Source organism: Enhydra lutris, unplaced genomic scaffold, assembly GCF_002288905.1.
Source record: "Enhydra lutris kenyoni isolate GAN:26980312 unplaced genomic scaffold, ASM228890v2 scaffoldscaffold39, whole genome shotgun sequence".
Taxonomy (NCBI): domain Eukaryota; kingdom Metazoa; phylum Chordata; class Mammalia; order Carnivora; family Mustelidae; genus Enhydra; species Enhydra lutris.
This window is the reverse complement of record NW_019154123.1, coordinates 13343693-13475507: the sequence shown is the minus strand read 5'-3', so window position 1 is coordinate 13475507 and position 131815 is coordinate 13343693. Positions and strand designations below refer to the sequence as shown.

At 43.9% G+C, this 131815-nt stretch overlaps 2 protein-coding genes across 3 annotated transcripts; one reads left to right on the top strand and one right to left on the bottom strand.

The window, feature by feature from the left end:
- Nucleotides 1-10125: 10125 nt before the first annotated feature.
- Nucleotides 10126-51772, top strand: LOC111154936 (calpain 7). Its single transcript, XM_022514895.1, has 21 exons — nt 10126-10406; nt 13190-13298; nt 17447-17604; nt 18569-18636; nt 20599-20799; nt 22749-22835; nt 27507-27633; nt 28833-28918; nt 30161-30254; nt 31680-31826; nt 32995-33101; nt 33966-34086; nt 38141-38285; nt 38414-38513; nt 38803-38938; nt 39438-39513; nt 43214-43359; nt 44159-44221; nt 47638-47768; nt 49802-49894; nt 49986-51772. The coding sequence occupies exons 1-21, from the start codon at nt 10305-10307 to the stop codon at nt 50128-50130; spliced, it is 2442 nt and encodes an 813-aa protein (XP_022370603.1). The 5' UTR covers nt 10126-10304; the 3' UTR covers nt 50131-51772.
- Nucleotides 51773-52659: 887 nt separating this feature from the next.
- On the bottom strand, nt 52660-124592 carry LOC111154937 (SH3 domain binding protein 5). 2 transcript variants are annotated; one of them, XM_022514897.1, is made up of 9 exons: nt 123656-123798; nt 121871-121933; nt 98307-98435; nt 66911-67075; nt 59499-59629; nt 58271-58313; nt 57093-57312; nt 53863-54123; nt 52660-53369 (listed from the first exon to the last, which is right to left on the bottom strand). In XM_022514897.1, exons 1-9 carry the CDS (start codon nt 123794-123796, stop codon nt 53161-53163), a joined length of 1362 nt encoding a protein of 453 aa, XP_022370605.1. In that variant the 5' UTR covers nt 123797-123798; the 3' UTR covers nt 52660-53160. The 2 variants fall into 2 exon arrangements, with proteins under 2 accessions (XP_022370605.1, XP_022370606.1); XM_022514898.1 differs by lacking the exon at nt 123656-123798 and adding an exon at nt 124563-124592 and having other exon boundaries at nt 53068-53369.
- Nucleotides 124593-131815: the final 7223 nt, after the last annotated feature.

Here is a 131815-nt window from a genome sequence, read left to right as displayed (position 1 = left end):
AAGTGTGAGGAGTGCCGCCTCATTCGCGTCTCATTCCCATCACTTCCCCACAGCCACACCAATGAGTGGTAATGCCCCCTGCGCCCTGGGCTCCATACTCCTGCCTCACCCTGAGCCTGAAACATCCCTCTCCCTCTGTGCTTTGCTCTTCTCTGCCCTCCTCTGGAGCAGGTGTGAGACTCCCCAGGCTGACGAGATGCTGTCCCTCTGGCCCTCCCAGCCCCTGACTTACTCTCCCTTAACAATGATCAAATGCCCTCTGAACCGTTGGCTTACGCACATTCTTTTTTTTTTTTTTTTAAGATTTTATTTATTTGTTTGACAGACAGAGATCACAAGTAGGTAGAGAAGTAGGCAGAGAGGAGGAAGCAGGCTCCCTGCTAAGCAGAGAGCCTGATGCAGGGCTCAATCCCGGGACCCTGGGGTCATGACCTGAGCCAAAGGCAGAGGCTTTAAACCACTGAGCCACCCAGGCGCCCCTCTTCACTACAGTGTGAACCGTTCCAGTCACTTTGTTCTAATCCACAATGTCTGGTCACAGAATTCTTAGTATTTGTTGACTGACGTAATAAATTACCACTATGAGGCTAGCAGCTTGACACAGACTAATAAACTACTACTAACAGTAACATTCTCTCTTCTGCCTACAGTCTCCCAGAAGCTAATTCCAGAAGCCCTCTGCAAGCCTGAATTTCAAATCTTTTGCTGCTTCTTTATTTGGCTGCTTTGACCATGAGGCCATTTATAGGAAGGGAGGTGGGGAATTCAACAACCAACAGTCTGGGGCTTCCTGAGCAGGGGCCTGTGTGCAGACCAGAGCCTTCTGGAGCTCACCCTGTCTCTGGGTCTGTCCCAGCTCTCCGTGTGGGTTGGCTGGCCTAGTGCAGGATGAGGGCATTTGACTGAGTAGCTTTGGGTCCCTAACATTGGACAAATTCTACTGTGGTGCGTGCCACAGACCTGGTCCCAGGTAGACGTGAGATTGTATGTCCTGATGGACTGTCCCCATTGATGGCCTGTCATGAGGCTCCACCACCCAACTCTCAAGATTTTCTGAATAGGGAAGAGGAGTCCAAGATGGCAGAGGAGTAGGAAACCGTAATTTCTTCTGGTCCCAGGAATTCATCTAGATAGCTATCAAATCATTCTGAACACCTGCAAACTCAATCAGAGATCAAAGAAAAGAATAGCAGCAATTCCAGGAGGAGAAAAGTGACCACTTTCTGAAAGGTAGGACAGGCAGAGAAGTAAATCTGAGCCGATATATGGGAAGATAGACCGCAGAGGGAGGGAACCTCTGTCAGCAGGCTACCAGCAAGTGAGGGAGCAGCAGAGCACAAAATTGGAACTTTTAGAAGTCTGCTCCACAGAGGGATATCACTCCAGTGGCTAAGAGGGATGGGGGGGAACACTTGTTGGGACACTATGCTCTCAGGACCCCGGGGGTCACAGAAAGACAGGGGGACCTAAGTATGGCAGAGTTCCCAGTTATCAAAGCAGGGAAGCCAGCTGCAGAGACGGAGCCAATGAGGGGGCTCTCAGCTCGGGTTTACCTTAAAATGTGACCTGCAACACAGTCAAGTCGCAGAACCGGGGAGATATCCGCTTCCTCCCCTGGAAGGAGAGGAGCGGGAGCATGAGGCAAGAGACTGCAGGGTTTAGAGACTTGAAGCAGGGCCATGGGCCAGAGAGAGAAATGCTTGGTCACAGGCTGGGTGAGCATGGAGTATGACTAGAGACCAGGGAGACAGGAGTGATTGACTGCTTTTCTTTGAGGGCGCACTGAGGAGTGGGGCCCCAACCTCTTGGATCCAGGGCCAGAGATTGGGAGGACAGATTTTCATTCTCATCCTCTACAACTGCATGGAAAGTCTTCAGGAAACAAAAGCCACAGAGAACAAACCTGAGCAGATTACTCGGCCTGGTCCCTGGCAAGGGCCCTGCAATTCCGCCTCCAGCAAAGATATTTGAGAATCATGGCAACAGGCCCCTTCCCCAGATCAGCAAGAACATCTAGCCAAGACCAAGTAATGAGAACTGCAGAATTCCAGAGCTAGGGAAAAGCAACGCATAGAATTCATGGCTTTTCCCCATGATTCTTTAGTATTTCAAATTTAATTTAAAACTTTTTTCTTTACTTAAAAATTTATTTTATTAACTTCTTTTTAAAATCTTTTTAATTTTCATTTTTACAGTTACATTCTATCCCTTCCTTGCATTTAATCTTATTTTTGGCTATATATATACACACACATACATAAAAGTTTTTTTTTCTTTACAACTTGGGGATACAGTTTCTTCTAACAGACCAAAATACACCCAAAATCTAGTATATGACTCTGTTATATTCACCTGTCTGATGATATTCTCTTTTTTGTTAATTTTTTCTTCTTCCTTTTTTTTTGTTTCGTTTTGTTAAATTCTCTTTTAATTTTCATCTTTACAGTCACATTCGCTCCTTTCAATGTATTTAATTTTATTTTTGTATATGTAAGCTTTTCTTCCTTTACAATTTTGACATGTAGTTTCTTCTAACAAACTGACCCCAATACACTCAGGAGATACTGTATTGCTCTGTTCTATTCACCTGCCTGTTTATATCCCTTCCTTTTTTTTTTTTTAATGTTTTCTTTTTTTTAAGATTTTATTTATTTATTTGACAGACAGAGATCACAAGTAGGCAGAGAGGCAGGCAGAGATAGAGGAGGAAGCAGGCTCCCTGCTGAGCAGAGAGCCGGATGTGGGGCTCAATCCCAGGACCCGGGGATCTGACCTGAGCCGAAGGCAGAGGCTTTAACCCACTGAGCCACCCAGGTGCCCCAATATCCCTTCCTTTTTGTTGGTGGTTGGGGGGGGTCTCTCTTTTTTTTCTTGTCTTTTAATTTCCATTTTTAGAGTTACATTCAATCCTTTCATTGTATTTAATATTATTTTTATACTATATTTCTTTCTGTAACTATCCTTCAGAATAAAATAATGCTCAAAATATAAGTTTAACTAATGAGGAGTTGTACTGATCACCAAGCATGCTTAAAGATGACCTTGAGAAAAACAGGTACTAGCAGCAAACCTCTGGTGGAGGGAATGATACACGTCCTTGAAGCCGAGCAGCTGCAGATGCCCGGCTCACTCAGTGTGGGATACTGCCCGCTTCACAGAAGCCAAGCATCTGGGAACTACCCCACCAGCCTGCTCAGGGCAAAACCCCGATGGCTTCCCTTTTTTGTTGTCTCCCCTACCTCAAAGAAAGTCTCCTGTTAAGGTAATACATTTAAGTGTGTTTGCACAACTTACAAATCCCATGCTGTTGGATAAGACACACCTTACTCCTCCTCTTGTTTACCTCATTTACCTCTAAGATTTGTGACAAACATATGACTCACATTCCTTCCTGTTTACCTACTAGACATATGGCTAATGTATAAACTTTTTTTCTTCTCCTTTATCTTGTATCTAATAAATACGGGACTGAGGAGGTGCTCAGGGCAACAGTTCTTCCAGCTGTCGTCCCCTGCTCCCATTGTCTCACAGCTGACTGGTTTGTGCCTCATTCTTCTCCAGGAGCTGTTAGGAAAGTGGCACTTTCTTTATAACTTTGGGATCTAGTTTTCTAAAGAACAGAACAAAATACACACAGAATCCAGTATATTGCTCTATTCTGCTCACCTGTCTGATTATATTCTCTCTCTCTCTTTTTTTTCTCCTGGATTTGGGTCTCTTCTGATTTGTTTGTGTATATTTCTCTGGGGTCATTTTTGCCATTTTAGTATTTTGTTCTCTCATTCATCTGTTCTTCTCTGGACAGAATGACAAGACAGAAAAACTCACCTCAAAAAAGAAAACAAGAGGCACTGCTGACTGCCAGGGACCTAATCGGTATGGACATAAGTAAGATATAAGAACTAGAGTTCAGGGATGCCTGGGTGGCTCAGTAGGTTAAGCCACTGCCTTGGGCTCAGGTCATGATCCCAGGGTCCTGGGATCGAGTTCCACATTGGGCTCCTTGCTCGGCAGGGAGCCTGCCTTTCTCTCCACCTCTGCCTGACACTCTGCCTACTTGTGCGCTCTCTCTCTGACAAATAAATAAATAAAATCTTAAAAAAAAAAAAGAACTAGAGTTCAGAATAACAATTATAAAAATAAATACTAGGCTTGAAAAAAAGCATAGTAGACACTAGAGAATCACTTTCTGGAGAAATAAAAAAACTAAAATCTAACAAAGTCAAAATCAAAAAGGCTAATAATGAGATGCATTCAAAACTGGAGGCTCTAACTGTGAGGATAAATGAGGCAGAAGAGAGAATTAGTGATATAGAAGACCAAACAATGGAGAATAAAGAAGCTGAGAAAAAGAGAGAGAAACAACTACTAGATCACAAGAGGATAATCCAAGAGATAAGTGAAACCATAAAGTGGAACAATATTAGAATAAATGGGATCACAAAAGAAGAGGAAAGAAAGAGAGAGGGGCAGAAGGTACATTGGAGCAAATTGTAGTGGAGAACTTCCCTAATCTGGGGAAGGAAACAGGCACCAAAATCCAGGAGGCACAGAGAAATCCCCTCAAAATCAATACAAATAGTTCAACACCCCAATATTTAATAGTGAAACTTACAAATCTCAGAGAAAAAGAGAAAATCTAGAATGCAGCTTGGGACAAGAGATCTGTAACTTACAGGGGGTAGAAACATTAGATTGGCAGCAGACCTATCCACAGAGACCTGGCAGGCTGGAAAGGACTGGCCTGATATATATTGAGGGCATTAAATGAGAAAAATACACAGCCACACATACTTTATTCTGCAGAACTGTCATCAAAAATAGAAGGAGAGATAGAAAGCTTCCAGGATAAACAGAAACTAAAAGAATTTGCAATCACCAAACTAGTCCTACAAGAAATATTAAAAAGGATCCTCTCAGCAAAGAGACAGCCCAAAAGTAACACAGACCAGAAAGGAACAGAGAAAATATGCAGTAATAGTTACTTTACAGGCAATAAAATGGCAGTAAATTCATATTTTTCAATAGTCACTCTGAATGTAAATGGGCTACATGCCCCAATCAAAAGACACAGGGTATCAGATTGGATTAAAAAAAGCAAGACCCATTGATGTGCTATCTGCAAGAGACTCATTTTAGACCCAAAGACAACTCCAGATTGAAAGTGAGGGGGTGGAAAATAATTTACCATGCTAATGGACATCAAAAGAAAGTTCAAGTGCCAATCCTTATATGAGACAAATTAGATTTTAAACCAAAATAACCAAAAACTGTAATAAGAGATGAGAAAGGACACTGTATCATAATTAAAGGATCTACCCAACAAGAAGATCTAACAATATCATTCTCAGTGGGGAAAAACTGAGAGTTTCTCCCCTAAGATCAGGAACACAGCAGGGATGTCCACCATCACCACTGCTGTTCAACATGGTACTAGAAATCCTAGCCTCAGCAATCAGATAACAAAAACAAGTAAAAGGCATCCTAATTGGCAAAGAAGTCAAACTCTCACTCTTTGCAGACATAATACTCTATGTGGAAAACCCAAAAGACTCCACCCCCAAATTGCTAGAACATATACAGGAATTCAGCAAAGTGGCAGTACATAAAATTAATGCACAGAAATCAGTTGCATTTCTATACACAAATAACAAGACAGAAGAAAGAGAAAGTAAGAAGTCAATCCCATTTACAATTGTACCCAAAACCATAAGATACCTAGGAATAAAGCCACCTAAGAGGCAAAGGATCTACACTCAGAAAACTATAGAACACTCATGAAAGAAATTGAGGAAGAACACAAGGAAACAGAAAAAATGTTCCATGCTCATGGACTGAAAGAACAAACACTGTGAAAATGTCTATGCTACCTAGAGCAATCTACACATTCAATGCAATCCCTATCAAAATACCATCAGCTTTTTCCACAGAGCTGGAAAAAATAATCCTAAAATTTGTATGGAACCAGAAAAGACTCTGAGTAGCCAGAGGAATGTTGAAAAAGGAAACAAAAACTGGTGGCATCAGAATTCCAGACTTCAAGCTCTATTACAAAGATGTAATCATCAAGACAGTATGGTATTAATACAAAAACAGACACATTGATCAATGGAACAGAATGGAAAACCCAGAAATGGATCCTTAACTCCATGGTCAATTAATCTTTGACAAAGCAGAAAAGAATATCCAATGGAAAAAAGATAGTCTCTTCAACAAATGCTATTGGGGAAATTGGACAGAAACATGCAGAAGAATGAAGCTGGACCATTTCTCTATATCATACACAAAAATAGACTCCAAATTGATGAAAGACCTCAATGTGAGACAGGAATCCATCAAAATCCTAGAGGAGAACACAGGCACAAACTCTTTGACCTTGGCCACAACAATTTCTTGCTACTCACATCTCCAAAAGCAAAGAAACAAAAATAAAAATGAACTATTGGAAATTCATCAAGATAAAAAGCTTTTCTACAGCAAAGGAAACAGTCCACAAAACTAAACGGCAACTCACAGAATGGGAGAAGATATTTTCAATAACATATTAGATAAAGGCTAATATTCAAAATCTATAAAGAACTTATCAACCTCAACACCCAAAGAACAAATATCCAATCAAGAAATGGTCAGAAGACATAAACAGACATTTCTGTAAAGAAAACATCCAAATGGCCAACAGACACATGAAAAAAAATCACTCGGCAAAATGAAAATGAAAATGAAATGAAAAAAAATGAAAACATCACTTGGCATCAGAGAAATACAATCGAAACCACAATGAGATACCACCTCATACCAGTCAGAATGGCTAAAATTAACAAGTTGAGAAACAACAAATGTTGGTGTGGAAGAAGGGGAACACTTTTACACTGCTGTTAGGAATGCAAGCTGGTACAGCCACTCTGGAAAACAGTATGGAGTTTCTTCAAAAAGTTAAAAATAGAGCTACCCTATGACCCAGCAATTGCACTACTAGGTATTTACTCAAAGGATACAAAAATAGTGATGCAAAGGAGGACCTGCTCCCCAATGTTTATAGCAGCAATGTCCGCAATAGCCATACTTTGGAAAGAGCCCATATGTCCATCAACAGATGAATGGATAAAGATGTGGTACACACACACACACACACACACACACACACAGACACGAGCACGCACGCACGCACACGCACACACACACACAGGAATATTATGCAGCCATGAAAAAGAGAAATCTTGCCATTTGCAACAACATGCATGGAACTAGAGGGTATTCTGCTAACTGAAATAAGTCAATCAGAGAAAGATAATTTATCTTATGATCTCATTGATATGTGGAATTTAAGAAACAAAACAGAGGATCATAGGAGAAGAGGAGAAAAAATAAAACAAAACAAAACCAGAGAGAGAGATAAACCATAAGAAACTCTTAATCATAGGAAACAAACTGAGGGTTGCTGGAGCGGAGAAGAGTGGGGGCATAGGGTAATTTATTGATGGACATTAAGGCAGGCGTGTGATGTAATAAGCACTGGATATTATATAAGGCTGATGAATCACAGACTTATACCTCTGAAATGAATAATACATTATATGTTAATTAATTAAATTACTATTTAAAAGTAAAATATAATAAAAACAAACAAAAAGGATTTTCTGGATAATTGGTGATTACCCAATCCAAGGTCAATATATAAATACCAATTTTATTCTTATATATTATAAAAAAATTGTAACTAGACAGTGGAGTTTAGAGTAGTATAAAAATATGAAATGCTTAGGGATAAATGTATTCAATGATGTGCAAGATCTGTGCACTCTGCAACACTACTGAGATAAAGAAGACTGGAGCACATGAAGACATTTACTGTGTTCATGCGTTAGAAAACTCCATAAAACTCCATTTTGTTGAGACTGCAGATGTTTTGAAGCTTCAACTTCCTTTTACCCTGCCTTATCTCACTCTCTCTTGTCTTTGTGTCTTCAATGTGTAGCTCTGTGCCTCGCACCAAATAGGTGTCCAGTGTCATTGAATAAAAGAATAAGGAATAGGATTAAATGTATAGGGAATAAATGAATAAGTGTGGGAAGCTATCAGAACTAGGTAAGTGCTAGAAAAGGCTTCCTTCAAGATGGACTAGGAATTCCATAAGCTGTAATGAAAGGAAGAACATCAGACATAGAAGTTAAACTGCATTTGTCTGTGCTAGCTTGTGGTCAGTTTGTGGGATAGAGTGACCATAAATGCTTTGGGAATATGGCCTCAGTTTATCTTCTGAAGGACCTTCTAATCTGTGTTAAGGAATTTGTATCTCATTCTTCAGAATGGAGATGGCAGAGGGCATATTGTATATATTTAGTAGGAGAGTTCCCTCATTCATGTTTTAAAATACTGAACACCTGCTCTGGACCAAGGCTCGAATTCAATACTAGCATAACACTGGTAAAGACAGAAACCATCCCTGCTTCCCTTATAAAACTGTCATAGCTATTGATGAGAACTATCTTTGTACCAGGCACAAAGTCAGATTCTTGTGTTTGTTTGTTTTTTATAACAGTTCAGTTAGACAGTTGTTATTAATTTCACTAAATGTGACGGGTTAAAGAAACTAAGAAATGAGACTCCCATTTAAATACAGACCATGGGGGTGCCTGGGTGGCTCAGCTGGTTGGGCAACTGCCTTGGGCTGGGGTCATGATCCCAGGTTCCTGGGATAGAGCCCCAAGTTGGGCTCCCTGCTCAGTGGGGAGCCTGCTTCTCCCTCTCCCTCTGCTGCTCTGCCTGCTTGTGCTCTCTCCATCTCTCTGTCAAATAAATAAATAAATAAATAAATAAAATCTTTAAAAATAAATAAATAAATGAATAAATAAATACAGACCATGACTAAAATAAAAATTTTTAAGGTACCATTAAGAAAAAATTAAATCACTAATTTAAAATGTAGAGTTTGGGGCACCTGGAAAGCTGGTCAGTTGGGTCACTGACTCTTGCTTTCTGGGAAGTCATGACGGGGGGGCGGGGGCGCTGTGTGAGATCAAGCTCTGCCTCCCAGCTTAGCAGGGAATCTGCTTGAGATTCTTCCCCCTCCTGCTCACTCCAACCCTGTGCTCTTCCCCCTCACATCCCTCTCTCTCAAATTTTTTTAAAAATCTTTATAAAATTCAATAAAAATAAAAATCTTTTAAAAACGTAGAATTTAATGGGTTTCCACAAATGTATATATTTTGGCATCATCACCAAGACATAAAACATTTCTATTACCCCAAAAGTTTCCCTTGTATCCCTCCTCAACCATTGATCTGATCTCCAACATTACTGATTAGATTTGTCTTTGACAGTGTTTCTTATAAACAGAATTATGCAGTATGTACTCTGTGTCTTTCTGCTTTGAGGTCTCATGATTCAATTTTGACTTTCAGCCATATTGTGGAGCCTATCACTAGTTCATTTTTATTATTGCTGAATTCAGAGTTTTAAGGGGAAAAGATATTAAACAATCACCTAATTAAATGGTTAATTACAATAGCATTAAGTTAACCAAAGGATAAGTACAAGTGAAAATATATTACCTTGTTTGTTGACAATTCAACTAATACCATACACTGGGGGGCAGGGGTATATAGGTTACGATCTAATTTGTGGGAAACAAATGTTATTTAAGGGTATCGTGAAAGAATCTTACGTCCTTATTTTACGTCCCTACTTCTCAAAGTCAGTCCAGATGAAAAGTGTTATTCTTCGGCGCTTTATACCTTCCCTTTAAATACAGCAGAATCAACGGCTCCGCAAGGCGCATGCGCCGCCTCCGTCAGGAGTTGGGAGACACAGCCCTGCCGACGGCTTTGCCACATCCGCGCAAACCGCGGAGAGATCGGCAGCCCGGACGTGACTCTGCTTTCGCCTACCCAATCCCAGGAGTCATGGAGATCACGTGCGCGCCGGCACCCGGCAGGCTAGGCCCCTCCCATCACTCTCTTACTCCCAACCAGCCCGCCTTTGCCGCCCCATCTCCCGAGAAACGCACGATGAGCAGGCTGCGACTGCGCAGTGGAGCCGGTGGGCGGGGCGGGGCGGGGGAATGCGGTTGCCGGGATGGGGGGCGGGCCCACAGGCCAGGAGCCGGAGCGGCGCTGTGGAGGCGCGACGCTGCGGCGGGCCCTGGCCGAGAAGCCCCGCTTTCTTCCCTCAGCCACCGAAAATAAACTTTGCTGCTCTTTTCGCGGCGTTCTCGGATCCGCCTCCCGGCGGTGCCGCAGTCGGTGAAGAGCCTTCGTGCGTCAGGCCTTCCTTTCTTCCCTCCGCCGGCGCGGGCACTCGACGCCATGGACGCTACGGCGCTGGAGCGGGACGCCGTGCAGTTCGCCCGGCTGGCGGTGCAGCGCGACCAAGAAGGTCGCTACTCCGAGGCGGTGTTTTACTACAAGGTAGGGCGGAGGACTGCTGCGCTGTCGGAGAGGCCAGGGGGCGGGTCCAGGTGCGGCTGCGGCCGGGCCTTCTGGGCTTTGCTTTTCCTCCTTCCTGTTCTGCTGCTCTTTTCAGGGGAGAGGCGACCCGGCTCCTGCAACGGTGGGGAGGTTTGGTCGCGGCTTGGGAGCCACCACTTCTCTGGTTACAGTCTTGAATAGCAAATGTCCACCGCTGAGCTACTTAGGACAGCAGTAGTTAGGTATGAGTAGTTAAGTGGCTAATTCTCGCGGTCATTTGGCTCTGATTTATGGCTAGTACGAAGTGGTTCTGATACACACTAAAAAAATGCACGTTCGCTGAAAAAAAGGTTTAGGAAAAAAATAACACGTCTCTTGGAATTTAATACAGCGGTGCTTGTTTTTCTAAGCGTATTTACATACGCAGCTTTGAAAAAATTTGAGCATAGTTGACACAGAATAGTACATTAGTTTCGAGGGAACAGCATAGTGATTCAACTTCTCTATACGTAAGACAAACTTGGATTGTACCGTTTATACGATTTTTAACCTTTTCTTTGTATTTGAGCTTTTAAAAACTCACTGAAGTTGCTTAATTTACTTTTTTTTTTTTTTTTTTTTTGCTTAATTTACTCTTACAAACAGATGCGCAGTACTTCCATTACGTGAATGCACCATAATTTACAAATTAATGGGCATCGGGTTCATTCTGATTTTTCAGCATCGTAGGTACTGATCCGATTAATATATTTATAACTAATGCTTTTCACATTTCTTGGCTGTTTCTTTTGACTAAGTTATTGGGGGCGGAATTATTAAAGAATTTGATCTTCCACAGTCTCCTCTGCTCGCCAGTCCTGCGGATTTGCAAATAAACCCCTCCAGCTCGAACTATGTCCGTTGCTTCCTGGTGGAGGTAGCTGTATCCTCGTGATATTTTCCCCCCACCTCCTTTTTTTTTTTTTAAGAAGGAAAGTCCGGCTTTGATAATAGCAGAGTGGGGTGTTTTGTTGTTGTTGTTGTTTACATAAACGTATATGCTGTCGGTAATGTATGATTTGTTTTTCTCAGATTGTTATTATGTTGCCTTCATTTTATAATCTATAGAGACTTTTGGGTGTTTCAGAGTCATTTCTTTTGGACTTTTTGAGGAAGGTTTCATGAAGGTAGTATTTTAAAATTCTATGTGATTGAGTTTTGTGAAATAACTGACAAATATTCATAGTTTAAAATAGTGCCATATAAAATAGCTTTGTGTAAAGCAAAAGAAAATACTAGGCACTGCCTCTTGTTTTGCTGTGCAATTGCATGCATGTCATTAGGAAGATTTTTTTTATCCTTGAGAAAGTCAGAAAAGTGGTTGTGTTTCTAGGAACTGTTTATATAGACTTTACCATATCATTAGCATTTTTGGTCTTCATTACTGTTCTATGAGGGATTCCTTAATTGTCATTTTCAAAAATAAATGAGTAAAATAAAATTGATATCAACAATTTTTTAGTTGGCTTTATTTCTTTAAAGCAAGATAATTATTTAAATGTCTGTATTTATATGCAAGGTGTAAATGGAGGTGTGAAAAATATATATATACACACACACTATCAGTATTTAGATAATAGTACATAAGATAAAGTATTTTTTAAGATAAAATATTTAATGTTTACGTGTAAAGTTATATTTTCCTCCCATGAAATGTCTGAGTTACAGAATCTGAGAATATCATCTTTCCTACTCCCACAGCCTTTCAATGAATTTGCTTTTCATTTAATTTCATTCAGTATCAGACTCTTTACTGATTTTGTTAAGTTCATGAAACAACTCCTGCTCTAACAACTGGATTCAAAAAGGTTGGATATCCAGTAGATGGCTGGCTTCTTTGGATCCAGTTAGGCATCAGCCTCTGTGAAGTGTTCATGCTTAGGTTATTGCTTAGAAGGTGGTGTTACTTTGGAGAAATCTCTTTGGTCCTTCTGGCTGCAATTTGATAAGCTGTTATTCTGGAATGGTGATGGGGAGAGTGAGGCTTTCCTCACTAGCCACAGCATAACTGGCTGTGGGAGTATTAGAAAAACTGGATGATGAATTCAGGTTTTCTTAATTAAAATAAGTTGATTTCATACAACTGAAATCTATTTTAAAATGTGTTACCCTTTGGCAATATTTTCTGTGGAGAAAAAGATTTTCTTCTCGCTGTGAGATATTTAACCTTTACAATTTTTTCTACTTTATTTTTAGTCTCTACTCTCAACGTGGGCCTCAGACTTAACAACCTTGCGATCAAGAGTCATATACTGTACTAACCGAGCCAGCCAGGCACCCTAACCTTTATAATTTCATATAATCTTCCTTTGGCATTTTATTTTATTTGTTATCATTAACTAATTGACTCTTGATTATTATTATTAACCAATAGTAACGAGTATTATTATTATATACTTGTTCTTAGTGCTTTTCAGGTTCAATTCATATTTTCAAGGTATATGATTCTAAGTCTGACCTATTACATAAAGAAAAGGGAAAGCAGAAAATTTCATGTGCGCTAAAGCTGTTCTAAGAAAGTCTCTTGTATTTGAGTTTGTACATTTTCAACAGTATGAGAAAATTGAGAATATTGAGAACTGAAGAAAAGCTGTTGGAGGGTTACATAACCCACTCAGTACTGTCTTAAAGACGTTCTTATTTTGTAATTTATAGACAGCAATAGTGAGTTAGAAAGTGGTAGAGAAAATTCAAATCGTAATTCATCTATTAGATTCCTTTTGTTTTTGTTTTTGTTTTTTTAGGAAGCTGCACAAGCCTTAATTTATGCTGAAATGGCAGGATCAAGCCTAGAACATATTCAAGAAAAAATAAATGAGTATCTGGAAAGAGTTCAGGCTTTGCATTCAGCAGGTTAGTAAAGGAGTACTAAACTTACCTTTTTTTTTTTTTTTTTTTTTTTTTGGTCTTTCTCTCATCACATCCTTTCCCCCATGTTTCTCTCTTTTTTTAAAATTTTTTTTTATTGAAATATAGTTGACGTGTGGTGTTTGTATTAGTCCCTTCTGTTTCTCTTTATTTTTCATTTTCATCTTTGGATGTCAGTCTTCACTCTTGCTTCTCATTCCTTTTTTGGTAGTCATGTCTTTAAAAGTCATAGTATGGAAATAAGTGATACATATGAGTAATATAGTCTCATCTCCTAATTTCCCAGGGGTGCAGAGATAGTGAATTATATACATTGAAACTGTATCATTGTCAGAGTCAGGGTTGGGACTCTGTTAAAGTCTACTTTTTAAATATCTGTCATATGCTGTTTCCTGATACTAAGATTGAATGACTACACCTGACCCTGAACAACAGGTATTTGACCTGTGCAGGTCTACTTACGTGGAGATTTTTTTTTTAAGATTTTATTTATTATTATTTGAGAGAGAGAGAGGGAGAGAACACAAGGGTGTGAAGGGGCAGAGGAAGAAGGACAAGGAGACTCCCGGCTGAGCAGGGAGCCCACCATCATTGAGCTCCATCCCAGGACCCCAGAATCGTGATGGGAGCTGAAAGCAGCCACTTAACCGACTGAGCCACCCCGGCACCAGATTTTTTACAGTAATGTAAATGTATTCTTTCTTCTTTATGATTTTCTTAATATTTTCTTTTGTCTAGCTTACTTTATCATAAGAATACGGTATATAACACACATAGAAAATATGTGTTAATCAACTTATGTTATTGGTAAGGCTTCCAGTCAGTAGTAGCCTATTAGTAGTTAAGTTTTGGGGGAGTCAGAAGTTATATGCAGATTTTCATCAGTGCCTCTAAGCCCCCACATTGTTCAGGGGCTGTCTTTACTTCTCTTTAGTGTTAACGACTTCAGCAGTATGTTCATGGTCTCTTCTATATCAATATCCTCAACCTCAAGACCTTAGCTAAATTCTTTTTTTAAACTGTATCTTGGAAAGCATCATATAAGTAGAGAACTGGAACAACTTGTATTTATTTTGGTAAACAGCATGGCAAATGTTGTGAAACAAGTACACAGGCTTAGTGATCAGTTTTGTTAGAGGTATGTGGCTGCGGTCAAAATTTGCTATTGACATGGGTAGAAAAGAAAATCATTACCTACTGACATTTTGTTTTATAAATGCATTTTTCTCACTAAGAGTTCTTTTTAACCCTTTTTTTTCTGTGGCTGTATAATAAACCCACAAGCAGCTTAGAGAAGCTCTTCATTCAACATTGCCTGGTGGACTTTGTGCTACTTTCACCACTCATTCTGAGTACATAAGAGCAGTTACAAGCACATCGTTAGGAAAAAGTAGATTCCATCACTGGATTTCTTATTAGGACAGTGCCCTTAAGGATGAGGTAGTTTAGTTTAAGACAGTGCCCAGAAATTGGATGTATTGAAAAGTGAACTGCCTGTGTAGCAGGGCCTCAAATGATAGAAAGTTGTATTGATTCAGGTATCCAGAATACCATGTAATTCAAAGTAACTCCATTTTCCCAGCCAAATACACTTACAAATAAGATATTTATAGAGGTGATATTTACGCACGGAATGTGACAGCTCTAATCGCTTGAGGAACAAAGACTTGTCAGTGAAACAGAAATAAAGTTCAAGAAAGATTTTTAAAGCCTAGCATACCTTAATTGTATTGCCAGCTTTTTGACCTGTCATGTTCAACCTATGGGGTGTAATTTGTAGATAATTAAATGGTTTCTTTAATTAGCATTTCAGACAATGTTCAAAACAAATTTTGCTGATAGATTCTTTTTTTTTTTTTTTTTTTTAAGATCTTATTTATTTATTTGACAGAGAGAGATCACAAGTAGACGGAGAGGCAGGCAGAGAGAGAGAGAGGGAAGCAGGCTCTCTGCTGAGCAGAGAGCCCGATGCGGGACTCGATCCCAGGACCCTGAGATCATGACCTGAGCCGAAGGCAGCGGCTTAACCCACTGAGCCACCCAGGCCCCCCCTGCTGATAGATTATTGAGAGTTAAGTTGATTTCTGGGTGGGGAAGGGTAACACAGTTTGAAGTGCACCAGTGTTGGATAAAGAGCTCAAGACTTAGAATTTAAAAATCTAAATTGTAGCTTGTAGCTACAAAACCTTAGGCTACGTCAGTTATTCTCAACTGAGAATAGTTTTGCACCTTGGGAGATTTTTGGTTTAAAGGGAGAAGTAGGAAGTATACAATGGAATCCATTTGGGTGAGGCCAGGGATCTTACTAAAAATCCTCCAGTGCACAGGCCAGTCTACAGCAAAGAATTATGCAGCTAAACATGTCAATTGTATGAGGCTGAGAAACCCTGGGCTAGATATTTTAATGTACTTGAGCTTTTGTGTCTTCATTTTGTAAATGGGATTAGCACATAAACTTCAGAGAGGTGTTTCTGAGAGTTAAAAGTTCTAAAAGATCACCACCCTACCTTTAAGACACAAAATGTCAAGTTTTTTTTTTTTTTAAATAACAGCTTTATTGAGATATAATTCATGTACCATAAAATCACCTTTTTAGAGTGTAGAATTCAGTGGTTTTTAGTATGTTTTCAGAGTTGTGCTACCATCACCAGTGTCTAATTTTAGAACATTTTTGTTGTCCAAAAGAACCTCTTATCCATTAGCAGTCATTCCCCATTCCTCCCACCCTCTATCGTCTTAACAGCCACTAACCTATTTTCTGTCTCCCTAGAGTTGCCTATTCTGGACATTTCATGTAAATAGAATCATCTAATTCGTGGCCTTTGGTGTTTGCTTTTTTCATTTAACACAATATTTTCAAGATTTATCCATGTTGTAGTAGGTATCAATACTTCATTCCTTTCTCTGGTTGAGCCACCCAGGCACCCCCAGAATCACTCTCTTAGACATACCTAGAAATCATGGCTAGCCAAGTATCTGGGTACCTAATAAAGTTGACACAAGTTGATACGATTATTCACCACGTTCATTTTCAAAACTGGAATTGTCTTTTTATTGTTTAGTTGTAAGAGATCTTTGTATATTCTTTTTTTTTTAATAAACATAATGTATTTTTAGCCCCGGAGTACAGGTCTGTGAATCACCAGGTTTACATACTTCATAGCACTCACCACAGCATACCCCCCTCACAATGTCCATAACCCCACCACCCTCTCCCAACCCCTCTCCCCCAAGCAACCCTCAGTTTGTTCTTCGAGATTAAGAGTCTCTTATGGTTTGTCTCCCTCCCAATCCCATCTTGTTTCATTTATTCTTTTCCTATCCCCCAAACCCCCCACATTGCATCTCCACTTCCTCATATCAGGGAGATCATATGATAGTTGTCTTTATCCGATTGACTTATTTCGCTAAGCATACCCTCTAGTTCCATCCATGTTGTTGCAAATGGCAAGATTTCATTTCTTTTGATGGCTGCATAGTATTCCATTGTATATATATACTACATCTTTTTTATCCATTCGAGATCTTTGTATATTCTTGATATAGGTTCCTTGTTGATATATACCTTTATATTGAAAACAAATACTTATTTCAAATAATCACAGTAAATATATGTGATTATTTAATCTAGACTCAGATGAATAGGAAACAGCAGGAACTTTATCATTAGGGCCTAGAATATTGTATTACACAATTGTCTGTACTGAAAAAAAATTTTTAATTACCTTAAAACATAATTGAGTTTCTTTAGGCTTAAGATTTTTTAAGTTTTTTTTGTTTTGTTTTTGGGAGTGGGTATGTAAAGAGGAGGACTGGTGTTCTATTTTTTTAAAGGAAGAAGGTGCTGGTAAGGAGAGAGAAATTCAGGGGAAATGTTTTAATTGATTAATTAATTTTTTTTTAATTAATAATACATTTTTGGTATTTTGGTCTCTTATGTGCATTGTGTGATGAGTTGAACAAGTGGGGACTCTTTTTTAGGCCTTAAAATTCAGATTGAAAGGAGAGAGTCATTTTTTAAGGATTACGAAGTTTTTATAAAGAGCGTCTTAAATGTATTAAAATTGTCTCTTGTTTCCTGGGTATAAAAATACATATATAGTTAATATCTATATGGCTTTCTTCCATCCTAGTTCAGTCAAAGAGTGCTGATCCTTTGAAATCAAAACATCAGTTGGACTTAGAACGTGCTCATTTCCTTGTTACGCAAGCTTTTGATGAAGATGAAAAAGGGAATGTTGAAGATGCTATAGAATTGTATACTGAAGCCGTAGATCTCTGTCTGAAAACCGTATGTATAGCTAATAGTTAAATTTGGTGGAATTATGCTAAGAAATTTCTCTTACTAGTGATTTTTATTTAACGATTCCTTAAAGAAAAATAATTATCGTATCATAAATATAAGTTACTCTTCATTAAAAGATGATGAAGAATAGAAAACTAATGATGGATCTTAATCCCTTAAAAAATTAACAGTAGTAATATTGAGTCATTAGGCAGTGGTTTTTTTAAATTATATTTTTATTTATATATATTTTATTTATTTATATTGTATTATTTATATTATTTATTTATATTATATTATTATTTATTTATATTGTATTATTTTTTTTAACCTGTTTAAACCCATATACCTAAAATTATCACAGGAGGAATTCATCACAAATCTATGAATTTAGAATAAACCTTCCCCTTTTTAAAAAATTTCTTACATTTAAAAATAAGGTAGTGGGGGAAAAAAAAACAAGGTAGTGGTTTGGGAGAGCTTTATTCATTTGCAGTGTGAAATCTATGTGCTGAGTGGCTTTTACTGCTTCCTGAGGACCCTGGTTGGAACAGCTAAGTTTAGGGGCATCTAGTGCATAAGAGCAGTGCATTTGACAGGAATGAGAGGTGGAATGATAGAGAGTGGTGTTCTCAGTATTGTCAGAGGACTACCTTTTTGTTCAACCATCTGGTCTGAGTGTTTGAGGTAAGTGCTAGTCTCCTCAGTTTCCTGCTGCTCAGCTTTTCCATCGCACCATGTTCTTAAAATTGTAGTTCATTTATCACATGAAGTGGTCTTCAGGTTTACCTCAATGACAAGTTTTCAACACTATTTTAAATATACCTTTAAGGATGAAAACAAATTGTCATCTTTGTTTATTCTCTCATTATTTGAAGAAATACATTGCATTATAAGTTTTTTGTTAGAAATATGGATCAAGCAAAGAAAAGAATTATGCTTCAGAATGTCTGTCTCTCTTTCTCTTAAGTCTTATGAAACTGCTGATAAAACTCTGCAAAATAAACTGAAACAGTTGGCTCGACAGGCACTAGATAGGTGAGTTTTGGTCACTCAAGTTCTTATCCATGGATAGCAGTGTACTGTGTTACTTAAATTTGACAGATTTCTCTAAATATGTCATAGAGTTCATAGTGACAAACCTCCATCTCCAAGCTGAGATCTAGAGCAAGTCTACCTTCTTCCTCTGGGTGAATTTATTCCTCTCTGGCTCCCTATTTTAAACTCAAGAAATAACAGATCAGCCAAGATCTGTTTTATTTAGTTTTTGCTATGTGTAAAGCAATGATTATATTTGAAGTGGAAGACTTCCTTCTGTTGTGTAATACCAGATTTCTGGGGAGAACTTCCAAAAAGCCTTCCAGAGCTACTATTAAAAGTAGAGAAATTGAGAGTGAGCTGGCCTTTAACCATTCTCATACCCCAAACTATACAGTGTATGTAGCTCCTTCAACTCTTTGGTCAAATCGTCAACTTTTCAAAAAAGCCTACCCTAAACATTTTATTTAAAATGGAATCTCCTCCAGTAGTTTCCTTCTATTAATAGTTTCCTTCTATTAATCCATTCTAATATTCTTTCCCAAAGCTCTTAACCACTTTCTAAGGTATATGAAAGTTACCAGTTTATCATGTTTGTTATTAATGTCTGTGTCCCTTTGAACCCCCAACCCTTCGTGTAAACTCTGTGAGTGCAGAGAAGTTTGTCTGTTTTGGTCAATGCTGTAACCACCTAGCAGAGTGCCAGACATACCGTATGTGTTCAGTAGGTATTTGAGAATGAACAGATTTGCACAAGAGAATTACACCTCGTAAGGGGTGTTACATATGAAGGAAAAAGATAGAAATTGCATTTTTAGTTATAGTGTGAATTAATAAAATTACCTCCTTTTGAGGGTCTGACCTGGTAACTGTACCATCTCTAGTCCTTTTTTTTTTTTAATTGAGGTTTAACAGTCATCCTTCCTTTTCATTGTCATCTAACATTTAGTTTGTCTCTCCAGATTCATGAGGATATGGGCACTTGACACATAGTTATCATGTCCATTTTCACTTTTTTCACTAGTCAGATTCAGAGGTGATGTTTATTACCTATGTGGATAGCCCATCCAGTAGCCTCTTAGTGCATCCTTACTTAACACAGAGGGGTGGGTCAGTCATTGGCTCCTCTGAGGGTCTGTTCAAAATTATGGGTCGTCTTTCTAGGAGAAATGTACATAAAATTCCTTTTGGGTGCATTTTATGTAATTTCAAAAGTGTTCACAAGATTCCTGGAGCTCATATGTGGACCTCAAGTTAAGAACTTGTGTTTTTTAGCTCACTGAACCCTTGACAAAACAAAGCCAAAATCCCCTTGAATATCATGTGAGACATTCCATGATCAACTTTTTTCCCTGGTCTCCTCTCCTTCTGCCTCTTGTTTGTACTTTTCATAGGGCCTTCATCCATTTTTTTTTTTTTTTTAAGTTATCTTAACTCACTATGCTGTTTCATACTTCTGCACATGCTCTTCTCTACTTAGAATGCTCCCTTACTCCCCAGATGGACTTCTCTGCAGCTCAAACATCGATTCAGAATAACCTCCCCTGACTCTCTTTTCTTGGTCATTAAGTTAATACCATCTGCCTGTATGGTCACTCACATCTGGCATCTATCACTTTAGATGCAGTTGTCTTTCTTTCCCCCTCAAAACTGTGAACACTTTAAGAGCAGAGATTGCATTTTATACTTTCTTGTATCCCCTTACCTTGCATAGTTCCTGACATGCAGTTTGTGCTGAATTAATGTTAGCAGCAATATTATCAATTACTGTAGATCAGTTGTGAAATACTTATTTTTGGAAGTAGCTTAAGAAGTGAACTGCTGATTGATATGTATGAATCTTCTATACTAATTTTACATTAGGAGTGCTTGACTGGTTCTTGAAATAAGTTTTATTTTCTGGAAAGCTTAAATGTGAGAAGAAAAACTAGAACAGTTTTTCTGTACCTCTTTCTGTTACAGAGCAGAAGCATTGAGTGAGCCTTTAACAAAACCATTATGCAAAATCAAGTCAACAAATATCAAACCAAAGCCACCTCCAATGAGAGCACATTTTCCTCTAGGGACTAGTCCTTTCCTGGAAAGACCTCAACCCTTTATAAGTCCACAGTCATGTGATGCACAAGGACAGAGATATACAGCAGAAGAAATAGAAGTTCTCAGGTAAATAATTTTATGATTCATTGTAATGAATAATTTTGTTAACGTAGTCAGTGCAGGCAATTTTATTTTCATTAGGTTTGCTGAGTTGTAATATCTTTGTTACATAGTGTGTTGTGCTTTTATTATGAAATTAAAAATTACATTTCATATAGCCTTAACGTGACGTAGTTAAAATGTGTTATGGTATATTTTAATATTAGCATTTCTACCAGACATGTGTTTTCCCAAAAATTCTGGCATACTTTAAAATTGAACACTAGGGCGCCTGGGTGGCTCAGTGGGTTAAGCCGCTGCCTTCGGCTCAGGTCATGATCTCAGGGTCCTGGGATCGAGTCCCGCATCGGGCTCTCTGCTCAGCAGGGAGCCTGCTTCCCTCTCTCTCTCTCTCTCTCTGCCTGCCTCTCCATCTACTTGTGATCTCTCTCTCTGTCAAATAAATAAATAAAATCTTTAAAAAAAAAAAAATAATAAAATTGAACACTAAAGGTCAAACAGCAGAACAGAGCTATGGTGGACCACTTATCATCTCTGTAGCTGGTAACCAGAGCCCTGACGGGGAGAAAACTGTTAACCTTGAAATAGTGTGGGCCTGGGTCAGCAAAGGGAAGCCTGAAGTTTTGACTAGTTTTTACATTTCTTTAAAGGATTATAAAAAAGAAAACAAACAAAAAACAGAAGAATAGGTGACAAAGACCTCATTGCAAAGCCAAAGCAATGTACTGTCTGGTCCTTTATAAAAAAAATTTGCTAACTCGGGGTCTAGAAGCAGCCTCAGGGTATGTTATAAATGCAAACAACAAACACGAGGAAATCCTCTTGATTGCATTCTGAGCCAGTGTAGATGGGATGTATCTCTGAGCCAGTGTGGCTGCTCTTCAGTTGGAGGAGATCCAAGCTGCTTAGTGCTGTGCAAGTCATGTAGTTGCTCACTTTTAATTTCCTAAAATTGTGCTGAAAGGGTTCCTTCGTTTGTAGCAGTCACCTGAAGGCATTTTTTTTTTTTTCCCTACTGAAGATTTTAATTCTTCTAATGTGTGACATTTTGCCTGGAAAAATTGCATATGAACCCCCCCACAACACACAGCAAGGCAAAGACGGGTAGGTTTTGGGGCTCAGAGACAGTACCAGTCTAACACTGAGGCTACTTAGCATCCATGTGCTCCTTTCTACACACATTTGAATTTCATGCTGCAACAAAACAATAATATTTCTACCTAACAGAATTCATCTGTCCTTCATACAGGTGAAAAGTTTTCATCCTCTCAAAAATAAGGATACACAGTCATTGTATCTGTTGCTCACTGTATTAATTAGTTCTCAAAGTCAGTCACGGTCTCACTGAATATTGTTACCTAAAGGCTAAATCGTGAAACTACCCTGTAACTACTTCTAAATAAAATGAGGGAAAGAAGCAGAAGGAAAGAGTTGATACGTACTACTGAACATACATGTAAAACATGCAAAGCTACTATAAGCCACATTTCTTTAATTTGTCATGTGGCTATAGCTTCCTTCTTGCACTACACATTCCTCATTTTCATAACCAGAAAATAGGAAGAACATATTTTTCAGAATTGTAATTGTCATGTTTTTTTAAATCCCAAAGTAACTAAAGCAATTGCTTTCTCCCTTTGAGCTTAGGATAGAATTCATTTTGTGTCTTGGTGTCAAGGATACTCTCAATACCTATAGTACAGGCTTATCTTGAGACCATAGTTTAGTTGTAAAGGATGTAAACCTTGAGACTAAGTCTTACTGAATTGAATTGAGTTGTTTATTTTTTGGTATTCAACTAATTTTGTGAAAATTTTATTCAAATAAAGATATCAACAACATGAGATTGTCAATGTTATTATAGTGCCATACTTTGTCATATAAATTTCAGATAAGATTGGTAGTTAAGGTAAACTTAGATATTTACTTTAGGTTTTTTTCCTTGTATTTTATAGGACAACATCAAAAATAAATGGTATAGAATATGTTCCTTTCATGAGTATTGATCTGAGGGAACGTTTTGCCTATCCAATGCCTTTCTGGTAAGTAAGCAATATTGTACTTTTTACTTCCAAGATGATTCTGATTTTTCAGTAGTTTTTCCATACTCTGAAATCCAATTTAGCTCATAGCCTTGAAATCAAAATTTGTAATAAAAGAGTTTGGAAGAGGTACAGCTATGGGGAAAACGTAAGGCAACATAGCAAGAGTATCTGTGTGGTCATTTGCCTGGTAATGGGCACATATGGATCTTCTTTTGCCTACCATTACACTAGCTAGCACAGTACCTGGCACAAAGTAAATATTTGTTGAATCGGTATTTGAATCACAACAGCAAAATCAGTAAAGAAAGACTTGAATGGAAAAGTGGAATAGAATGATAACGGTGTCATTATTTACTTTAAAAAGTCCAGTTCAGAAAAGGGTTAATTATGAAAAATGTTGGTTAGCACAGCCTTCCAGGACAGTGGCAACTTGTGTTAGGAGCCTTAAAAATGGGGGTGCCTGGGTGACTCAGTGGGTTAAGCCTCTACCTTCAGCTCAGGTCATGATCCCAGGGTCCTAGGATCCAGCCCTACATCGGGCTCTCTGCTCAGCATGGAGCCTGCTTCTCCCTCTCTCTCTGCCTGCCTCTCTGCCTACTTGTGATCTCTCTGTCTGTCAAATAAATAAGTAAAATCTTTGGGGGGGGGTGAAGAGCCTTAAAAATGTTACTTGGTTCATGACTCCCAGCATCTACTAATTCTAAGGAAATAAAAATTTGACTAAAGATGTGCATAATAAGGGCATTCATCAATGAATGAAATGAATGAATGAAACAAACTAAATAGCCAACAGTATGAGAATAAATAAATAAAGGCACATCTATATTATAGTAAGTGTGTATGCTACGAATAAAAACATCTTTGAAAGATGTAGGGAAAATGCTTTCAATATAGTAAATCTAAGAAAATTTGGATGTTACATGTTTATTTTTCTTTCATTTCTTATGTTTATAGATAAATAGAAAAAATGATGTAAAGGTACATATCAGATATTTACAGTGATTGTCTCTAGATAGCAGAACTGGGTGATTTAACTTTTTAAAATATTTCAAAACTTTAGCAGTGAGCATGTTCTATTTATTAGAAAAAATTCAGAGTTGATATTTATTACATACCAATTGTATAAAAGGTTCTGTAAAGAACAAAAGAGCTGCTTTCCCATTTTCTAGTGTTTTGCTATTCTTAGATGAGCAAAAGTTGGACATCTAGCCAGTGAGTTGTCAACCTAATTTTTTTCACCCAGGCAATGATGTGATGCTAGTCACTGATTGGAGTCTAAGAAATTTTTATATCAGAGGAGCTCAATAGCATTGATCAATACTAAGGGCACAGATTCTAGAGCTGAACTGTCCAGTTTTGTAAGCTGTATGATGCGGGGCAAGTTATTAAATCTGTCTCAGATTTTAAAATAAGAATACAATCTACCTCATGGTGTTAATGCTATTAAATTAACTAATAAAATATAAAGCAGTTAGGGGCACCTGGGTAGCTCAGTGGGTTAAAGCCTCTGCCTTCAGCTCAGGTCATGATCCTGGGGTCCTGGGATTGAGCCCCACATCCGGCTCTCTGCTCAGCAGGGAGACTGCTTCCCTCTCCCCACCCCCCGGTCTACTTGTGATCTCTGTTAAATAAATAAATGAAATCTTTAAAAAAAATATATAAAGCACTTAGTAGTGCTTGTTATATTGTTATATAATAAGTGTTAACTAAAGAAATAATTATCTTGTTAAATTCTAAATTATATTACAAAGTTTGTACATTTCAGATACTTTTCCCTTTTGTTCTTTACAGAGCCTTTTATACAATTGGTATGTAATATCAACTCTGATTTTTTTTTCTAATAAATAGAACATGCTCATTGCAAAAGTTTTGAAATATTTTAAAAAGTTAAGGAGCGCCTGGGTGGCTCAGTGGGTTAAGCCTCTGCCTTCGGCTCAGGTCATGATCTCAGGGTCTTAGGATCAAGCCCCACATCAGGCTCTCTGCTCAGTGGAGAGATCCTGCTTCCCCCTCTCTCTCTACCTGCCTCTCTGCCTACTTGTGATCTCTTTCTCTCTGTCAAATAAATAAATAAAATCTATTAAAAAAAAAAAGTTAAAATCGCCCAGTTTGGCTATCTGGAGACAACCACTGTAAATATCTGATGTGTCATTTTTTCTATTTATCTATACGTCATTTTTTCTATTTATCTATAAATACGTCATTTTTTACGTCATTTTTTCTATTTATCTATAAATACAAGAAATGAAAGAAAAAATGTTTAAACAAACAAGCAAACAAAAAGTTTATCCCTTTGACCAGTAATTTCACTTCAGGAGACCAATTTGAAAAAATGTTCGTAGATGTAGTCAAAGATTTATATATAGAAGGTAGTCATCAATATTGTAATACTACAATATGTATTGTAATTGTATTTACAATACAATTGTATTTACAGTGTATTACAATTATAATTGTAAAATTACAATATTGTAATTGTGAAAGTGTGAATGTGTTAGAATAATACATTCTTGAATGGTTATATCCAAGTAGGGATATAAACTTGTAGTTCTAATCTTTGTATAATAAATTAAGATAAATCGTGTTTTTAGTTCTCGTACAACAAAACACCTATAAGAATAATACTATACTGCCATGAACAATCGAGTTTTTGAGAAATTGAATAACATGGGAAAATGCTTACAATATAATCAAACAGTAAAATACGATGCCATGCAAACTCCTTTAATTTAGGCATAGCACTGGTGACAATTGGAATTTCATATGTTTTATATAAGATTACTTAGTGCCAGTCCTCCACACTGGATTATGTTTCATAAGGGCATAGAACATGTCTGTTTTAATTATGCTCCAGTGCATAGTGCAGTGTCTGGCACCTAGTAGGTACTCAGTAAGTACTTGCTGAATTAAGTAAATTTGGAGAAAAATCAAGAATAAATACTAGATTACTCTAGCAAGATTTTTCCATTCTTGTTTTTCTAGATTATTTTACAGTAGAATAATCAGAAGAAAAAGTAACAGTAAATATTTCAAAACTCAAAGGTAACAGACTGATAAAAAAGGACTCCACAATTTATGAATCTTTGGTGAGAAAGATTGAGTAATTTTTAAACCTTTTTTTTTTCTATTCGGGTCATTTTTAAATCCTAAAGTGAATATAAATTATATTTATAAAATATTTTGAATATCTTTAAAGTTATAAGAAAACACTGAATTTGATAACTTAGTGGTAACTTTTGAGAGAATAGATATTAAAGAATCTGTATTCTTATACAGTAGGTTAATAATACAATATAATTATAGATTTGAATTGACTTTATATATAATTTCTCTAAAATTTTTTAAAATTTAAATTCTTCTGAATTCATTCAACTTACTTTCTATTTAGTCAGCTACTCTTCCTAAACAGGTACCAAAATGACACCAGAACACTAGTGGTTCTATGAAATGATCATCAGAAAGTTTGAGAAGTGTTATTTTAATAGTCTAAGAAATTTACATAAATCTTGGTTTATTAAACATTTACAGATGTCCTCTAATGAAGAAAACAATGTGTAGGAGTTTGTAGATAACACCTGACCACAAAACCACCTTTCTCCTAGTGTCTGTATTTTTTTTAAAACCATATTATAGGGGCACCTGGGTAGTTCAGTGGGTTAAACCTCTGCCTTCAGCTCAGGTCATGATCTCAGGGTCCTGGGATGGAGCCCAGCATCAGGCTCTCTGCTCAGCAGGGAGCCTGCTCCCCCTCCCCCCAGCCCCGGCCACCTGCCTCTCTGTCTACTTGTGATCTCTCTCTGTCAAATAAATAAATAAAATTTTTAAAAATGTTATATTTGCTTCAGTTTGCTTGTCATAAACTTTGTATTACCCTAGAAATCTTATAAAATCTCAAGACTATTACCCTTGTTCTAGAAGAGGTTTGAGGAAAGGTAGATGTTTTTTATCTTGTGCTATATATCAGTCTTCGAGAAATACCACACAGCATATTCCCAACACACAGTCAGAGGGTAATGGATAAGAATGGTGGATCTGGCACCCTAGACCTGGATTCAAATGCCAGTTCTGCCACTTTTTGGCTATGTGACCTTGGCAAGTTATTAAATCACTTTTAAGCCTTTTCCAGAAATATTTGCTTTAATGGAGTTGTCTTAAAGTTTAAATGAACAGTGTATATAAAATACTTTAGCATGATATCTGGCACATGGCTATTAATCAGCAATTAGCTACTCTCATTATTAGCCTTGCAGAAAAGAGTTTATCAAGACCCATCATAAGGATCTATAGCTTCCTAGGTCCTTTTGAATTGAATCAGCTTTTATTATTGTTAATGGTTCCATTTTACTGAAACTGAATTTCTTAAATATGCTAATGTAAACTTTTAAAGTATATTCTTAAAGTAAATATGAGTGAATTTAAGTTTCTTTCCTGTTTGCAATAATAAATTTATATTTTTCTAATTGAGAAGAATGAGCACATTGACTGGATTCATGGTGAAGTGTAAAGAGCCAGATTTTACCAGAGCATTATTTTAGGATGATACAATAGCTATGATCATTATACCAAAAAAATAAATGAATAAATCTCTAGGGAATTTAATTTTGTTTTGTGTCATTTTTAAAGATTAATTTTAGTAGTAGTAGTATTTAATTTTTATTATTACCTCAGTGATAGATGGGGCAAGCTACCATTATCACCTAAACAAAAAGCTACATTTTCCAAATGGGTACGACCAGAAGACCTCACCAACAATCCTACAATGATTTATACTGTGTCCAGTTTTAGCATAAAGCAGGTAAACATTTTATATGCTTTTATATGAAAGCTAACATTTTGAAGTAATTTGAATATAGATTTGGGGGTTTTCTTAGTTTTTATTATGTATCAAGATGCATTAGTATAATTGGAAAAATTCTGCACACTTTGCATACTGAGATAATGAGTATGAATAACTGATTTGAGGAATTGCAGATTTTTATATAGACCCTTTTTATCAGTATATTTTTGCAGATGAGAAAGTTGAGGATCTTAGCCTTACCTTAATAAGAGAATAGGTTTTTTTTTTAAGATTTTATTTGGGAGAGAGCAAACACAAGTGGGAGAGGAGAGGGAGGGATAGGGGGAGAGAGTATTTCATGCAGACTCCATGCTGAGCATGGAGCCCAAGACGGGGCTTGGTCTCATGACCTGAGCTGAAATCAAGAGTCGGAGGCCTAACCCACTGAGCCACCCAGGCACCCCGAGAAACAGATATTTTTTAAAAAGAAAGATATTAAGCTTATTCAAAAAACTTCAATGGTGTAACAACAATATGGCTTTATTGCAAACTTTATTCAGTTAAGTTTTGCATCGACGTACAGATGTCTTCCAGTTAGTATAAAAACAATGGTCCTGGGGTACCTGGGTGGCTCATCAGTTAAGCACCTGCCTTCTGCTCAGGTCATGATCTCAGGGTCCTGGGATCACTTTGGGGTCCCTGCTCAGTGGGGAGTCTGTTTCTTCCTCTGCCCCTCCCAGAAGAAGTCTGGGAAGTCTTCTGCCCACCCCCCAGCCCTGCTTGTGCTCACTGTCTCTCTCTAATAAGTAAATACAATCCTAAAAAAATGAAAAAGTAATGGTCCTGAAATACTATGATTCAAGAATCTTTTGATGTGCATATTCAGTTTAGTTGGTCATATTATAATAAACTTTTTTAAAAATGCCTTTAAATTATCGTTAAAAACTTGTGGGTTCAGTGAGTATGCTTTTATCCATGTAAGAAATACATCATATTTATTCTAAATTAACTTTATTGAAGTATTTTACTCAATTTTTCTGGAATTTATTTGAAGAAAATATGTATGAGTTTGCAATATAGATTTTCTGTTCATTTTGGTATTCAAGCAGCAATTAAGTCAGTATAAAAAGTAGGCGGCATAGGTGTAGTGCTTAAATATTGTTGTAATGTTGAAATTGCATGAATTAATTAGTTAATTAACACATTCTTATTAACAGACAATAGTATCAGATTGTTCCTTTGTGGCATCACTCGCTATCAGTGCAGCTTATGAAAGACGATTTAATAAGAAGTTGATTACCAGGTAAAATTTTGTATTTGTCCCTTTAGCCCTTTTCCTATAATTGTTTCTTGACTAGAAGTTAACAGCTTTGGTTTTATCTGCATAGAAAATGAAGAGGGCATATCACTTAAGAATATTGTGGCCCTATATGTTAAACAGATGACTTGTGAATGTGGAAAGATTTCATAAAATAGTCTTAAGAATGTATATACATGTGTTAATATATATGAAATAGGTATGTTTTGAAATAAAATTGGTCAAAGTAAAATCATATCATATTTATAATTATATTATGCTATATGGTAGCCACTAGCCTCATGTGGATATAGTATACTTAAAAAGGGCTAGTCTGAATCAAAATGAGCTGTAAATGTAAAATGCATCAGATTTTGAAAACTAAGCCCAAAAAAATATAAAATTGTAAGATACCTCAAATTTTTATAGTGATTACACACTGAAATAATATTTTGGATAAGTTTGGTTAAATAAAATATATTAAAATGTCACCTTTTTAACTTATAATATGGCACCTGGAAAATAGAAAATATTTCTTTTGGCTAAAACTGCTTTAGAATGTGCTGAAATGTTACTGAAATAGTTTTTCCTCTCAATTTTTTAGTTTTATTAGCTAAAGATCATTTATTATACAAATTAAGCATTATAATATTTCATGCATCTTTTCCTTAGTGGTTTTTGTGTAAATCCTGAGATCACAAAGATAAATTAAACACAGACCTTAGTTTTAAGCTATTTGCCATTTTGGATAAATAGATTATATAAGTACATAATATATAGTGTAAAAATAATTGATACTGATAAAAATGTCTTACTAGATAATTTTGTGTAGCTTTATCAGAATTGTGTTAACTTTATCTCTTGTCAGAGTTGTAGTTAATTGCCTTAGTTCTTGTTAATTGAAATGGTCACTTCTTGAGCCAGTGAGAGAAGATTATTTCAACTGGCATAAAATATATCCACTTATTAGAAAATTTATTAGAGTTTATAATTAAAAACTTAGTATTTTTCAGAGTATTGTGAAATTTGTGCCCTGCTCTATGATCTCATAAGATATTTTCTTTATATTAAATAAGCACTTTGATTAGGGTGAAATTCTTTTCCTAAGCCTATCACAGAAAAATATTCTGTTTGTTTTTATAAAATTGCCAAGACAATAGCATATGTCTAAAGAAAATATAATATCCTGCATAGTAGTTTATATTGAATATTAATTTGGTATTTCAATATTTATTTTCCTTACAAAAGCATAATTTACCCTCAGAATAAGGATGGTGAGCCAGAATACAATCCATGTGGAAAGTATATGGTAAAACTTCACCTCAATGGTGTCCCAAGAAAGGTGAATAATACCTCTCCCCACCCCAACCCCTTCTCTCTCTCCTTCCCCACCTTTGAATATTGAGTAGAATCATTAAGAAATGTTATTTGTGTAACCTTTAAAGAGTTTGAGTCTGGTGTTATGCATATTGCTACCAGTAACATCGTATGTTAATAATTAAAAATAAAAGTTAAAGTCTTTTTAAAAATGATTTTGGGAAATTTATAGAAAGTTTCAAAAAGTAACATTGAACTAATGATTACTAATGCTTAAACTTTAATCTGATAGTTCTTAATTGATTAAAAGGGAAAGGAAATTGGGCAAACTATAAGGTCACAAGAGTTTATATATATAGTCATAACCTCAAACCTAAGAAATCTTTCAAATTATGTTTTCTTTTGTGAAATATATACAGCCTGAAATTATACTGCTTTCTTTAAGAACTATGAACTTATGTAATGGCCTGGCATTGTTGGGATTCTCTAGCTCTTATCTACTCAGGTCCATGGATCAACATTAGCATTTATCTGAGAACTTGTTAGAATTGCAAAATTTAACGCCTTCCTGAACCTACTGAATCAGAATCTATATTTAAACAAATCCCCTGATGCTTTCAGTCTGAGAAGTTGCTCAGTGGCTCAGTAACACTCAAATTTTGGTATGTATAAAATCACATGGAGGGCTTAATTAAACACAAATTGCGTCCTGCACCCCTCAGTTTGTGAGGTGGGACCACAATTTGCATTTCTGACAAGTTCCCAGATGATGCCGGTGCTGCTAAGAAAACCCTGTGAGAACCGCTGCTCTAGATGATTACTTAAAAATTAAGCAGAATCACTGAGAATGATTTTTTCTGTAGTCTTTAACCCATTGTTTAAAGAATCTTTGAAAATGTAGTTGCATAATCCTCTTGTTAGTGTTAGATCAGAATTTTTCCTATTCTTATTTCCCAAATCACTTTCTATTGTGACTTAGAAACTGTATCTTTGTGGTGATCACTTCCTGTATTACTTAAATATATCTTTTGGCCATAATGTTTTACGTTTACAACTGTACATAACATGAGTCTTTTTGCAGGTTTAGGTTAAAATTACATGTAGTAATATTATTTACCTTAATAGTGAGGCCCTTTAATAATTACTTTAGATAAAATGTACATTTCTAGAATCTGTAATAATTTTGATGATATAGATCCATTTAACCAGTTGGCCCAAGGTTATCACATGACAGGGAGGTTAGCCTATAAAATGGAATAAAGACATTTTTTATAATTTTATAATTTTTATAAATTGAGCAGATTCTAGAAATATGAAGCTATCATTACTTTAATAATGGGCATATTATGTCTTTTATTTCATTTATTTGAAAGGGTTTTTTTTTTCCTTGATAGAAAGGGTTTTAAGATATTTTGTACCACCTAAGGAAATTAATGTTCTCTTTCTCCAGGTGATCATTGATGACCAATTACCTGTTGATCATAAGGGAGAATTGCTTTGTTCTTATTCTAACAACAAAAGTGAATTATGGGTTTCTCTCATAGAAAAAGCATATATGAAGGTCATGGGAGGATATGATTTCCCAGGATCCAATTCGGTAAGTATCAGGAGGATCCAGACACAGACTTATGCTATCTAATATGACTATCTTAAATTTGAGCGATTATAGATGATATTTTTATTTAAAGGAAAATGAAACAGAGTCTGAACCTCTGAAAAATGTTAATCAATCACCTTATTAAGGAAAACTATTTTCTTTCACAAGGATACTGCATTTTTAAAGGATTCAGGGAAGCCTAAAATGCAAGTCTGCTGTCATGTTGAGATACAAGACCAATTAGATACAGCATACCTTTCCAAAGAAGTCTCTTCAGATCAAAGGGATATGTCATATTGTCATCCTTATGTGTGTTCTTTGGATTATAAATTCAGGTTCAAGGAGTTTGTTTTTTTAGTTTTTCCCAGTTTTAACACTGCTTAACCTACAAAATCAAGGTGTGTGCCAGTGTCCTTTAGTTGGATGAGGTAGACTGAGCTTATGCCAGAAATTAGATTAGTATAACTTTGAATTAGGACACTAACCAGCCTGTGGCCTTAGAAAAGGTATGTAACCATTCCTAGCATCTTTGCTTGTCTGTAATATGAGGATAATACCCACCTTTCAGAGTTGGAAAGATTAAATGAAGTAATGTGTGCACGTTATCCATCCTTCATAGCTGATTAGTTTCCCACCTAGTACCAGGCTTTCTTCACACTCCTGGTTCTTATAAGGCTAGGCAAAGAATGTATAGGTCATACTTAAATGTAATAGGATATTAAAATTTCTTCTTGGCCTACATGCTCAATTGTTCTGTTCTCCAAATATGTTTATAGTTTAGTTTCTAATTCAGTGCCTTTTAATTTACCCAGTGTAGCGTAGAGAGAGAAAGAATGAGAATATATGTAAGACTTTAGAAAAGTGGCTGTCCTAAGAACTCACTAAATGGTGAGTGACTGTCAGTGCATTATTAAAGCAGCTTTTATCTGTAACATGTTTTTAGTTTTTAGTTTTCATTGTTTTTACCAGTTGGACAGTTGTTGCATTCAGGAAAAACAACAGAGATTATAAGGAATACACTTGTGCTTAAATCTGGGTAGGAATTTGAGTTAAATAAGAAATATATTACTGGTCAGAAACAATCAATGATATTTAATAGCTACCATGGGGATTTATTAAAGAGCTTGGAAACAATATTGACAGTCCTGAAAATGTGTTTATGTTGCAGAATATTGATCTTCATGCACTGACTGGGTGGATACCAGAAAGGATTGCTATGCATTCAGATAGCCAGACTTTCAGTAAGGATAATTCTTTCAGAATGCTTTATCAAAGGTAAACATTTTCTCTCTCTTTGATAGTAAAAGAGGCAGTTTTTAAAAATTCATGCCTTAGAAGAGATAATACAGAGACTGCATTTTTAGTTATTTAGGGAAATTCTGGTTTTATTTGTTTTCATTTTTGTTTTTGTTTGTTTAAATAATCTACACTTAACTTGGGCCTCAAACTCCATGACCCCCAGATCAAGAGTCACGTGCTCCACCAACTGAGTCAGCTAGGTACCCCCAGGAAATTGTGTTTTGAAAATGGACTTCACTTTATGTACTTGCTATGGCCAGCCCTCAGTCATCCTCAGTGATAGTGACAATTAATCCAGATTATAAATAATCCAAAACATTTGAATCTGGAATATGTCATATAGGCAGATTGTTTCATACTTCTTAAGTACGTACTTTGAGGGAAAGTAGAAAAAGAGAAGTATGAGAATATAAAGAGGAAGATAGCTTTTAAGCCTTCAATGAATAATCCATAGGTAGAGATGGGAAGATTGTGCAGTAATACATATTCAGTAGTGAAACTAGAAAATTTCAAAGATTTGACAAAGTGTATTTGACATCTTCAACTTTATTTGTAAATCATTTGAAAACTTAGCATCTGCTTTCCTTCATTGGTAAGTTTCTACCTTATAATTTTCTAAAACTGGAGAAGGGTGGGACAGTGTAATAATTTATCTGATATGTTGTGAAAAGAAACGTAGTTCTTGTTCTCTAAGGAGTGTTGGGAATATCCCACTTTAGAAAAGATGTCAAATTTGTGGAAATTTTCATGTAAACTGTTAGACTAAAGGAAAGATAGTGTGATCTGATGGTATAAATATGATGTTTTCTTTTAGTTATTTGTCTATTGGGGTCATTCCAGGTTTCACAAAGGGGATGTCCTCATCACTGCATCAACTGGAATGATGACTGAAGCTGAAGGAGAGAAGTGGGGTCTGGTTCCCACACATGCATATGCTGTTTTGGATATTAGAGAGTTCAAGGTTTTGCTTCACATATTTTTCTTCTTTCTCATACCTGATTGTAAGACATTGCAAGGATCCCAAATAGTGTAATAGGCCTTTTTTTGTTTGTTTAATTTAAATTTTAGGTAGTTAACGTACAGTGCAATATTGGTTTCTAGAGTAGAATTCAGTGATTCATCACTTACATACAATACTCAGTGCTCATCAGTAGTATAATAGCTTTTGAATACTGACACATCAAGGTTCAGATGAAGTTTTAAAAATCATTCTACCTATTACATTAAATAATTTGACCTCGACCATTAGAAATTATGAAATAAAAAGATGGGAAATGTAATGGCAGTGATAGCAGAGATTGATGACAAAACAGAAATGCCTTTTGCCTCTTTAAAGTCATTAAATTTGTCTCAAAATTTGTTGAGGTAAACACATAGTCCTCTAGGTTCTGAGCTATTTGCTGATGTTGGGGGTAGTCATAGCATTAGACTCTAGAGCATGGTAGACATTCAGTAAATATTTACGAAAGGACAAAAAAAGGGGAATATCTATGAATAAGAAATATGCCAATGGATTTGCAAATGTTTCTCTTCCTAGCAGCCCTCACATGCTCTCAGACATTTCAGATTCTTTCTCTGCTCAAATGTTGAAATAGTTGACTTTATTACTTCTTGGGTTATTGATTACCTCTTTTTAAATGAAAAAGAGATCTGTTCTATGGATTAGAAAGTACAGAGATTGTTAAGGGAGGATTCTTTATCCCTGATGATAGAGAGTACCTAAGCTGTGTAGTCACTGGAAAGTTTAACTAGCCATGTGTTCACTTTCCCCTGCTTAAACTTGCAGCAGGAAGTAGTGATCGATCAACAATGACAGTGCTCTGCTGTGTATTAATTAGATTGATTTTCTTATATGGCATGTGGAATTATATGAAGTATGAAAGCCTTTGTAGGGACCTACTGCAACATCAATTTATCTAGTCTCAAGGCTTTCTAAATCAGCCACTACTATATCCCTAACCATTGTGTATAAAATAAAGTGTTTTCCTTTAAAAGCATAAAAATTTATTACCTAAAGCAAAAAAAAAATATAAAAACATATGTGAAATTGAATAAGCTGAGAGATTTGTGCTTGGTGTAGAAATGTGTTTTAGAGTGTTCCACAAACATGAGTCAAAACATTGGCCATAACATTTGCTGTTATTTAATACTATGTGTATGTTATTTTATTGTTAAAACATCCTTGTAGGTGATCAGGATGCCTGGGTGGCTCAGTCAGTCAAGCACCTGCCTTCGGCTCGGGTCCTGGGATTGAGTCCCACATCAGGCTCCTTGCTCAGCAGGGAACCTGCTTCTCCCTTTCCCTCTGCCCCTCCCCCTGCTTGTGCTTGTGCTCTCTCTTTCTTTGACAAATAAAGTCTTCAAAAAAAAAATAATAAAATCCTGGTAGGTGATCAACAGTGAGGTAATAACAAGACAATTAAATTTAGACAATGAAAGTCAATATAGAAGTAAGCTTGAATTTGAAGAAATTTTCTGTGAAGATTGTGTCATTTACTTTGAATAATAAGTCCGTTTGTTGTGATTGCTTAAAGGAAACCAGACAAATAACTTATGAGTGAAATAGGCACCTGTGGTTTGATGTGAAAACAAAACATTTAAAAGCTTGCTGAATGTCAGTAAAGAATTTCAGGTAGCAGCCGTTTTAGTTTAGTTCATCATTTTTATCTTAGTTTTGCTGTCTGTATTTTGAGACAGTTCCTTAGTCCTGACTTGAATTTTAAAATATTTCCAAAAATATTTATCTCATTAGGCATTTATCTCTAGAACCTCTGTTGTGCAGATAGACCCAATCTTAGACAAAAGCTATTGCCAATCTTCTACGTTTGTGAATTTCTTCACTTAATAAGATTTTATTAATACAAATGTTTCCTTTTTGTTTGTCTCTAACCAGCTTGAGTATTTTAATATCTTTGCACTTTTGTCTCAGCAGTCCTTTGGGTCATTTTGTTGTGTCCTTGAGGTTATGTTCCATAGTCTATTGTGAAGCTACATCTCAGTTTCAAGCTGCTGTCTCTAAGTCCAACATGTCTTACCAAGGGATTTTTGAATCTGTCCAAGTCTTTTCATTTGCTCCCCCTTGGAAATAATTTTGAAAATGGAATGTTTTATCATAAACGAGATCCTTTTTTAGTCTTAACATTTTTTTCCCCTACTCGGGGCCTCTGAATTGCAGGGTCTCCAAACAAAATCTACAGCTGCTTCTTAGCGTCCTTAAAATGTCAGTGATGACCGGGACCTGCCCCAAAAGAGCTTAGCAATTATCTCTCCTTTATATCCCTTCTTTAAAAAGTGTTAGGGTTCTGAATATACTTTTTTTTTTAAGGTTTTATTTATTGGGGCGCCTGGGTGGCTCAGTCATTAAGCGTCTTCCTTCAGCTCAGGTCATGATCCTAGGGTCCTGGGATTGAGCCCCACATCGGGCTCCCTGATCAGCGGGAAGCCTGCTTCTCCCTCTCCCACTCCCCCTGCTTGTGTTCCCTCTCTTACTGTGTCTCTCTCTGTCAAATAAATGAAATCTTTTAAAAAGAAAAGGTTTTATTTATTTCAGAGAGAGAAAAAGAGAGCATGAGCAGGGAGAGGGGTAGAGGGAGAAACAGGCTCCCTGCTGAGCATGGAACCCAATGCCAGACTCATCCCAGGACCCTGGGATCAGGAGGCAGATATCCTACTTATGTAGAGCTAGGTTTTATGGGGTGGGGGGGGGCGGTTAAATATCTGTGTGGCAGGGGCAAGAGTGGACAAGTGATAAGAAGAAATTAAGAAAAGGAATTTGAAGATTCCTGAGAGAAATGAATGTCCCCAGATATCACATCTTTCCCAGGCCATTTTGCTACATTTAAAATAGCTGAGGACTGTATCTTTCAAAAATGTCCCCCAAATAGTTTGACATCATTAGAAAAGGAATACAATTTCCTAATTTGACTGCTTAAAATAAGACAAACATTCTTTTGGATTTACAGGCTCTTTTGATTTTCTGAGTTCAAGTAATGAGTTCTGTAGACACACCCAGTATTTGTTGAGCACTTACTTAACATAACCTTAACAGTCTGTTTTATAAACTCAGTCAAGACTTCTGAAAAAGGACAGTAGTGTTACCATTTCAAGTTTACAGTCTCATTGGGGAGACAAACTCATGCATTTGCACAAGTAGGAAACAAGACAGAAAATTGTTTTAAACTAAAGTAACATAGAATATTAATGTTATAAAGTTTAGAGAAGAAGTAGTAATTAAAAGAAGACCATTACTAATTACTAAATATTTTGCATATTTTGGATATGTTAATTTATTTAATCTTCACAACAGGTTCTAGGAGACATTAATAGAGCTGGCATTTGGTCCCATTTCTTTCTGACTCCAAAGTCCATGTTTTTTTCTCTTCTTCACTGCTGCAGTCTTCATTGAGAGAATCAATGGAGAAAAAAGCTAAGGAGTATCTGAAAGGATCTTAAGGGAGGAGGGTGGATGAGAGAGGGCTTTCCAGGAAAGGGGGACAGCATGGGTAAATAAGGATTATTTGTGGGAATGATGAGAGAAAAGACTAAATTAGAGCCAAGGGTATGAGTACTGGAAAATAAAGTGGGGCCAGAGCAGAGTAGGCTTTGAAAGGGTGGGAAATTCGTGGTGCTCTAAGGCAGCACTGTCAAAAAGAACTTCCTACTATGATGGAAGTGTTCATTGTCTGTGCAGTGCATAAGCCAATAGCTATACATGGTCCTTGAACACTTGAAATATGGCTAGTGTGACTAAGGAACTGATTTTTATTTTTTTATTTAAAAAATTTTAATTTTAATTACCACCTGTGGGTAGTGACTACCATATGGACAGCTCTTGGGAATAGGTAGGCATCAGATATGTTATGTAGTGAAAATATTGATTAAAGAATATTGTAAGTTGATGTGGAAGGAAAAGTATTGATCAGTATTCAAAATGCAACCTCTCTTAAAAAATGCATGATATAACTAATAAAAATTTGGTAAAACTGTTTTGCAACTTTTTTTTTTTTTCTTAATAGGGGCTGCGATTTATCCAGCTGAAAAATCCTTGGAGTCATTTACGTTGGAAAGGAAGATACAGTGAAAATGATGTAAAAAACTGGACCCCAGAGTTACAAAAATATTTAAACTTTGATCCTCGAACAGCTCAGAAAATAGACAATGGTAAATACATCTTTTCAATTTTGATACCATTCGATCTTTAATATGCTTTAGTAATATGAAATGTATTAACTGATTGAAGTCATTTGTCATTAAGATATTGTATGGATTAACAGGCATCTAATTTTCAGGAATATTTTGGATTTCATGGGATGATCTCTGCCAGTATTATGATGTGATTTATTTGAGCTGGAATCCAGGTCTTTTTAAAGAATCAACATGTATTCATAGGTAACTTTTTTGCATATTTCAGAATATGCTTTATAGTAGTCTCCACTTTTATCACGTAAAATATAAGGATTAACTTATGAAGATTAGCATTCTTTTTGTCATTCCTGCAAATGACTGCCATGTGATAGTTATTTTCTTTATATGCTGTTTTGGTTATCCCAAAAATTATTTAAGCAATAAAACAAAAATCCTGATAACCTAGTTGTATTAGAAACACAAAACTTTTAAAAATTGTTTTAGCTCAATGAGAAATTTAATTACTGTTTTCTTTCTTGGCTTTCTTTTTTAGTACTTGGGATGCTAAGCAAGGACCTGTGAAAGATGCCTATAGTCTGGCCAACAACCCCCAGTACAAACTGGAGGTGCAGTGTCCACAAGGGGGCGCTGCAGTTTGGGTTTTGCTTAGTAGACACATAACAGACAAGGTACCTTCTTACATGTCCCATACAGAAACTTTAAAAAATATAATTAGACCGTTGTGAACAAGATACGTAATTTCGTCACCAGCCTGTTTCATTTATATAGGTGGTGTGAAGATAGTGTTGTATTACATAAATGTGTATTTGCCTCTAAGGAAATTTATATACTTAAAATCTTGAAGAATGTGAGTTTATGCTTGTCAGGGTTTTGAGCTTGATTATGTAGGTCTTAAGAATACTATCATTAAAATACTCTGAAGGGGGTTTGAAGATGTTAAATCTTTAGGCCTGATTCTGTAAACCATAACCATAATCTTAATAGCCTCAGAGTCTTATCTAATGTATTACTTTATACAATGTGGTGATCCATTGAAATGAGTTTAATTCAGAAAAGCAGTTTTTACAGCACTAAGTAGCTGAAATGCTATTAAAATTAGAATTTTTTTCCTACTAAGAGCATTTGGAGCCCATTTTCCTAACTATATTGGATTCTTTGTACTTTCAGGATGATTTTGCAAATAATCGAGAATTTATCACAATGGTTGTATACAAGACTGATGGGAAAAAAGTTTATTACCCAGGTATGTTTAGTAGGCAAATATTCAAACAAACATTAAAATTTTATTTGCGTGATTAAAATGACAAACTTTATGTAAATAATATGCAGAAATAATGCTGATAGGCTAATAAAAACCATTTGAACAGACATGGTGGTATTTATGCTACTTTAGTGTTTTGTTCTGATTTGTTTTTAACTTGGAGACCTCAGGAATTTGAGATTCCTGTATTCTTGCATATTGCTGTCAGAGTTTTATTTCTAAAACTTAAATCCTATCTGATAAAAAATCCTATGATTTTCTGTGGGCTCCTGGATAAAATATAAGCTCTCTGGCATGGTTTGTAAGACTTTTGATATTCTGACCTTAACCTTTCTGTTGCCTTTTATCTCAGGCCACAGCTTTTCATATTGCCTTCAGTGAGGTACTGATTACCCCTGAACATTCCATGCCCTTGCTTCCCCTCTTTTCATACAGTTTCTTCTCCCAAGTCTCTCTCCTCCCTCTCCTCTACCCACTTACTCCTCTTACCCTAGTCTATGTAATAAACATGGTTAAGATCCAGCTTATATGTTATTTCCTGTGATAACTTTTCTGCCAGGCAAAGTGAATCTTTCCCTCTGTAGGGCTCCTGAGGCATTTAATATATCATATTGAAACCACTTTCCTTTCACATTAAAAAAAAAAGTTTACCATATATTAAGCATTAGAACTGTTAGTTTATGTGCTTGTTGGAGAGACAGAAATAAAAATACCAGGTAGTGATGTGTCTGTAAAGAAATAAGTAGGGTTATGTGTTTGTGACTGATTGGTTGCTTTGGTTGGGTGTCCATGGAAGGCCTCTTTGAGAAGGGGTAAGAGGAAGTCTGAATGACAAAAAGGGATCAGTCATGCAAAGAAATAAAGGGAAAAGCATTACAGGCAGAGGGAATAACAAGTGGGAGGACTCTAAAATGAGGGGAAAAGAGTGTTTTTTAGAAATGAAAAAAAGGCCAGTAGGCCTGGGGTGGTATGGTATCAAGATGTCAGAAAGGTATGCAGGCTCAGATGACATGATGTTCTGTAAGCCACACCAGGGTTTGGATTTTGTTCTAAGTGTAATAGGAAATCTTTGGGGAGCCTTGATCAGGAAAATGACATGATACAAAAATTTTTTTAAAGACCATTCTTTGTAGAATTATATTGGCAGGGGCAAAAAAATGGAAAAGTACAAAATTAGAGATTTTGAGAAAGAACTTAGCATAATAGGGGAGTGTAGATGAGGAGGAGTGGACAGATTTGGGTTTCAGTAGGATTGTCAGGACCTTAGTTAATTTGGGGGGGGGCAAAGAGAAATCAAGGATGATTTCTGTCTTTTTTGCTTACTTCATAAAAAGCTGCTATAACATTTACTGAGATAGGCAAAAACTGAGCGTGGGGCAGAGGAAGCAGTTTTGTTGTGGAGTAAAAGCAAAAGTTAATTTTTTTTGTTGTTACTTATTTAAAATACCTATTAGATATCCAGGTATAGAAACCAAGGAAACAGTTGGATTTTGGGGTAGAGTTCTGAGATAAGGTTAGGGTTATAGATGCAGATTGAAGAATCAGGGGCATACAGATGCCTTTTGAAGATAGGACTGTATACACTGCCAGTGGAGAGACTTGTAGGTACAGAGATGAACACCCAGGACCTAACCCTTGGATTCAGACGGCTTAAGGTTGAGCAGAAGAAAGTTACTGCAGAAAAATTAGAACAGAGTACCTGAGGAAATAAAGTAAGATTTATATGAGGACAGTGTTTCATGAGGGAAAGAGTGGACAAATGCATCTATTGTTATTTTAGAGGTAAGATAGGTTAGAGAAGAAATAATTGGACTTAGCATCCTGGTAGTCATTGTTGACCTTAACAAGAACAGAGCTGGTAGAGAGGTGAACTTAGAAGCCCAAATGGAGTGGATTGAGGAGAGACTGGGAGGTAAGGAAGCAATTATTGACAGTTCTTTCAAGAAGGCTGGGCAAAACAAAGTGGTTTTGTTAAGTCTTGTTTTTATTTAGTGAGAGAAAAACATGGTATTCATCCCCCTGACACGGGGTGAGGGGGGGAGGCGGAGGAAGGGGGGGTACAGAAACTACATGACAGGCCCTGACTCCTATCAGTCAGTCAATATCAAGAGATTTTGATATTCCAGAATGGGCATGGCACATATGATTTCAAGGATTAAAGGTAAAATTAGCCAAATTTCCCATTTTTCATTATGTTGGCCACTATACAACCAAAAAAACACAAATACTGTGAGTAGCTATTCCTAGCATTAAGATATTTATATGGCTTTTGAACTTCAAAAATATTTTTGTTACACTTTTTATTTGGATTTTTTTTTTAAACAATGCTCCCTCTTACATATAATGATACTGCCTTTTCAGAAAAAAATAATTTCTGGTTTACAATTTTATTTTCATTACAACACTCAGGTGAATTAAAAAACAGTCTTCTATCATTCTATTTGACAAGAGAGTAAACTGAGGCACAGAAATGTTAAAAATCTTGTCCAAGATTTTTGTTTTTCTCCTCACACTAGATCACACCACTCTAAGCATTAGAGATTTATTACCTGTTTGAGATACTAAAATGTTTAGTTTTTTCAATAGATTCAGTATTCAGTATTCCTAAATAAGCTAAATGGTATAGCATTGATTTTAAATGACATGTAATAATTGACATGCATGAAATAATTTTATTGTATTGGCTTGATTGCAGTAAGACATCAGAGACTATATCATGCATTGTTTGAAATAGCAAAATACTGGAAATAATCTGTGAGATTGAATAACTAATTGGGATATAAATAAGTCATATTCATATGATGGTATGTCATACAGAGAGTTCTAAAAGGAATAAACCATATCTATAGAATGTGAATCTAAAAAACATTGAGTAAAAAATGAAAGCTTTAAAATAAAACAATATGTTGTCCTTTTTTTAGATATATACCCACAGAAATAACATTTACTCATTCATTTTTAGGGATGTGTGTGTGTTCAATACTGAAAAGATGCCCAGGGGTGCCTGGGTGGCTCAGTGGGTTAAAGCCTCTGCCTTCAGCTCAGGTCATGATCCCAGGGTCCTGGGATCAAGCCCCACATCGGGCTCTCTGCTCAGCAGGGAGCCTGCTTCCCCTCTCTCTGCCTGCCTCTTTGCCTACTTGTGATCTGTCTGTCAAATAAAATCTTTAAAAAAAAAAAAAAAAAAGAAAAGAAAAGATGCCCATTAATTCATCAGAGTGGAACAGAATGAGACTAACGGTGGTGTTTAAAAGGGACTTTGTTTTATAAGGAAGCTAGTATGACTCCCAAAAATGTTAATTTAGTTCTGAATGGTGAGGAATATAGATATATTTTTATATGCTACTTTGTATCTTAAAAAATATTGCCTCAAAATAAAAAAGCACCAATCTTGATTTTAAAATCCTCTACTGGAGAAAATTCAGCACAGGGCTAGTAGGTATTATCTTCTGTCTCATTGAATGTATTCCAAAAGATAGCCTTTACTTACTAGCAATTATTTAAAATTTTTAATTGTAAAGTTTTAAGTTGAAATTCCTTTGTACTATTACGTTTTAAAGATGGAATCAAGGGGGAGGGATGTCCATCCATTTAATTTTTTTTCCTATCATGACCTATAAAACTTTAATTTAAAAACTACAGAAACTAAAGTATCCTTTTCTGTAAACCTACTTATTTGTAGGTGACCCGCCTCCATACATTGATGGCATTCGAATTAACAGCCCTCATTATTTGACTAAGATAAAGCTGACCACACCTGGGACCCATACCTTTACATTAGTGGTTTCTCAGTATGAAAAGCAGAATACAATCCATTATACTGTCCGGGTGAGTAAACCAACATACAATGACAGAACACAATAATTTCAAGTACATAATGTGCTCTGCTTCTTAGTGGGATTAGCTATAGAAAAAATGTATTTCTGAAAATGGTCTATAAATTTTTGTGTATATGTGCTTATATTAATTCAGCATTAAATTACGATGCTTCCCAGAGAAAGTAATGCTTTTGAAAAGTAATATTTTTATTTTGAATGACATATTGAATGAGCATTTTAGTTTTCAGAATAATAGTTTGGTCCTGAGGTAATGTGATACATTGAACTAATAAATTCTATCTCAGAACAAGCAGTTAAGAACTCCTTTATCCTATGTAATACTTTAATTGACTTAAAAAACACAACTTTGAACTCTGTGAAAGGAAATCAGTTGCCTATGAACATATTGCCCTCTTATAGCTGGGCCGGTTAGTTGGTTGGTTGGGGTGGAAGAAGGTTATTGTAATTTTGTTCTGCATAGGTTTTTTTCCCCATACATCAGTAAGGGAGCTCAACTTGAATAGATTTTTAGTGATGAAAAGGACATTGGGTGGCTGCTTCTACCCACCTTTTTTCTTCAGATGCAGAAACCAAGGCCTAGGGACATTGTCCTGAGTCACACATAGGAGCAGAGAAAGCCAGAACAAGATCCCTAGCTGCTCAATTCCCAGTTCATTAAGCCTGTGTACAGATTAATTACTTTTATGTATACCAACTGATTTTTCAGTCTTCTAAGTATATTCTTTATCACTATGGAGTTTTTATAAGCATAAACTTTATCAATACAATAAATTTTGTTTAAAATCTAGGTATATTCAGCCTGCAGCTTTACTTTTTCAAAGATTCCTTCACCGTACACCTTATCAAAACAGGTAAGAATTCTTTCTCTGGGTCATAATATCAGAGAATGCTTAGAATTCCCTCATCTTTTTCTCCTTTTCTCATTTTATTCACATTTAAGAATTTCTTACAAAATAAAAACATTCTGGACTTGACAGTAATACAAGGGAAATGTAAGTGGCCTCCAGTCTGGGTTGGAATACAAAATCTTAAGTGAACAATATTTAGTGATTCTGTGAAAAGAAATAAGGCTCAAAGAGAAAAGATTATGCAGACTTTGGTCATTAGAGAAGGATTCATCATGTAGATGAACCTTTATTTTATATTTATTTTTTTAAAAGATTTATTTCAGAGGGAGTGCACAAGCATGAGTTGGGGGAGGGACAAGGGGAGTAGTCTCCCTGCTGAGCAGGGAGCCTGCCACAGAGCTCCATCCTAGAACCCTAGCATCATGACCCAAACTGAAAGCAGATGTTTAACGACCAAGCCACCCAGGTGTCCATAAATGAACCTTGAAGGTAGAATTTGAGACTGGTTTTGCAGGGTATGCTAGATGTCATCTGTAGAGGAAGATTTGAGGGAGAATTCTTGGCTCCCTTATCAAATATTAATTGACCATACATGCTTGGGTTTATTTCCAGGCTCTTTATTCTGTTGGCCTGTATGTGGTTTTTATACTGTCAGTACTGTATTGTTTTAATGACCATAGCTTTATAGTACAGCTTGAAATCAGGAAGTGTGTTATCTCCTGCTTTGTTCTTTATCAGGATTTCTTTGGCTGTTCAGGGTCTTGTGTGGTTCTGTGTAAATGTTAAGAGTGTTTTTTGTGTGGGGCGCCTGGGTGGCTCAGTGGGTTAAACCCTCTGCCTTCGGCTCAGGTCATGATCCCAGGGTCCTGGGATCAAGACCCACATCGGGCTCTCTGCTCAGTGGGGAGCCTGCTTCCCCCTTCCTCTCTCTGTCTGCCTCTCTGCCTACTTGTGATCTCTTGTCAAATAAATAATATTAAAAAAAAAAAAAACTTTAAAAAAAAGTGTTTTTTGTGTTTAAGAAGAAGTCATTGGAGTCCTCTGATAGGGATTGGATTGAATTTATAGATAACTTTTGGTGTATTGACATTTTAACAATATTAACTCTTTCAGTCTATGAACATAGGATATCTTTCCATTTATTGTTTTATTTTCAATTTCTTTGATTAATGTTTAATAGTAGTTTTCAGATGATAGCTCTTTTATCTCCTTAAATTTATTCCTAAGTATCTTATTGTTTTTGTTATTATGAGATTGATTTATTTTTCAGAAACTTCATTGTTAACATAGAAATGGTACTGATTTCTGTATGTTAATTTTGTATCTTGCAGCTTTACTGAATTTGTTGATTAGATCTAACAGTCTTCTGTTTGCGTCTTTAGGTTTTTCTATATATAAAATCATGTCATCTGCAAATAGAGACAATTTTATTTTTCCTTTCCAGTTTGCTACATTTTCTTTTTCTTGTCTGATTACACTAGCTAGGACTTCCAAAATATGTTGAATAGGAGTGGTAAGAGTGGACATTCTTGTCTTGTTCCTGATCTTAGAGGAGAGGCATTCACTTTTCATCATTGTGTATGTTAATTATAAGCTTGTTGTATGTGGCCTTTACTATGTTGAGATATGTTCCTTCTATTCCACATTTCTTAGGAAAGCGTTTCTACCATGAATGGATGTTGAATTTTGTCAGGTGCTTTTTCTGTGTCTGTTGAGATGATTATAAGATTCTTCCATTCTCTCTATTGTGACTTACCACATTGAACTGATTAGCTGTGTTGAACCATCCTTGCATACCTGGGGATTGTGTGTTTTCATATAGTTCATTAAGCTTCCTTAAGGATTATTCTGCATTCTTTGTGTTACAGTTCATAGATCTCCATTTTTTAGGGTTATTGGAGCATTGTTCATTTTTTTGGATGATGTCCCATTTACCTGATTTTTTGTGATCCTTCGTTTTTAGGTTTATAAATCTGCACTTTTGAGTGATTAGGCTGACTTTCCAGCTTTGCTGTGGCAGGACTTTTTCCACCAGTTAGCTTAGTTTGGGTTTCTGGCTGTCTGCTGGTATTGTCCTTGGGCACACTGGGCCTGCCATGATGGTCTGTTTTTGGTCAAGGCCGCTGTTAGGACTCTGAGGATGGGAATGGTGGTTGTGCCATGAGCTGAGAACAGTTGGGTAGGACTACTGGCTTGGTCCTACCCAAATGAGGCTGTGGAACAGGCTCCACAGTTGCTTAGATTCTCTGGTCAGACTTACTACAAAGTCAGGACATGATACTATAATCAGTAGTAGATGGGGCTATGAATTAGTTTCCCTGCTTTGGTAGGGCAACAGGACAGGACCCAGGGGTTGTGAATCTCTTTGTAAGGGGACCTGTACTGAATTCCCTAGTCAGGTGAGGCCACCACTTCTGCTCTGCAGACAGGGCAAACCCACAAGCTGTGCTTTTTGTTCAAGCGCCACTATGAAAGGGCTGTTGGGTTATGCAGTTCTCCCTGTGCACTGGTTCAGTTCCCTGGTCAGAGAGACTGAAGGCTGTATTTGGTGATGAGCAGGCGTACAAATCAGATTTCCTGCCTGGGCTCAGCAGGAGAAGCATCTCTTTGTTATCTTGACATAAGCCCACCTACACCCCAAGCTGTAACCAGACAGGGCCACTGGCTTTGCTCCGTGAACTCTTGGTTCTGCCTACTCTTGGCCACTGGAATGCACAGCATCCAGTAGTTGTCACCAGCCCTTCTGGTCAGATGGAGCTGGAAGGCAGCGTCTACAGCAGTTGGGGCTGTGACTCAGCTCCTTGCCTGATGTGGGCAATCCAGGCTGTAAGGCCAGCAGTACCATTTGGCTATCCAAATCAGGCAGATCTGCACCCTGCCAAGCTCCTGGGTGGAAGCATACCCCTAACTTGGTTCTGCAATTACTACTTGGGTGCCTCAGGTATGAATTCAGCCTGCTGAGGTCCCCGTGCTGGTTGTTGCAAGCTCCACCCTCTTCTTTGTCACAGTTTCTCGTGTAATCCTTACGGTGCGAGATCAAGTAGGGGCTTTTGTAAAGCAAGTCACAATTCTTAGGGGAAGCTTGTTGTTCACTGAAGAATCAGAAGCTCTGGGAAGACATCACCACCTGGTGCTGGCCTGGAGACAGTGCAGTCAACATGTAGCTGCTTCTCTTGTCCTTCTAATGTAACCTGTCTTAGGCTCTGTGGTGCAGGAGGGTGCTTCTGCCTCACATCCATGTTCAGGAATTTCTCAGTGCTATCCTCTTCTGGAATAGCTGTTAGTTGTCCCTGTGAACGGGAGCAAAGCAGGAGGAACCTTTGTTGCCATCTTGGTGACACCATTCCCTTTTTGAAGTCTTTAAAGTAGAATTGGAGAATAGGAAGTTTTGCTAATACAAAAACTTTGTTTTATTAAAGATTAATGGAAAGTGGAGTGGCCAGAGTGCTGGAGGATGTGGAAATTTCCAAGAAACTCACAGAAATAACCCCATCTACCAATTCCATATAGAAAAGACCGGGCCATTACTGATTGAGCTAAGAGGACCAAGGTTTGTGATTAAGTAACTTTCTTAAGTTAATATCATATTAAAAATGAGTTTAATGGAACAGAATAGGGTTTTGGAACAGACCTAGGCATATATAGGCACTTGATTAGTGAAAAAGATGGCATTGTAGAGGAGCAGGGGAAGGATAGGCTGTTGAATAAATGTGCTGGGATAGTTGGAGTATCCATGTGCCAAAAAGGTTCTTAGACCACTTTCTCACATCAGATCTAAAAATCTATTGCAGTTGGGCTACTAATAAAGGAGATATTTTAATGACTTCAGGATAAAGAAAAAGTTAAGACACAAAGAGCACATAGAAGGATTTGTAAATACTCTACACTAGTTATTAAAAAAAGAGTCCACAGTTTAAAAAAATGAAAGCTTGGACAGGCATGTCATAAGAGGAACAGTCCAAAATGGGTGATAAGCCGTTGTAAGAGCCAAACATTTGTAACAACCCAAGTGTTCATCAGTAGCATTGAAGATTATAAAATAGAGTGCTGCATAACAATGAAAATAAATTATAGCTACCCAACATGATGGATAAGTCTTAAAAACAAAGCTGAGGAGAAGCCATACATAATAGAACATCAACTGTATGATTCCACTTAAGTGAGGAGCAAGCAAAACGAAACTACTATTTAAAGATGCGTGCTTAGGTTGTCAGACTATATAAAAGCAAGAAAGTAGGGAAGGGGGTTGGGAAATGGGTGAAATAGGTGAAGGAGATTAAGAGGTACAAACTTCCAGTATAAAATAAGTCAGAAGGATGAAAAGTACAACAGAGAATATAGTCAATAATACTGTTGCACCGTACGGTGTGTGCACCCAGTGTGGTGAGCATAACATACAGAACTTGTATCACTGTTGTACTCTGAAACTAACATATGTCAACATACTCTTAAAGGCAAGACATTGTTAAATGTTAACTCTGTGGGGACAGGAGCTGTAATGAGAAAGGCATGTACAGGGACTTCTCCGGTGCTGAGAGTTGCGTTGATCTGGGTGGTGACGACCTATGTGTTCACTTTATGTGTTATGTAGGCTGTATGTTGTGTGTACATTGTTTTCTATTTCTCAACTTAAAAAGGTTTAAAAAACAATAAAAATAAGTAAAATTCGCCTGAATTTTGCCTCTTTACAAACACTAATCTTTTATATACGGTTAAGCTAGTTTTCTACAGTTTGGTAGGTAAAATAAGGTATCTAGTTGTTGCTCTTTTTGTATTCAATTCGTAGATTGAAGTAGAAGGATTTGACATAAAAGTGTTTGACAGTATCTTTTGCTTTCCCTGTTCATGTCTTTTGCCCATTTTTCTCTTGGAATTGTCATGGTTTTCTTAACTTTAGGCACGTATCACATATTTGCAAGTATTTTTCCCAGATCATTTTTTTTTTTTAATGTAGAGAAAATTTTCTTTTTAAAGTAATCAGATGTCTTTTCAGGTTTATTTTGCTATGGGCAGGAAATCTCACCCCAGTATCAGATTTGTACCATATTTTTTTCTAGGTCTTTTGTGGTTTGCTTTTTACATCTAGATGGAATGTATTTTTATATTTGGTGTGAATACAGTGTCAGTTCTTTTTCCTAAATTTGTTACCTCCTCACCATCTGAATAATCCTTCTTTTCCCTACTGATTTGGAATGTCATTGTCTACCATATGCTAATTACTTCTGTAAATTCAGATTTCAGGCTCTGTCCTTTTTTTCTGCAAAGATCGTATTTTATCATTTAAATTTGACAGTATTCTCCGAGAGCCTGTGGTAAAAATACTATTTCTTCTAAAGTAAGTTTAATACTGATCTTCATGGCTTCAATTTAAAAATATGAATATAAATCAATATAAAAATATAAATGGCATCTTGTATAATTAAGAATAAAAATAGTATATGCATGTGTTCCAGAGTGGTTTCCGCCTCCTAAAGCTTTAGAAAGCATATACTCAGTTCAATAGTATATCTGCACTTTAGTTATTTTTAGGTATGTATTTGAGACTACTTAATAACAACAGTAATTGTTTCTTTTTATTGCCAGGCAATATAGTGTTGGATTTGAGGTTGTAACAGTGTCTGTGGTGGGAGATCCTGGTCCCCATGGCTTTCAGAGGAAGTCTAGTGGTGACTATAGGTAATGTTTACATTTTGACTGCATCTAATTTATACTTTACTCTTTGTGGCATCATCTTCTGTAAACTTTGTTCTCATTTCCCTGCATATAGGTGTGGGTTTTGCTACCTGGAATTAGAAAATATACCTGCGGGGATCTACAATATCATTCCTAGTACTTTTTTGCCTAAACAAGAAGGACCTTTTTTCTTGGACTTCAATAGTATTATCCCGATCAAGACAACGCAACTTCAGTGATGCAGCTTTCAGCTTTACTGGATTTTATACTTACAAATCAGCTCTTCAAATGAGGACAGAAATCCTCAGGACACCAAACAATCAGAACAGAATTAACTCTCAAAATGTTACAGTGGGATCTGGTGCTGCTCAAGTCAGAGTGTTTAGAATTGTATATAGTCAGAATTACCCTAAATCACTCAGAAGTACTATTTACATGGTTTTGTGTGTACAAGGACTTGGTTTGCATTGAGGGGCCCCATTGTATAAACAGACTGTAGAGGATTAAAGGTTAGGCTCAGTCAGCACTGTATGGTGCCTTTACTAGAAGAGAATAGAGACCGGATAAGGGACATGACTTATCCACTCAACTGGGTGGAACAGTAGGCTGGAATAATATTCTGAAATACATTTGTCTTTTGGCAGAGCATGTTGTAAGTTAAACTTGCTTGTGTTGTGACTCTACATCTTGGGCAGCTAATTACCAAATGAATCATGTTACCATAATAGATTTTGTGTTAGGATTTTTAATGTTTGTTGCCCAGATGTTATGAAAGAATAAAGCTTTAAGAAATATTTTAACTTAGTTTACAATGAAGGTGGTTGAACTTAGGTACCTGTCTCCCATTAACTCATGTAAGGAGAGCTGAGATATATTCAGTATTGCATTTCTTACTTTTAACAGGCTAAATGAAGGTAGTAATCTGAGACACTGAAGACATTACAATTTAGTTTGTATAGTCTTTTAAAAATTGCTCTTATGTTAACACTGAAAAAAAAACACGATTGAAAATTTAATATATGGTAATTGGGGTTGTATTTGGAAAAGCTGCCAAGATACTAATGCCATGTATAAATTCCCAGTTTACATAGAAATCCATGAGAGCAGAATGATGCTCAAGATTTTAAACATCTGAAAATAAGGTGGAATTTTTCGTCGTCTCTACTTTATAACTATCACCAGTTATTTTGTATTTCTGCTACCTTGATTTGAAATAAAATCTTTATACTTATGGAAACTGCATAGTAACCTAGAGAGATTATTAAAAGGCTTCATCTAGTACATTCCATCTAAAAGAACTCATTAGTTACATGACCGTTCAGGCTTCAGCAAATCTGTTTTCATATTCAGGACAGTGATTCCACTTTGGTAAATATTTAGTATTTTCAATTTTAGATGGATTCATTTTGTGGCCCTTTAAAGAAAAATTTAAACACATAATTGGAACATTTTATGTTAAAGATATTTGTACAGGATGCAAACAAATAAGACCTAATTCCTACCCTCAAAAACCGAATGGAGACCTACATATACCAGTTTAATCTAATATTGAATTGTTATAATAGAGCTCCAGATACGGCGCTACAGATAGGAAAAAACAGCCTGAATGTCAACCCAATGCACATTAGAATCACCTGGGGGAACTTTTAAAAGTTCGGTACCTCAGGCGTACCCCCAAATGATCTCAGGCTCTAAGACCGGCGAACAGCCGCCTTCTTGAAGCTTCCTGGGAGACTGCAGTGCAGCAGAGGTTGGGAAGCACTCTGACATAATCACCTTGTCTTCATTCTCCTAAAGCTGCATTCTCCTTACTGCGCTTTAGTCACAGCAGAATTCTAACTCAAACCTTCATAGTTGGGGCTTAAATTATTAGGATCCAGGACCTTAACTGGAAGTTAGAACAGATGTCCACTGCATTCCATGCTCTTCCTTGTGGCAAGAAGGTTGCCTAGAATGGAAGATTTAGGCAACATCAGGGTTTCTTATTGGAAGACACACAAAAGTAAACATTTTCTTAAACTGTTTTTTATTACACTCAAGAAATTAAGACAGGTACAAAATAACCTTGTAATTAGGATACTGTATCAGTCATTAAAAAAGGAGAAAACACTACAGTATGAAGAGATTTACAAATGACTAAAATATACAAGCTGTGTCAGAACAGACAACTTGAAATGGGGTTGCTTTTCTTTTAGAAATGCTAGTTTTCTTAACAAAAAGACAAAAAAATACAGTGCTCTAAATATGTGTAACCATGAAAACATTAAAGGAAAGCAATCTTAACACGTACTACTATTAGCATAACAGACTTCATTGCTTCTATTTAACAGCCTGTGCCAACACATGCCTACTCCCTTTCCTAGCTTTAAGGAACAATTCCCTCTAAGAAATACTAATGCAGCATAACCCTTAAATAATTTTATTTTTTTTAAAGTCACAACCTACAGAGAAACTGACACTTTGTCAATCTAGATATAATAATGGCAACCATTCTTCACATGCACTTCTCTTAATTCTTAAGTCCCATGGCTGGTGGGATAAGGTTTATGCTACAGACTCTCCTCCCCCACAGCCACAAATTGCCTTCTATGGTATGTCCCTGCTACCCTCCGTCCCTCCCATCCCCACGTTGTCATTCACCCTTCCCATCCCAAAAAGTGCAGTTCATGGTGTAACGTTTATAGAAAATGGTTCTAATGGGTATACCAGCATATAGGCTTTTTTAAAAAGCCCTGAATACCAGAGATGATGAAAATTGTGTTCTTGGATTTCTTTTTTTTTTTTTTTAAGCCTTCGCTGGCCCAGAAAGGTGTGTTCTGAATATTTGAGTTTGTTCTTTTTTTTTTTTTCATTTCGATCCCCTGGGATATAAAGGAGACACCATCTCCATTTTCCCAAATTGAGGGTCAAAGAAGGGAAAGAGAAGCAAGCTGTTGACCCCAGTTTGGCTCAGCTTCCCAGGCCCTTTCCTGGCTTGGGTTCTTTCACAGGAACTAGTTATTGCTTCCATAACACTGTTACGGGTAATATTCCACAAAGGCTGTGACCCTGGTCACAGTCCACTGCAACAACGCCTCTGCTCTGAAAAACCAGCCCAAGAGCTCTCTCCCAGAAGAAAACTCTTAAGCCCTCAAGGTCACAACTTCATTAGTGCAGTTTAGAGTAAACGCTTAAGATTTGGCATATATTAAATGATTATTGGCACAATGTTCTCCATACAGTTTTGTGTATAAATACTGCTATGCACTTGGGCCAGGGCTTTGGATGGATCAGCCAATCTGCACCATTTTTATGTCAGCAATAATCCCGTCTCTTCCCTTCGAGCACTGGAGGGAGAGCTGTTTCATCCTGTTCTCCAAGGCCTGGCCCTCGCGGGCGGTGCTACTTTGGCTCTTGCCACTGCCGCTGCTGTTGCTGAGGCCTCGGTTGTTGTTGGCTTTGTCACTTGTTTTATTCTCTGCCCCTTCTGCCCTGTCTCCTAGAGAAAGGTAAAGGTCATCGGGTGAGTACTGACAATTCCAGGAGTCTCCTGGGCCCAGGCCATTGCAGCCCTCCAGAATCTCCCAAAATTCCCCTGCTGTGCCTGTCACAGACAGAGCCTTCTCCATCACGTGATGACAGACGGCTTTTATGGCTCAAGGCATTTTAGGTACTCCTTATCTTTAGAGAGGACTGGTCCCACCCTAACAGTGGGGAAACAGCTCGCTAGCACAGACTTGTGAAGAGGACTCCTGGGGATCAAAGAACTCAAACCGCCGTTTTTTAAGAATCATTCGGGAGCGGAGCCAGGAGCCCCAAGAACAGTGGCTGGCATCTCCGTGATCAACACAGACCGCACGTTCCCAGAGGCCCGGTCACGCGGCCCTGGGGCTGCCGAGACCTGGCAAAGGTCTTGAACAGTGCGGAGTTCTGGCTGCCCAGGCAGTGCATCATGTGGCCCAGGCACTACTGGTGAGAGGGCTATAACTCACCTCGTTCCACCTCACACTCAGGGGAGGAGGCTCCACTGCACTCGCTGCGAGGGCCCAGTACCGGGAACATCATTCCAAACTCTGACAGAGACACGGGGCTGGGCAGATCCAGGCTGCCAGGCCTCACAGCTGCAGGGAACTGGTCAGGCATCTCCGATGGGCTTGTGGGCCCTGAACTAAAGCTGGATACCGACTGGGTTTCCGAGTCGTCTTCTGATACGAAGTTGCTGCAGGTGTCATCTTCAAAGGCCTCGGAGGCCACTAGGAGGAGAGAGGATACCGGTCAGAGGTTCTGACATGGAGCAACCTTGTTCCTTCAGCCCCTCCAGAAGCGTGCCCCCCTGTCCAGCAGCCAGATGCGGCCTTGGGACGGCAGAATCCCTGCCCCTGTGTGCACCTGAGTAAAGGACTGACCCTCCCAAGTCTGCGTAGCCAGAGTGTCCAGCAACTTGAAGGGAAGCAGCTGGGCCCCGTAGATATTCAGTGTCCTTACGATAACTTTCTAACTCCTGCTCTGGAAAGTCAGTGTTGACTACCTAAAGGACGAGGATAAATCAGCCCAGATCAGGGGCATTTCTCCACCCCAGATCCGCAAGTACAGAGGAAGAGAGTGGCCCTTTGGGATGCTCGCCGAACAAAGCTAGTAAGATGTGACAGCTGCTTCCGTGTAGCAGAAGGAGCTGCGAGAACAGTCCTTTGTGGAGTATCTGCTGGGATCCTGTGATCTCCAGATCGCATAAAACTTCCCATTGCATGTAAGACACACCATTTGCTACAAAAGGACAAAATTCCTTTACAGCGCTCTTAGCTTGTACCTAACTCATTTTGTAGATCAGAATAACCAAGGCCCAGACGACAGGCCATTCTTGTGATCTGAAAGCCACTTTCACCTTTAACTCTTTTCCCTTCAGCCTGCACATAAGCCTGCTTATTAGACCTTTCCTATTCTACTCTCCCTCCCTCATCTTTAAAAACATGGTAGCATCCCCTAGAGGACTACCATCAGTGAAAAGTACTGTAATACTGAGGACAGAAAACGGGCTTTTATTTGAATTAAGATCCTGTCTCCCTTGCTGTGTAGCCTTGGTCAGGTTACTTAACCTGAGCTTCATGTTCCTCTCCATGTGAGAGGCTGGATATTAGAGTACCTCACACATTACTGACGATCAAATTTTAGTTTCCTTTCCTTTGGGCCTGGTACTTAAACATTTGTTGACCGAATTTCAAAACTCTGGAGGAAGGACCTTGGGAGAGGACCAACAGGGATTATTCCACAGAAAAGGAAAGAAAGGAAGTGTACAAAGACAGTGCTGAAAAAGTTTTCTTGCTTAGCCTAAAGGGAAAATGACCATTTTCTTTCACCATACACAAAGAAAAACTCAAAATGGATTGAAGACCTAAATGTGAGACCTGGAACCATAAAAATCCTAGAAGAGAGCACAAGCGGTAATTCAGTGACATCGGTCATAGCAGCATTTTTTGAGACAGATCTCATGAGGCAAAGAAAACCAAAGCAATAAACTAATGGGACTACATCAAAATAAAAAGCTTCTGCCCAGTGAAGGAAATATCAAAACTAAAAGGCAACCTACAGAATGGGAGAAGATATTTACAAATGACATATCCAAATAAGAGTATCCAAAAATATATAAAGAATTTATACAAGTCAACACAAAAACAAATAATCCAATTAAAAATGGGTCAAAGACATGCACAGACATGTCTCCAAAGAAGACATAACATACGGCCAACAGACACATGAAAAGTTGCTCAACATCGCTCATCATCAGGGATATGCAAATCAAAACCACAATGAAATACCACCTTACACCTGTCAGAATGCCTAAAATCAAAAACATAGAAAAAACAGGTGTTGGCAAGAATGTGGAAAAAAAAGGAACCCTTGTGCCTTGTTGGTGGGGATGCAAACTGGTGCAGCCACTGTGGAAAACAGTATGGAGGTTTCTCAAAAAATTAAAAGAACTACCCTAGGGGCGCCTGGGTGGCTCAGTGGGTTAAGCCACTGCCTTCGGCTCAGGTCATGGTCTCAGAGTCCTGGGATCGAGCCCCGCATCGGGCTCTCTGCTCAGCAGGGAGCCTGCTTCCTCCTCTCTCTGCCTGCCTCTCTGCCTGCTTGTGATCTCTCTGTCAAATATATAAATAAAATCTTTAAAAAAAAAAAAAAGAATTACCCTATGATCCAGAAGTTCCACTACTGGGTATTTACTGCCCAGAAATACAAAAACACTAATTAAAAGGGACACATGCACTCCTATGTTTACAGCAGCATTATCTACAACAGCCAAGATATGGAAGCAACTCAGTGTCCATGGATGGACGAATGGATAAAGAAGATGAGACACACACACACACACACAGGAGTATTACTCAGCCATCAAAAAGAACGGAATCTTGCATTGGCAATAACGTGGATAGAGCTAAAGAGTTTTATGCTAAGAGAAGTAAGTTGGAGAAAGACAAATACCATATGATTTCACTCATGTGAAATTTAAGGAACAAATGAGCAAAGGAAAAAAACCCAAAAAGAAGAAACACACTTAGCTACAGAGAACTGATGGTTACCAGAGGGGAAGGGAGTGGGGGGATGAAGGAAATAGGAGATGGGAATTAAAGAGTATATGTATCATGAGGAAAAAAGTAAAGTGATAAAGGGGGAGCGGCACAGCAAACATGTACCAGTTTCCCAACAGGTGGCCTTGGGAAAAAAGGTGTCTATAGTTAGACACCAGTGAGAGTCACCATTTTCAGACTTCTGGGTGCCTGCCATTATTTCATCTAATTCCAGCCTCCCCTCTACACAGTGGGTACTAGGTGCTCATACTCCCTACTTTACAGCTGAAACAACGGAGTTGAGCCCTTGTCCACATCATGTACTAGGAGGACCCAGGATTTGAATAAAATCTGTGCACACAGTCCCTATTCAGAGGCAACTCTCCCTTCCTGCCCTGAATGTTCTCATATGTACTCTGAACGTCAGAGTGAAAGTGTAACATTTTCCAAACTCATCCACCGCAGAACCCTGACTCTGAGAAACAGAGTAGTAGCACCTTGATAAATACAGCATTCCACAAAATGTGGGAAGCCACAAGAAATCACCACCTTTCTGGCCTGCCCAGCTCTGAGACCCTTCCATGATGGCGAGGCAGCCCTGGAAGCAGACCACACAAGCTGCGTCATCTCCCACTTGCACACGAGCCCCCAGAACTCACCAGAAACAGCATCCGGCTCAGGCTTGCTCCCTGACAGGTCCTCCACAGACGTGCTGCTGCCCTCAGCCCCCACGCCACAGCCCCGAGGCCCCATGGCACTGGAGCGCCGCCGCTCATGGATCTCATCTGAGATCATCTCCAGGTTCTTCAGGGCCGTCTTGTACTCGCCTTTCGCCAGGGCCAGTTTGGCCTGAAGGTCATCCACAGTCTTCTTCAGTTGCTGGTCAAGAGAACAGGAGGCCCAGTAAGTGGAGGCAGCCCCTACTGGCCTTGCAAGGCTTCTGAATAACAAGTTCAAGCAATTTCTGCCCTTCCCTCCACTCCAAAGACTTCCCCAAGACATGAGTGATGGCCTGATTTCTCTTACCAGCTATCCACACAAGAGATCCACACAAGAGATCCACACTCCCAGCCCCAACTCCTATCCAGGTGACAAACTCACACTAATAACCAAACACTACCACTAGCAGGATAAACCCCATCAGAGAAAGAATGGGTGTCAAACTCACACACAAGCCCCACTTTCTAGACATTTGGTCCCTTGTACTGTGGTTCTCAAACTTAAGGGTGCATCAGAACCCCCTGGAGGCCTTTTGAAAACACAGATGGCTGGGCTCACACCTGCAGTTTCTTTTTTTTTTTTTTTTAAAGATTTTATTTATTTATTTATTTATTTATTTATTTGAAAGACAGAGATCACAAGTAGGCAGAGAGACAGGCAGAGAGAGAGGAGGAAGCAGGCTCACCACTGAGCAGAGAGCCCAATGTGGGGCTTGATCCCAGGACCCTGGGATCATGACCTGAGCCGAAGGCAGAGGCTTAACCCACTGAGCCACCCAGGTGCCCCACACCTGCAGTTTCTAATTCAGTAGATCTGCACGGGGTGGGGATTGGGAAATCTGCACTTTCTAGGCGAAGCTGATGCTGGTCCCAGCAGCCCCCGAGAACCACTGCCCTGGTACAGTGCGGAAAGCGGCTAAATGGCACACTGAGAGACTGCAGACACCGTTGAGGACCCAACCAAGACCACTCTGAGGCCTGAAAACTCAGTAAAGAATGTGCTTCTCTCTCCATTCTCCTCTTGTAGCAAATATGCCATGTGAAAGCCCGCTGCCACATAAAGTGGAACTTCGCAGAAAAATTCCATCGACAACAAAGCCAAAGAAGGCTACACGTACCTCAAGCTGCACGTAGTACTTTGCCTTGAGTTCAAAATAGGGCCTGGGGAAGACACAAGGAAGAACTGTAAGGGTGACAGAATACAATGATCCCAGTGGCCACCAGAGGGCATACCCGGGGCACTAGCTTAAGGCCAGCAGGCCATCCGTCCAGGATGTAAACGCCAACCACGCCATGAGATGAAGAGGATACTTGTGCCTCTGGAGCCTGATGGATACGGGCGCCAGTCAGAGCTGAGCTGACAGAAGGCCCATCTCAAGATCCGCAGAACCCACACACGTGAACACTTAACTCCTTGTACCCTGGTTCACTTTCCTCCCTGGGGGGCTATTCAAGGCCATACAGGGTGTGCCCAGCAGCCAAGGCAGCCTGGATCCCCTTCTCCTAAGGAGGAGATTGGCCCCCTCAAGACTGAAGAACAGATGAGGAGAAGGAGCTGCCTCAGCACACATCCTCCTCTACTGGGGTCACCCAGGGAGGAGAGAAGCACCATTCACCCATCGCCAAAAGCACGGGGGCTCAGACTGGTCCTCCTGGATTCTGCCCAGGACCAGAGGCATCAGTCTGCAGACCCAGCCCGGTCATGGGCAAGAGGGAGGACAAATGCTAACATTCTACTGGTCTCCGCATTCTGGGCCAGTCAAAAGACCCTGGCTCTTTTTAGGAACTTTGGTGTCGAGCATTAAGAGAAGACCAGTGCTTTATTCTTGGGCTGTTCACCTCTTGTGAAGCTCTTCAAAAGCGTGGAGGCCCAGAGACTGTGAATGAAGCAGGGGGCTTGTCCCCAAGATCCTTACTGTATAAAAATATATAGCAATCACGAGTAAAGCTTGCAGAAGCCTCCATTAAAACCAGTCTTGCACTGTCTCATTGGCTCTTGGTCCACAGAGAACGTGTACTGTGCACACAGCTCATGCCCATTATGCTGACAGAAGGACGCAGCTCATCCACACTGTCCACCACAGAGCCAAGGGCACTGAGTCTCCCAAAGCCCAGCCCCAGGCCCCAGCCAATGAGCTATGCGATGGTGTGCTTTTGAAATTCTTTTTTCTGTGTCTTCCAGGTCGGTCACAGCTGGAGCAGCACTTCCTGCCTTGCGGGGTTATACAGAACTTGGGGGACTCTGAGGAGGTGGGTCCCTGACTGCATGGCACACAAAAGGTGGAGAAGATGCCTGAGAGGAGGACAATCACCCAGGGCCCCGGGGTCCCACACGCCCAGACTCACTTGGACTTGTTGATGGCTCTCTTGAGCTTCTTCTCCAGCTGCCGCATACGGCCCATGGCCGCGTTGTACCTGGCCGCCGTCTCCTTGTGTACCAGCTCACTCCTTGTCTTGGTCTGCTCCGCCTCCATGACCTTCAAACGACAGCAGATGTCAGCCTGGCCAGACAGTCTTTTGTTGGGGTATTTCCTATATCATTTTTAAAAATACTCTGAGGAGGGGCGCCTGGGTGGCTCAGTTGGTTAAGCGACTGCCTTCGGCTCAGGTCATGATCCTGGAGTCCGGGGATCAAGTCCCGCATCAGGCTCCCAGCTCCATGGGGAGTCTGCTTCTCCCTCTGACCTTCTCCCCTCTCATGCTCTCTCTCACTCTCTCGCTCTCTCTCTCAAATAAATAAAGAAGATCTTTAAAAAATAAAATAAAATAAAAATACTCTGAGGAAATCAGTGGACAGATGAAGAGTAAACAAAATTCCAAACAGAAGAGGATGCTCTTCTCTGTGAACCTGTTTCAGAAAAGTTTGGCTGTGGCCATGCCTGGGAAAGAAAACGAGGAAAAGCAAAAATCAGAGAAGAGTGAAATATTCTGATTGAATTGATGTCCACTTCCTCCTGCTCAGCCCTCCTGCCATTAAGGGGCCCCTGTGGGCTCCTTGGCTCCTGCCCTGGCACGGGGGCTGACGGGCACACAAATGGGCCAACAGCCCCAGCAGGGACATCGAGGAATGGGGAGACCTCGCGCAGCCAGACCTGACCACATTGGAATGGCAAGGCAATCCCCACATCAGCTTGTTGGCCCATTCCCAGATATTCCTGCATAAGCCAGGGTGGGGGAAGGGGGTCACAAAAGAATCCAGGATCCAGAAGGGGGCAAACTTTCCATTTAAACACACGACTATCAAGTCACTCAGATCAGATTCTGAGGTTCACAGACACGCACGATCAGGAGACCTGTCAGTGTTCTGGCAGGAAATTCTGGTGGGGACATTTCATTGAGCCTGTTGATAAAAATGAGTTTATATTACCAGCAATTGGGCTGTCGATGGCCAAAAACAAGGCAGCTGAAAGGCACACTCCCTGACACATGGAAATGATGGTCCTTTCATCTGTCACATAAAGAAAGCAGCAGAACAGGGGCACCTGGGTGGCTCAGTGGGTTAAAGCCTCTGCCTTCGGCTCAGGTCATGATCCCAGCGTCCTGGGATCGAGCCCTGCATCGGGCTCTCTGCTCTGTGGGGAGCCTGCTTCCTCCTCTCTCTCTGCCTGCCTCTCTGCCTACTTGTGACCTCTGTCAAATAAATAAATAAAATCTTTAAAAAAAGAAAAAGAAAGAAAGAAAGCAGCAGAACAGGCCTGTCTTGAGGAGAGAGGAGGAAGGAGATGAATGGCGGTTTGGGCCACGTAACCAGCTCACCAGTTCCTTCCCGTCTTGTAGTTACAGCTCACACACATGTTCTCAGATGAACTGGAGAGGCAGGGGCAAGGCTGGGCTAGCACCGGAGAGGAGCCCAGAGGGCCCCCAGCTCATGGGTCACTCCCTCCGATGCCAGCAGGACAATTTTGGGGAGGCCCCACCATGCCTTTAGTTTGGGGCGGCTGCTGCTTTCCCAACCCCCTCCAGTCAACAGCCAGTCGGCCCTGAGAGAGCTTATTTCTGCACTGACTTGTAAGATGGATTTTTTTTAAGTGTCAAGGAAAATGGTGAAAGACTCAAACGAGCAACAGAAACTGCCAGGTGTCCTGGCTAGTGTGCCCTTCCCAGTCATCTTGGGCTTACGCTGTCTTGGAGCCATTTCACAACCCAGTACTGTACGTGTCAGAACACGGGCAGTACGGCAGAGGGGTCTCAGCCTGGAAGTGAAGATGAGCTGCATCCCAGTGGAGAGGGGTTCCAGGACGGACCGCCCCGAAAATACTAACCCATTCTGCGTGCTTGCAAATTCACATCAGCATGCCTGACTCTGTGCGTTTCAATTCTTCTTCGAAATAATCGCGTCTTACTGATTTCCTCTCTAATTAGGGAATTAAATAACATTTTGAATGTTTTACATTTATAGTTATCAGATATGCTTTTACCTTTTTAAGAATATACATATCTTAGCAAAGGCTTCGATGCTTGAGGTACTTTTAAACAACAGAATTAAAACCGTGTCAGAGAAGGGAGGTACGGGGGAACTGATCTAAGCTGGCGTGAGGTGATGTGCTTGCTAAAATGACTTCTCGGCCAAGCCCAAGGGGCTAAGAAACCCTCTCCCTCTGCTTCAAACATGAAAGATTTCACAATTTCAAAACGAAGTACATGAAAACCATCCCACACCTGGACACTTAGGGAAACAGCAGTAACTCTTCAGTTGTGTCTTAAATCTCAAGTATTAAGGATTTGCTGGTATGACCTTCCTGAAAACTCAAAACTCCAAGTTTATGAGACTGATGAAGCCTTTCATTGGTGGAAACTGTTGCATTATGATCAGATGTGATGCAAGGTTCCTCTTTAAGGAGTGGTAGGAGAGCACTTTAAATAGACCTTTGCATAAAAAGCTGGGATTCATGGCTATGGAGCAGGAAGAATCCCCACAAGCAGCAGGACCCACACCAGCTGCACACAGGCCCTCATCTCTCTCAGCCCCTACTCTGCAAAAAGAAGCCAGTCTGTCTGAAATTAAACACCCAGGAAGCTCCAAGCACTTGGCAGCATTGCCAGTGAAGACCCAGGAGGAGCTGCGTATGTCATCGTCCCCCGCTTCACCCCTACCTGGCCACATCCGCATCTCCCATCCCCGTTTGCACCAACTCCCAGCTCTTGCAAGAAACCCCTCCAACCCCCAACTCCTCTTTCTGCTTCCAGGGAGAAAGTCACCGAGCCTGCCACCGTGGCTGCATGGTAACCAAGGAGCACTCCCCCCCACCCCGCCCATCTGAAGCCCAGCATCAGGCACGAGCAATGGCAGGAAAATGGGGGCATGGCAGCCCAGGACCGGGGACTCTGTTAGGAAGGCCAAAGCCACAGAGAACACCAGCAAGCCACAGAAGAAAGCAACAAGGTAATCCCTTAGCACCTCAAGGTAGCCCCAGGCTAGGCTGAGCAACCAGACACACGGCAGGGGAAACTCAGAACTGGGGTACACACTGCCATCGCCCTTGCCCTCCTCCAAGCCTGGTTTGATAGCTAGCTGGTCCAAACTCTGTAATGGCCTTTTCTCTTTACCCACCATCATTGTCACCTACGGTATGCACAGAGCACACTGGTGACCAAGCTGTGGGTGGCCAACCTCACGGGCATAGGTGTAGCCAGCAGTCGTGGCCGCCATTCTGGGCTGTCGGTAGGGCTTGACGGCAAAGGTGGCACGGAAGTGGGTTCTTCAGGGTGGGCGGCTGTGGGAACAACATGAAGGGGAGGAAGCATGGCAGGCTGAACTGGGCTTTATCAGCAGAGGTTGCAGCCCTTCCCTGCATCCACCCCTCCAGTCCCAGAGCCCCACCCACCACCCACAGTGGGGTGAGCACGCAGGACTCAACAAAGGATAACGGGCAGGGCTCAGCTTCCCGCTGCATCTCCTGGAGCTCGAGGGCTCCTGAGGGAGCTAACCGTCCAACAGGAAGAGAGTCTGGGACTCCGTCAGGATGGCCGAAATCCTCCCCAGAGAGGGCCTGTCCTGAAGATGACCCGCCGGCCGTGTTCACTTCTGGGTGTGCCCACCTCAAGGTCTGTCCCAAGAGCCCAAGGACTGACCCCCGGGCCAGGGCCCAGTGGCAAGGTTTGAGTCCTGCTCGACCTGAGCGTCCAGAAGCGGCACTGGAGGGGTCTGCAAGTGGGCAGCGGGCCCTGGAGGGGGCATGCAGGCCAGCAGCTGCCTGTGCTCAGGTTCCAGGGGAAGACAAAGGTCTTTGCCTCTCCTCCTGGGTCAGCAGGACAGAGAGAAATGTGTCTCCAGGAGTGCCAGCCCAGCCACCTCCTGAAAGCCCAGGGCAGGTAGGCAGCTGGGTCCCAAAGGCCCCAGGGACCCTACCCACAGCAGTGCACAGTAGATGCACCCAGCAGATGCTCCAACAACCAGGCCCTCCTGCCTGGATACCACAGGCACTGACCGGGTGAGCTCACTGGGCTGGCACAGGCTCCTGGTCGGGCCCTAGGCCACCAGCAGCACTGGCACTGGCCTGACTCCTCAGAGCCCTGGCTTCCGGCTTTCCCAACTCCTCTGCGAACCCCAAGCCACTGCCCTCTGGCCCCGCCACCCTCGATGTCCCTGAGCTGAAATCAGGGCCCTCCTGTCCCCAGGGAAGGCAGTTTCCTGGTCTTCTCAGAAGCTTGGCCACTGGTTCAGACTGTTTTCAGATTCTGGTGCAGAATCCGCTTTCTCTCCGCCATGCAGGAGGCGGGTGGAGCATACCCAGCGGCGTCAGGGAAGCTGGCCTCGACAGTTCATGTCTGCCACCGCAGAGGCCTTGGATCCCCGCAGCCAGGCAATGTCCACACCCCTGGACCTAGGGCGAGAGGCTGGCTCCATGCCCCTTCCTCGCCAGAGGCCGCCTGCTGCCTGTCTGTGGCCAGGTAATGCCTCCCCATTCCTTCTTCCTCTCTCTGCTGTCCTCTGACAGGTAGCAGAAGAGCCCATTCCTCTCCCCTCAGATGCCTTGTCTCCTCTCCTGTCTGACAAAAAGCGATCACCTTCCCACAAAGGCTGCTTCAAAGCCAAAACAGTGGAGGCTGGAGGAGCCCCTGCTGCCGAAGCCCCCAAGTAGTGAGCAGCAGCGACCCCAGGCCCTGTGTCCCCTTGAAGGCCACTCAAGTGCAGGCTCAGCCTGCTCGGTGCTGCCTCACCAGCTATGGCTTCTAACTCCCTCCTTGACCCTAGCACCGAGCAGAGAACTGTCCCTTTTTCTCTATCTGTGGCATTACATGTGGCCTAACAGAGGACACTGGGACTCCTGACATTGCCTACGGTTTCCTAGGATGCTGGTGCCAGCCATGGCTTTAGGGTATGGCTGCCCAGCATGACCATAAGAAGTCTGAAGGGAATGAAAGGGAGACACAGACAACCCCGGACAAGGAACAAGGGTAGGTCACTACACCATTCCTCCTCGGTGCCCGGTGGGAGAGAATCACACAGCCCAATCCACTGCCGCTTCCTCAAGACAGCCCAGACCTTCCTGAGCTCTGGCTCTCTGACCAGACCATTAAGCGTACAGTACTTTTTATGGAAGAAGAGGGTGAGATGAAGTTGGCTCCCTTCTTCTGAAGAAACGGGCTTCCTGGAGTATCCAGTGGTCAGACAAGGCAGGAGACACAGTCTGTACCCCTCCTTGTCTTCATCCCCATGAGGTTCGGGGAGCAGGCAACATGAGCCCCATTTGGGGAAATGCCAAATCCAGAGGAAGATCCACAGCCAAGCCCAAAAGGAGGGTCTGCGCCATCCATCAGATTCAGTGTGCCCCCTTCTGAGTGAAGTTTCTCAGTAATGCAGGAACATGGTTGGGGAAGGCCCGGCCACCAACTCTGTCTCTTGCTGGTGTCTGTTTCCAACCCTGCTTCTCCCTCAGGAGTTCAAGCCTATGCAACCATGAAGGGATCTGGGGAAGAGAACAGGAGCCCCAGGATGGAAATCCTGCCTGTGAGCCAGAATGCAGTGGTCCTCCCATTACCAAGAAACCTCCAGTGACCTCAGTGAGCACACACTTCAGAGGACCCTCCCCAGGTCCTTAGGAGCCTGGGTGACCTCAGGAGGCCCAGGACCATCTGGTACAGCCCCACAAATTGTGTACTGCCCAACCCCAAAAAGCATCACTCTCATAGAGGATGGTATGAATGGTGCTCCCAGGAGTTGTACAGTGTGCAGGTCCTAGGGACACCTCTTTTTGACCAACCACTCACCATCCACACTAGGGCCCTGGGACTTACAAAACAGGTTTAAAAAACAGTCATAGACATGTTTTGTTCCTTTTTAAAGAATAAAGAGTTTCTGAAATGATTTCTTAAGGCTGATTTAGATCTCCAGCTGGGGTGGAAGGAGGGCAAAAGGAAGAGTAGGTCTTTACCTAATTTCTTGGAAGGAGCTACCTTTTTTTTTTTTTTTTTTTTGGTCCTTTCCACATCTGTCAGACTGTGGCTTGTCAATTCCAGCTTCTACTTTGGTTTTTCACAGGCTGACCCAGAAAAGCTATTCCAGCCTGTGCTTGACTCTCTGAGCATCACATCCACTAGGGGGCAGGAGGCCCAAAGTCACAAGAGGCCAGGCTGGGGATCTGGGGCTTCAGGGCAAGGTGGTTCAAAGATGTGACTTGAAGTCATTTGTGTGTCAGGCTTTCTATTTAGGGAAGCACAAGGCATGCTTTAATTACCAGATCCCCTAGGACTTGAGCCACTGTGGCAAGTGACACTGAAAAGGGAGAGGCTGCTGGCATCATTAACTCCTGACTTTTCTATTCTAGCCCCACAGGTGGCAAGACCCAGGGGGGTTGCAGCTCCCAATCCCCCTCTACATCGCCCCTCCATCTAAGGTCTTTGCTGGAGCTGCTGAAGCCACGTGTCAGCTCTACCACTACTCACCCTGCAGCAAATCAGCCTGGAGAAGTGGATAGGTATTCAAGAATATTCTCGGTGACTCCTAGAAAACCCAGTGGAGTTAGGTAGAGGTAACAACTCCAGCTGAGCGAAGCAGCTGTCTCGATTCTGAGCAATGTGGTCAGAGAGTGGGTCATGGGAGCTGGTAAGAAGCCAAACAATAATGGCATAAAACCTGGAGTCAAATCAGGGTAAAGATCACACACGGACCACTTCCGGTTCCCATGCTGGCTGCTGCATTCCCAGCCCGGCCCAAAGGCCAGACTTGAGTGCCCACTGGGTTCTGGCCTCATCTATCATGGTCCCTACCTTCACACACCCCAAGTCCAGGCCCCACGCAGTTTGGGGCTATTAATCAAAGTCTTCCACCTGGGACTCTAAACTCAGCCACTCCCCCTGGAACTTAGTGGGAACGGGCCCTGGAAAATAACATGCTCCCTCTGGGAAGCCCAGTCCACAGTCAGGGACGATCTGAACCAGACCGACCTCAAGTGACGCAGGGAAGGAAGAGCTATACCCCTTACTGGGGGACCGTCACTCTGAGTGTATGTGGCTTTGTACCATGCCAGCCGAGACCACACGGGGAAACAACCTGTGACTTTCAGGGAGCATTTCTAGGCAACAAGTCTGGTGTCTGTCTCCTCTGCTTGGGGGAACCCCCAAGGGGAACCCTGGGGGACCCAGGGCTCATCAGGACCAGAGGGGCAGTGTGGATCACATGGATGAGGGGAAGTATTAAGGATGCTCCCATGAGGGGAAGGCCCCTGATGCCCACACGCGTGCAGACACGGACTCATGCTGGCGAACCAGGCAACCCTCCCCACACCCTCCTGCAGGCGCCCGGCAGTGACTCATACCCTCTGGGTGGCGTGATTCAGCATCTCCTGCCAGGCTGAGTCGAACTGCCGCTTGTCATCCTCCAGCAGCCGCTGTTCAGCCAGGGAGATGGTTTCCTTAGCGGCACGGAGCACCTCGGTGGCCCTCTGGAAGTCCTGTGTGGCTTTCTGAGCCTCCAGCTGAGCCTGCACAAGAAAGAACCCTCATGAGGCCTCAGGAAATGGCAAAGGCCTCCTCTGGCCCACCACACCTTCCAAGAGATGAGCTTCCTGAGGGCTGGGACCTCCCCCGTCTATCTGTGCCTTTCCAAGTGGGAACAGCCCCGGTAGCCAGAGGGTCTCGTAAATGCCAGACAAGGAGACAGGTGCCAGGGAGGGAAGCAGAGGAGTCACAGGACCCAAGAGACCAGATAAACATACCAGCTCTTGGTCAGAGTTGAAGATGGCAAACCACAGGTATGGCCACCCGTAGCCTTTCACAGAGGTGAAAGCTGGTGAGGCCAAGGTGGACAGATACGGTGGTCCCCAGTGCCATCCCTGCCCGGATCCATGGCCCAGTGCAATCAGGTCAGAACCAGAAGGGCCCCTGGAGATCACAAATCCAACAGCTTCATTCTACAGGTGACTCCGAGAGACCCGGCCAGGCCACACAGAGAGGGCAAGAAGCCGAGCTGCGACCGGACACCAGGCACTGCAAAGTCCCACTATGTGCTGTCACTCTGCCAGCCAGGCCCTCACACAATTCACACTCACTGACGGCGATCAGGAAGGACTGAACGGTCACAGCACAGCCCCTGCTTTCCAGGAACGTCAAGTGGGAGAAGGCGCGTGAATTGTAGCAGACCATACATTGGACCTCCACCAGTCACATGTGGCTAGCAAGCATTTGAAATCCTTGATCCGCATGGAGTGTGAAGCACCCCAAATTTTAAAGACTTAGTACCAAAAAAAGAGAACTGTCAATAATATCAATTTTTGTAATGATCACATGTGGAAATGATAGGATTTTGGATGTACTTGGTTAAACAGAGTATCTTATTAAAATTAATTTCAACTATGTGTTTTGACCTTTTTTTTTTTTTTACTGTAACTACCAGAAAATTTGAAATTACATGGTTGGCTCCCAGTCTACAGCTTTTAGACAGTAAAACATCTCCCCCCAAGAGCGGCCCATGAGATCACATCAGGGATCAGCAAGACAACCCTCCAGCCCCCACTCTGAACTTCCCAGCAGAGCACAAGCAAGCAACTACCAAATACTGGCCTGCGGTGTCCGACCCACCCACCCTCGGTTAACCTGATCAGTTATACAAGCCCCGGGGACATCCATGGGGAAGCCCCTGAGACTCAGGAGCCAGGGGAACAACAGGAGCCCCATCCATCCCCAGAGTCTCATGTGACTTAGAGGAAGTCTTGGAGAACCACAAGACAAGGAGGGTTAAGGGGAACAAAACAGACTCGGAACACACTAGCCCCCAAGGCAAGGGACAGCATGGGTGCCACTCTCTACCCTGCAGGGAACAGTGGACACAGGCTGTGTCCAACCCTCCGGGAGGACGATCTGGTCAGGGCATAGACACAGGCATGGAGAGGACACCCAGAATCTGTCCCACAGAGCTGTATGCCCCAGAGCACCACAGGAGGGAGGGTGATAACGGACAGGAGGAGGGTATGCAGGACAAATCACTTCCAGGAGAGGGAATTCAGGGCTACTTCTTTGAAAAGAGGATGATCTGGAATGGAGGACTGAAAGACAAGATGACCTGAGAAATGCAGGGTCGGTGGGGGGCCAGGAAGAAGTAGTCTTGTGAACCACAGTGTCTCCAGGAAACCCTGACAAAGATGAGAATCAAAGTTTCAAAAGGTAGAGGACAAGCACTGAGTAATGCAGGGCATAACTGAATCTTTATATCATACACCTGAAACTAACACCACACTGGAATTAAAATAAAAACAAAATAAAATAAAATTTAAAAGATAAAAATATGTATATTGCTATTAAAAAAAAAAAAAGTCTTCAAAAAGGAATCGAGAGTGGAGCCTGAATGGACACCAGACTAACACTTCAACCAGGCAGCCTGCCCACCTGCAGTGGACTGCTGTGTGGCCCTGGGCCACACGGCCATGCAAGTGTGCCTCTGCAACACGGTGGGGACAAGGGGCCCAGCCCTACAGAACTGACCAGCCCACCTCGAGGGAACAAGAGCACACAGACGCACAGCCCCCTCTCAGCACAAGACATGCTGCTCCAGCCTCCGGACCTGCAGGCCAGGCTGGGGTTGTCCCGTGAGAGGACAGCCCAGGTGGGGCCCTCAGTCTGCCTAGCTGCACTCCAGGGCAAGTAGGACGGCACGGGCATGTTGCTTCAAAGCTCCCGCCACCTGCCCCACAGACCACCTACGGGCCTCGAATTGACACCAGCAGATGATAATTAATCCCAGGGGATTCTAACATTTTCCAAGGTGGGATGTATATTTGTGTTTTTTAGGAAATTTTAGTATTTCAATTCAGCAACATTTAAGGGTAATCTCTCTTGCCCCAGGTCTCCCCCAACCTGAATTAGGAAGCTTTTTTTTCCTTCAAACAAATGAAAGAAAGAGGTGAAATGTGGCCACTGTACCACAGACCCGGCACCCCCACCCCGCCTGCTCTCTTGCATCTGATGAGTTTAAATAAAGGGGCCCGATCTCTACAAAGACGGGAAAACGGAGGCCCATCGGAAGGGCCTTTAGAAGAATATGCTGTCAGGTCAGTGGAGTTTCTGGATTTTCCACGAGGTTCCTACACTCCTGTATGGTATTATCAGAAACGTGCCTGCCTTGTCTTATCAACGATCTAATATGAGGCATCCGTCAAACTTTCACCCACCAAAACGATGGCATCTCTCCATCGCTTGCCCACCTACTCACTCATTCAAGTAAGTGTTGGGTGGCTCTTCAGCACCACTGTCTGTTCTCTTCATCTTTCCTGGGAAGAGAACCTGTATGTCTCAGGGTGAGGCAATGTGCCAGTTAAAGAACCTAACTGCCCATCTGTGAAGAAAGCTAGTGCCCTTCTAACTCCTAGCTAGTGAGATACAAATGGACATTGAGTGAGCCTTCCAAGAGGGCTCCTTTGTCTTTCCATTGTGATAGTAACACAATGGCTGTGCTTCAAAAGCCATTTGGGGTCAGGAGGCAACCTCCTAAGGATAGAAGAAAAGTAAGTTAGGTCCCTGGCCTGGATTATCTATCTCCTGAGTTTTTAAATGACTGAAAAAATAAAGGTGCACATTTAAGCCAGTTTTCCATTACATTCAGCCAAACTAAACCTAAATGATAACACACCTCCCTCTCTCTACAGCTGAGCTATTCTGCAAACCCCACAGAAGTGACTACAGCAATAGCATTGACTGGTCGAATCTCCCTCAACTTCTTTCTGGCTGCTCCCAGCCCATTTTACTACTAATAAGCCTGAAAAGCCAACCCTTTGGAGATTCCTAAGAAATCTCAGAGCTCATGGCCTCTTTGTAAGGCATTTCATCAAACATTTTCTAAAACCACATTCACAAGGAAAGACCAGGCAGGTGCACACACAAGGGGAGGGAGCATTCTATCGTACCCTTGGATGTAGTCCATTCAGCATTGTTGAGGAACCTCCTGCAAACTAATGTCTGGAGGGGAGGGGCCCACCCCAAAATTAGGGTTTCCAATTCAATCAGGAAAGCAGACATGTTCAATATAAGATAGACTGTGACAGTAACAGAGGTATTAAAGTGCTACGGGATTATAGAGAAGAGAGAATGATTTGTCAATGTTTTCCCAGGAAGACCCATCAAGGGAGAGGGTGTCAGGGACCAGGCCAGGTCATGGTAATACAGGAGGCATCCATGAGTTTACACACACATCTAACTGGGGAGGACTTAGCTCCGAAATTGCTTCCCAGTGTCCTAATGGGACACATGACCTCAAAATCAGAAGCTGACTCAGCAATCCCAACAGGGGCTGGTTAACCGGTTCTCACTGATATATGAAGGAGGACACCCAGAAATCTTGGGCACAACCAATGCCAACAAGTTTTACCTTCAAACTCTAAGAAAGGACCCAAGCCCTAGTATTAATATATTACTCCTGGTGTACACAAATCAGGTGGTGGTTCTCCTAGCAGAAAACCCAGTTAGCAAACTGAAGGGCTGAGGCTCTGCTTAGAAGAGTATTGATGTGGTAAACATTGGGGAAACTGGGGTTTAGCTACAAGGTGCAACACAGGACAACTACGAACATCTTCATGACTCATGGATACTAACAACTTTCATGGAAATAGCTCTCTGGAAAAAATGAATTAGCTTAGTAACCTTCATTAGACTCTGGCCTGGGGTCAGCTGTGACTGTGAAAGCCTTACATGTGTGGGTGTTCCACAGTGTCATCAACAAGGGGAAAGGGGAGCAGAGTAGAGAGGTCCACCATTGTCAAGGCTGCCAGGAGAAGGGAGTGGCCACAATCCCAGCTGCTACTAGACTTCCCCCCCAGTCCATATTTGGGCTCAGGAAAGACCAAGAGCATCTGGACTTTTGCAGTGGTTGCAACATAGGGTCAGGGTAGAAGGAAGTTTAAAGATCACGCAGCTCAAGGCCTTCATTTTTCAAAAGATGACCCAAAACGCAAGACAACTTGCTGAATGTCCCACTGCTATTTATGCCTGGCCACAGCCAGGAAACCAGAGCTTCTGACCCCTAAACGTAGCTATTTCTGCTCTACCTCTAATAGGAGACTTCAGTCTACCCTTGACCCATGGAAACCGGATAGTGTCTCTCCGACTTGCATAACTTTGGCAAGGACATAAGCATGAGACAATCAGACAGTCTATCTGTAACTAACAGACATCAAGAGGAGCTGATCAGGGGGGCAAAGATGAGATGAGAATTCAAAGCGTGTGTGGGACTGCTGCCTCCCACATGTGGCTCACCAGGCACACCAGCTATTCAGCTAAGAAACTGGAAAGGAGTCTTGTCACACATGGCTTCCCAAAGCCATGCTCCAGCTGGGGGTTGCTCCACGGAGAGCGCCCCCACGATGAGACCAGTCTTGTACCTGAGTACTAGCAAACCCCAAAGGATGGACACAGATGGTTGTAAGATGGTAATGACAGCAGTTGCTGTTTGAGCATTTATCCAGACTCAGATAATGTATGAGAGGTGTTTTGAATACAGGGCCTCATTTCAATCTCAAAATTCCACTGTGAGCTCAGTCCAGTTATCATCCCTACTTTATAAAGGAGACCAAGACTCAGAAAGGTTAAATAAATTGCCCCAAATCACACAGTTAACAAGGGTGAGATCAAGCCTCAAAGCCTGAGGCTTCATTCTGGACTTCTATTAAATACCACCTGCCGGGACTACAAACTCCTTACAAAGACGTCAAGCTAAGTTTGGTCTTAACCCCTGCACCCAAATCAAGTCCACGCCGGCCACTGCTAGAGAGAGCCAAATAGGTAGGGGGTGTGCAGTGAGAAAAGAGGTCAACCACAAGGACAGCACACTGCTCCCCTCAGAGTGCATGCAAGGAACGGGCCACAGCCGTCCGAGCAGAGAGCTTGCAGTGAGGAGCCAGCCTGGAGACAGCAGGGTCCAGAAGCTCATCCTGCATGCCCTCTGAATTGAACTTCTCCTACTGCCCAGTGCTATTTCCTTATTTGCTCTTGGGAACAATTTGGGTCCCACTCACAGAGGAGTGAGGAAGAAGGAAGAGACACATGGAAGCGTCTGTCAAAATCACACACCCAGGGACGCCTGGGTGGCTCAGTTGGTTAAGCGGCTGCCTTTGGCTGGGGTCATGATCCCGGCGTCCTGGGATCGAGTCCCACATCGGGCTCCTTGCTCGGCGGGGAGCCTGCTTCTCCCTCTGCCTCTGCATGCCTCTCTGTCTGCCTGTGCTCGTTCGCTCTCTCTCCCTCTGTCCCTGACAAATAAATAAATAAAATCTTTAATTAAAAAAAAAAAAAAAATCACACACCCATTCCAGGTCCAGGCCCTCCTGGGAGTGGAAGCACTTACAGAGCAACCGGTCTTCCAGAAACCCCTGGGTGCTTGTGCATGAAAAGGAAGATATGGGGGTGCCCTACTTTTTTCTAAGGAGGGTGGAAAAGACAACTACCTGAGGGGAAGCACAGGCTGCCCAGAGTAGGAGGTCAGCAACAACCCTTCCATGAACATGGGGTCGCAGGGCACCAAGGAAAGGGAGGCCCAGCTTCTCCTGTTGGGTCCGTGCTCTGGCTGGGCTGGCCCCAAAGCTCACAGGCATCAGGACATGGTCGCTGCACTGAGCAACCGTTGGCAGGGGACCCTCTGTCCTTGCTTTTTCAACTTTTCTCTTTGTAAACTGGATATGGATTTTGTCCTAGCCTCTTTATAGTGAGTGTTGTCTGCCTCTGTCCTTGCTTTTCCAACTTTTCTCTTTGTAAACTGGATACGATTTTGTCCTTGCCTCTTTATAGTGAATGTTGTCTGCACTGCTGGAAAGAACCTGTCTTCCATCTAGAAGCTCATGAAGAAAAGTCCCAGATTCCTCTCTAGGCCATCTGAGGAAAACAAAACCTTTGAAGGCACGATCAAAACCCCCACTGGCCCCGGTGAGGAAGGCATGTCCGGGACGAACATCAAAGGGGACAACCAACAGGGGCATCCGTTCTCTGTGTGATTCAAGCTCTAGTTTGTTTTGCAAACTAGATATTCTGGGCACTCCTAGACATCAGCAGCAGCCAGACAGTCTGAACCTCTTAATTCTGAACACTTCCGATCCTTCCACCCACCCCTACCCAACAAAACTTCAGTCTGAGGTTAACCGAAGGGTGGCCAGAGATAGGAGCCGGCCATTTTGACGAGGCCATTCGACTCCTGAGGACATTCTGGATACAAACGTTTTCATCAGAATTACCCCAGAGTCAATACATTTTCATTTGAAAGCATTTTCTACAAAAAATTCCATTAGGCCCGTTCAGTTCCTTCATCATTTTTCATCTTCAGTGTTTCTAATTTTGTTCGTTTTTCTTTAGTCAAAGTTATTTTTATCAGAATCCATTCTTTTCTACTTCAGATCAATAAATTTTATTCACTGAACGGTTTTCACCCATGTCACACTTTACTAATTACAGCTTGTGCCATAGAGCTTTTAATCCTTTCTCTCAAACTCAACTTTCCTAGAGCAATTTTGTACACACCTAAAAATCTGCTGAGTCTATGGGACAATTTTCACTCAGTACCAACTCTTCCCAGGTACAGGATGAGCCCTTATCAGTTAACAGTAAACTGCATAATGCAGGATATAGTACATGATATAGATTCTAAATTAAACAAAAGGTCCACAGTATGTATCTGTGAAAATCATGACAAGACTGTGCACGGTTCTGAGACGTAACTTAGGGCCCGCAGCTGTTTCAGAGGACAGACCACAGAGCTCTTTAGGAGATCCTAATGTCAAAGGAACCTCCTGGGATTAGAAAAACCAAGGTCAGATCAAGTTCTGTCCTGAGGTTAAATATGAGCTGTTTAAAATTAAAAGGTAAAAAGCTATTATCAATGTTCAAAACAACACAGCGAGAAGGGAGGAGAGCTGGGTGTGGTTGGGGGGGGCGGGGGCGCGGGTAAGATTTGCCAAGGCTTAATCAATGTAGAAGCTGGACGAAGACTATACAGGGCTCTGTTACACTTTTCACTCTACTTTGTGTTTGAAATTTTCTATAACACAAAGTAAAAAGGAAAATGTTATCATTTACAATTACCCCCTTAGGGTTTTCTAGAACTGCACTGTCTAGTACAGGAGGCACGGGCCACGTGTGGCTATTTACATTCAAATTCATTACAATGAAATAAATTAAAATGTCAGTTTCTCAGTCACTCCAGCCACATTTCTAGTGCTCCATGGCCACACGTGGCTTGTGGCTTCCATACTGGACAAGGCAGATACAGAACATTTCCAACATCACGGAAAGTCCTTCTGGACAGCACTGGCCTAGATATTGTGCAACCCTGAAATGAAGGGCAACAAAAGATCTCAGCTACCACCCAGAGTCTTGAACTTGCTGTGCTCATCAAAACAGCACCTGCATTCCTACCTTAGATGATTAACAATCATGCATTTAAAAACCCATCATAAAGGAACCTGGAGGATACACTATGGCCAGACCCTGGATGTGGGGAAGGCCCAGCCACCAAGCAGGATGCTGTGACCCTGTTCCTAGCAGGACCGTCTCCCACTCCCCATGGTCATCCAGGGCCTCACACTGACCAGGGTGGGGTCCAACTCCAGGGTTTCAGTTGGGGGCTCTGAGGAGGTTCATCCAGGATTGAGTCCACCTTGGCTGGTCTTCCGTGAGGCATCACCCTGCAGCTCACTTCGGGACACAAGCATACACAGCCACATTGGACCCAAGGGCATCCCCACCCACTCACAGGCCACTGTCCCTCTGTTGTAGGTTGGCACCATCTGTCACCCTCCCAAATTTCCCCAATTTGGCTGAAAGCTTCTGGCAGGAGGAAGGCACAGGCCTATGTACTTCCCCAGGGCACGGGGGCTACTTAGTCCAAAACAGCATGTCAGAGCCTGTCCGTGAGCACAGTTCTCTGATCCCCCCCCCCCGATGCACTCTTACCCCATTCAGCTCTCAGCAGCTCACACGGTCTGCCAGCTATGCATGGCACACCACAGCAGGCCCCCAGATCAAATACACACACACACACACACACACACACACACACTCTCTCTCTCTCTCTCTCTCTCTCTCTCTCTCTCTCTCTGACGGGGTGGGTGCAGCAGCTGCTGGCTACAGAACCTCCAGCTGGCCAGAGTTTGGGGCCGGGTTCGAGGCAGAGGCCTGACTCGGGGGACAGGTGCAGCAGCTGCTGGCTACAGAACCTCCAGCTGGCCAGAGTTTGGGGCCGGGTTCGAGGCAGAGGCCTGACTCGGGGGACAGCAGCAGTGCCCAACTTCAAGGCCCGCAGGACCCAACAGCATTCCAGGAACCGCCTGGATCCCTGCACCACAGAATCAAATCACCAAGTGTTCAGACTCAAGGAGATGGAAACAATGTCAATCAATCGTTTTCTTTTATGGAAGGAAATTCAGAGTAGGATGGCCCGCTCAAGGGCATAAATCACATACCCCATCTCTTAAATTCTTCAAACGTGTGCAAACGCAGAGTTCCTGTGCTGTGGAGGGTTTCCCCACATTCGGCACTGCTGTACCTTCCTCTCCGCAAGTCCATTCAAATGTGTCTCCCTCCCTGCCTTGGTCCTCACACTGTCATTCCCAGGACACACAAAGCATCAGCAGCAGCCAGTCCGAAGGCCAGAGAGACACATACCAACCAGGGAAGCCATTCCATCCCTTCCAGGGAAACACACAAGGTAGACCTGGGCCACTACAGGAGACATGACTTGGGGCAGATCACCGCCTGCCTCTCAAGGGGGTGGAGAGTGATGCCTTACACTGTGGGGCAGTGGGGAGGCGAGGGGAGCCAGAGCACCCTGCCTGGGGGGACTCCACAGACTCTGTAACTACATTTCCTGACAGTTCTCTGTGCTAGTCAGGAGCGGCTGTTTCCTGTGAGGAGGATGGAGAAGCCGAGAGGTGGGCGTAAGAAGCACTGAGATGCCGGAACTGGGGACAGCATCTCCCTCCCTTCAGCTACAGCAGGGGAGTCAAAGGCTAGCAGCCATGAGGCGCCCCTGGAGCAAAGCTCTGATCCCCGAGTTCTCCCCTTCCTCTCCAGGGGAGGAGCAGGGGGCTGACTGGCTGTCACACTGGGCTCTGTCCCTGCAGGCGCCCTCTGTATCAGCAGCTACACGCAGAGTCGCCAGCAATTCCAGGGACTGCTCTCCAGAGAACTGTGCCTCCGACACCAGGTGGACCACCAGGACCCCCTTGCAGCAATCCAACGCCCAGGGACCCCAACTCTTAATAGACCACAGTGCCAACAAAAAATCCTCCGGAGCCCTGCCCAGACCAGAGCTGACCGGAGGGCATAGCGGGGCCGCTGTGAGGCAGCACACTACATGCAGGGAACGGGGAGCAATAGGGTCTATTCCTGGCACCCACGATGGCCCTTGTCTTGGGTCTACAACCTTGAACAAGTCATTAGACTTCTTGGTCTGGAATGCCAAGGCCTCTGCTAATTCCCAGGGAGCCTTGCTTTCAGCACTGAGGATACATAATTACAGCAGGGCTCACAAGGTCATCCTGGAACTCTGTGTCAGGCGTCAACAGGTGCAAACAGTCAGCAGGCAAGTTAACCACTGAGCTATTTCACTTCTGCCATCAGCATTTTTACTGTGTATGTTTGCAAATCTTCCAAAATATAAAGTTAATAAAATGGCTTCTTGAGGTGCTTCTCAGGCAGCTATCATCTTGCTCTTTATCTACCAGAGAGTTCTTTCTGTAAACTCAAAACTATGTCCCTGGATTGGGCAACAGCATAACGCAAGGGCAGAGGGGAGGTTCACACAGTCAAGTCAACACAGAACAGCTGTTGTCAGGTCAAACACTTTAAACAGATAGCAAGAAACACATTTTTAATACAGCCAGGGAAATGTGAAGAAGGACTAGGTACTAGAGGATATCACAAGAACTTTAATTTCAATGTGATTTCTTGGAGGTTTTTATCTAGGAGAAATAAAATGTGTAAGTATTTATGGTTGAAGCTATACAATATCTGAATAGTTTTAAAATAAAATAGACATGTGATTGGCAAGATGCTGGTTGCTGATGCTGGTGATGGTACAGAGAAGTCACTAATTATTCTCTACTTTGCTATATATTTGTAATATCCCATCATAAAAAGTGGTAAAGAAATGTTTTTTGAAGACCTGGCTATTTACCTGCCACAAAATCACAAAACTCAAGAAAATGCTACTCACTGAAAGGACAGAGGAAGGAAAGGTATCTTTAAAAACTGTCCTCAATAAAGGCAAAATTTAAACGAATTTAAAAAAAAAAAAAAGAAAGAAAGAAAGAAAGAAACACCAGTAAGATTGCCAAGGAGGGAAAGTTAAGAGTCAGCATGTTGTCCAAGCAAAAACAGGTCTCCAAGACTGGAAGGGTGCCCAAGCTCTCAGAGCCCGCCCTGCCCATATTTGAGATGTGTCAAAACATGGGGGTCCAACACTGACTTCCCAACACCCTGTTAGTGGCCAAAGCACTCCCGCTGTCCATAGGTTCTCAACTCTAAGTCTCTTCTGCTATGACTTAAAGCCCTCAGCTCTTTCTTGGTCTCTGGCAGAGACAGAGAATGAAAAAAACACATATACGCACTTGCCACAAAGCACTTGCAAGGTGGTCTGACACCCAACTGCAGGGACCTGGCTAAGTACTTCATCTCACTTCTATTGCCCTGAGAGAGGAAGGACAAAGGCACTGGGGCAGGCGTGTTTATTAAATCCTATTGTGTGCCAGGTGTCCCTGCATCCGGGACTCCAGGCTACAGCCCTGCTGGTTAAGTTATTATTGTACCCATTTTTCATCCAAAGAAATAGACGTTAGGGAACTGGTCCGAAGTCACATGCTCAAACCCAAGCCCTCTGACTCCAGTGACCTGGGGAGGAAAAGCACACACACAGAGCCCCGTACTGTTCCAGTTCTCCAGTGATAAAGCTGACAAAACAGATTCCCTAGGTCTGGATGAGAAACCACAGGACCCTCTGGGCCACCCTCAGTTCGGTAAACAATCTCTACCACCCCGTCTGCACACCCAGTCTGCCGAGCCCTGTGGCCAAGAGGTTTTCTCTGTAGAGCACCCAAAGGCTTGACAAGCTCTGGCCCAAACCCCCTCTCCCCAGTTCTGCACCAAGGAACAAATGTGCCCTAAGGAAACCTCAGCAGATGTTTTCAGCTTCAGTTCTTACCCTGATTATTTTACAAACTTTCCAACTCGTCTCCTAGCTTCCAATCTCACAGAGCCAACTGAAACTCCACCTGGTACTGATTTAGACTACCCAATTGCATTTCGGACGCCTGAAAATTTCTGAAGTGCACATCTGATGACATCACTCCCTAACACTCTCCCCACCCCCAATACAATCAGGCCACAATCAGTGATCCAGCTTCTCACTTCCCACCTACCCAGTGAGGCCCAACCCCTCACCATTCCTTCAACACTCCTCACTCTTCTATGTCCCATTCCCTCCACTGGCAACATGTCCTTCCTCCTTGTCTCCAAGGGAATTCCTACTCATCCCTTAAAACCCATCTCAAATACCCCATCTCCTGTGAATTCTTTTTTCACTATAGCATGCTGAGTTCATTGGTTAAACAATTATAACTTTTTTCTTAGGACACTTCAGAGGCAAAAAAAAAAAAAGTTCTTGTCATCCCTCAGCCTCCTCCTTGGAGGGAAGAGTCCTATTCTTCTAGAACTTCCATGTTTCCCCCCTCTTCTCAACCCCCATTCATAAGTTTCCCAAAACTTGATGGAGAACTCAGACTAAGCTGTACTGCCCAACAGCAGCAGGGCACACGAAAGTTTTCAAAACACAAACTTCTTGAGGGCAGGAACTGTGGTTTATACGTTACCACTCACAAAGACCAGCACGGAGATGAACACACATCCCAGCCCAAAGCCACTCTCCCAGGCACTTGGGTTATATCGCCTGTTGCTGGCTCCGGTAGCCCCTTTTTACCAAGGAAGGCCATGACCGTCCTCTGCTGACATGGGTAAGAAGACCAATGAGCCATCTCCTGTTGACCAGTTCAAAAAATACCCTCCATCTCCAAAACAATAATGACTCCAGCTCCTGCAAATCGCATTCAGAACTAATCCAAATCACATTCAGAAACAAATCTAAGGTGACCTGCACAACCCACGACAGAGAAAGACATCACTGATCACCACAGGGAGGCAAACTCTGGATTCCAGAGCTGGCCAGGGCTCCAGCATCCTCCTCACTGCTGCACAGATCACGGGCCAAACTTCCATGAGCTACCTGTGCTCCTTCTGTCTCCACTTAGAGGCTGCTTTCTTAAACCACTGAGATAAATGGGTTGAAAGTCCTTAACATCCCTCTCGTCCCTGAGACACAGAATAAAAGAAATAATGGGAGCATCTGTTGATAGTCCCTTCATCCTCAGCTGGGATCCATAAAAAGAAGTTCTCAATTGAAGAGTTTCCTTCTATTGGCCAGCTCTGGTCTCCCACCAGCCAGCACCCCACAGCCCTTGGCTTCACTCCCATGAGGCTGCCGTTAACACCGGCAGAGGACAAGCTCATTCTAGACTAAGTGACCTCCATTAACCCGAACTCAGCAACCTGGAATGGATGGCTGGGAAGAAGGTTCTCAGAGCTTTCAATTCTTGGTCCAGAAGCCTGGGAGAAACCCACTGAGGGGCCCTGAAGGGCATGAGGGCGGACAGGAAACAGTGGACAGTTCAACGCCAGAGCCACCACCACATGCTAAGCGATGAGAGACACCTGGCCAGTCCCCCAGACCCAGGACCCTTGAAGTTGGTGCAACAGCAGAAAAGGGCCAGGAAGCAGTGTCTCGTCTCTGCATCGTGCATGGAATTTCTATGACCTCAACAGCAGCATCACCCGTGACCCAGGATTTAGAAGAGTAGGGACTGTGTTACCGAATTATTTAATTCCCAAAACCTAGCCTAGTGCCCCGTGACTGCAGATGTTTAAGAAATATGTGTTTAATTAGTGTACCAAGCTAGGCTACAAATGATAAGCCACAAATAACTCCCTCGTGGTCAATCCTTTAATGTGCTTTGTGATTGTTTTTTCCTTCTGTGGCTCACACAATCAGATTAATGTCTCTCTGGGCACAATTATCCTTGGAAATGCCCATTTACGTGATGTGAAAACTCACTTGAACAATGACCTAATGGTCTATACTCAATTGTGTGGCGTGAATGCCATTCTCTCAAGACCTAAATAACCCCCCTTCCACTCTACTTTGCCTCCTCCAAACTAAAAGCTATATAACCCAGGTCCCAGCAGGTCTTTAGAAAATGCGTTCCTGGATGGAATTTTACCCTCCCTGAATTCACGGGACCAAGTTTCTCTACTTATTTCAGCCGTCTGCCACATTATAAGACAGTGGAAGTGGAAAAATGCCCTGAAAACTGCCCAACATTTGAACACACAGATGACACGTCTTTGCTCTTCACTCGGTCTTCTCCTCGAGATTACAAATTCCTTGATGACAGCGATCACGTTCCGTACATCTGGGAGTCACTACCACTAGGACAATGAAGAATGTGCCCTTAGAAACAGGGACAATTCCAAGCCCTGCTCAAGCCAAAGACCTTGGCTGCCCCGGGCAACCTTCTCGGGAGTTCCAGGCTTCCCTGGGTCACTTGGCACTATTCACTGCCAGGTCCATTTAAGTACAGCCAGAGGAACAACCGAGTCACTGAAATGTCAAACCCCCTCCTCCAGCCCATCTTCTGCCTCTGAGGCAGCATGACTTGGCTTAATTTTGACTTCTACCTGCACTAAGATTCCCCAAGGAATTCAAGGTCAGGGGGACGCAGACAAAAAGGAGGGCTTCCCATAAATAAGAATTAGCACAACATAGCTCCTGCTTAGCTCAGTACATGGAAAAGATGGAGGGTCAGCTGTAAAACGGGACAAAGATGTCCCCGAGGCCACACCCAGCAGACCCCACAGGAGAAGGCTGTCAGGAAGCATGACAAGACAGAGGGTGTCCCTCTGGCCACTGGAGCCCGTGCCACTTCGAGTCACCCAGGGGTTTCTGGAAAAGACAGGAATTGCCTTGTTTCAGGACCTCAGCGGCAGAGGGGCCCCCAGCTCAGGGAGGCAGGGGCAGCACCCGCTGGTGCATCAGGGGTGCCCCGAGGAAGCCTGGGCTCTGGCAAACCCCCTCCCCTTCCCATCCTGTATTGCCAAGCAAGGCTGCTCAGCGGACTCGGGGCCTCTCCCAGCTCTAAGGGGTCAGGAACAAATTGCGGCCAATAAAACTAAGAAAGTAAAAGCTTAAGACACTCAGTGTCTTGGGGCACCTGGGTGGCTCAGTCATTGAGCATGTGCCTTCATGATCCCGGGGTCCTGGGATCGAGTCCTGCATCAAGCTCCCTGCTCAGCGGGGAGCCTGCTTCTCCCACTCCTACTCCCCCTGCTTGTGTTCCCTCTCTGTCAAATAAATAAAATCTTTAAAAAAAAAAAAAAAAAAAGACACTCAGTGTCTCATCCCAACATCCCAGAGCCAAGACGATTATGCCTTAAGCCTGTGTAACTCAATCCTAAGCATCCCTCCTTTCATCAAGCATTCATTTCACCTTTACTGTGCACCATGAAGATCTGCAAAGGATAAGAAGCAATTTCTGTCAAGAAGCTCAGGTTTCTAGGGGCAGGGTTCTTAGCCCTTGGTGTAGAGGTTAGGAACAAAGACTTGGAACTTGGATAGCCTGGGTCAAATCGTGGCCAGGCCACTCACCAGCTGGGCGACCCTAAGTGCTTTAATTCTCTGTGCCTCAGTTTCCTCATCTGCAAAATGTAGACGATGACAGAAGCTACCATGTGGAGTTGCTCTGAGGGGCAAGCGAACACAGGCAAAGTGCTTTGACCAGGCACACAGTAGACCACACAGAAGCGTTAGCTGTAAGCACTATGAGCATTATTCACTCATAGTTATTAACCCATAGGGCATGGGTGACCTTGAAGGGAAGCTGATGAATACCTTTGGATCATGTTTATGATTTATGCACCCACATCCCAGGTTTTCGGATGATGATGTCCGTAGCCTTCATCACATTCTCCAAGAAGCAAAGCTGGCGGGAAGCTCCGTGAGGTGGGGGGACCGCAGGGCGAGGGCAGAAGTTACACGGACCCATGCCCTCACTTCAACCATGCAAAGGGTAAGAGCCAAGCAGCGCTGCCCAAGAGAACTCTCTGAAATGACAGAAATGTTCTCTATGTGCGCTGTCCCCAAATAGTATCCATCGCCCATGTGTCGCTACTGGGTGCTTGAAACTGTGGCTGGGGAGACTGAAGAAGTGAACTTCCAGTTTTATGGATTTTTTTTTAAGATTTTATTTATTTATTTGACAGAGAGAGATCACAAGTAGGCAGAGAGGCAGGCAGAGAGAGAGAGAGGAGGAAGCAGGCTCCCTGTGGAGCAGAGAGCCCGATTCGGGGCTCGACCCCAGGACTCTGAGATCATGACCTGAGCCAAAGGCAGAGGCTTAACCCACTGAGCCACCCAGATGCCCCCAGTTTTATGGATTTTTGGACTTGGTCTTGAAGTAGCCACATGTGGCTAATGGCCACCATTCCCAACATCACGGAGCTGCTCGGGGTGGGGAGGGAAACATCCCAGGCAGAGAACAGAAACACACAACACAAAACACTCCACGATGTTTCCAGAAGCTGGGAGTATAGCGACAGGATGTACCCAGCACCTGGGGTGGCGGTGGGGTGAGGGAGGGGGTGCACGGGGGCATGGCACAGAGTACCCAGGGGCCAGAGCATGAGCGCCAAGCCAGACGGAAAAGCCCTGCACGCTACGCTCAGATCTGGGCCTGACGCTGGACGCAGATGGGCTGTACAGGTCAGGGTCCTCCAAAGAAAACAGACCAAAGGACATGTACTCAGGCCTACCTCATTCTACAGTGCTTCACTTTACTGCACTTCAAAGACACTGTGGTTTTTTACAAACTGAAGGTCTGTGCCAACCCTCCCTCAAGGAAGTCTATGGGCACCATTTTTCCACAGCATCTGTTCACTCCACAGCGCTGTCACATTTTGGTAATTCTCACCGTGTTTCAAACATTGTCATAACTATATTGAATTGCTATAATCTCATGATCCAACTTGAACAGGTGAGGAGTTGCTTCTTAGGGATGAACGAAAAAGGTGGTTTATTGAGATGGCATCTACTCCTGGTGCAGATGCTGAGAACACGGCTGATAAGGCAACAAAGGATTTGGAATATTTCATAAACAAAGTTGATAAAACAGCGGCAGGGTTTGAGAGAATCAATTCCAATTTTGAAACAAGTTCTACTATGGGTAAAATGCTATTAAACAGCATCACGTGCTGCAGAAAAAGCATTCATGAAAGGAAGAGTCAATCAATGAGGCAACCTTCAAATATTTTAAGAAACTGCCCCAGCCACCCCAGCCTTCGGCAGCCACCACCCTGATCAGTCAGCGGCTATCAACGTCGAGATAAGACCCTGTAGCGAGCAAAAAGATTATGACCCACTGAAAACTCAGATGATAGTGAGCACTTTTTTTAGCAATGAATATTTTTTAATTACAGCATATACCTTTCCAGACATAATGCTATTGCACATTTAACTGACTACAATATATGGGAAACAGTTTTTATATGCAGCAGGAAACAAAAAATTTCATTTGATTTGCTTTATTGTGAATTTGCTTTACTGCAGTGGTCTGGAACCAAACCTGCAATATCTCCAAGGTATGTCTGTTCACAGAGAAAGAGATTTATGTTAAGTAATCAGCTCATGTAATCATGATGGCTGGCAAGTCCAAAACCTGCAAGGGTAGGCCAACAGGACAAAGATTCAGAGAACAGCTAATACTTCTCAAGTCCAAAGGTCATCTGCTACCGAATTCTTTCTTGGGGGCACCGGGGTGACTCAGTCGGTTGAGCATCCAGCTCTTGGTTTCGGCTCAGGCAGGTTGTGATCTCAGGGTTGTGAGATCGAACCCCATGTCAAGCTCTGCATTCAGCGGTGAGTCTGCTTAAGATTCTTTCTCTCGGGGCACCTGGGTGGCTTAGTGGGTTAAAGCCTCTGCTTTCGGCTCAGGTCATGATCCCAGAATCCTGGGATCAAGCCCTGCATCGGGCTCTCTGCTCTGTGGGGAGCCTGCTTCCCACCCCCCTCTCTGCCTGCCTTTCTGCCTACTTGTGACCTCTTGTCTGTCAAATAAATAAATAAAATCTTAAAAAAAAATAAAAAATAAAAAGATTCTCTCTTTCTCCTTCTGCCCCTCCCTTCCACTCACTTGCTCTCTCTCAGATAAACAAATATTTTAAAAAATAATAACTCTCTCTTGTTTGGAGGTCACTCTTTTGTTCCATTCAGGCCTTCAACTGACTATACAAGGCCTACCCACATTATGAAGGGCAAACTGCTTTACTCAGATATCACCAGTTTAAATGTCTCATCCAATAAACACCTTCACAGAAACATTCTGTGTGACCCAGCTAAGTTGACACATAAAATTAACCATTACGTGAACTAAAGTTTTTGGAGAACTGTCAGCAGAACTGATTCTGGCAAGATTCAGTTGGGAGGCAGTGGGGACAGGTGGAGGAAGGGCACTAAAAGGCAGGCATACCAATGGAAAGGCTATTTCAGTCATCCAGGTCAGACGTCAGGGCTTCTACCAGAGAGGTGGAAATAGGAAATGAGTCATTTAATTAGCATTTGTTAAAAGAAAGTATGAATGGATTCTGTGACTTGACAAAACACACACAACACAATTACACCTTCATGGGAAGCTACGATTTCCTCATAGGTCTCCAACACAATATAAAGGACAGGAAATTTCTCCACACTCCATAAAGAGAGGGAAGTGACCTAGCAGAGAGAAACAGGGTTTACTGCATTTCCCTACTCTGAGGAGTCCTTGGCCTGCTCTGTGGGTCACACCTGTCCACCTCTAACTCCTTCCAACCCAGAACCTTACTAAAAGATAGAAGATATTACAGCCCAGACATGGCACAGTTAGTTAGCTGCCTCCCAATACCTCCCCTCCCCTCCATCCTTAGAAACAACCCTGCTAGTGAAAAAAACTCTAAGCCAAGCCACCAGTGCAGCTACCCACATTCCAGCAATGGAATGGAAGCAGAGTTCCAGCAATGGTTCCAGCAATGTTCCCGCAGGTTCCAGAAATGAAATGGAAGCAGAGTGTTGTCTGAGAATTCCAGCTAGACTCTTCAAAAGAGACGGGGCATATGTCCCTTCCCCACTCCTCTTTTGTCCCTTTTGCTCTGAAAGGCAGATGTGACAGCTGGAGCTCCTGCAGCTATTTTGGACCATGAGGTGGCTTTGAGCTGGAACTCACAGGACTGAGCAATACATAGGTCACTGGGTCTCAGGTGACCACAGAGTCACAGCACCAGACTACACTAGACTGCCTACTTCAGGTCTTCTTCCAGGTGAGAGAACACATCCTAGAGTGTGCAGGCCACTGTTTCTGAGTCCTTGGTTGCTTTCAACCAAATGCAATTACTGGTTGATACTAGAAGAGGCCATCATCTTGTGCATAAGACAATGTAAATTTCATAATTTCAGGCTGTAGAACTCAGGTGCTGGGATGAGGCCACACAGAAGAGGAATGGACAGAAACTCAATAGAGTGCCTTCTCTTATGATTTCCTTCCACTTGCTCTTCAAGAACCCACTACAGGTCTCTTCAACCACCTTGGTCGAGTGCTCAGGTCAATGTAAAAACAGACCGCCTTGCCTCCTCTGTGTAAAGAGAATCTTCACTTAGTTGGCCTGACTCTGAGACCAAGAGACTTGAATTCAAAGAACGAGAGAACCTCAGGAGATTGATACACCATGACTTTTAGAAATAAAAAAGTCCATGCATGCTTTCTGCACTACAGTGCTTTGCCTAAGGGCTGGGGAATGCGCTTTAGGCTACTAACGAACCGATGAACAGATGGTATCCTCATTGTACTTCCATTTTACCCACTTCTTCAAAGTGAGGCTTCCTAGACATAGCTGATCACTGCCCTAAGTGCAGCAAAGAGACATTCTTTCCGCTGGGAGAATGTAAGCTCTCTGGTGCCTGGCAAAGTCTGAAATGGAAAACTAAATAAATAAACATGAGTAAATGATCAAACTATTAAAGCCACTCAAGAATGGGGGGAAGGGGATAAGTTCAAGGGAGGCAGACATTAGTTGGTGCCTGGATAAGTCAGGGCAGAGTGGCTGAGGGACCAAATTCACGGAGATCCTTCAGAAGAGACCTAGTTCATGTGCCTGTCCATGGAGTCCTTCAGAGTTCTGTCCGGAGTCATCAAGGTGGTAAGGTTGAGGGGGGCAGTGATCAGACTCAACAACTTTTCTTAGAAACCCCATTTCGGGGCACCTGGGTGGCTCAGTCGGTTGAGCATCTGAATCTTTGTTTAGGCTCAGGCCATGATCTCGGGGTCAGGAGATCAAGCCTGGCGTCAGGCTCCACAGGCAGCACCAAGTGCTTGAGAGTCCCTTTCCCCTTCTCTCCCTCCCCCTCTGCTCCTCCCCTGCTTGCACTCTCTTTCTAAAAAACTCCGTTTCTTCCTGGAAACGCTTAGGAGTTTCCAGGCTTAGGAGTGTTTAGGCTTAGGAGTGTAGAACTGTGGTGTGAGACGTTGAATACTCTCAGTCGTACTCAATACTCCTACATATTCATTCACTTGTACCTGCCCAAGGCTACAAAGCTAAGGAATGGCACAGCAGGACCAGAATCTTCCCTCCACAACAACACATGCTATAAATGCAGGAACCTGAGAGGGGGTGGCGGACTCCAAAACAACTTTATCCAACTGGCTGATGACTCAACACATCTCCCCTCCTTTGTACAGCTGCTAGATTTAGCAAATAAAAATACAGGACTCCCAATTAAATTTGAATTTCAGGTGCATGACATTTTTTTTAGTTTTAGTAAGTCCCAAATATCATGTGAGACAGAGACAGCCTTAAAAAAAATGATCAGAAATTCAAATTTCACTGAACGTCCTGTATTCCATCTGCTGCCCCAGCTCTGCTTTATACCCCACAAGGACATCCCACCACACACACACAAACACCCTGGCTATCGCCTAAACTTGCTGCACTTCCCTCTTTCAGGAATGGGTGCGATCCCTTCACACACCTATCCAGAAGCTCCTGCTGGGCCACAAACACCCAGCTGGGGATCCGCATTCTACAATAGGAAGCAGAATATCCCAAGACAGGGGAAGGTTTCTAAAGCAGAACTACTTAAAGTTCCAGAGTCCGTAAATATCTAAGTCATATCACGCATCTAATTTTCAGTGTGAATAAGGCCACCCAATTCTTCGGGGTAGATGTTAACAGAAGGAAAGGGGTAGAATATGAAGTCACCCTGGAAGGCCAGGGGAGGGGGAAATGGAAGAGAAAAGAAGGAAAGCAAGGTGGGCAGAAGGTGGATCCCCAAGGTAAGGAGAGGGAATGGAAAGGTAAGCCAAAAGAGCTCAAGAGAAATGTCACCACCTGTCGGGGACCACACCTGGCTACCTGACAGCATAGAAAGGCTTAGCCGTGTTGACAACACTCGTGACAAAAATACATCCCGCACTCTGAATTTCTTCAGCTGAGAAATCAGTCATTCTGCCACTCCTTCTGGGGAACAAGGCTGGTTTACAGAGGGGGAAGGAAGGGATGATCCTTAATAACACAATCATTTTATTGAAGACGGAAGGAGAGAAAAGAAGAGACACATCCAAGGAGCCTCATAGTTTCAAATACAGAACACCTCACATCCCCCACTAACCACCAAACTACGGTGACAAACCATGTCTGTCAGCTTCGGGCAGCGTGTGGCCCACCAAGAAGCACTTACTGGGCATTAGACATGCCCCAGTGAAAGGCAAAGGGGACAAGGGACAGGGAACCACCCTAACAAACCCCCACTTTACAAGGTAATGGGGGGGTAATACCTCCAGCTCCATACTGCTTGGCTGACACCCTGTTGCAGGCCATCGCCCACTGCCGGCCAGGCAGGAAGGGGTCAAAGCAAGTGGCCCAGTGCACCGCCAGCAGAGAAAACCTCAAGATCAGCAACACTCCTGCTCCAGCCCCAGCAGACGATGCCCTGTGCAGGGCCAGCCAAGCAGGAGGTGCAGAGGCTCCATCGAGGTGAGCCCTCCAGAGTGAAGCCTCAAGACCTCCCCCTTGTCAGGAGCCTCTGACCTGGGTCAGAAGCTGCCACCAACCACACCCCCTCCATTAACCCCAACTTGATCAGGCATCTAGGCTTCCAAAATACAGCTGCTTCTTTGCCAGGACCTCCAAGCAAGACTACAAGGCAGGATAGAGTCTTACAGGCAAGGGAGAGTTAACTGTCCATTGCCCTCTCTTGCCATAAATCAGCGGGGGCCCTGTTCTGGGACAGGAGCCCCATCACTCACCGCCTGCCCTTACCATGGGCAGCAAGGATGACGCAGTTCCCAGGAACCGGCCTGGGGACCCTCAGTGGGAACATGCTCAGGGCCATGGGGAAGGACGTCACTGACCCAGACCTCCTCACCCGAGTCCCAGGTGAGAGCTGCCACCCAGGCAGGCCAGTGGCCCAGCGGAAATGAAAGTGACTGGGAGGAAGGGAGGCACGATGGAGTTGTGCTCGAGTCCCAGGAGAACTAGGAGGGCGCGCCACCAGGGGAAGGAGTTTCAAAGGGCCCCGGGCTGCTTGGAAAAAGAGCCTCATAATCACCCCAGGACATAAAAGGCAGGGAAACTACCACACAGATGAGTTCAATTTCTTCCTTTGAGCCCTCCACAACCATGACTGCTCCTGCCTGCCCCCTAAGACGTGTCAGGGTGTAGCTCAGGCTTTCCGGTGGTCACAATATGCCTCGGGAAGGGGAAGCACTGGGCGGTATCCAGAACCAGGCAGACGTGAGTTCAAATCTCTGCTCCTCTCCTCCTGAGGTTGAGTGATGTGGGGTGCCACTTCACCTCCCCAAGCCTCACTCAGTAACCCTCCATCTGACTGTGACAGGAATGCCACCTTCAAGTTTGTTGAGCAGACATGAGAGCATGTACATAACGGACCTACGACTCTACAGGCCTGGGGACCTAGTAGATCCTCAATATGGAAGGACATGGAGGGCCACTTGAAGAACTCAGCTTCTCTAAACCTCACTTTCCAGCCCTACAGAACTTAAAGGATCTCCCTCCTGCTTGTGAAGCATTTAGAAAAGTGCCTGGTCCACAAAGACTGCTCAAATTCCTCTCCTCTCCCTTCTTCCCTCCATCCTGAATCTCTGACTCCATTCTCTCCACACAATAGGCTCCCAGTAAACTGTAACCTCCATATTGACTCCCAGCTCCCCACCTCCAACAGGTCCTGCACCCTCATCTGTGACATTCCCACTGTGGTACCCCGTCACAGCTTTAACATTCAGGAGGGCGAGCTCACCACCTCCCAAATTTGGGTCCCCACTGTCCACATCCTATTGGCATTCAGGCGATCCAGGTCAAAACCCTGGAGTTCCCTATGACTCATCCTTGACCACTGGTTAACCACGAAGTCTGTTAAAGCTTCCCTTCCCATCCTCTCAGATTAAGCCATGACACCAGAAGGGCTTATGCAAAGGCCCAAGTGATGGTCTCTGGGCTCCAAGACCAGTTTCCTCATCTGTACTAGGGGGACGAACGGGAAAGAGAAAGACACCCCCAACCCATCCACACACTCACAGAGCAGTACTCACGGTGCCTAACACATAGGTAGATCTCAATGGTGCCGCCATTAACCAAAGACACAATATTTAGCAACCACATCTAATTACCATCTCAAACAAGGTAACTTCCCACACGTAAGAGCCCCCGGTGGTTTCTCTGCAGCTTCTCAGCCCAGCCTGGCGGTACTCCCTCAGCTGGCCACCACTCCTTACCCATCTGGGCCTTCAGCTTCCATAAGGCTCCCTTTCCACCGCCCTAGAGCTGACACACTTATCCCAGGTTACACCCACATGGACTTCTCCCTCAGATCTTGGCTCTTTCCTCTTTCTATCCAGACTCTCTCTTGCACTTTGGGGCTCTGGGGGGCCTTTCTGCCCAGGCTTCCCCCACACTCCCACCCCCTAGAGTGACCTCACCCCACTGGCTTCTTCCACACGATGTCTACACAGGGGCCATGAGGTTCAGTTCTCTAACAAATGAGCCTCCCCCTTGGGGGAGTACAAACAGTCCCCATTATTCATGGGCTCCTTATTTACAGATTTGCCTGCTCACTAAAACTTCTTTGTAACCCCAAAATCAGTATTTACAGCACTTGCAGGGTCTGGACAAATACAGTACAGCAAGTACCGTAGCGAAGCAGTTCGGTCGCTCCACGTGCGCCTTCCCAGCCACAGCCTAACAAGGCAACTCTCTGCCTTCCTGTTGCAGATCTCACCCTGGAAACAACTGCCCACCCCTGTCTACTCAGTGCCACATTTCTCACATTTCTGTGCTTTTTGTCAGATTCAGTTGCTCAAATTAGCCCCCAAGCCTGGTGCTGAAGTGCTGGCTAGTGTTCCGAAGTGCAAGAAGGCTACGATGTATGTGCCGTATGGAAAAAATATGTGTTTTACGGAAGCTTCATTCAGATGTGAGTCACAGTGCTGTTGGCCATGAGTTTAATGTTAGTGAATCAACAATGCGGTACATCCAGAAAAAGGAAGAGGAAATTTGCAGATCCCCACAAGCAGCTGCTCTAGTAAGTGCTAAAGTCAAGTCCATAGTCAGTGCATGAGGAAGCCACAGAAAAGTGGCTAATCTGCAGACTCCATCTGGTATCAAAGCATGGGAGATGGTGACCAGTTAAAAAAGCAGTGGGCGGGCACCTGGGTGGCTCAGTGGGTTAAGCCGCTGCCTTCCGCTCGGGTCATGATCTCAGGGTCCTGGGATCGAGTCCCGCGTCGGGCTCTCTGCTCAGCAGGGAGCCTGCTTCCCTTCCTCTCTCTCTGCCTGCCTCTCTGCCTGCTTGTGATCTCTGTCAGATAAATAAATAAAATCTTTAAAAAAAAAAAAAAAAGCAGTGGGCAACACTGTGTGACACTGAAAAGCGACAAATTTATGATCATGTCACCCAGTGTTAGGAAAATGTTCGAACTTCCTTGGTTAGAGTCTTATTATAACGAAATACCATACATAATTAGCTACTTGTAAGAAATATATATTAAATAAGGTATCTTCATATTTTTTAAGATTTAGTTATTTATTTGAGAGAGACAGAGATCAAACACACGCACAAGGGGAGAGGGAGAGAGAATCTCAGGCAGGCTCCACATTGAGCATGGAGCCTGACACGGGGCTTGATCTCACCACCCTGAGCTCATGACCTGAGCTGAAATGAAGAATCTATCACTCAACTAACTGAACCACCCAGACACCCCTAAATAAGGTGTCTTTAAAGACAAACATGCGTGAAAGAAGGTTATGTATGGATCAGTTGATGAAAATGTGACCAGAGGCTCTCAGGATCCCGACCCTCTAGTTCCCCTAGGAGCAACACCTCAATAGAACGCCTCTCTATTTCAGCATTGGTAGTGACTTTGGAGAACCTAAGTACCATGAATAATGACAACAGACTACCTATGCCTTAAAACTACCTTGCTTGTATGTGTTGAAGGGGTTCCTGGAGGATACGGACATTTTATGCTCCACAATGGCCAGCACAAAGGGGAGATACTCAGAAAATACTCTGAGAAACACTTCAACTCACCAATCCACTAGCCCACTGTAATCCACAGTCTTGCTCTATTTCTCAAATGGCAGGGGATTCACATGTTAAATATCAGTACCAAGATTGTACTTTTGCCCAAAACACACCACCCCACATTCTTTTATGAGACTAAGAGTGGAATGCCTGCTCCTCAGTTAGGCTCTTTGTTCTGTTCTCAACAAGTGGCTAAAACAGGGCCTGACAATGCGTAGAAACCCAGTAAATACTATTGAGTAAAAGAAAATGATAAATTCAGAGGAAAAAAAATACCCAAACAGGTAAACAGAGTAATAACCCATGCCCAACATATCCTTGAGTTTATGTCCCAACTTTGTGGAACCTAGCCCTCTCCTTCTCCACTTACAGAGGGCCTTCTGCAAACGAAACCAATGTCTAGAATTTCCCAACAAAGAAAGCCTACAATGCTCTGTGACTCTATGATTAACATAAGAATTCAAGGGATTATCTGATGCACTTGACCTATCTCATTTCATGGGAAACAGGACTCTCCATCATTGAAGGCCCTTATCACATTATTGTCTAATAGGGCTCAGAGTGCTTGCGATCAGTGGAAAAGTCCATCAGCTACCCCTCCCCCTCATCACTTGTGAGCCTCCCGCACACTTTACCCCCATAAGCAATTCAGTACTTAACTCAGGTGCCTGGGGTCACCCTCCTGTCCTCAAATTCTTGACATTTGACATGTCTCCTCTCGGCCGGCACAGGCCTGCCTCTGCCATCCAGCGGTCTCTAGTGCCGTGGTCTGTTTTGTTTTTAAGGCAGCAGATTCACCATAGAGACACAATATTTGATAGCAAAGTACATCTGGAATAACAACTTAGATTCTTTTTCTTTGATCCAAATGCTTTACAAGTGTTAGTTTTATTACTGTGGTTAAGTTGCAGAAATGGCTACAATACTTTGCGGGCACCTTGCAGTAGTGTCTTTCCCCCCATCTCTTGAGTCTGGACTGATTTACTCTAACCAATAAGACATGAACAAATGTGACATGGGCAGAGGCTTGAAAAGAGCTTGTCCTTTTTATTCCTGGAATCCCCACACCACGTGAAGAAGCCCTCGCTGGCCTGTTGGATGAGACACATGTGGTCCAGTCACCTGGGAAGCCTTAGCTGACCACGGGCCAAGTGCCTGACAGATAAAGCCATGGGAGATCAGCCAGCACCCAGCCAACTCACCAACTGATGACATATGCATGACACCAGCCACGCCTGAAGTTAAAAAAAAAAAAAAAAAAAAAAAACTGCCCAGCAAAATCATGAGCTCAATAAGGGTTTTAAGCCACTAAGTTTGGGGTGGTTTGTGTCCCAGCAAAAGCGGACATAAATGACTCCACTTTATAGATGAAGAAACTAAGGCACAGAGGTTCCATAACCCATCAAAGTCCCACGGCTATTAAAATCTCAGTTAGGATTCAGAGCCAATAGCCTCTGGCTCAGAGGCCAGGCTTTGCCAGTTGTCCTACAGCTAAGTCACTCCACAAGCTTCAAAGGCCTTCCCACTCGCCTTACTTCCCTGAAAGAACTTACGTGTGGGGCAGAGACTTACATAGCCCCATAAACACAAAACAGGCAACATCTAGCACCGAGTTACCCTATTTTGCATTTCTGTCGCTCTTCAGACTTGCAAAGTCCTCTGACACACTGCAACCATGTAAAACCAACGAGAGTTGCCCAAATGTTCATCGATGGATAAACGAACAAAATGTGGTGGGTCCTCTTAAAAAGGAATGAAATTTTAACACGTGCTTCAACATGGACGAACCCAGGAGATGTTAGGCAAAGAGAAATAAGCCAGTCACAGAAGGACAGATACTGCCTGATTCCATTTCCATTGGGTACTTATTCACAGGGACAGAAAGTAGAACCATGGTTGCCAAGGATAGGAATTGGAAGGAACGGGGTGTGGACATCTCATAAGTACGGAGCTGCAGTTTGGGAAGATGAGAAAGTTCTGGAAATGGATGTCGGTGGGGATGGGCCCACGACATGAATGTACTTGATGCTGCAGGATTCCACATTTGCAAATGGCTCAGATGGCAAAATGTATGTTCTGTACAGTTTCCACACCTCTTTAAAAAATAGTAATACTAAGCATGGAGAGTGGCAGCGCTAAAAACGACAGGCTCAGGGTCACTGCTAGACAAGTTAGAGCCCAGGGAGCAAAGCAACCAAGAAACACTCTGGCTGTTCAGGCTTTACTGAGTCACACAGCTCCACCCCCTTGTCAGAACGTCCCCTGCCACACACTGAAGGCCACATGGGCTGACAGATATGTCAAAGCAGCCTTACGAACAAGCGCCAGCTCAAGGACAAAAACCCTCAAATCCATCAAAGCCAGTTCCCTGACCCCACCCCAGCTGGCCGTTGTGGGGGCTGGATTCTACCTCCTCTTGGGAGAATTTGGGCTGCGTTTTCACCCTCACAGGACTGGATCTGACTCATTCCTGATCTGACATGACACCAGGAACAATAAAGTTAATGTAAATTTTGATAAGCAAATAGAAGTTCTATTGGCCCAACAATTACAAACCTTCGTAATCTCCTGGAAAACCAAGCTCTTTAAGTCCCCTCTCCACTGGGATTCTGGATGGATGGACATTCAGACAATATAAAACCACCACTACGGGATGATCTCTTATTTAAAAAAAAATAATAATAACAATAGGAGATAAACATCAAATAGTAACAAAAGACAACAGGAACTTATTTTCTTCATTTTGTTTCTTTTCAAAATTTTCTACGACAAAAAGGTTTTTTCAGAGCTGAAACCTAAGCTCATGCAGGGAGTCTGTGGTCAAACACACGTTATACCTCAGTTAAATCCAAAGGCAACATCACGAGAGAGCCAAGGCTGCTCCCGTAAACCATCCCTGTCGCACAGACGAGGGAGCAGGGGCTCTGGGAGTGCAGGGCCCATGCATGATACACACGTGGAGCAGATGCTCAGCGGGCCAGCTCTCAGAGACCATCCCTGTTGTACAGAGCCAGAGGGTCCGTAAATACAGACAGGAAGGGGGTGGGAATAAAAGAGAGGAAGAAAACAGGAAGGCCCACTTGGCAGGCGCTGGAGGGGTGCCCCACCCCCTTCACCATCAGGAAGGTCAGAGGATGCGGGTGCACAAACAGACTCGCCACCTGGCCCGAGCCCAGAGAGCCAACCATGTGCGCAGACGAAATGGGACATCCGCACCCAGCCTTAGCCTTTGAGCGTCCTTCCAGTTCCTCGGCTACAGACCAAAAAGGTCCCTTGGGGTTGAGGGGCAGGGGTCACTCTGGGCCTTCCCCGCCCTTCTTCTTTCTGCCCCACCTGCAAGAAGGCAGTGGTTCCCTTAACAGTCATCTTGGCCTCTGCTAGCTGAGAGTGAGTCAGTCACCCCCAGGGTCTGGGTATAATCTCGAGAGACCTGATGACTCAGTGGCTCACCCACAGAACTCCACGACTGTCACGATCATTGTCCTCACCGGCCACAGGAAGGGAGGAGAGGAAGGAGCAATGCCACAGTTCACAGATGCCCAGCAGTAGGACCCTGCCAAGCCAGCTCCTCCCACCTCTTTCCCCATCAAAGAGGATTTGGGTACAGAACAGAAGAGAGTGGTGTGAAATCTATCCCAGATGTGTCACAGACAACCCAGCATGTAAGATTTAAAGGAAACCCACCCAGACAAAGCTGGATTTGCCACCCGTGTTCCTACCCCTCTGGTCACGAAGCCACATGCAGGTAAGCTGGGAGTCAAGGGGCAATGGAGGAAACGCTCAGAACACCAGGGGCGGGCCAGGAGGAGCACGGGCTCTTCTGGTGGCCTGCCAACTCATCATCCACGCATCTGTGCGGGTATTCCTCGCGGAGCTGCGCTACTATAAACAAGTAAACAATAACAAGTCAGCTAGAGAGAGTGCTATGGAGAAATGGCCAATCAAGGAATGAGGGACTGGGGTGCTAAAGATGGCAAGTGGCAGTTATGTCAATGGTAGCCCAGGAAGGCCTTGCTGATAAAGTGACACTGGAGCAGAAACCTGAAGACAAAGAGAGTAGACCGTGCAAGTTCAAGGGTTAAGACAGGGACAAGCAGAGGGACCAGAAAGTTCAAAGATTCTGAGTTAAGAGCACATGTGACATGGAGTACAGCCAAAGGTGGACACTTCCCACCAGCTGGGGCCGGTGACCTGATGGGCCAACCTCCACCGGCCCCTGAATGCCGAGGTCCTTTAGCCAGGTCTGTGCTGAAACCTAAGCTCCAGGGACCAGGTGGGAAAATGTCTACCGCAACTCCAAGGGAAGGCTTGCTTTAACAGTCCACTCTTAATCATCCCGAGACCTGGGCATGTGGATGGTTTTAACAAATATCTGTGGGCTCAAGAAAGGCAGAGGGCAATAAATTTAAGTGTTAAAGACTTTCAGGAAAAGAGATTTTATAACCTGCTCAGTATTCATCAATGCTTACATTAAATTTTCAAAATTTCTCCTCTGGGACGCCTGGGTGGCTCAGTTGGTTGGACGACTGCCTTCAGCTCAGGTCATGATCCCAGAGTCCCAGAATCGAGTCCCGCATCGGGCCCCCAGCTCCATGGGGAGTCTGCTTCTCCCTCTGACCTTCTCCTCGCTCATGCTCTCTCTCACTGTCTCTGTCTCTCAAATAGATAAATAAAACCTTTAAAAAAAAAATTTCTCCTCAAACCCAACCCAAACCCTTCATTCTGCAATTTTACGTCAAGAATACTTCTACTCAGGGCTACATGGTGGCAGGGGGTAGGGGAGTAAGGCGAACAACACATCCCCAACTTGGGGTGTGCCTGAAAGACTAGTGGGACACAGGCATTTTTGATAGACAGCACCTTGGGGTTCTGGAGCTCCTGGGGACTGGCCAGCACCCTTCCATCTCCCTGGAAAGCCAGAGGCCTGGGCGGGGCCCAGAGAAGGTAGAAAGCAGGGGTGGCTGCTCAGAGCTGGTTGCAGACCAATGAATAATTGGCACTTTGATGTGGTATAACCACGCTCAGCTGGACAGGGAAGGAGGCAGGGTTCAGGCAGCCATTCTGTCTAGGAATAAGGCAACATATCCGGCAGGTTCCGAACAGAAAGCTCAGTCAGGGTTCACAGTGTGAAATCCAAAAACATACCTAGGACCTCGCCAGAACCACCAAAGCATCAAGGGGAATCCCGGGATGAGAAACTAGAGAGGTGCATGGAGACAGGGCAAAGGGGAAGAACGCCCAACTCCTAGCCCTGACCCTCGATGGGTCTGACCTGAACACGTTCCTCAATTTCTAGGGCTTCACCTCCCAAGGGTTCACCCTCCCGTGATCTCCCATTCAACACCCAACCACCTGCCTGTGAACATAGTAGGCGCTCAAACACCTGTTGCTCACACTTTTATACCAGTAGAGACCACAGCTTCCAACACATAAACACACACTAGGGACAGAACCCATGCTCTGGACCCCTTGCTCAGGTCTGCTTGAAGTGGCGAGTCACACTGAAGAGACACAGGACTAGGAGGCTAGAGTGGGCAGAGGTATGCGAAAGTCCCCAGCCCTGGAGCATGCTGGATGTTCGGGGGGTGGGGGTCTTTTCCTCCCTCTGTTCATAGGACCTGGCTATCAGAGGCTGGGAAGGGACATAAGCACAACACGGCACCACATCAGTAGTGACAAGGAAGACACACTGGGAAGCCAGAACTAGGTCCCCCACCACACAAGATGGCTTAGCTGCCTGGGGACTGGATCTGGGCACCAACTCAGCACCCACTCACGGGGTCCTCCAAATGCCACCACCCACACTCTATTAATAGCATCAAGAGCTGGAATGGAGCAGTTTATGGGGGGAGGGGAAAATAAAGGCTGTCTTCATACGCAGATGGTTACAAAGTCACGGTCCTTCTGCATCCCAGGGGCTCACACTTCTACCCTCTGGCAGTGGACACGGAAGTCAGAAGATGCACCCCAGACCTGGTTTGGGGCAGCAGGCAGGGCAGACAATCTGCGGGGTACCTCACCTGCCTCGCCACCCTCCGTGCCTCCCAGTAGGGCTTCGAGTCCTCCACAGCTTTGCCAATTTTCTTCACCAGCTCGTCCAGTTTCACTGTTGCTTCCACCAGAACAGAACGGAACTTCTGACGAGCATCCTGCACCAAGGAGAAAACGAGGACACAGTTCACGCATTAGAAGGAATCCACGAAAATCTACTTCCCATAACCAAAAGCACCAAGGAGGGCCTGCACACAACCTTCAGGCCCTGAAATTAATACTTCTACAAGACGGTGTCTAGAGCAGCACCATCTGAAACATTCTGAGATACTGGGAATGTTCTATCACTTGCACTGCCCAATACAGTAAGCACTGGCCACATCTGGCTATTGAGGACTTAAAACTGGCTGACACTGAGGAAATGTGTTTCTAATTTGTTTAATTTTAAATAAATCTATTTAGATTTTAAAAATAAGTGTGGCTAGTGACTACTATATGAAAGAGTTTTAGGATTTTTTAAATTTATTTGACAGAGAGCACACGGGCACAAGCAGGGGAGGAGCAGAGGGAGAGGGAGAAGCAGACTCCCCACTGAGCAAGGAGCCCAAGGTGGGGCTCAATCCCAAGACCCAGGGATCATGACCGGAGCTGAAGGCAGATGCTTAACCGACTGAGCCACCCAGGCATCCCTTAGGTTTTGATTTAAAAGCTCCATCTGGGTCCTCAGAGGAAGACACCCCTGGCAGCTTCAGTCCATAATGATGGCCCCATTCCCTATACTCTCAGGGGGTCCTTGACCATATGATGTAGTCCACATTAAACACTGAGTGGAAACTTCCCATATGCCAGACCCTGTGCTGGGCCTTGGGTTTGGTGCCTATCTCCAGGGCACTTCCAGTCTGGTGGGTGAGGCAGGCATTATAGCCCATTCCAGAAAAGTCTGTGCCAGGATGAGAATGGTAAAACTGGTGCTGTGGAACCCAGCGGCGGAAAACCTCATCAGGCCAGGTAAGGCGGGAGGGGGCGGCAAGAGGGAGACTTGCAGAAAACATCCAGAGGGGTAACATCTACACAGAAGCCAGAAGTGCGAATGGTCTCTTGGGGGGAGGGAGAGGAAACACCTAGCCCCGAGCCAAAGAGCCATATTCAGCAGAGAGGAGAGACAGAGAGGCTTGGGGTTTCCAAAAAAAAAAAAAAAAAACCTTAAGGAAGCTGGAAGTCTGGAATGTGAAGAATGGCAAGAGATAAGGGTGGCCACCCACCCTGGAGACAGCTAGAGCAACCTGGGCCCCCAGTAAGAGTCTGGAAGGGAGGAACAGGCAGGTGGGCCGTTCCAGGCTTAACTATGCTGTGAAAGTCAACAAACCCAGATCCACGGACTTTACAAGGAGGAAATACAATTAAAAAGAAGGACTTTAGGGGCGCCTGGGTGGCTCAGCGGGTTAAGGCCTCTGCCTTCGGCTCAGGTCATGATCCCAGGGCCCTGGGATAGAGCCCTGCATTGGGCTCTCTGCTCAGCGGGGAGCCTGCTTCCCTTCCTCTCTCTCTCTGCCTGCCTCTCTGCCTACTTGTGATCTGTCTGTCAAATAAATAAATAAAATCTTTAAAAAAAAAAAAAAAAAGGGACTTTAGCCCAATGTCTAGGAAGACCTACTGAAGGGTTGGATCAGTACTTCCCAGAGCTTCCACCCCTCTACTCCTTTCCCTTCAGCATTTGCATGACGGCGGGGTGGGGGGTCGGTGGCAGAGGGAGAGGCTCGCATTTAAAAGGGGAAATGGATACTCTGAGAAGGAACAAAACGTGAACACCAGCTGTGGGGCTGTCCCAAGACCAAGCAGCCACCCTGCTGATAGAGCCCGCGTGAGCTCCACCGGCAGCAAAGCGCCCATTTCCCAAGTAACCATCTAAAATCTCTAAACATCAGATAGTGGGGGCCTCCTGGGCCAATGGGATGGCTCACGGGAGTGAAGGAGACTCTGCTCACTTCTATTTCATTCCGCTCTATCATATGGCGCCAGGGCCTGCTAGATGGCTTTGAAAAGGATGCCAGCCCCTCAACATATGATGATACCGCCTTTGCCTTGGACGGCAGTTTCTCAGGTCCTGAGCCCCAGCCCACTGCTGACACTGGCTTTGGTCCCTTCCCCCAGGCCTATATCGTCGTCATCATCATCATCTTCTCTGGCTTCTCTTCTATCTAGACAGACCCACAGCCACCTGCTGCAGCTTCTAAAGATGAACATCACAAGCTTTGTCCTCCACAGAAAGTGGCACCAGTGCGTAAGGCCATCCGGGGACTTGCAAAGCCCCACAGAGCTTCTCCCAGACTTAACTGCCAATATGTAGGAGGTAGCACGTTGTCTGAAGCCTGGGAATTTATATTTATATATGTATGTATATATACATACATATATATGTACATACACATATATATGTATGTGTGTATATATACATACATACATATATATATATATATATATATATATATATGATAAATCCAATCCCACCCAAACCTCTGTGAGGCTCTAATCAGATAACTTCTTTATTAATCATTTTTATTACCAGTTAAATAGCTACTTTGCATCTCATAGGGAGGGCAGTTAGAAGGAATAAAGGAGAATGCAAATGTAAAACTACCACCAGTTCCAGGACACCCAGCAGATGCTCAGTAAATGCACCCAATCCTCCCCCTACCAACACCTGGCATAAAAAGGGACCCACGTCCCATTTAAAAAAACACCAGGGAGGTCTCTCTGAGGCAGATGTGGCTGACAAGAATGGAAGGTGCAACCTGTTACACAGTGTAGGCAGAGACTTTGCAAATGCGCTGGCACACATGACTGATCCCCCAAGTCCCCACCGTGGGAGGCAGTGCCAGCACTAGCCATCCTCCTCCCACCCCTCCCACCTCCAGTCCCTGACCAGACAAGTGAGATAACAGAGGGCCCAATCATTTGGCGTGTGACCCAAGGCAGATCACATCGTCTCTCTGGACCTCTTTTGTAAAATGAGAATTGGGCCCCAAACCAGCAGCCGGTGGGCCAGTAGGCTTAGTGCCTTCGGTCTGTACTGTGTATACTAAATGCCAGAAAAACCCATTAAAAAAAGAAGTGGATTCTCCAAACTTCTCATAAAGGAAAAGAATCTGATAATCTGACAACCCTGGGCCCCCATTCCTACCTGACACCCGCCTAGAAGTGGAATAGGAGATGCCCCTCAGAAAGAGATCGCCCCTTCCAGTCCCCAGCACCCCTGTGCCTGAATCACACCGGGCCCGCATCACTCATTTAGGTGCCCAGCCCAGCCCCTGGAGACTTAATTTGCCAAGAGCTATTCTGGGCCCTGGTGACTAGAACCCACCCAAGTCTGTCTTTGTGAGGGAGAGGGAAGTAGAGGGCAGATGGCAATTTAGTATGTGGCAGACACTATTATAAATGCTTCCATTCCATCAATTTGTGCAATCGCTAACAACCTTAGCAGGCAGTGCTATTGCTGTACTTTGCATTTTACAAAGAGGAGAACTGAGGCACAGAGGTAGCTTGTCTAAGGCCACAGAGTTAGGAAATGGCAGAACCAAGATTTAAACTCAAGCAGTAAATAAGTGTAATGTCACATGAAAAATACCAAGACCTCAGTATACACACTGCGTGTGTAACACACACGCAAACCTGAAGACCACCCAAAGTGTCATCCAAGCCCGCGCCAAGAAAGGGGATTTGCAGATTTCCACAGACAGAGCTGCAGGGGCATTAGCAGCAGCGGGAGGAGCATGAGCAAGGAACAGCGGCGGGGGAGGGGGAGGCGCAGGCGGGGGTTGGAAGAAAAGGAGGCACGTGTGCGAGTAAGGCATTGGAACTTTATCCCACGCACAGTGGGGAGACACGGTGGATTGATTTTATTTATTTAAACATAAGTCTCAATTGACCTCCCATGCCCCTGTTAGAAATGACCGAAGAATGCGTTCTACAACAAAAAGGAAAGGAATGGTAGTTTACTGGAAGGCTCCACTGTGAAGCACTTCCACAGCCGCAATAACGTGAATGCTGTATATCGACTACACCACAGCTCTGTTGGGAGGAAAGGAAGTGTTTGGAAAGGGGAGTGTCTGGGGGGACAGAGGGAGGAAAGAGATTAAAATCTCATCTTCCAAGTGGGATGCTGGCAGATGGTAACTAAAACTGACAAATCAACAAGCAGCCGCAGGGAGCCCACTATTTAGAGCCCTAGAAGTTACTACCTAATCAGCGAAAGTATGTTAGGCTTATCTATTACACTGCCTCTAAAGGAGGAAAAAAATGGGAGTAGGGTAGAAGGATGGGACACCAGCGCAGGGTTCTTTGTTGTTGTTGCTTTGTTTCCCCTTTTTAAAAAATTGTGGTAAAATACCACAGTGAATTTTTAAGCAGAGGCATGACGGGATCAGAGCTGGGTTTTACCAAAGGGCGAACAGGGTTCCTGAGGTGATTCCGGCCAGCAGGTTCAGGGACCACCAGCCTGGATAAGTGTGTGGCCACCAAAGGGTATCGCACCCAAAAGACTAGGTCTGACACCAGCGTTCCTCTCTATCAATGAGGCTGTGTTGGTGGGGACGGTGACGCATGACTGGCTCACGTCCAACCCCCAACAAGCCTATTCATCCAAGACGTATTAAAAGCTGAACACAAAGCCAGCCTTCTCCTTGAGAAGATAAAGCAGACCCAGTTCTTTTACCATTCCACAGAAAATCATAGCCATTTGAGTAACAACTCTCCACAAATACTGGAGCGTGAAAGCCCACAAACCAAAATCTCTCCTGCCCGCCCAATGGTAACAGTCCTGATTTTCTTGGGCCTCACCCAGATCTCGGAAGTGGTCATGTGACCCAGGCCTGGCCAATCAGATTCAGATACTCCTAGCCTCGGTGATTGTGGAGGGAGAACATGTGACCCATCAGAACCAATGAGACTTTAGCCTGAGACTTCTCTGAAACTGTGAGAGGAACTGTTTTCCCTTGAGATGGCTGCGAGAATGGAATGAAAGCGTGGAGCAGAAGGCAGCCATCTTGGCACCGTGAGAAGAGAGTCTGAGAGAAGGAAGTCCCAGCAACACTTGAGCTTCTGGTCGCAGCAATGCTTCACAGTCTAACCCTATACAACACCTTCCCCAGGGCCAAAACAGCACACACACACCCAGCTGTCACCACTGTTTCATATTTTGTTCAAGCTAGTTGAAAATAGATTTGTCATTTGCAATACCATGAAACCTTTAAAAAAAAAAAAAAGATTGAGAAAGATGCCTTAAGGTAGTCATCAATGTCGACAGGGAAGGGAGGGTCAATCTATAGTCCATACCATGGCAAAGCAAGATAATATGGTTAACTACTGAAGGTTCTTTCCCAGACAGCAAAACCATGCTTCTATGGACCAGAATCTGGAACTTTAATTCAACCCAACCTGTTTAAAACATTTCTTTAAATCCATCATAATGCCAGTTGGCCGTAACTTTAAAGACAGCTTGCCACAACTGAACTTGTGCTTTTTGCCTTAGTTCCAAGTTCAAGGAAAGACTGGACCGTGGTTCTCCTAACTCCTACAATTATAGAAAAATGTGTTTCCCAAGACCAGAGTGAAGGGTTGCTTCCAGAAACACCCAGGGAGGAGAGAGAACTGACTGTTTTCCCTACAGTAAATGATCCATGCACTTCCGTAAAAACTTATCTCCCGAAAATGAGCAAACCTTTCACCAGTCAAGAAAAACAAGTCATTTACCATCCGGGGCTATTTACCAGCTAATTTTTTAGATTGGCAGGTGAGGAAGTTCTAGAAGGGTTCCCTCTGCTTGGATCCCTCAAGTTCTTCAAATCTGAAAACTGTGTCATTTCCATTAGGTGACTCAGACTGAGGGCAATTTATTCAAGCAAGGACTGCTGAGGGTGGCACAGAACCCTGTCTGAAGGTGTCAGTGTGTCAGAAATACACCCTTTATCAGGTAAGCACTCTGGCTAAAACGAACTGGCCAGCACCAATGCACTGGAAACAGCGTGCCAGGTGTCACCACACTGGGGATGAGTCTCTATTCTCTGGCCAATCCCCTCATCTAAGCCTCAGTTATCGTGCCTGTAAGCTGAGAATGACAGCCCTTCCCCTTCACAAAGGTGTCTCTAGAACCAAGTAACATGAAGACAGGACATCAGTTATTTTTATCAGTTATTTTTAAAAATAACCGTCTTATTCTTTCCCTGTGGGGACCCAGTGTGCAATGGCTGCCAACAGTAGCCTTCTTGGTAGTGTGTGCAGCTTGGTGACTATATGGGTTGCCCTAAGGGACCTTGGAGACAGCCCTTTCCAGTGGACAAGGACATCTGATCTCATGCTATCTCCAATCTAGGCTCAAGGCAGGGATGCAGGGTGCCCTTGGAAAGCCCCAGGGTGCATTGGCCAAGTCATCATGTCCCTCCGGACCAAGTCACAGAACAAAGAGCATGTGATTGAGGCTCTACACAGGGCCAAGATCCCTGGCCATCAGGAGATCCACATTTCCAAGAAGTGGGGCTACTATGTACAATGCGGATGAAATTAAAGACATGGTGGATGGAAAGTCACTCATCCCACATAGCTGTGGGGTCAAAAAAGTCCCTAATCATGGCCCCTTGGACAAATGGCAGGCTCTGCTCTCAGGAGAACCTCACAACTGCCCCCTCCCTATTTATGCCTACCAATAAATCCTACTTCCTGTCCAAAAAAAAAAAAAAAAAAAAAAACTCTGTCCTACAAATTACAGATGCTGCGATGCTTCAAAAGATCCTTAATAATGCCATTTATAAATACACTGCTGCTTGTAGAAAGATATCACGGCATTAACTGAGCCTCACAATGACCCTGTAAGACGGGCTTAGCAAGAATGATGGTCCCCAGGCTGCAGGTGTCTCAGGTCACACTCCAGTGCATGTCAGGCTTCAGAAAGAAGCACACACTTGAGTCTTTTCATCTGACGTGGTTCACTTCACTTGTGGTTCCCAAAGAGTGGTCCAGGAAACAGTGATGGGGGTCCCTGAGGCCTTTACTGGGTCAAAACCATTTTCATTTTCAAGGTCAAAACCATTTTCATTATCAAGTTTGACTTATTTGCCTTTTCATCTTCATTCTCCTGTAAGTGTTTTGTGGAGTTTTCCAGAGACTACTTGGTATGTGTCATTGTGAGAGATGGAATGCAGTAGCAGAGAACTCAGCTCTTCTATTAAGCCAGACTTGGAAGAGACTTGTAAAAAACAAACAAACAAACAAACAAACAAAAAAAACTATCAAATGATTACTTTCCTTTTACAAATTTCTATTTGGGGAAAATAGTTATTTCCGATCAAATATGTATCAATACGTAATAAGTCTGTTAGTGTCATTTTTAATGAATTAAGACAAGTTTTTAAGACTATTAAAAAAGTCTTTAATTTTTCTAACACAGCAAATATAGACATTACCCAAAAATCCAGAGCTCTCTGGGGTCCTCGGTGATTGGATTACAAGAGTGTAAAGGGAACCTAAGGCCAAAAGCACCAGTCCGCTGTGTAGACGAAGCCACACTCTTCCCCTTGGGCTTGCCCTGCAAAGACTCTTGCAAATTAGAAACACCAGTGTATTTTCAGTAACAGTGAAACAGTTGTTCCTTCTCAGGTCTTTCTTAAATCCTTCTGTTTGGGTGCCACTATGTCTCTATGGCACCTTCCCACATCTTTATATTCACTAATCTCCTTCTTAAGAAAGGGGTAGCTAGTCTAGCTCAGAGCCTTCCACAGGGAAAGGAATCTGCTAGAATTTGATAAGCAAAATAACAAATCCTCTGGAAATGAAACAGCACTGCTTTGCAAATCACCATGCTATGTCCTTATGAGTTGGGCATTTGTACATACATGTAAAATTATTCAATAAAAAAGCTTGCTTTAAGAGTACACTTGTAGGGGTACCTGAGTGGCTCAGTGGGTCAAGCCTCTGCCTTCGGCTCAGGTCATGATCCCAGGGTCCTGGGACTGAGTCCTACACCAGGCACTAGTTCAGTGGGAAGCCTGCTTCTCCCTCCCCCAATCCCACTGCTGGTGTTCCCTCTCTCGCTGTCCCTCTCTTGGTCAAATAAACAAAATCTTTTTTTAAAAAGTACATTTATCATAAGCACTAAGAAATGTATAGAACTGCTGAATCACTATATGGTACACCTTAAATTAACACTATGCTACACTGGGATTAAAATTTAAAAATGTGGGGCGCCTGGGTGGCTCAGTGGGTTAAGGCCTCTGCCTTTGGCTCAGGTCGTGATCCCAGGGTCCTGGGATGGAGCCCCGCATAGGGCTCTCTGCTCCGCAGGGAGCCTGTTTCCTCCTCTCTCTCTGCCTGCCTCTCTGACTAGTTGTGATTTCTCTGTCAAATAAATAAAATATTAAAAAAAAATTTAAAAATGTAATAAAACAAAAAGCTCACTTTAAAAAAAAAAAAAGTATTTCCTTTTGATGGCTTTCCACTTACAGTCATGAAGTCTCCATTTCAAACAAGGTGAAATAAAAATGTGAGTCGATTTAAAGGAAAATATGGAATAAACAGTACATACAAAACTACGATATGACAAAAATTATGATAGCGGCAGAAGAATAACTCAAGTTAGACATGTAAAGTCTCTGTTTGCATGAATGTTCTAGAATTCCATGACAAAAGGCACCACTGGAAACTGTCTGACTTACTGACCAGTTATAAGGTGACTGGAATGTTTTTAAATTTGCTATAGACCGTGTTTTCCTTTCACCCCCCCAACCTCTTAAAAGCACTTGTGGCAGCTAGTAAAACACACAAAGAAAACACTTGATACAGTGTTTTTCAAGAAAACACTTGAAATAGCGCTAGGGTAAAAAGCTGTAAGAGCTCTCCAGGGCTGTCGGACAGAACTTTCTGCAAGAATGGAAATGTTCTATATCTGTCTGTCCAACACAGAAGCCACTGGCCACATGTGGCTAAATGAAACCGTGCAAGGTGGCTAGAGCAACTACCCAGATTTTTAATTACATTATAATGTTTAAATTATAACTTAACTAGCGGCATGTGGCTCATGGTTACTACACAGGATGGCACAAAGCTAGCTCCTGACCCTGGATTTCACTCCACTTTTCCACTCCGAGATCACGCCACGCTCCTCGGGCCCTCCGGCAGCCTGCTTTCCTTGCCTCAGCCCAGTTTTCCTTTCCTCAGTCCCAGCTCCTGTGGGGGGAGTGGCTTTCATAGCCCTGTGAGAAGATGGGGGGCAGGACAATTTTATTTTGCCTTCAGGAATTTTGCAGCAGAGGCAGAACAGGAAAGAAGCCTCCAGGATAGAGCCAGGGCCTAGAGAGCCCACCCAGCCAAGGTTTGAGCATGCAGGAGCCAGGAGGAAGCAGAAGTGGAGAGGGGAGGTGGGGAGGGCAGGGGAGCAGCAGGGAGCTGGCTCCAGACCCACCAAGACATTCCCCATCGCCATGCAGGCCCAATTCCACATGGGCAAGTGTCATCCAACTAGGAGAACCTGGTTAGAACAGCTCCAAAGAAATGACAACATGCATGGAAAAGAACGGGGGTGGGGCGGGGGGAGACAAGCGTTGGGCCTTCCAGCTGGAAGAAGCCAGTCATTGCTGGGAGCCAGGTGCCTAACCCCTCTCCCTTCTGACTCCTTTTCTTTTCCACCTCAGCCTCTGACTTCAGTCACAGAGACCTCCTGGGATGTCTGCCAAACCCACCAGTTCCTTCCACAGGGACTGTCCCCCCGCACTGTCCCCCCTGCATCAGGCAGAACCTTGCCATCAGATTTCTGCTACAAGACCCTCTCTCAGGGAACAGAGGAAGCCAGAGGAGGAAGACAAAGAGAAGGAAGACAGTGAGCCAAGCCCAACGAGAAAACAGAGGTGGTGGCAGAGGAAGGCTTGTGGGAGATTAGCTGGGTCCCAGGCTCTAATCCTGCAATTACATGGCCAAATAAATTATTGGTCAAACCAAGGCAGTTTTGACCATGAGGTGGAACACTATTAATAACTAGGCTGTAACAAGAGGCATAAGCTGACAGGTCCAGCCAACTGGCATGTTTGGGCTCCCTATGCTTAAGGCTCTACAGTGCCTCCCTCCCTTGGGTTCCACGAAAGATTCCTTCAACCTTTCAGAATATCCTCCCTTTTACTAAAGCTGTCTGAATGGCTGTGGGCCATAGTGTAGGGGGTTCTAATCCCAGCTTGGGCACTGCCCAGCTCCAGACGCTGGGGCAAGTCCTGTGCAGCTTGACTGCCTCAGAGACAAAGCCAGGTGCTGTTTCCTTTTTTCACAGCACTACACCACTTGCCCTGGTTCTGAATTATCCACCCAGAGCAGGAAAAGGAAAGTACTAAAAGATGGTGGTCAGTATGGTTTCCTGCTACAAGTTCTCTTCTGAGGTTAACGGAGGTCTCAGAACTTTCTTTGGGCCCAAAGAAAACCAAGTTCCTCCCACACAGAAAGGCTGTTCTAGAGTTCTGATGTGACTCTAGAATGTTTCCAAATGCACAGGTGATACTCAAACCCTCTCACAGGACATCACCGCCCCCTAGAGCTGTACCGCCAGCCCAGATCACGCGGCTTCCCTTGAAGCTCTGGCCAAGGTAAGATCCCATCACCGAGGGAGTCCCTGCCATTTGGAAGCCGGGTAAGGCAACTGTCTGGCAAAACTGGGAATGAGGAAAAGGGTCCTCCTTTCAAATTTTTAATTTAAAATAATTTCAGACTTGGAAAAAAAGGAGGGTAAGATGCAGACATGATGTCCCTTAATTAACCCTGACACAGCTCAGCACATAGCTCCTCAAGATGAGGACACTCTCTTACGCAACTAGAAGACAATGATCGAAATCTGAATGTTAACACAGATAGTTACACAGAACGTTATCACAACCAATTAACCTAGTCTCTGACTTTATTCAAATTGCGTCAACTGTCTCACTATTGTCTTTTATAGTAAAGGAGAACAATCTTTGAGGATCCAATCCAGGCTTGCCAGCTTGCATTCAGCTGCCATGTTTCTCTAGTCTCCTTTAATCTGGAACAGTCCTTCAGTCTTTTTTTGTCTTTCATGGCCTTGATATTTTTGAATAATATGAGCCAGTTACTTTGTAGAATGTCCGTTTGGAAAAAACTCATTTTCAATTCATCTTTTTTTGTTGATGTTCCATGTGCATGAGCCACGAGAATGGAATTTAACCAACTGTAAAACACTACATTTAAATAGCCCAAGGTCCAAAGCACCACAAAGGAAAAAACCCATGGCCCTCCAAATCTTGGGGTACAAGGGTCAGTCCTTGATAGTCCTGGAGGAAAGACTAAAGTTACATAACAACCCTACATTCTCACACTCACTCACTCTCTCTCATTCTCTCTCTCTTTCTCTCTCTCTCTCTCACACACACACACACACCTAGAAAGACTGACAGACCCCACTGCTTTTTTATTCATGGCCAGATACAGGTTTTTTTAAACCCACAGGATTCTTTGTGTAAGAGGAGGCAGAATTGCTGAAACCATGGCATTTTCCTGAGTTCAACCACAAGTGAACTATTTCCATGCTTACAACCAAAGGCTTAACACATTTGCTCAACTTCGAGACCCAATTTTTTCCAAAAATTTGCAAATATCACATTTTGGATGGATTCTACTATTGATATGCAGGTTTCTCAGGGGTAGTGTTCTGACCAACACCCAAGTTGGAATGCAATACAAGGTCCATTTTATAGTTCACACGAGTTTTAGAATCAGGGCGATATGGTAAATTCAGGTAACCTTGGAAAGCTCAAGAGAGCAGGTTGGGCAGCCTCTACTGGAAGCACGATTCCACCCACCACAGTATTCCAGGCAAGCTGGCTGTCCTACCTCCTTCGGATAACCTTTCTCCTGCCTGCAGCTCATCAGAACGGAAAGAAAGGAGGGCACAGGCTGCAAAAGAACCAAAGTCAAAATCCAATGCTATCACTTTAGAGATACGGAAGAATCCACCAGAAGAAATAGCTAAAAGCATTAAAAGTGGTTGTTTCTAGGAATAGAACGGGGTGGGGTGGGAAGGAAGAGGGCAGATGACTTCTGTGCAACTAGTGTTTCAGGAAAAATAAATTTTAAGTTTCCTGCAGCACAGGTTGACCAAAGAGCTTCCATATTGCCCCTATCATCAAGACTAAGGGGGATTCATAATTCATTCGGCATATGGCTAAAGTCAGGACTTTGCCGATCATTTGGCTCAGATGCTCCCATTTCACAGATGAGGTAACTGAAGGCTGAGGAAGTAAATTCCCCTCCCAAGGATGTGTACCCGGTGAGAATCAGAACAGAGGTTGAACACCTTGTCTCCTAAATCCTACACCAGCATTCTTTCCCCCACAGTCTTGGTGGGGACCTCAGAGTAGGCATCCAGAACACATATCCCAGACTACTTAAGGCCATGACCTCCAGCCTCAGACTCCTGGATTTACATCTTGGTTCCCCAACCTGCTGACCTGGGAGAAGGGACTCAACCTTTCAGCGCCTCTGTTTCTCATCAATGTCCTCAGGAGCTGCTGTGAGACTAGGGTAAACTATATAAAGCACTTGTCACAACACTGAATGTGTAGTAAGCTTTCGATAAATAATGCCTTTTATATAGGTGCCCTTACTCAATAAATGACAAAAGGTAGAAAGGACCAACAGTTCAACATTACGTGCTAGGGACCGTCCCAGGCACTTTATAAACATCCCTTGTTTCATCTTTAACAGCCCTGCAAGATGGGTACTGCCCTTCCCATTTCAGAGAGAAAATCAAACCCAGAAGAGCAAAACAAAACAAAACAAAACAAAAATTAAAAAAACCTTGCCGAGACTGTTCAGCTTATGAAGAGGCAGAGGCAGAATTCAAATCCAGCCCTCCTGAACCTCAAAGCCCACGCCTGCCACCATCACGTGCTAGTTGGTAAGCATCTGTTGACTCCAAAACAAGTTCCCCTATCCATTTTTGACCCTATGTTTTATAACATTAAAGTGTGGTTTGCTTCCAGCTCGGGGAGCAGATCCAATTTCTAGCAAGTGCATGCGTTACCAAGAGTCTATTTCCCCAGTGGGGATGCAAGCAAAACCAGGGACGAGGAAAGAAACAGCATGTCCAGAGCTGCCCAAGAAGCTTCAGAACCTCCCTCCCCACCCCCGAATTTACAAAGCCTAGCTACTGCACTTTCAGCTTTAGGCTCCCCTAATGTTCCTAATAGGACTTGAAGCCATGGCATCATTTTCTCTTGGACACAATTTCTAAGAAATGGGCACAGTGGCAAAGAATTCCCTAAAACAAAACCCACAGCATTGCTTAAACAAACAAACAAAACTGTTCCCTTTTGCTTTTATTGTTGCTGGCTGGCTTAAGGGTCACAGAGAATGCTAACTAAAGTCCTTGCTTGGCTAGCTGGTTAACCATTAAAGCAACTCAACAGGCATTATGAAATGTGGTTGTTTACCAAGTAAATGCACACGGATGTCCTGCAGGCCTCACAATGAGTCCCTGTCTGTACCCTACCACCATGAGCATGGCAGTTTTAAATGCAGCTCACAGGGCACCTGGGTGGCTCAGTCGTTGGGCATCTGCCTTTGGCTCAGGTGGTGATCCCAGTGTCCTGGGATCAAGCCCTGTGTGGGCTCCCTGTTGCGGGGTTGGGGTGGGGGGGAGCCTGCTTTTCCCTCTCCCACTTCCCCTGCTTGTGTTCCCTCTCTCGCTGTGTCTCTCTCTGTCAAATAAATAAATAAAACCTTTAAAAGAAAAAAATAATGTGGCTCAAGATTCTTTGGCAGTGCTCCCCATCAAGGGATGGAATCTCTGTCCCCTCCTCTTCAATGAGGGTGACCTCATGACTTGCTTGGACCAGAGAATGTGACAAAAGTGCTGCTATGGGACTCCCAAGGCTTAGAGAGAAAAAGCCACGCATGATGCTTCCATAGGGTCATTCTGGGATGCTCACAGTGCAGGGGGCCAGACGCCATAGAGAGTTCAGAGGGCCTGAGACATCGTGCCAGAAAGCTCAGATTCAGCACTCTGGTTGAGGACCCTGGCTGAGCTCCCAGACCCTGGAGTGGGCCTCCTCAGATGTCCTGTCCAGCCAAGCCTTCAGATGACCAGAGCCCCAGCTGACATCGGACTGCAACTACACGGACCCCGTCAGGGAGAACCACCCACCTGAGCCTTCTCCTAGGTTCCTGACCCATAGTCATGGGCAAAATACCAGCTGTTCTGAGCAATGAAGTTGTGGGATAATCTGTTGGGTAGAAATAGCAACAGGACAATCGGGCAGGACGACACCCCCCTTTTACTGTTCTTCCCATAAAGCCAAAAACTGGGAAAGAAAACATCAAATATGCAGGCTTCAAACCGAGCTGGAAGTAGCAGAGTCCTTGCATTCTAGCAGCAGCAGGACAGGGTGGATGAAGTCGACCAAAGCCCATTTGTCAGGCAGCTGAGCCTCATGCCAAACAACAGAAGAGTTTACATGAAGTGGGCTTGTCTGCGGTTACAACAAACAGCGGATGTTCCTCTCATTGTCTCCCCGTTAGCAGTTTCTCTCTGTCAGAGCAAATATTAATATCTCTTGGATAATCCAGAAAAACAGAGCAAAGGAAAAAAATCAGTCAAGAACAGAACAAAATTTTTTTCCATCTTCCTTTAAGGAAATGAAAGAGGCTGATGCTCCGGGCCCTACAAGAGATACTCTGCGAATTATCCTGAGACCCGCACCACATAGAGCCATACAGTCTTTACTGCTGGACACATCCAAGTGAGGCTAGGCAGATTAAGTCACTCTCAAAGAGGAGGGCCAGGCAAAGAGAACCAGGATATTTGCTAACGGATAAGGTTCAGTCGATGTTTAATTCATTCAGCCAAAACACATACACACCCCACTACATTGCCAGTCCCTACAGTCAACGCTCAGAGGGGAAAACAGCAGCTCTACAGGAAAAAGCAGCAGTCCATGGGGACCACTGCTCTGACAATTTGGTGACCTAAAGCTTCTATCCACCACTGGGACAGCAACGAATCCATCAACCCCACAGCCTGTCGTCTTTTGAGGCGGGGACAATTCGGGGCACCTCAGAGTCAGAGGGATGGCATCTTGGATAAACCTGAGGATCCGGTCACGTCACAACAGAAAAGTTCCATTTGCACCATAACAGCAAGTGCCTATGTTCCTAAGATGGGTTCCAGATGACTATGTAGCATCTCACTGGTCTTCACAGCTTCAAGGGAAGACCGATCTGATTTTTTTTTTAAGGCAATAGAGTCTGTTCCATTATTAGATAGCTATTTCTGTGTTCTTGCCAACAGCCCAAACTAAGAGCAGTTTACTAATGGAAAAGCCAGTGAGTGAGATGGTGCAAGGCAGCCTCTCTGTGCCCTCAGTCCTCATCCACTTAAAATTCATATAGTAACTCAAATTCATGTCATAACTAAGTTTCAATATCTAAATATTCCTAATACTTGAAATGTTTCTCACTATTGTATCTTGGTGATTTTTGTGTTTTATAGTAAGTGTACAAATGAGGGCTTCTTGGCTACAGACAATCCTAAAATGCCTTCACAGCACTTCTCGTGCTGCCAGGAATTACCACAATGACTGCCTAATAATACAGTAATTCACCAAGCAAACCCACTAACACCAGGGTTGGTCTACAATGAAGGCAGGGACTACCAATCGGAACATTTTTTCCCACCAGCCTTCGTAGTTGCTAAAATTCCTTCCATAGACATTCATTTCTTTGACTCATAAAGACATCTCTTTATAATAGTGCTTCATTCTCCACCCCCATCCCTTGCTTATGAAGATGATAAAATACGGTCATTGTGAAAAATTCAGAAAATACCAAAAAAATGAAACCTAAAAATCACCTACATTTTTAGCAACAGCCACTAGTCACATCTGAGGATACATTTTTCTAGAGCCAAGCTTCTCAAACTATATGGTAATGGATCTTCCACCACCACCCCCCCACCCACTGTGAATCAACACTACAATAAAAAATAAGCTAGGAAAGTGAAAGGCCTTGTGGAAGTCCCAGCAAGGTCAAACTGCATTTTTAAAAAAGTTTCCAAAGTTTTACTCTCAATTGCTGTATTTATTTCACCTTAACAGGTAAAAAGCAATTCATAGTCTGTGGGTGGGCCACACCAGACCCTTTGTCTCTCAGATGCACAGATTCTGTTTTTGTGTATCATTTTACATACGGTCTACATGTAGTTTTACATATACTTTAACTTGTATTCCCTAATTTCTTCCCACTAAATAGATCACAGCCCCTTGTCTCTATCCACATATTCCATCCCTTTTTAATGCGAAAAGCCACTCTTGAAACCCTAGCATCTTACACCCAGAACTAACAGGATATTGTTCATCAACTATGTCTCAATTAAAAACCAACCAACCTGTAGCATCTCCAAGTAGGGTAGAATCTTCTACCTCCATGAGCTAAGACCTCTCTGAGCCAGGGACTTTGGGGAGGGGAAGGAGAACACAGGTTGTGTTCTACCCGTGATGACCCTGTAACAGGGTCAGCCTAGGAACAGCCCGGGGATAAATGCAATTCTAGAGCAGGCAACTGAGAAAGGAGACCTGCCTGTTGTGTAGGACAATGCCAAGAGCCGTGAATCCACAAGAACGTTTGATCCTAGCTGCAAACCAACATCCACCCATCCGGACACGCATGGCACCTATGTTCAGGCACCGCAGGGGATGCCGGGGCACTGAGGTGGAAGGCCCCACTCCTCCCTCCCCCCTGGGCCGGGTGAGTGGGGGAGCCAGATAAGTGACAGGAATTATGAATATGCATGAGACAGGCACAGATTAAGATTAAGAGAGGCTCTGGGCCTCACCCCCAGAAATTCTGATTCCCAACTTCTGGGCAGGGCCCAAGATCCTGCAACTCTGGGGCACCTTGCAGGCTCAGTTAAAGGAGAAAGCTACTCTTAATCTCAGGATCATGAGTTCAAGCCCCACACTGGGTGCAGAGGTTACTAAAAAAAACTAAAACAAAAACAAAAAAACTTAAAAAGAAAAAGATTTGGCAATTCTAACAAAATCCTATGTCACACTGAGGCAGCTGGTGCAACAACGGCCATACTTGGAGGGGTTCACAACCAGGGGCAATTCTGCACCGCAGGGGACAATTCGCAAGTCCGTAGGTGGCTAGTCTGTCACAGCTCAGAGTGTGATGCGTGCTATTGCCAGCATCCAGAGAGCAGATGCTACAACAGTGCACAGGGCGGCCCCCCCACCGCACCCCCGCAACAAAGAATTCTCCAGCCCACCATGACAGCAGTTGAGCAACTGCTCTAGAGTAAGATACTTGAACTCTGTGCCTCCGTTTTTATCAGCAAAATGGAGATGATAATATCTGTTGCTGAGACAATGTTGGTCCAAGGTCTCAGGGACTTATGTACAAAAAGTGTTTAGAACAGGGTCTGGCACATCGTAGGGACTACTAACGTTAGCTGTCATGGTGACACGAAGAGCAGTTAGGAGACAAAACAGGCAGGGAAGACATTCCAGGATGGACCAAAGTCTCCCCTACAAGCAGGGGCCACACAGCAGCCCACGGCTGTCCTGCTTCATTATGAACAGCCATAATATTAATGGCTCACTATGCACCATCACTGGGATGGGGGAGCCAAGGCCTGGGGACATTAAGTAATTTGCCCAAAGCCATGAAGGGGCAATATGTTATTATTCATCCACTCAAATGGCTACTGGGCACCACAAACTGCCAGACAGATCCCAGGAGAGGACACACGCTAACAAAGCAGGGCTCCCTCAGGAAACTGATCTCCACACCCCAGCAGACCAGCCACAGAGCAAAGCCCTGTTGCTCCAGTGACTTCAAAGTCCAGTCCACCTATAGAAGCCCTCTCTCTGGCCCCTTGCCCAGAGCCAGTCTCTGACAAAGAAATGTCATGGTGGGGTGTGGGGGAAGAGAACAGAGCCATGGCCAGAGACTGTGAGAGGCCTGGCTTCAATGGACATCCCATCAGAGACGTCTCTGCTTCTGGTGCCCCACAGGCACGAGGCCTCTCCTTCTCCCAGGCTGTGTGGTCATCAAAGCACTCCCTCTTGTCCTCCATGTCTACCCAGGACATGGGCAAGAATCACTGCTCCAGTTCACAGATGAGGTGACTCAGGTTCCAAAGGGCCAAATGCCCCTAAAAGTCAGCAGACCTCAGGTTCTACCCATGTCACCTGATACCAAGACTCTCTTCCCTCAACCCACTACTTCCCTGTGACTTTGGGTTTGGGGTTCCTTCTCCTGAGGACAAAGTAATACAAATTCAACACAAATAACTCAAAACACTATAGGAAAGTATAAAGACAATAAATATTCCTCATCTCTCATCAGATAGAACATGTCTGATCTTTTCCAGACATTTTTATGCACATAAACACATTTTTTAGGATAAGACTGTATGCTCTTTTGGAATCTGTATACTGTATGCTCTTTTGGAATCTGTTTCCATTCAGACATCTTTCTAGGTTAAGAACAGGCCATGTCATCATTTTAAGGCCTAGGCTGTCAGCCACTGCCTGTCCATAGTATTCACTTTACAAATCCCCTCTTGATTTGATAGTCATTTGGATTCGTAATTTTCCAACATTTTTAAACAATGCTGCAATGAACATTATTGAACCTATATCCTTGCCCAGTTATTTCCTTTGGGTAAATTTGCACAATCACTGGGTCAAAAGTTGCTGTCGCTTGACATTCCAGCAGCAGGGAGGGGGCTTATCACTGAAGCAGGAAGTCCTAAGTCCTACCATTCTGATGGCCAAACTTCAGGCCAAAGCCGTGAGGACAGCAGTGGCTGCAGCTCCAGCTCATGTCACCCGGGGCCGCTTCCAATCCACCCCCACTGTTCCTCCCCGACCCGAGGTCCCAAGCATGAAACAATTTTTGGTTTTGTTTTTGTTTTTAAACAGAAAGTGCCTGCTGCTTTCTGGAGGGTGAGAAAGGCAGATTCTGGGTACAGGCCTTATGCAAGTTTAGGGAACACAGCTGGCATCAGAATCAAACGCTTTTTCAAACCACCCCCACCTAAGCAGTGAGGGAAAGAGCTTGAGCGTTGACAATTAACGGCTTTCCCTCCCTGGGGAAGGGCAGACTGAAAAAGTCCGCTTCTGACAACTCAGAGCCAGAAAGGCTGTCCATGGGTAACTAGCTCTGGTCGTGGCCTTCCTCCCCTTCCTTCTTCTCTTTGACCACTTTTTGGATCTAGAACAGTCCGCCTTCCAGGCAAGCAAGGGAGACCATGAAAACACCACACATCATGGTCAAAAGTGGGTAACTGCCATGGAAATATTTCAATCTTGATTACAATGCTTTAGAAATCCTCTGCGCCGCATCTTATTTGAACACTTAGAAACAAGCTAGTTCTATAAAACACGTACTGTAAAAGTATATTAGCACATTTACTTCTTTGGCAGGTTGTTACACATTGAATGACACATTTCTCTGACTCCTCTCCTCTCCTCTATCCATGGCTCACCATACCCCCCAGGACGCTGGGCCCTCCCTTGCAGGGGCTCAGTCAGGCCAGGCTTTCCTCAGCTTAGCACTGGCTGTTCCCTCTGGCTGGAACGCTTGTCCCCCACATGGCCCTGAGGTGCAAGGGAAGCCTTTCAAACCCACTACGTGTAACGCTGCATCCTCCTGGCTCCCAAACACCCACACTGCTAGCCCCTCCTGGCCATGGTTCTCTCCTTAGGGCACATCACCACGTAACCTAGTGTGTCCTTTAATTATAATTCTCTGCCCATTCTCTGCCCTGCTCTCTCCCCTTCATGGTTCTCAGCACACAATTGGTGCTCAATACTCAATGATTAAAGCTTACTAAACCACACATCTGTGAGAAAATACATTTATTTTCTTAATTTGAAATATCAGGCTTCTATCCAAGGGCTTCTCTGGTTAAAAGGTTACTCCTGTCACCAGTTTGAAAGGACTAGCCCTCTGATATAAATCAGAGTGCAAAGGGAATATGACATTGTTTAAACAATGGCAGAGGCAAACCAAGGTCGCAGGAAGGGGCAGATTTCCAACTGACAACATGCAAGGTGGCTGGCATCCAGAAGTCTTTTTTGGTAGTCTCCAAGTTAAAGAACCGAGACAAGGGATAGGATCCTAAGGTGTATCAGACCTGCACCCCAGCCTACCCCAGACTGCAATTATGCCATGTTCTGAGGGAGGGAGCAGCTATCACAAACCTGATCACCACCATGCTTTAATCACAGTCAAGGTCAGGAGGGCTACTGGCCACTCCAGGTCAGAATTAAAAAGCAAAGGGAAAAGAAATGCAGAAGCAAAAGACCCTCCTCTAGAGGCTCCGAAATTACAGCCAATCCATCCTCATTATTTGCAGATTCCATACTCACTAAAATGTATGTGTAATTCCAAAATCAATAGTCCCGGAGCTTCTCCAGTCCCTCACGGACAGGCAGAGAGTGGCCAAAATGTGAATTGCCCCACGCACATGTTACCAGTGAAGCGGAACAAAGAGACATGCTCTGCCTTGTTTCAGCTCTGGTGCTGTAAACAAGTGTCCTTTCACGGGCCAGCTAGTGCCACACTTTTTGCAGTTTTGCTTTGTGCTGGGGAGTCGGCTGTTGGAGGCGGCCCCCAAGCCCAGGGCTGAAGGGCTGGCCAACATTACTGAGCCCAGGAAGGCTGGGATGGGCCTTACAGAGAATGGACCATGGTACCGAGGCAAGCTTGGCTCGGGCCTGAGCCACAGGCTGCTGGCCTGTGAGTCCAATATTAACGAGTCAAGGACGTCTATGAAAGAAACTGGCTCTGAACAGAAACACGCATAAAACAAGGTACCAGATAGCTCAGCAGATGAAAGTAGTATGACCAGAGGCCCAGAGGAAGATGTAATATAAGGCCTAGCAATGGCTCCGTCTTCCCTACTTCAATGCTCACAGGGACTTTACAGAAAACTGTCACCACGAATAACGAGAGAAACAAGCCGATATTAAAATGGCTGTTTCCTGTCCCACATCTTTTGGCACACTCCCCTCCGCCACCCCCACGGCTCACTCCATCTGCTCCTCTTTGCACGGGGACTCTCCCGCTCGCTCGCTCACACAGCGGGCCTCTGCTCAGGTGTCTTCCAGTGACCCCGCCCCCAGAACCCCTGTCACCTCACTCTTCGGCTGCAGTGATGACAACCAGCAATTATTATCTACCTTGCCCTCAACTAAAATCATAACTCCCTGAGGGCAGGCCTTTGTCTTATTCACCCATGGACCCGCACTGGCCGACCCAGTGCCCAGCCCAAGGTGGGTGCCCGGAGCTTGACGGCAGGGACACGGCCCACCTCAGAGCTTGGGCAGTGTGACGAGCGTCGGGGCACTGGCGCTGAGGGTGAAAGGCACTGCTCCTGAGTCTGACAGGAAACATATACTAGACCGGAAGCTACATGTGGCTATTCAGCACACAAACGTGGCTGGTCCAAGTTGAGATGTGCTCTAAGCGTAAAATATGACAAGAATTTGAAGACTTAAAAAAATATATATACACACACACGCGTAAAACATCTAATTTACTACTTGTATATTCATTTTATGTTGAAATTATATTATGTTGGGTGTTCAGGGCTAAACAAATAGATTAAAATTAATTTCAGCTATTTCTTTTTTACTTTTTAAGGTAGCCACAAGGGAAGTTTTCATGACTTAGGTAGCTTGTGTCATACCTCTGTGAATCCACCTTGGTTATAATAATACCAAGAAAAGGTCAGCCAGCAACACAAGCCGGCTTTGACTACCTCTCTGCAGAGCCTAGTGCTCTCCAGAGCAAGGCTGGAAACACCTGTCCTGCAGCTTCCTGTCACACACAGGCTTAAGTGTATTCAGAAAAAGGATTGTGAAATTAGAGCTAAAAGTTTATCAGGTGAACCAATTTTAGACTCAAAAGGTAAGCACCCTGTGGAGCCTTCTTGTTCATGCCTCCCCCACCAAAAGCCTATTTCTGAATCGTCTATGCAGAGTTGGAATGGCAAAACGTGAGCTAGAAGGGAGCTAGAAGGGATTTGGAAAGTTGACCCGGCCCTGGCACATCACTGAACCCTGAGACCATGTACCTCCAACAGCCTCACCTCATCTGGAGAAGAAGCAGAGCCCACTTTCCAGAACTGTGCTCTCCAGAACTTTCTACAATGACAGAACTGTTTTCTGTTCTGTCCAATATGGTGGCTACTAGGCTCTTGAAATGTGACTACTGAATTTCTCATCTTATTTCAATTAATTTAAAGGTAAAGAGCGACACATGGCCAATGGCTGCCATATTGGACAGCACAGTTCTAGGCTCCCATGACAGGAGATAAAGCTTGTAAAAATCACTTTGTAACTCCAAAGCCCTAGAGAAATGGCAGGGGTTCTGTTGTTTAATGTATTAGAAATACGAGATTCTGAGAGATTTCAAATGTCCCAAGAGACTCAATCCACTAGAAGTCCAAAAAAAATCTTTTAAATAAATATGCAGGTTTTACTTCACCTGGGGGAGAAGGTCGGCCAGTGTTCGTGGATACATACAATCAGAATAGAAGGGTGAGCGATAACCTTCACACACAACTCAGAAAACATGCTTTCAATCCTTTTTTTTTTTTCCCCACACTCAGGTTCAGTGCCTCCAGGGCCTAGCCATGCAGTCAGAAATCAAGGCTGCCAGTGTCCTCCGCACAGATTATTCTTATCTCCCACACCCTCATTCTTAGGGACCAGATGTTTCCTGCCCTATTTGGTGACCTTCCCTACTACTTCTCCTGCTACAGAAACAGGTCCTCCCAACTGCTCCCTGCAGTCCTACGGTTCTCTGAGTCATTCACCGGCTCTCAGACCCATGCGGGGCTTGTTAAGATTCACTGACGGATGGTAAAAACCACCCCCACTAAAAAAGGATGGGGACTAATTGGTAGCTGCAAAGAATGCTCATCTGTTTACACTCACGTTGGAAGATGCTCATGAAATTCAAATCAAGTTCTAGTCTCAAGTGCCTCTCCCCAGCAGGAAAGCCCTTCCAGTCTAAACAGCTTTCTGCTACCATTAAGATCATTACATTCCACACGCAAATAGACAATAAGGAAATGAGCAGGCAAGTGGAAGGAGGGTGAATTTTTAGGACAGAAAGTCAAAAACTGTAGAAGTCCAAGGAAATACTCAATGTTTCCAAATACAAATGTAAGGAGCCACCCTAAGATACTAGAGAGCTTTTGTAAACTCCATTCTTCTCCATTACAGAGCGCAGCTAATTCTCCCCTCAATCCTTCCAAGCTCTTCCGCAGACGCGTGAACTTTAGTGCTCCATACAGCCCTTGATTTTGGCCCCACCAAGCTCCCATGATGAAAAACATGTGAAATAGGATCCACATGTGTTCCACCCACACGCTGGGCTCAGCAGCATATTTCATTCCGTCAGAGAGCGGGCTGTTGCTCAACTCCATGGAGGGGACGCCAGCAGCCATCCTCCAGCTATTAAAACAAGATCAAGCCGCCTGGTGTCAGCAGGACTGACACCACCTCACCAAAAACAGGGACCCAGCCTCCGGTACCTCAAGTTCAGTCTCCCGTCTGTTGATGTCATCTGTGGATTGATTTAACTTCTCCAGTTCTCCCTAGTGAAGAAAAGAGAGGGAAGAAAGATTTAAGGGATTCATCTTTTGTTTCCAATAGGACTGAGCTCACTCTCTGCAGAAGTACTCCAGCACAATTTGTAGGAAGAGGGATGAGTCACTATTCTCAAGGACAACAGTTGAGCCCTGGCTTGAAGAGCAAATGAACGTTGGTTATTTCTGAAATCTTTTTCTTGATGTTGATGGTGTCTCTTTCAAAAATGCCGTAAGGTCCCAGAAATTTTTGTCTTAGAAAGTGAAGTACTTATTGCAGGTATGTGACTTCGGGTAAACCCACCTGTTACAAACGGTTTAGGAGTCAAATTAAAACAGTATCTCCTGCCTCCAAGCAAGAACTTTGCAGAAACGACAATAAAAGAAAATAAACAAGACCAAGCTGAAACTATAAACCCAAGTGAAATTATTTAAATCAAGGGCAGAATTCTGACATTAACTCCTTCGTGGTTGAGTTATTTTTCTAGAAATGAAAATCTTTTCAAACTGCCAATTAAAACTACCTGTTTTAACAAAAACTAGCTTTAATCTTGATCCTTTAAATAAACATTTAAAAACTGACATTTTGTAGAAAGTACCCAGTGAGAAGTTAACTCATTTTACTCTCCAAACAAAGGATCTGGTAAACAGAATTCCCGTACCAGGAAAACAAGATTTAGTAGTCTGAAGTAGTGATTTTAATTAATAGAATTCCTAATGCAAAGATTTTTCCACCTGATCTTTATCTTGCTAATCTGCCAAAACAATTCATTTAAATGGCAACAGCTGAGTTAAAATGGGCTTTTAATTGATCTGCGCACTGAAAAACCAATTAGGGCTCTAGAAATTGCAGAGCACGATTAAAAGCAATGTGTGTATACATATATATAGATATATAAATGATTTATGGAAAGGGTAGAAAAACGGGTCTCGGAAAGGGATTTGCTGTGCTTTTTGCCTAGAGGGTGAGGAGGTTAAGCTGTCACTCCTAGATCTTGGCTTAGAAATTGTTTTTTAATCATCTCTCTCAGAAATGGAGGCACAGAAAGCCAGGCCAATCCCCTCGCCTTCTCCCCGCGTGAGCTTTGCGCATCAGTTGTCCCCGGTTTCTGTTCACACCCCGACCTCCTAACAAGGAAAAGCTGGGTTTTCGACCATTAGAAGCCAAGCGGAGGTTTGAGCCAGTGGCGACAATAAGCCCTTCGCTAACAATGAATCAGACCAGGAGGAAGATGGATGGCTCAGGCGAGCACCTCCGCCAGGTGAGGGCTCGCAATCCCGGCACGGGTGCCAGCCCACGCTGCAGGGGCGAACAACGCCCACAGTGCCCAGCGCCCACGCGGCCCGGTAGACCCCGCCGCCCCTAGCCCGGAGGCCGCGGGATGCCCGCTGCGCCGCGAGTCTGGCGGGGGGGACCCCGCCACACGCATGGCGCCCCCGCCCCCTTTTTCCCTTTGTTGCACATCCGCCCGAACCACTGGGAATGCTGCGGCGACCCCCCAGATCCTGCCAGGGGTCTGCGGGGGCTCCCCACGATAGAGTCAGGCCGCATTCACGCGGACACAGCAACCTCCCCGTGAACCCTGTGAAACTGGAAATCCGGACCCTCTCTTCTCCGCCCCGGACCTATATGGCCACCACCGCCAGGACCGCAGGCACTGGGGGCCGCGAGGCGGGTGTAAGTGCGGATGCCCGCCTCCGTGGTGTCCCCCCTCCCCCCGTGAGCCCTACCTGGATTCGAGGGTCCACCTCCTCTTCCTCCTCCAGCCCCTGTTCCATCCCCTCTTCCTCGTCCTCCTCCTCCAAGTCCCGGGCCGACGGCGGGAGCTCTGCCGGCTCCTCCGGGCGGTTCCGCTTCAGCGCCGCGTCCATAGGGGCAGTGAGAACGCTAACCGCGCGGGGGACTTCGGAGCGTCCGGAGGGGAGGCAGCCGCCGCGGGCTCGGTCAGAGCCGTCTCGCCCCAACCCGGCACAGTCCCGAGGCGCTGCTCGCGGATGCGGATCCTGCCGGCCCCGGCTAAGCGGAGGAAATGGGCGCGGCCGCCCCCTTTCTGCCGCGGCAGTCAGCGCAGCGGCGCCCGCTCCGCCCTCGCCCCGCCGGGCCGCCCTTGGCGCTGTGACTGTTCGCCGCCAGTCCCAGTCAGCCACCCAGGTCTCCGTCACAAAAACCCCTGAACACCTTCAAGGGGGTGAACCAGGAGAGCCGCCTCCCTTTGTCAACTTAGCAGCCAGATCACAGACTACCCACCGTTTGGCCCCCTGCTTTCGGGGTAGCTTTCTCTCTCCCTCCTGAACCAGAGCAAATTGTATGGAAGGAAAGTTTGGGGCATTTCCACTGTCTGAAGTCACCTTGAGAAGCTTGGACTCAGTGACCCTGAACCAGTTTCAAGATCCTCAAATCCCTGTATGCCTCCAAAGCACCCTTCTCCCCTTGGGTGAACCTTGGTAAATGGATCTACCTGAAGAGTTCCCCCAAAACAGGGAAGTGAAACATAGGCTCACACAGACCCAGAAGTACAAAGAGGGGAGCCGAGTGCAGCTTTGGGCCTGGAGCCCTTGGCCAGAGGCTAGGTGGTCCCTGCTGGGCAGAGCTCCATACCCAAATACCTACGCTCTCATAGCTGTGCCATGGTCCTACCTGAATAGCCAAGAAGCATGGACAATCCATTGGTGATCAGGGATGTGGTTGGGTGGGTACAGCCTTCCCCAGGCCAGAGTGGATGTAACCCCTGGTGGTGGGCAGGCTCTGTCCAAGGATTTCTGAACTGGCAAGGTTTCCTGCCCACCTTGAATAAGGAGGGACCAGAGTTTGCCTGGGAAACTCAACATCTGGAGGCCAAAGAAGGAAGGGGCAGGTCTGTGCTTTTGAGAAATATCAGGGCCACTGTGATGTCAAGCGAACACAAATTCAGATGACCTTAGCCAAGCAGGCAAGGACACTGCCACCGGCCATCGCTAATGTCTCCACTACAAAAATGCAGAATGTGTACACTTTCTACACAGGCTTGTGGCTCATCAACTGTGAGTTGGGAGAACAAACTCGCTTGAGGAAAAAGCTTTCTGAGAGCGTGTCTTGAAAGCCACCTTTGGGAAACCTGCCTACCCTGGCTTCATTAGAGGCTACATTGGTGGTGGGGGTGGGGGGGACGTGGGTTACTCCCCCGGCAAGGTACCCCCTTCCCATGCTGGCACTGTGGTCCACTGTGAAAGGAGATTCGTTCTGTCTCCTGGAGGTAACACAGGCACACACACTGAGTTTGGTTCAGAAATAGTCATCGTTCTTACAGTCAAGGGAGAGCCTGCAATTCTCTGAGCGAGGTCCTGAAACCCCTAGCTAAAAACCTAGCTGCGTTTGCTTTTTCACCAGTGTTTCCCCGGTTTGGACGAAACCTATAAGTGAGCAGGTTTATCCTAGCTGTGAATAAACTGAGATACAGAGGTCGAAAACAACAAGAGTGAGGTCAGCCCTGACTCTTAACTCACTTCTCAGTCAGTGGAACCCCACCCTCACCAATCTAAACCACAACCTCCCAATGAGCTTCCATTTCAGCGCAGATCTAAGAGCCGTTGAGTGGTTCAGAATGCCACCACGGACATGGGAAAACTGCTCTAAAACATCCATGTGGGCTTTTTTTGGTTATCGTATTTTTAGGAGACCTGGGCCAGGTATAGTGTTAATCCCAATAGTGTTCAGAAGTTAAAATAAGGGAAATAAATCACAGTACTACTCCCTGTATTTTTTTTTGGTTGGTACATAAATGCATAGGAACCGAAGCAGGGAATGAACTGAGGGTGACAAGGTGGAGGTCCTTGTGTGGTTACAGGGAGGGCCTCTTCGAGAAGGGGGCTTTGAGGCAAGACCTGAGAGAAACGAGAAAATGAACCCCATCTACCTTCATGGGGAGAGCGCTCCAGCCACCGAAGCCGCGTGTGTAGAGGTCCCCAGGTGAAACCGTGCCTCTGGTCCTGGAAAGCCAGGGACACGAAATCCGAGACCTGCAGGTGGGTAGACCTGGGAGGGCCATGACATGGTAAGGTGCTCGGGTTTTAGTGAGTGATATGGAGTGTGGGAAGTGGACTGGGGCCCCTGGGGAGCTGGGGGCAGAGGGACAGAAGGAGATGAGTTAGGCCAACGGTCTAGCAGTGGTAGAGGAGAGACGCCTCTGCTGGTTGTTCCCTTTCCCAGCGGAATGGCGGGCACAGTCAGCAGCTGAGAATAAGGGGGTGGGGGAAGGCTTGGAACAACACTGGATGCTGGAGGAGAGACACTGAAGGAGCTGGGAAGTCAGTTGACTGGGTGAATATCTTCTAATTTCCAGACTGCCCTGAGGACCCACCTGTGGTTTGGGATGCTCCTGGGTGGCCAGTCCATGGGGATGAGTGGCTTTTCCCACCCAAGCTCAGCTTCCAGACACAGGTGGAGAGTAGTGAGAACGCCACCCTTAACCAGGTTTGGGACTCTCTCACCAAGGTCTTCCGGTGGCAAGGGAGAAGCGTAAGGGGCTTGAGGGCGACTGCAGGTGTAACAACTTTTAATGATGGCCCATGGAATCAACACTGGAGAAGTGAGGGAGAGATTAAAATACCAGGGAGCGATGTTGCAGCCCTGAGTCAGGAGAGAAAGAGGGAATGAATTTAAGACTGTATGGAAGTTGGTGGCTAATAATATCTGGAGAGAGAAAACTTAAAGATGATTCCAGAGTTTCTAGTTTGAGTGATTGGATGACACCATTAATTAGGACCTATGCTATAGAGATTTTGGTTGGGAAGAAAATAAATTTGTGTTTTGGATGTGAAGGGGGAAACCCTAGAAGTTGAGCTATGTTACATTTGGAAATTGGGACCCAGGTTCTCCAAGGGTTGAACAAAATTCCCCGGAAGGTCTTTCTTGTTGCCTCAATATACCTCCTTGACTTAGCAAGTGTATTGTAGCTCCTCTGATCTTTGAGGATAAGGAAGGTTGTACTTCTCCTCCTCTGCCCCACTCCTTAAGCCTAAGGGTATCAGGTATTTACACAGAGATTTTTTTTTTAATGTTTTTTAAAGTGAAATTTGCAAGCCTCTGTGGCCAGCAACGTTAATTCAATGTTTTTGAGCATGTACCTCATGCAGACACTATTCCAGGTCCCAATCTGAAGGCCTCAAGCATACAAGACAGCAAAGTTATAGTGTCTTCTGATTTGGGGAGACACAGCCCCCACAAAAATTGTACCTCCAAATTGTGCAACTTTAGGAATTCCTCATTGAGAAGGCTCTTCCTGTCAAACTTGAGTGTCATCAAATGAAAATTCCCTGCAACACCAATTTTTTTAAAGATTATTTATGTGAGAGAGAGAGAGAGAGAGAGTGTGTGTGTGTGTGTGTGTGTGCACACGCGCGCACGCGCGTGCGCACACACAAGCGCAAGTCAGGGGAAGAGCAGAGGGAGACGGGGAGAGGGAATCTCAGCAGACTCCCCACTGAGCGCAGAGGCGGATGTGTGCATAGAGCACCACCTGGGCAGAAATCAAGAGTCCAGCGCTCAACCAACTGAGCCACCCACGGGTCCCCACCAATTTTTTAAGCCCACAAAATAGAAACTGCCTGTTAACTCCTATAAAAAAGAAAACTGCTCTTCTGAACTAAGAAGACCTGAATCTGCATTCCCATCACATTCTGGGAGCGGTGACTGAAGAAACTGACAACCAACATCTTCTCTTGGCCCACCTGTAATCTTTACACGCTGCCTTAGGTCAGAGATTGCAAACCGGGAGCTACTGTTTGGATCACCCTAGGGCATGTGTGGTCTGGCTGACACAGTGTTTTATAAATCTGAGCCTGCAGTTAAAACTCCAGCAATGCAATATGAAAATTCACACTTCCCTACATGGAGAGAGTCCTGAGGAGACATGAGGAGTGGGTGGCCTTTTAAAAAGGTCTTGCATGCTCGTGTCAACCTGAGTCCTACAGGCAGACTCTCTTCCACCAGCAGACTGCACACAGGTGAACCCCCACCTCTCTTCAGCACCCCAGTGGGAAGCTGGTTTCCTCTGCCTTTCTCCCACTCTCTCTTCTCTCCCCACAGACCGCAAAGGATTATGGCACATGGCAAGATGAAAGAGAATTTTATTATTTTTTTTTAAAGATTTATTTTATTTATTTATTTCACAGACAGAGATCACAAGTAGGCAGAGAGGCAGGCAGAGACAGAGAGAGGGGGAAGCAGGCTCCCTGCTGAGCAGAGAGCCCGATGTGGGGCTTGATCCCAGGACCCTGGGATCATGACCTGAGCCGAAGGCAGAGGCTTTAACCCACTGAGCCACCCAGGCGCCCTGGAAGAGAATTTTAAAGGAGACTTCCAAACTCTTCAGCCCTACTTTTTGGCCCCAGATGACTGGTTGTCAGAAGATAAGAAGCTACAGAAGCCAGTTCTTGGAAAGAGATCAGGGCCTCCGCATTAGCAAGGCATCTGTTTCATTCCATGATTCAGTGACATCAGTGTGTTGCCAAATTGTCTTGCACTGTGGCCACACCCCTCTAATGAGAACCTTTATTTGTGTCCTGAACTGAATTACACTGAAGCCTCTTCGCCCAGATGAATTACAGGCCAGAGTACTTACAGAATCCACAAAAGAGATTTTCAATGTTTATCTGTGATCTTAGGGGACCTGCAGATATTAAAATGGTGCTGGAATCCTGGAGATAGAAAAAAGTGTTCCATTAGAAAGAAGAAAGGGGGTGCCTGGGTGGCTCCGTGGGTTAAGCCTCTGCCTTCTGCTCAGGTCATGATCCCAGGGTCCTGGGATCGAGCCCCGCATCAGGATCTCTGCTCGGCGGGAAGCCTGCTTCCCTTCCCCTCTCTCTCTGCCTGCCTCTCTGCCTACTTGTGATCTCTGTCTGTCAAATAAATAAATAAAATCTTAAAAAAAAAGAAAAAAGAAAGAAGGTTTCGTACCCCGTGAACTAGTGGGCATAACAGATTGCAGACATGATTCTAGAATGGATTTTAAAGGGGGAAAGGGCATTTGGATGTCCCTGGAAGAAAAGTGATTGATCCCTGTGACCCCAGTTTGGGTTAGCCAAGAACAAATCATGTCAGCCATGCCCTCATTTACTTATTCCACGAGTTTATTAGTCTATGTAAGGAAGGAAACACGCAAGACAGGAGATCTTCATTGTTCAAAGATAATGGATACAGGAAAAGGCCACTTGAAGAAATCCACTCTAAAGGAAACCAGTTTCATATTAAATAATGAAAAAGATTTTTAGTGGGACTTAACCCTGCAAAATAAACTTAACATTATAAAAATAAGAGGTTTTCTTCTTCCAGTTAAAAGAACTACTTAGTTTAATGGCTACTTACTGAACATTTGTTATGTGACACCCTCTGGCAATGAAGATTTAGCAGTAAACCAACTGGACAAAAATCCCTACCCTCACTGGGGTTTATAGTCTAAGGGAAGACAGAGAAGATGTTTTAGGTACGTAAATAAGCAAAATAGTTGCAGTTAGTGATAATGACAGCGCTGAGAGCAAAAAGTCAGATAACCAAATGAAGAAGGCTGGAGAGTGAGGCTGCCTTAGACGGGAGGTGGAGAAGGCCTTTGGGGACGGCACATTCTTGCTGAGATTTGATGATGAGGAGTCAGGCAGCCCTGTTCTGGAGGAAAGAGTGTCCAGACAGTGCGGACCCTGAGGAGGGAGCCCACCGACCAACCCACACAGTGGCAAAGGGTGAGTGAGGAGCGAGGAGGGGCTGTTGAAACGAGGTGCCGGCTGGGGGCACAGATCAGATGTTGTGGGGCCTGGGAGGTCACAGGAAGGAGTTTGGATCTTATTATAAATGTGATGAGAAGCCCCTGGAGGGATTTTGGTTGCGGAAGACACAACCTAGTTTATACGTTTAAAGGCTGACTGTGGCTGCCATGTGGAAGCGGGATGGCCATGAAGGCAAAGGGCAGGCCAGGAGCGCCAGCGAGGAGGCTGTCATGGGGGCCCCCTGCTGAGAGAGGCGGCCACTGGGGTGGGGGCTGGAGAGGTGGTGTATAGTCCATTCAGGATGTAGTGGAAAGGGAAGCCCAGCAGCACTTACTACTGTGTCAGATGTGAGAGTGGGCAGGTCAGAGGCATCAGGAATGACTCTTGAGATTTTGCCCTGAGAAGAGGCTGAAGGGCACCGCCATTTACTGAGTGAGGCGGGAAGGACTTGAAGAGCAGGTTTGAAGTCAAGAGGTGTGTTTCTCAACACCTAAGTCTGAGAGGCTATTAAACACTCAGTGGATGGTAGGATACACATCTCAAGGCCAGCCAACTGTGGGCCGATGGTATTCAAAGTGCAGGAACTGGATGGGTCCCTTAGGAAAGGGGGGGACACTGGAGGGAAGAGGCCCGGGATGAGGCTCTGAGCACACCAACATTTAGAGGTTGTGCCTTGTAGGGGGGCCTGGGTAAGTGTGCTGCCTGCAGCTCATTCTTAGAAGAGCAATAACCACCACCACAAAAACCATCAGTCAACTGTGGAGGATTTGGGGGGACATATTTTTCTGATAAAATTGAAGTTCGTATAATGAGCAATTCTTCGATTAAGATTTTCACAATAGAACCTGAGTGGCTCCGTCAGTTAAGTGTCCAACTCTTGATCTCAGCTCAGGTCTTGATCTTAGGGTTGTGAGTTCAAACCCTGTGTTGCGCTCCATGGTAGGCCCATGGAGCCTACTTAAAAAAAAAGGGGGAAAAAAGGATTTTCACAATACAGCCAAAAACAGTATAATTTGACAAAAATATGTGAGATGTTTGTTAATTTTCCCAAGTGTCTTTTACCCTCTTTGATGTTAGAACCATTCTCACTTGAAGTGTCTTTTTCGTCCTCATCGTCCTCAGTTGTCTCTGGTCTAACACTGCCATTTCCTCATTTGTCAATGGCTTTGCAAATGACCAGGGCAGTTCCCCAAAACTGCTTTCCTATTGTTGAAATCTTGCCGATCTTGCAAGACTGACCAATCCACTTTGCCATCAATTTTTATGTTATTTGCATTGTATCAGCTTTATGTTGTTGACATATGTTTGACAACTATAGAGATAATAGTGGACAAAGACTCTGACCCAGTGGAAAGGGGGAGGAACTTGGTATTAAAAGGAAGGGATGTGATGGACAGTCAGTTTTGGGTGATTAGTTTTGTGTCATGGCAATGTTAGCTGCCTATCGCAGAGACCACTGGCTATTCAATGACTCCATTCTCCAGTTCTTGAAGCACTTCACTCAACAGCGTTTTCCTACCTACCACGGGCTAGGTATGGCTCTGTTGAGTGAGTGAGCAGCACAGCTATGCCATTTTCAGGCCTGTCCCACGAAAGCTTCCCACGTGTGCTTGCTTGTGTTCTTTCCTCTTCTGCGGCAGAATGCAGATGACAGTAAAGTTGAAGAATGGCAGATCCAAGAGGTGGAGAGAACCTGGATCCCCGAGAGGTTGCATGGAGGACAGCACTGCCACCATCCCGAGCACCCTGAATTGTTGTTGCCTAAGCTACAGATGACAGGCCATTGTAGTTAGCCATTTCAGCCTTGGGCCTATTTGTTACTATGGCGTAGCCAATCCTAAATAATGCACTGCTCCACCTAACTTCAAGAATGGGATAATAAGGGACGCCTGGGTGGCTCAGTTGGTTAAGCAGCTGCCTTCGGCTCAGGTCATGATCCCAGAGTCCTGGGATCGAGTCCCACATCGGGCTCCTTGCTCGGCAGGGAGCCTGCTTCTCCCTCTGCCTCTGCCTGCCATTCTGTATGCCTGTGCTCGCTCTCTCTTCCTCTCTCTCTCTGATAAATAAATAAAATCTTTAAAAAAAAAAAAAAAAAGAATGGGATAATAAGGAGCCCTGTAGACATCTCAGCAACAGACTTAGCTGGGATCGGGC

What these genes read in the sequence shown, in the direction of transcription:
- LOC111154936 (XM_022514895.1), top strand. Translation starts at nt 10,305, where the DNA reads ATGGACGCTACGGCGCTGGAGCGGGACGCCGTGCAGTTCGCCCGGCTG. An exon ending in GAATCAACATGTATTCATAG is followed by an intron (nt 38,514 to 38,802) that starts GTAACTTTTTTG and finishes TTTCTTTTTTAG; the next exon opens with TACTTGGGATGCTAAGCAAG. An exon ending in GTAGACACATAACAGACAAG is followed by an intron (nt 38,939 to 39,437) that starts GTACCTTCTTAC and finishes TTGTACTTTCAG; the next exon opens with GATGATTTTGCAAATAATCG.
- LOC111154937 (XM_022514897.1), bottom strand. Translation starts at nt 123,796, where the DNA reads ATGGACGCGGCGCTGAAGCGGAACCGCCCGGAGGAGCCGGCAGAGCTC. An exon ending in CACGGAGGGTGGCGAGGCAG is followed by an intron (nt 67,076 to 98,306) that starts GTGAGGTACCCC and finishes TTTCTTGTGCAG; the next exon opens with GCTCAGCTGGAGGCTCAGAA. An exon ending in AGTACTACGTGCAGCTTGAG is followed by an intron (nt 57,313 to 58,270) that starts GTACGTGTAGCC and finishes TCTCTTGACCAG; the next exon opens with CAACTGAAGAAGACTGTGGA.